The 121,896-nt window shown below is 37.2% G+C and overlaps 1 protein-coding gene across 1 annotated transcript; it reads left to right on the top strand.

Annotated features, from left to right (window-relative positions):
- Window positions 1-1,835: 1,835 nt before the first annotated feature.
- On the top strand, window positions 1,836-111,616 carry LOC150096574 (uncharacterized). The gene is made up of 5 exons (XM_090408643.1): window positions 1,836-2,009; window positions 35,834-35,995; window positions 59,594-59,801; window positions 96,037-96,232; window positions 111,424-111,616. Exons 1-5 carry the CDS (start codon window positions 1,836-1,838, stop codon window positions 111,614-111,616), a joined length of 933 nt encoding a protein of 310 aa, XP_090264769.1.
- The last annotated feature ends 10,280 nt before the right edge of the window (window positions 111,617-121,896 follow it).

The following is a 121,896-nucleotide window of genomic DNA, read 5'->3' as shown; positions in this document are numbered from 1 at the left end:
AAACAGATTCCACCATAGCCTCCTCATCTTCCCAAAACTTGCTCTTTTCTGCTTAAGATACTGCCTCTCATCTGTATACAACTGCTAACCCACAGGTTGCCCATTTTTAAAATACTGGTCTTACAGTTGGAGGTAAAGATACTAAAATCTTCCTTTAATGCTTGATGTTACCCAGAAAAGGAAAATACCATTCCTTATGCATTTCTGTATATATTCATGAATGCTGCTCTGCTGAACTGGCTACTATAATTTCCCTTCTTTTGTCTTTGTGATTTGGCCACATGCTGAAGAGGAACTTACCACATTTCTACAACAGATAAATAGCCTTCACCCACGCATTGAGTTCACCATGGAAAAAGAAAAGTCTGGTAGTTTACCATTCTTGGACATCCTCCTTACACGCACATCCTCTGGTACTTTGTCTAAATGTGTCTATCCTAATTTCACTGATGATACATTCATCAAAAGTCTGCTCATCACACCTCTCAAAAAATTGGCATTATCAAATCTTTAATTAATAGAGCACATAAAGTGTGCTTCTCTGCATCAACCTTACAACAAGAACTTTTCACTATAAAAAAGTTAATAGAATCTAATGTTTACAACCCTAATCAGATCCAACAGATAATTGACTCCTATGTTCCAACACCTCAAGATTCTTCAACAGACCGCAGAGTTCCAATCCCTTACATTTCAGGCACCTCAGAACCTATAGGCAGAATTTTGAAGCAGTATCATCTTGTTCCCACATATTTTCCTATCAACAAAATTTCTCACTTGTTGCCATCTACAAAAGACAAACTGTATCATTGGCTGGTGTTTACCAGATTCCATGTGAATGCAATTTATCCTATTTTGGACAAACAGGCCATTCTGTGGAAAAAAGAATGAAGGAACATCAATATTATATCGAATACATGAAACCTCATAGGTCTGGTCTAGCACAACAAAGCATTGACACTAATCATAATATCCAGTGGGATAAAGCTTGTCTTCTCCACAGATGTAGGTTTAAATATGAACGCCTTTTTAAAGAAAGTTGTGAAGCCCTCTTACATTGGCCGAATTTAAATCAAAATGACTGTCTCTCTCTCCCAAAAGTTTGGGAGACTCTTATTTTATGTAATCATCAATAAAATAATTATCTTTCAAGAATTATTTAATAATATTTTAGTAATTAATCTTCTAGCTCGCGACAACAATTTAATCGGTGATCCACCGACTGTTCTGCTGTACTTTGTATTGCATTCCTTCAACTGTTTGTTCTACACTGAGGATGTACTGTTATTTTCAGTACGAAATATTTGTACCTTTATTTAATTAAAGTTGTTACTGTGGTCTATACGTGTTCCATTATTAATTATTATGCCACGGGTACCTCTAAAGATTAAACCAAGTATATATTTTCTTAGTATCTTTAATGTATAATAAACCCAAGGTAAAAAAACTTTCAACATCTTCATTGATGCCAAACTATGCATTATAAAGGGAGTCAATAATGCATCTTTATCTCAGACAACTTGAATAACATATTTGTTCTGTGTAGTCTTACATAAAGTGTTCCATTTTAGAAAGAATATTGAACTATTTTAGAAAGAATATTTAACTAAAGTGATGAAAAATTAAAATTGCAACTTATTTTTGAAAATATTGGAGAGATAGAGTCCAAATAAATTAGGGAAACTACATTATACTACTTTACAAGTAGTCTGATATTGTTTTATATGATTAAGAAAATATCTGTTTTAAAAATAACTCTTCTATTTGATGTTAGAAAATCTCTGTTTAATGAAATTTAATGACTAATGGTGCCTATATTTTCAGAAAATTGCATCATGGCCATAGAAATTTTTGATGAAGATCATCTTGCTGTTAGTGCTATTATAACTGTTGCTATGCAGCTCATCTTCTTTGCCATTGCAGCTTCATTCCAGTTTGATAAGCTAACAGACTTTGCTGGAGGTGCAAATTTTATTATCATTGCTATACTTACTTTTCTTCTAGCAGAGGTATGATTTACAGTTAAAGTTATTTCATTTTTTAAAAAGTATAATTATATATATAGGTAACTTTAAGTCAGTGAGCAGTGTACATTTTTCACAGATGCATTCATAGTATTAGCTGCAATGGATTAGTGGCTTCAGGGAAGAAGCAGGAGAAATGCAAGTAACAGAGTTACATGAATGCAGTGTTACTAGAACACTCACATGCTGTACTATTAAATCCAAGTAGATTGGTTGGTACATTAGCCAACTGGATTTTGCTAATTTAACTTACTACAATACTTCAGAGTCGATAATAGGTCCATTATTATTTCTACAAGGTTGTTGCAGAACCTATAGCATACGGATGCTTTGCTTTAAGTTAAGGAGAAGGAACCTTAAAAAAAATTATAATTATGGAGGAATGATTTATACCAGTTCATCTGTCAGAGTGGTTGAAGGAAGTCAGTGAGAGATGGATTGCATTGATCAGCTAGACCACTGTCTGCTGCACAAGAGTTTTTAGAGGTGTTTAATGCAAGGGGTGCTTAAGGGTCATAACTGAGAGGAGACCTTCACATAGCCTTTAAAGGAATGTAGAGAACTAACCAGGGCTTTTGACTTAATGTCCATTCCTCACCTTCTCATGCTGCACCCTGTTAGGTAACTATTTGGATACTGAACAAACGAGGATGGGCTGGCAAGCAATTTGGGACTTAGCCAGCCAAATTGTATTCTTATTGAACTTAAACCACAATGTAAAATGATGGTACATGACAGAATTTCATGCTGGCTGAGGCATCGTCCAGTTTAACAGCCCCCCCCCCCCCCACACACACACTCATTGTTTTTGTCAGGGAAGCAGAGGAACAGCAAGGGGTCAAATCTGAAACACATCCCAACTCAACAACATCACCAGAGTTAAAGATCGGTACTATCAACATAAGGAGCCTGAATGGCAAAGAAATGGAGCTAGCAGAAGAATTGGATGAGTACCAGATTGACATAATAGGGGTGACTGAAACAAAAAAGACAAAAACTGGTGAGATTTTCTAAGCAATAAGTACAAAATGTTATATTCATGCAATGACAATCAGGGAAAAGAAGTTGTAACCATAGTATTCAACACTAAATATGAACCTAATCTTCTTGAATGGCAGGCAATATCAAGTAGAGTGATGTGTGCAAATATCAGAATGGGGAACTGGACAATGAGACATGTTTGTGCCTATTCGTCCCACAGAAGGTTCTACTAAGGTAGAAGTAGAGGAATTTTTTGAGGCTTTAAAGAAAGCAACTGACACAATGAAAAAGGAAAAAGTTTATCCTTGTTGGAGATCTAAATTGCAGAGTAGGAAATGATTGTCAGATATACAAAAATATTTTGGGAAAATTTGCAGTAAAGAGTAAAGCTAATAATAATGGCAAATACCTGTTGGATTTCTGTTCAGGACATGGACTGGTTATTACTAACACAATGTTGGATATTACCAACATAAAAATGTACACAAATTCACATGGAGAGAAGAGGCAAGAAATAAGAAAAGTCTCATTGACTGTGTTATTGTTGATAGCAATAGTTTCTCCCTGGTGCAGGACACCAGAGTGTACAGAGGATTTGAAATTGGAAGTGATCACTATTTAGTCTTGAGCAGGATAAAATTGAATTTCATATTGAAAAGAAAAACATGTAAGAAAGTTTTAAAGCAAATAAAAGTTGAGCAGCTCTCGATGTGAACTGTAGACTAAAATACACAAATATTATTCAAGGAAAAATGAAAGAGTTTGAGAACAGCAACCAAACCTTGGAGATTCATTGACAAGCCCTGAAGAAAACAATGATTGATTCAGCCAGAGAGGCATGTGGTGAGGTTATATGGTGAAAAATCAGAACTCCATGGTGAAGAAAGGAAATTAAAGATGGAGTAAAGGAAAAGAAGAAAGCATATCGAAAGTTTCTGGCAAATAAGTCAGCTTGTGCTCTTAGAGAATACAGAGTAAAATGTAAAACGCTGTGTAAAACTAGCTAAACCAAAGTCATGGGAAAACTTTAGTAAAAACAGAAAATAAATATCAGGAAGGCAGCAAAATATTCTGAAGGCTGAAGGCTGTTGAAAAAAGCTCAGAAATGGAGGAAAGAATGCTGTAGAAGTAATTACAGATGATAAAGGTGACATGAAAACTGGAGAAAAAAGATGTCCTCGATGTATGGAGTAATTACTTTGAAAAATTGCTAAATGAAACAATCAGTGACATCACAGGTAAAACACTGACCAGGAATGCAATCAGGAATACATATCCATACTTGAAATAGAAAAAAACAATTTCCCTGAAATGTGGAAAGGCAGCAGGAGTAGATGATGTTCAACCAGAAATTCTTCAAGTATGGAGGTATAAAATTCTTGCAGTGGCTGCACTGCATAGTTCAGAAGGCTGGACAGAGGGATGAATTCCAGATGATTGGAGTAGAGCTCTCATAGTACCCATATACAAAATGGGAAATAAAACTGAATCTGAGAATTGCAGAGCTTTTTCTCTACTGAGTGTTCCTGGTACGATTTATGCAACTATACTAGAGAAACAGTTCAGAAGGATTGTGGAAGGGAAGCTTGGTGAAGAAAAAGCTGGATTCAGGCCAAATAGGGGTTGTCAGGATCAACTTTCTCTTTACGACAAATAGTTGAGAGATCCAGATGATTGGAGTAGAGCTCTCATAGTACCCATATACAAAATGGGAAATAAAACTGAATCTGAGAATTGCAGAGCTTTTTCTCTACTGAGTGTTCCTGGTGCGATTTATGCAACTGTACTAGAGAAACGGTTCAGAAGGATTGTGGAAGGGAAGCTTGGTGAAGAAAAAGCTGGATTCAGGCCAAATAGGGGTTGTCAGGATCAACTTTCTTTTTATGACAAATAGTTGAGAGATCGTGGGAATATAACAAAGATCTATATTTAAGTTTTGTAGACCTGCAAAAGGCATATGACAAGGTGCCAAGAGAGGAGATATTCAAAATGCTACAATTATATGGTGTGAATGGGGAATTATTATCAAGCAATACTTTGACTTTATTTGAGTTGTAAGTCAGCAGTTAGAATTGAAGAAGTACAGAAAGATGGTTTGATGTTAAATCTGGTGTCATACAAGGGTGTACATTATTCCATCTGTTATTCATTATCTATATGGATCACATTATGAAGGAAAGTGGTATTAAACCTGATATCAAAATTGGAGATGTTAATCTCAGCTCTTTTCTTTATGCAGATGATGATATACTTTTAAATAAATCCAGTACAAGTTTTCAAGATTCCCTGACTAAATTGAATAACTGTTGTAATAGATATGGTATGAAGGTCAGCAATAAAAAGACAAAGACAATGAAAACAGGTAGAATCGTTGAAAATGTAAACTGTGTTGTGAACAGAGAACCTATAGAACAAGTAAAACATTTCAGCTACTTAGGCACAATTTTTAGTGAAGACAGTAATTTAAGTATGAAAATAGACAACAGAATCAACAAAACCGGTATGGTAGGAAGTAAACTGAATAAATTTATATGAAATAAGAGAGAAATTAGTCAAAATACTAAATTAGCTGCATACAAGACAGTGTTCAGACCAATTTTAACTTATTGACCTGAGAGCTTGGTTAGAAATAAAACTTGACCAAAGACGAGACTGCAGATATGAGGGACCTGAGAAAGATTAGGGCATGAACAGATGGCATCAATGGCAATATCATATTAAAAATGAGTATGTTAGGAAAGAACTGCCAGCCTGGCTGTCTGAGTGGTTAGCATATCCGCTCTCCAGCCAAAAGGCTGCAGGTTTGAATCCTGCCGCAGGCATGTTTGTGATTGTCTTTGGAAATACTAGTGGTAGTGGTCGGCGGTAGATGGCGTTGGTGTAGTTGCGGTCAGTTGGTGTATTGAGTGGCAGAGACAGAGTTGTAGAGCAGGTGCCCTCCTTCGATGAGTCTTTGGACTCCCTGGAGGTATCTAATAATAATAATAATAGCTTGACATTGTCAGCATCCAGGAATGCGTTTGCAGAGCTAATCTCAGGTGCAATGGTCACTTAAACAGAATGGGAGAGGAAAGACTAGCAAAACAGGTGTTCTCTTCCTGGTTGGCAGGAAAAAGACCCAGAAGTAGACCAAGATATAGGCAGATTGATACAGTGCAAAATGCATTAGAAGACAGAAATATAAGATCTGATAATGTTGAAGTCTTTACAGGTAACAGATTGATTTATAGGAAAAATTGTTGATAGGAAGTTAGTAATGATGTAAAGTTTTCATGTAGTATTATCATAATATTCTATACACCCCTGGGTACATGTCAGAAATTTGATGATGATGGTGTTCAATGCACTGTTGATACATGAGAACAGTATTTTAATGTTGAGTTGATTTGAGTTGTATGGAGAATTAGTAGCTGGATAGTTGAAAAGTAGTTATGAGTGAGAAAAACTGGAGATAAATGTTTGTATATTAAGGGTAAGGGAAGATGAATTTATATATATATATATATATATATATATATATATATATATATATATATATATATATATATATATATATATATATATATAATTTTTTTTTTCTATTTGCATGAAACATGACATGACTGTTTTGGTAACATTTAAAATTAGTAGGTTATTTTCATCCAATTGAAAAATAACATGAAGAACTGTGTTTAAGGTTATTGGTTATGTAGCTCAGTGGATGTGGCATTTGCATACCATGGCGCTTGACCGCACAAAGGAAGACTTCTTGGTTTCGAATTTAGTCTGCAACTAGAAGAAATTTTTGTAATCTTTGTTTTTTTTAGCTGGCCTGGCTGGCCGAGTGGTTAGCGTATCCGCTCTCCAACCAAAAGGCTGTGGGTTAAAATCCTGCCTTGGGCATGGATGGTTGAGATTGTCTGTGGAAAAACTAGTCGTGGTGGTGGTGGTGGTGGTGGTCAGCGGTAGATGACGTTGGTGGATTGAGTGGTGGAACAGACCTGTAGAGAAGGTGCCCTTCCTCGATGAGTCCTTGGACTCCTTGGAGGTGTCAAATAATAATAATAATAATAATAATTTATGAAGCTGGGAGTGTGAGTACTGTGAGGTTCATCAAATAAGTAGGAGGAATGGAGTATGCTATCATCAGCAGAACTGTGGATAGTGTTACTAGTCAGTAGATCATTCATGTATAAGACAAATGGGGACAGTTTATTAAACAGTCTTGGGACAGCCTTGCATTGGTGTGGAAAGTCCAAAGACAGGAAGTCATCTGTCATAATGCACATCCAGTTATAGGAGTGAAAGATAGACCAAAGGGTAGCAATTTGCTGAGCAAATCTGATTTCAAGACCTGATGAAATACTCAGGAAAAATCAAAAACAACATAAGTTATTATTATTATTATTCAGACCTCAATGGAGTTAAGAGACTCATCGCAGAAGGACATTCCTAGGAAACTCAAAGTCTGTCATACAACTCCTTAAACTCATTGACCATTCATGCTCTCACCACTCTATCAGGCAATGCAATCTATAGTTCCGCCACTCCTCACCCTCTTGCTCACAGCTTCCTTTGGTAACTTCAAGGGATAGCCCCTTGTCTTTGCTCCTTCCTGCTGTTCCACCAAGTGAAAGAACTCCCCAGTGTCCACCCTGTACTTGCCTATCAACAGTTTAAAAGTCTCAATCATATCACCTCTCCTCCTTCTATCCACCAAATTCTGCAGTCCACATTCCTTCAGCCAATCCTCATAACTAACACTCTACAGTGCTGAAACCATCTTTGTTATCTGCCTCTGTGACCTTTCCACAGTTAATTTATCTCCTTCAAATCCTGGGGACCAAATTTGAGAACAATAGTGTAAGTGTGGTCCGATCAGGGTCTTATACAACGGAATGATAACTCCTTTGTCTCTATAGGTCACTGTCCTTCTCAGTATTGCAGCAATCCTCTGGGTTACCTTCACCATCTTTGCAATATGCTCCCTGAATTTCAGTTTCTATCAATCATCACTACCAGATCTCTTGTCTCCCCTACTTCTTCCAGTACAGCTCCTCCAATCGAGTATGCAGCCTCCCATCAATGGATCCCAAACTTCAAGACTTTCCATTTTGCTGCATTAAACCGACAACCCCCATTCATTTGCCCATCTGTTTAGTTTATTCAGATCATCTTGCAGTGCCGCCACATCTACACTATTACTAATAACCCTTCCCAGCTTCACATCATCTGCAAACGACTGAATATCCCGTTGCAGTCCATTGACAATGTGATTGATATAAAGGTTAAACAATACAGGTCCCAGTACTGAGCCCTATGGGACTCCACTTGTAACTTTCTACTTCCTTGATATTGCCCCACCATGATATAAAGGTTATACAATACAGGTCCTAGTAAGGAGCCCTTTGGAACCCCACTTGTAACTTTCTGCTTCCTTGATATTGCCCCACCATACACAACTCTCTGATACCTATCAGACAGCCAATCCTGAATCCAGTTGACTAACCTGACATCTAAACCCATGTGCTATAACTTAAATATCAGCTTATCATGTGGCACCCTGTCAAATGCCTTTGCAAAATCCAAAAAAAAAAAAAATGGCAGTGTATGCTTTTCCCTCATCAACTGCTCTTGTCACTAGGCAATCATATTACTTAAGCAAGAGCACCCCTTAAAATCCATGTTGATTCTCACAGATAACATTACTGTCATCTGCCCAACACAGTATATAGTCCCCCACTAATTTTTCCAAGACCTTAATAACTGCTGTTGACACTCAAACTGGCCTATAATTAGACACTTCCAGTCTACTACCACCCTTATGCGATGGCACTATCTTACCTTCCTTCCATTCGTTGGGTACCTTTTCCATAGCCAGACTTTCATTGAAAAGCCAGGTTAAAGGAGCTGTCAGTTCTTTAGCACATTCTCTCAAAACCTGTGGCGAAATACCATCCAGCCCAACTGCTTTACTGACATCCAGAGTACTCAGTATTTGGAACACACTCTTGCACCTCTAAACCTCTAACCTGCCCTACCCCTCTAGTATTAAAACTTTCTTCTCCAGAATGAAATACTCCAATAAAGTGCTCATTGTACAACTCCACTATGTCCTCTGCATCAGTCACTCTATTCCCATTTTTATCCCACAATTTCATTCTTCCACAATTATTTCTCCTCCTACTGGCCACCCAGTTAAAAAATTCTCTAGGATTTTCTTTGTATCTTAGTGCCAATCTCTTCTCGTATTCCAGTTTTGCCTTCTTCGCCATACTAGTCACTCTCTTGGCCTGAGTCTTATATTCTTCATGCATTTGCTCTCCACCCGCCTCTCCTTATATCTCTTCCATAAACCCTTTTTCACCTGCAGTTCCTGTTTGATATATTTTGTCATCCACTTTTCACCAAATTGTGTCCACTTCTTCACTCGTGGAATACAGCTTACTATTGCTGTTTACAAATATTCCTTCACCATAAGTTTCTTTACATTTTTTCATTGCATTGTACACAAGTGAACAACATACTAAAATGCCAAACTACATTCATGTAGATTCTGTAATTGATAATCTACATTCATGTAGATTGGCAGAATCTAATATTAGCAGTTGTTGATTAACTAGCAGGTCTCTGGACAGGAAAGAAGTTGATGTTTAATGACTTCATTCTTCACTATTTTAGAATGGACCAAGGTAAAGCATTTGTTCTTGTAGTTTGATTGCAAACTTTTATCTCCTATTCTAGGTTTTGGAATGGCTTGCTATAAGCTTACTTCCATGTATTGAGATAGTTCCAGCTGAGTATTAAAGCGAATGGAGATGATATAGGACAGGTCTTATTTCTAATTGCAGCTTTGGAATACAACTTTTAAAACTGTTTGGGTAGGATAATATTAAAGAAAATTGACTTTTATTAAGAAAATTAATAAAATCGAGCTAAAAATACTTGATTTATAAGGTTTGATTTAATAGCAGTCACTTTATTTAATCAAGTGCAGTTGTCATTATATATCACAAATGATGAAATGGGGAATTTTGGCATAGTCCAGGCTAGCATTTCAACTCATCTCAAGTGGATCTTGTGGAATTCAGGACTTGGACTCGCAGTTAATTCTGGAACTTCATTTTTCCCTCACACTTCTTCTTCTTCCATCATCTGTGTGGATGATGATGATGAGACTGAATGAATGCGTTCCACTTCTGTCTGTCCCTGGAGAGTTCCAAACAATTCTGTCCAGTTTGGTGTCGCTTGTTGTGATATGGTTTTCAGGTCCTGTTTTATTTTGTTTATCTATCTAATTCTGGGCCAAACTTTGAATCTTTTACCTTCCATCGTTGTATACAGGGCTTTAATTGATAATCTTTCTGTTCCCATTCTGGTCACATGGCCAAACGATTGCAGTCTTCTTTCTTGGATTTTGTCTATTATTGTTATTTCTTGTTTTATTTGTTTCCTTGTCTTTGTTTCTTAGTCTATACATCAAAGATACACCAAGTAATCTTCTTAGCCAACCGATTTAAAAAATTAATAATTTTTTCTCTTCAGCTTTTTTTGAGATTCCAGCATTCACTTCCACAGAGAAGTATTGGGAGGACCATTGTCTCATAGATTCTTACTTTTGTTACATGTTTGATGTGTCTTGACTTCCATATTTTGTTTAGTTGTCCAAAAGTTTGGGATGCTTGGCTAATTCATCTGTTTATATCTTTTGTAATTTCACTGTTGTACTCAATTACTCCTCCGAAGTTGGTGAAGTTTTCTACCTGCTCTAGATTCTTACTATCAGTTTCAGTTTTCAGATTGATGCTTCTTTTCCTATTTGCATAATTTTTGTTTGTCTATATTTAGGTTTAATTCATATTTCATACATTTTCCTTTATTTTATCAGAAATTCATTTAGATCTTCTTCCATGCTTGCAAATAATGCAATGTCATCTGCAAATTTTAAGTTTGTTATATTTTTCCCATATATTTTGATTTCGGAGTCTTCTTTTTTGTTTAAAGCCTTATTGGTCGCTTCTTCCAGTGTAAGATTGAACTGGTCTGGTGACAGATTGCATCCCTGTCTTACGCCACTCTCTGTGTGAAACCAGTTGGTTAAGGTGTCCTTCACTTGTACTGCACTTTCAGATTTCCCATATAGATTCTTTATTATTCTTATAGTTTAATAAAATTAGTTTAATCCTTTTTCCAAGTGTGAGCAAACAAAGTTTGCACCTGAAAGTATCTTCAGGACTGAAACTAATTTTATTATACTCTAACCAAGTGAAAAATAAACTTTCAACATCTTTCTCTAAAATCCAGAGTAAGAGTAATTTATTAAAAAAGGGTGGCACACCATTTGGCAACTCCTATAGGTAGAGATGACCTGCTAATGCTTCTGCCTGGTATCTCCACTTGGGCCTGGCTCCCACTGAAGAGACCTCAATAAAGGTCGAAACTAGTCTGGGTAGTGGCCCTTCCCTTAATGCATAACATTAGACATATCCACAAGGAGATGTGTTTTGCATTATAGGAGATACTGAGATAGGAGTGTTGGTGGCTTACTCCACCTTTGCAACGAGTTGTCCTGGTGTTGTACCACCTTACCCCAGTCCTGAAGATACTTTCAGGTGCAAACTTTGTTTGCTCACACTTGGAAAAAGGATTAAACTAATTTTATTATACTCTAATCAAGTGAAAAATAAACTTTCAACATTCTTATAGTTTTGTTAGTTTCCCATAGTTCTCTTCTATGGATTGAATCAAATGCCTGATGAAAGTCTATGAAATTTATATAGCAACTTTGGTTGTACTCTAGTGTCCTTTCTATTAACTGATTAACTGCCTTAAGGTGAATAATTGATCAATTGTGCTTCATCCTGGTCTGAAACTTTCTTGTTCTTCTCCTAATGTTCTCCTAATCTTCTATATATGGCTTAATTTGTTTTCGGAGTACTTTCATAACAACCTTACTTGAAATACTGAGGAGGCTAATGCCTCTGTAATTATTGCATTCTGTTTTATCTCCTTTTTTGTATATAGGAGTTATAACTAATCTGATCCACTCAGTAGGTATTGCTTCATTTTTGTAGATCCTTTCAAATAATGTTTTTTTAATGGTTCCAGAAGTTGTTCCTTTCGTGCTTTTAAGAATTCTGCGTGTATCTGATCAATACTAGGTGCTTTTCTAGTTTTAAGTTTATCTATACTGTGTGCTATTGTTTCTTTGGTAAGGATGTTTGTTTCCTCTTCCATCACAGTGGCTGGAATAATAATATCCGGATGGGAAGTAATTGGACTCTGTGAAACCAGATGGACTAGAAAAGGAGAATTTCACAATGGATCCTTTGATGCCTATATTCTGTGTGTTGGTAGTTCTTTCAGGTTTTTATCTAGTTCTAGTTGATATTTTCTTAGAATATAATCATTATTATTATTATTATTATTATTATTTCAGGCAACTCCAGGAGTCCTTAGACTCATCGAGGGAGGCCCTAAACATCATGTCCACACAACTATGCAATTACATTCTCACAGTATCTATCATACCTTGCCTTGAACTTGTTCACCGTCATAGCACCCACAACAGACTATGGCAGCTTATTCCACTCATTTACCACTCTAAAAGTAAAGAACCCAGCTCTAACACCCCTGCTAACCACACTCTTGCCCAGCTTCCATAGGTGTCCCCTAGTTCTCCCACCACCAGTCCTGATCTCAAAAATATCCTCTGAATTAATCCTATAGAATCCCTTTAGCAATTTGAATGTCTCAATCATATCTCCCCTCTTCCGCCTATCAACCAATTTCTGCAACCCACAAATCTTCAACCTGTTCTCATATGGTTCATTCCATAGACCTGTTATCATCTTAGTCACTCGCCTCTGGATCCTCTCCACCTCCTCCCCATCAAGAAGGAACCAAGGTGACCAAATCTGGGCACAGTAGTCGAGATGAGTCTTATCAAGGCTCGGTACAGAGGTACAATAATTTGCTTGTCTCTGCTCGTCAAGGTATTTTTCAACAACCAAGTGAGTTGATGAGCTGATTTAGCTACTTTTGCAATGTGCCCCCTAAACTTCATCTCCCTATCCACCAACACTCCCTGGCCTCATCAATCTCTTGGAGTACAGTTCCACCAATGTGGTATACTGCTGCTAATCTTTTCACCCCAAAATGCATAACCTTACATTTTGTCACATTAAATTGACATCCATTCTCCTTAGCCCAGAACTCCAATCTATCTAAGTCATCCTGCAAGACTTTGACATCTTCTGCTTTCACTATTGCCCTACCCAACTTTGCATCATCAGCGAACAAATGAATTGTTCCACTTAGATCCTTCCCTATATCGTTAATGAACAGATTAAACAGCAGTGATCCAAGAACAGAACCCTGCAGCACACCACTAGTCACAGGCCGTCTTTTGGACTCTACTCTTGAATAAACTACTCTTTGATATCTCTCCATCAACCAACCACCTATCCATCTCACCAACCCTATATCCATTCCCATATGTTGTAGTTTACGGATTAGTATTCCATGTGGTATCCTGCCTAATGCCTTTGCCAGGTCGAGCAGTATCACTGTAAACCTATTTCCCTTATCCAGTTCAGCCGTCACACCTTGTTATAAAACTTGAGCAAGTTACTGAAGCATGATCTACCCTTCACAAAGCCATGCACTCCCCTGTACAGTATCTCATTTTGATCAATCCATTCCTGTATTTTTCCCTTGACTACTTTCTCCAAGTCCTTCACAACGACTCCTGATATGCTGATCGGTCGGTAATTTGCAATCGTAGTCTTGGATCCTCCTTTATGCAGTGAAACTATTCTCCCCTCTTTTCACACCTTCGGGACTAAACCAGACCTGAGACTCAGATTAAACAACATGGTCAAGGGCACTGATAATTCCTTAGCTGCTTCACGCAAGACCCGTGCCGGTATACCATCCAATCCCACAGATGTATTCACATTAAGGTTTTGTAATAGGCTAGTCACCTCCACTTCATTCATCACTATTCCCGTATAAACTAATGGTTCTGTTTCTTGTAGTTATTTACTTGTATTTTCTTGTAGTTATTTACATTCAGTCTCCTTTTGACTCTAAGTTTTTATTATATGTCTAAAGTATTCTTCCCATCTTAGCCATTCTTTTTGTCAATTAGTTCTCCTTTTTGATCATTATCATTTTTGTTGACCATGTCTTACTAATTTGATCTATTTGTTTATATAATACATGGATTATTTTCTTTTGATAGCTTCTCTGCCATTTTGCATTTTTCTTCTAACCAGTTATTCTTGTCTGTTTTAACTAGTTTTCTAATTTCTCTGATTAATCTATTATATTCATTTCTGTTGTAGTTCTGTTTTAATTTCATGATTTTCCCTTGGTCACTTAACCTTTTTACGTCATTTGAGATCTACTTCTTTTTACTTTCTCTTTCTATGTAACCCATTGTATTTTCTGCTGATTTTAATATCACTTCCTTTAATTTGCATCAATGTTCTTTGATGCTTATATTCTGTTTTGGTAGTTCTTTCATGTTTTTATCTAGTTCTAGTTGCTGTTTTCTTAGAATATTATTTTCTTGTAGTTTATTTACATTCAGTCTTCTTTTGACTCTAAAACTGCTTTCAGATTTTAACTTTATTCTTAGGTTTGCTAGCACTAGCTTATGGTCTGATCCACAGTCTGCAGCAAACGATCTGCAATATAGGATACTTGATTCTCATCTTTGATTTACAATAATATAGTCGATCATATTCTTGGTTTGTCTGTCTGGTGATATCCATGCCCATTTTCTTTGGGGTTTTGGTTGTTTAATCTTCTGGATCAATCTTATAGAAACCCTTCAGTAATTTGAATGTCTCAATCATATCATCCCTCCTTCTCCTGTCATCCAATCTCTGCAACCCACAAATCTTCAACCTATTCTCACGAGGTTCATTCCACAGACCTTCTATCATCTTGGTCACTCGTCTCTTGATCCTCTCCACTTCCTTCCCATCACGAAGAAACCCTGGTACCCATAACTGGGCACAGTAGTCCAGATGGGGTCTTATCAAGGCTCGATACAGAGGAACAACAACATGTTTGTCTCTGCATGTTAAAGTATTTTTCGGAAGCCAAGTGATTTGATGAGCTGATTTAGTCACTTTTGCAATGTGCCCCCTAAACTTCAATTCCCTATCCACCAACACTCCCAAATCCCTGACCTCATCAATCTCCTGGAGTACGGTTCCACCAATATGATATACTGCTGCTATTCTTTTCACCCCAAAGTGCATAACCTTACACTTTGCCACATTAAATTCACATCCATTTTTCCTAGCCCAGTCCTCCAAACTATCCAAATCATCCTGTAAAATTTTGACATCCTGTGCACTCACAATTGCTCTACCCAACTGCATCATCAGCAAACAAGTGAACACTTCCTCTCAAATCCTTTCCTATATCATTGATGAACAAATTGAAAAGCAGTGGTCCAAGAACAGAGCCCTGCAGCACACCACTAGTCACAAGCCGTCTTTTAGACTCCACTCCTGCATAAACCACTCTCTGGTATCTCTCCTTCAACCACCCTCCTATCCATCTCACCAACCCTATATCTATCCCCATCTGCTCCAGTTTATTGATTAGGGTTCCATGTGGTATCCTGTCAAAGGCCTTGGCAAGGTCCAGTAGTATCACTGTAAACCCATTTCCCCTATCCAGTTCAGCTGTCACTGTGCTATAAAACATGAGCAAGTTACTGAGGCATGATCTACCCTTCACAAAACCATGTTGTCCCCCATACATTATCCCATTTTCATCTATCCAATCCTGTATTCTTTTCTTGACTAATTTCTCTAAGACTTTGACAATGATTCCTGATATGCTAATCGGTCGGTAATTTACAACAGCAGTCTTGGAACCACCTTTATGCAGTGGAACTATTTTCCCCTCTTTCTCTTGCCCCCTCGGGACTAACCCAGACCCGAGACTCAAATTAAACAAAATGGTCAAGGGTACTGACAATTCTTTAGCTGCTTCTCGTACAACACGAGCTGGTATACCATCAAATCCCACGGATGTATCGACATTGAGGTTATGCAATAGACTACTCACCTCCAATGATGATGTATGTTCTGAATGATGTACGTTTCTTATAGAAACATTTTATAACATTATGTACAAAAACAACATAATAAGATTTTGTTTCATTTACCAAACAAATTTGAAACTCTAATATGACATTTTAGGTGTTTTTTGAATGAAATAAAATTTCTGGTACATCAGCAATTTCAAAATGAAGATCCTGCATGATCTATGATTTATTTTTATCTTGTTCAGTATTGGGTATTCTCAAACAAGATATAAAAGGATTAGCAAGGGTTTTATTGAATTTTTTGGAAATAAAATCCCAAGTGACATGTTTTGTTCATTTTGTGCTCCACAATTGCATATATAATTTATCACTCACAGACTGATCATCTTATACATACTATGGTTGGATACATTTGTTCCTCCCTATACTAAGCTACAAATACACTGGTGTTTAAAACCTAATGACGAACACTATTTCTGAAGATTATTACTGCAAATTCAGACAGATCAGGCTATGGCAATTTGTATAAGTGATGATTTTGAATAGAAAGCTGGTAGACATTTAAATTTTCTAATCACACGCAAAGGGATCACATGGTAGCACTCAACAGGAAAAAAGCTGTGCTAAGCAAATTGTGCATGAAGGCTTGTATAAGCTGTTTTGTAATGTCTCAAAGGGAAAGTGAAAGAATTGATTGTTTTGACTGGAACCAATGATCTGAGAGATGACAAGTATTGTATGAAGAAGGATGAAAGAGTTATTAAGAGTGAAAAAGAAGAGTGAGAGGGTGATGTTGTAAATCTACTAACACACTATGATAGATGTGAACTGAGAAGGAGGGCAATGATAGCTGATGAATCAATATGCAGGTTGTGCAGAAGGAATGATGTAGAGTTTGTGGACCTATGGCCTGAGTTCGATGGACAGAAAGATTTGTATAATGCTGATGAACTTAAATGGATTCAAAGTCAGATAGAGAGCTTCGTTCACTGAGAGTGTAGAAACATAAAGTGAGGAAAACTAAAGAAATTAGAGCAGGTGCAGATGAGTGTGTGAGAAGGCATCCATGAAGCAAATGAGTGTGTGTGTGAGTGAACAAAAAAAAAAATGCAGAATCTAGTCTCTCAGTCAACAATATCAAATCAAGTAGTCAATTCAGGATGTAAAAGTGGCTGGAGGCCTAAGGGGATGCTACAGTTTCTATACACACTAATGCTAGATGCATCAGGAATAAGTTTTTGGCATTGGTTAATGCAACCTTACCAAAAGTTATAGGCATTAGTGAGACTTGGCTAACAGCTGATGATGTAGTTCCAAGGATAGAATGCGATGGATTTAATATTTTCAGGGTTGACAGAGTAGACAGAACAGGGGCTGGGATACTGCTGATGATAGCAGATGAATTGCAGCCAACCAGAGTAGGAGTTCAAGCAGATGGCAGTTCTTTTTGAGTCAGTCTGGTGTGAGATCGAGGCCAATAGGACAAAATATAAAATTGGTTGCTGCTATAGGCCAGAGGATGCCAGGGATGATGTGGAAGACATGCATGAGTAGATTAATATGAGTGCAAGTCGAGTCATTATTATGGGGGAACTTTAACTTTGGAGACATAGATTCGAAGGAGGAAAGTTCATATGGCATGAAGGAAATGAATGCGATGCACTTATAATTACTTGAAGCAGGATGTGACAGAAGGAACTTGGGATATGATAGTGTTGGATCTGATTATAGGATCAGAAGACCTGTCCATAACTAAGGTGGCTACATTACCTCCAATCGTGGAAAGTGATCACGTAGTCTTGACTTTCAAGATAGGATAAGAAGGGGTATTGGTGGACCCACAAGGTACCATAGCATAAAGATCTGCAAGGGAAGGATGGGGGAATAGTCAAGGGATATCTGTAGGAAGCAATATCATATTGTAGACCCAAGGTCAGGAGACTGATTTGGATAGGAGTTAGATGGATGAATAGTATCATTAAGTATTAGTTGCAAATAAAAAAATACAAAGTTCAGGCAAGAAAGGTGACCAGCATGGTAGAAGGCAAAATCCAATTATGAGAAGTTAGTTGAGCAGGCAAAAGGAAATCCCAAACATGGAATACATGGAAGTTTGAGTTCAAATTCTAGGTCAGTGATAATCTTTATAAGGGCCTTTCAACTGATGGGCAAGTTAACCAACTACATGTCGCTAAGGTTAGCCCATAGGATTGCTTGGCTGTTGAGGAGCACATTGACATGTGGAAATGGGTAGATTATGTTCCTCTTTTTAAGGCCTTGATACACTCACATCTAGATTGCTGTGTTCAGGTCTGGTCCCTTGGGTTTCTTGGCGATGAGGGGATTTGGAGGTGAGTGACCGTGATGTTGGGTGGCCTTTGGAGTGTTCCCTGTGGGAGTGGATTGAGGGTGTGTGGATTGCAGAAGTTGGTTGATGAGGGAAGGTGAGGGGATGTGATGGAGGCATTTGGGTTGCTTGGGGGATTTTGTGGGATTGATGCAGAGGAGGGGTGTTTCAGCGCTTGGCTGGAGGAACCAGAGGGGGGGGGGTTGTCCCTGGAAGTTGAGTGGAGGTGTGGTTGATGGGGATGCGGGACTGGATTTTTTTCTTGGAGAGTTGTGGGTGAGTGGAATGGGTTGCTAGAGTCAGTTGCAAGTGCTTTGTCTATTGGTGGTCTCGTGGAGAGGTGTGATAGATTGTGTGGATGGATTGGGCCTCCCATGGTGAGTCTTTGGACTCCATGGAGGTGTCTATATAATAATAATATGGTAGAAGGATTTTTCCTTGTGCAAATTTTTTTCTTCCCTTGTATAAAACATACAAACTGTCTATAAGAACAAACATATGCACAGATAACAGAAATAACAGACTATGTAGATACAGTTAACTTTTACTGTTATGGTATTATTCTGCTTATGCAAAGTCAAGTTACTTGACTGGGATGAGCTGTAGAACCTAACATGGTAAGGGGAAGATTGTGTGTGCATGCATGCATGCATGCACGTGTGTGTGTTTGTGTTTTCCTCCCAATAGTAACCCTACTATCCAAGTGTGAGCAAACAAAGTTTGCACCTGAAAGTATCTTCAGGACTAGGGCAAGGTGATACAACACCAAGGCAACTCGTTGCAAAGGTGTAGCAAGCTACCAACACTCCTGTCTCAGTATCTCCTTTAATGCAAAACACATCTCCTTGCGGATATGTCTCATGTTATGCATTAAGGGAAGGGCCACTACCCAGACTAGTTTCGACCTTTATTGAGGTCTCTTCAGTGGGAGCCAGGCCCAAGCTGAGATACTAGGCAGAAGCATTCGTAGGTCATCTCTACCTATAGGAGTTGCCAAATGGTGTGCCACCCTTTTTTTTAATAAATTACTCTGGATTTAGAGAAAGATGTTGAAAGTTTATTTTTCACTTGGTTAGAGTATAATAAATTTAGTTTAATCCTTTATCCAAGTGTGAGCAAACAAAGTTTGCACCTGAAAGTATCTTCAGGACTAGGGCAAGGTGATACAACACCAAGGCAACTCGTTGCAAAGGTGTAGCAAGCTACCAACACTCCTGTCTCAGTATCTCCTTTAATGCAAAACACATCTCCTTGCGGATATGTCTCATGTTATGCATTAAGGGAAGGGCCACTACCCAGACTAGTTTCGACCTTTATTGAGGTCTCTTCAGTGGGAGCCAGGCCCAAGCTGAGATACTAGGCAGAAGCATTCGTAGGTCATCTCTACCTATAGGAGTTGCCAAATGGTGTGCCACCCTTTTTTTTAATAAATGCTACACCTTTGCAACGAGTTGCCTTGGTGTTGTATCACCTTGCCCTAGTCCTGAAGATACTTTCAGGTGCAAACTTTGTTTGCTCACACTTGGATAAAGGATTAAACTAAATTTATTATACTCTAACCAAGTGAAAAATAAACTTTCAACATCTTTCTCTAAATCCAGAGTAATTTATTAAAAAAAAGGGTGGCACACCATTTGGCAACTCCTATAGGTAGAGATGACCTACGAATGCTTCTGCCTAGTATCTCAGCTTGGGCCTGGCTCCCACTGAAGAGACCTCAATAAAGGTCGAAACTAGTCTGGGTAGTGGCCCTTCCCTTAATGCATAACATGAGACATATCCGCAAGGAGATGTGTTTTGCATTAAAGGAGATACTGAGACAGGAGTGTTGGTAGCTTGCTACACCTTTGCAACGAGTTGCCTTGGTGTTGTATCACCTTGCCCTAGTCCTGAAGATACTTTCAGGTGCAAACTTTGTTTGCTCACACTTGGATAAAGGATTAAACTAAATTTATTATACTCTAACCAAGTGAAAAATAAACTTTCAACATCTTTCTCTAAATCCAGAGTAATTTATTAAAAAAAAGGGTGGCACACCATTTGGCAACTCCTATAGGTAGAGATGACCTACGAATGCTTCTGCCTAGTATCTCAGCTTGGGCCTGGCTCCCACTGAAGAGACCTCAATAAAGGTCGAAACTAGTCTGGGTAGTGGCCCTTCCCTTAATGCATAACATGAGACATATCCGCAAGGAGATGTGTTTTGCATTAAAGGAGATACTGAGACAGGAGTGTTGGTAGCTTGCTACACCTTTGCAACGAGTTGCTTTGGTGTTGTATCACCTTGCCCTAGTCCTGAAGATACTTTCAGGTGCAAACTTTGTTTGCTCACACTTGGATAAAGGATTAAACTAAATTTATTATAAGTAACCCTACTAGGATGTAATTTATTTGCTGCATGCTCCATTGCATCCATATTTACATTTATATCTACATATACTGTATTTACACTAGGTAATCCAAACATTATCAGTAATTTATGTTACATTACAGTGATTTGAAGTTGATCTTATTGGCAAAATTAAATAATTCTCAGTAATACTTTTGGATAAATCTCTCTTTTAACACTGGCCACATCTCCTGAAGTGGTGTGTTACATTAGGGCATCTGGATGAAGTCCAGTAGGTGACAGTCATAAAGTAAGTGATCAACAGTCTGCTGAAGATGTAGACAACAAGTGCATAATGGCAATTCCAGAATATGGAATCTGCGTAGGTAGTGTCTTAATTTTCTATGTTCCATTAGTAGTATGGTTAAACCTGGAGAGATGGCTTGTATTTTCAGTCAGTCTGCTTCTAATACTTAGCAAGAATTCTTTTGTCGTTGATCCGTTTTAAATGCTTTCCATTCTTCTTTCCCCAAGTTTAGGGTTATTTCTTCTACAAATATTTTTATAGTAGATTTTGAGTACTTTGGTAACTTATTTCTAACCATTCATTTATAGCAGCTTCTTTAGCAGCTGATCTGCTCTCTTGTTTCTTGATTCCCCAGTGTGTGCTCTCACCCAGCAGAACTTGATTTCTCATCCCTTTAGAGTGAGATTCCATACATTATTATTATTATTATGTCACTATAAATTGTTGTGTTCTTTTGATGGGAGGTGTTGAGTTCTAATTCCTAGAGACATGTAAGTGAATTAACTATAGTAAGCCGTTCTGCTTAGTTGTTGGAAGAGCAGATGCAGTCTAGAGCAGCATTCTTGCATAATGGACTGTCTGTGATATACAATGAAAGAACAATCGACATTACCTTCTGCTTCACTCCCATTAGTGTATATATGGAATTCATCACTTTCAGAGCTTTATTTCTCCTCAGTATTTGTTTTCTTTGTTAGGTAAGACCACCTACTTTATTGCAGTGGAAGTTCTTAGCAATTTGGATCAGTGTTAGCATTTCCATTGTATCATCTGAAAGTTACTTTTTAATATAAGACAGAATTCTTGCATTTTTATTCAGATCAATGTTAGACCAGCAATAATGCAAGCTTCCTCAAAAGATATTGTCCCATATCCTTTAACCATGCTACCAGACAAGACGTATATATACGTCCAAGTTTCCATGGATGCAAAGTGCATATTAAAATTGTAATATCATTGATATTTTATTGAAATATATGATGCATACGAGGATGCGTATTTGATCCATAATGGTCGGTAAGGTGGTTAATTATTTGTATGGCTATAAGATATTGAACTCTGTTTAAGTTTTGTCAGTTTTTCTTAGATTTTAGTGCATCTTTTCAAGCAGGTGCAGCACAAGATATCATTGGTAGTATACCTCTAATATATATTGCATTCAGCACTTGTTGACCTAATCCCCAGTTTATCCTTTCCAATTTTGCTAGGTTTACTGTTTGAAAGCTTTCTTTTGGCAACGCAACATATTTGTATGTATTTGTTGAAGCTAAATTTGTTCTCTGTTGTTGTTATTATTATTGTTAATATTATTATTATTATTTTGGTAGCCTCCATGGAGTCAACAGCAACATGTCTATCACGCAGCAACCAGCAACATGTCTATCATAATGAGCTTCGAATTTATTTACACTACCTGCATTCACAAGGCACTCAGGCAATGCATTCCACTCACTAACAACTCTCCATGTAAAAAATATACTCCTCACACCCTTCTTCACTGCATCTTTATACAACTTCCAGGGATGGTCTCATCTTCCCATCTTAACATCCACTCTTTTAAGTGAATTAGGGCATCCAGATGAAGTCCAGATGCCCTAATTCACTGTATTAATCTGATAGAATCCCATAACTAACTTTAAGATCTCTATCATATCTTTTCTTTTCATCCTATCCACATTGTCTCAAACGCTCTTCATAACCAACACTCCTGTTATCACTTTGGTTATTCGTCTTTGGATCATCTCTAGTGTTTCCACATCACAAACTAGGTGACCAAATCTGAGCACAGTAGTCCACCACCTCTTCATTCCCCCCCCCCCCCCCCCCCCACACCACTACAATATGTAGCCTTATGTCTCTGTATCCAAAGTGTATACCTTGCATTTATTCATATTAAAACTGCATGTCCAAGCTAAAAGTTTGGCAAACATTTGAAGATCCCCATTCAGCCCACATGAATATCATTAACAAATAAATTAAACAGTAGGGGCCCAAGAACAGAATCTTGGAATAATCCTTCCAGAAGATTATTCCTAGGTATTTTAGCTCACCAGCTACCTCTAGAAGTTCCCCATTTGGGAAGATCGTTACAGGCTGTTTTGATTTTTTACGTGACATGTGAAGCACTTTAGACTTGGTGCTGTTGAAGGTAATGTTCTTATTACATGCCCTCTCTGCAATTTTAAAGAATTCTTTGTTGGCTGTTACTTCTAACTGTAAGGCTTTGCTTCATCGAATCATTATCATTGCATCATCGGCAAAAGCTATAACTTTTGTTTCATTAGTGAAAGGAAGTCTTAATAATGAGTGTACTGAATGTTCCAGAAACCTAGTCCACAGCAAGAATCTTGTGAACAGCCTCATTTGTCTTCTTTTTGTTATAGCTGTGGTTTTTAATGTCATGGTTGCTCTTCTGTCTGTAAAATAATTTTATGTAAGATAGAGTAGGTTTTTTTGGATATTTGAAATCCCGTGGCGCTAGCGTCGCCGTAGCATGTGGCGGTGAATTTCAGCTGTGCAGAAGAAAGTGATTTTTAATCGGTGAATAGTCCGCTTTTTCCCCCGTTTTTCTACGTTTTTGAGTGCTAAATTGTTTCTCTGAATACGAGTGTACTTCAGTGGTTGTTTTTTTGGAAGTTAGTTGCTGTCGCGATACAATATATGTTGGTACCGTCGGAATCGAACGCGTAACGGTGGAAGACAAAACGAAGCTAAGTTACTGTATTTAGTTATATTTCATTTATTTAATTATATTTAGTACTTTAAATGTTCTGATGTTTGTACTTTTTTCCCCTCTTATTTATTAATTGAATAATTATTAAAGATTACGCTACTCGGCAGTAAGGAATGATGGTGGATTCAGCAGCAGTCGCAAGTGGCGTAACACCAAGTCCTCCGCCATTTAAAAACTCAATTATTAGCAATATCATAAAGGACTTTGTGGCATGCAGTACTTGCGGCATGTATGCTTCTCGGGAATTACATATGTGGCTTGTTAAAGAGAGTGGAGAGCGTATGTGCGCCAAATGCAGGCAGTTGGAGGAAATAAATACATTAGATATATCGATATCCGACTTTGTTGCTCCAGGAACGGAGAATAGGAAGACAAGTAGTATGATAGGAGCGAATGAGAAAATAATAGTTGATAGTGTGGAAGGTGTGAGTGACTGTGGAAGTTTAGGAGATGGTTTTGTATGGGAGAGTGAATTTAGATTAAGAGTGACTGACCTGCAGAGGGAGATAGATGAGTTGAAAGAGGAGGTGGAATGTCTAGTGAATGAGAGCAGAAGTATGAAAGATAAGATTAGGAGAATGGAAGAGATAAATGCAAGGCAAATCAGAGTAGGAGAAAGAGAGAATTTAAGGAGTATGAGTGAGAGGTATGGGGGTGTTAGAAGAGGAGAGAATGGAAACAGTAGAAGAGAGGGAATGAGAGAGAGGTATGGGAATGCTAGCAGACGAGAGGATGGAAACAGTAGGAGAGACGGAATGAGAGAGAGATATGGAAGTGCTAGAAGAGGAGAGAATGGAAACGGTAGGAGAGATGGAATGAGAGAGAGGTATGGGAATGCTAGAAGACGAGCGGATGGAAACAGTAGTAGGAGAGACAGAATGAGAGAGGGATATGGAAGTGTTAGAAGTGGAGAAAATGGAAACAGTAGGAGAGAGGGAATGAGAGAGATGTATGGGAGTGCTAGAAGAGGAGAGAATGGAAACAGTAGAAGAGAGAGGTATGGGAATGAAAGAAGAGGAGAGAATGGAAACAATAGGAGCGAGGGAATGGTAAGAGGTATAATGTATGGCGACTCAATGATCCGTGGTGTTCAAGATAGGATGCGTGAGGAGTGTTTGCCAGGAGGAACAATAGAAAGGGTGGCTATGGCAATTAAGAGAGGTGAAAGGGTGGATGAGATGATTGTGATGGTAGGAACGAATGACTTGAGTGGTAATGTAAGTCGGGCAGCGAGAGATATGAGATTTTTGCTTGAGACTCTACGGAAGAAGACAGAGAGAGGAAAAATAGTGTGCGTGTTGCCTAGGTATGATAATGATGAGCTGAGCAGAAGAGCGGTGATATTGAATGGCATAATAGCGAGAATTTGTGACAAGAGAGGACTGGTATATGTGGATGCTTGGAGTGCGTTTGAGGAAAGAGAGGAGTTGTATGCGAGAGACCGTTTACATTTGAATGAGGAAGGGCGTAGGCATCTGGACAGATTGCTGTTCTGAACGAGTCAGTGTGTCCCAGGGAGGATGATAGCAGGGGTGGCCTCTTGTGGGAATGGATACTTGGGAGAAGGGAGACAATGTCAGGTAACACTGAGCCCAGTGGAGTCTAGAAGGGATAAGGCTGGGTATAGAAACAATGGCATTTATATGCTGTATACTAATGCCAGGAGTATCCGGAATAAGGGAGAGGAATTGGTGGCGCAGATAGCATCAGCCTGGCCAAAAATTATTGCGATCACTGAGACGTGGTTGACAGAAGAGGATATAAAAACAGGAATAGAAGTCGCTGGGTATAGCATTTTTCGTCAGGATAGGAGGGGAAAGCGTGGTGGTGGGGTGCTGCTTATGATAAGTGATGACCTATGTCCTCTAAGAGTGGAGAATTTGGAAGGAAGTGAGACAAATGATTTTGAGAGCGTATGGTGTGAGCTAGAGGTAGGCAAGACAGGATATTTAGTGGGGTGTTGCTACAGACCCAGGAGCACAGAGGATGGGGACCAGGAGATGTTTAGACAGCTAAGTTTGGCAAGTGCAAGAAGAATGATTGTTATGGGAGATTTTAACTTCAGTAGTATAAATTGGAGAGAGGAAGATGCATGTAACAATAGGGGAATGGAATTTCTAGAATTCTTGAGGGACAAATGTCTTAGGCAACATGTAACAGAGGGAACAAGAGGTTCAAAAATTTTGGATTTGGTTATAGCATCAGAAGAGTTGATAATAACTGAGTTGACGTCTCTCCCACCAGTTGGAGAGAGTGACCATATGGTGTTGACATGGAAAATGAATAGACATGCAGGAGTATCAAAGAGATGGGAACTTATGTGGAATTATAAGGCAGGTGATTATAATAGTCTTAGACGTCAACTTCGGGAAGTTTCATGGAGGGAGGAATTGGACGGCCGGGATATCACCAGTGCGTGGGAAATTGTGAAAGAATATTTGTTATCAGCAATGGTAAGTTGTATACCACGAGTGAAGAAGAGGGCGCAATTTGGAGTAAAGTGGATGACAAACAACATTAAACAGGAACTGCATGCGAAAAAGAGGCTATGGAAGAGATATAAGGAGACAGGTGAAGAGAGGATGGGTGAAGAATATAAGACACAGGCCAGAAGAGTGACTCGTGTGGTAAGGAAAGCGAAACTGGAATATGAGAGGAGATTGGCCCTAAGATCCAAAGAAAATCCTAGGGAATTTTTTAGCTATGTGGCCAGTAGGAGGAGAAATGACTGTGGAAGAATGATATTTTGGGATAAAAATGGGAATAGAGTGACTGATGCAGAGGACATAGTGGAATTGTTCAATGAACACTTTATTGGAGTATTTCATCCTAGAGGAGTCAGTTTTAATGCTAGAATGATAGGACTGGTACGAGGTCTGGAGGTACAGGAGGAAAGTGTGTTTCAGATACTGAGTACTCTGGATGTCAGTAAAGCTGTGGGACTGGATGGTATTTCGCCACGAGTTTTGAGAGAATGTGCTAGCGAATTGACAATACCTTTAACGTGGCTTTACAATGAAAGTCTGGCTTTGGCAAAGGTGCCCAGGGAATGGAAGGAAGGTAAGATAGTGCCATTGCATAAGGGTGGTAACAGACTGGAAGTGTCTAATTATAGGCCAGTCTGTGTGTCATCAGTAGTTGTTAAGATCTTGGAGAAAGTAGTGAGGGACCGTGTACAGCATTGGGCAGATGAGGGTAATGTTATCTGTGAGAATCAACATGGATTTGTGAAAGGACGCTCTTGTTTTAGCAATATGCTAGCCTTTTATAATAAAGTTACAAGAGCATTAGATGAGGGAAAGGCATATACTGCAATTTTCTTAGACTTGGCGAAGGCATTTGACAGGGTGCCACATGATAAGCTGATATTTAAGTTGCAGCACATGGGTCTGGATGTCAGATTGGTCAACTGGATTCAGGATTGGCTGTCTGATAGGTATCAGAGAGTTGTGTATGGTGGAGCAGTTTTCAGGAGGCAGAGGGTTACAAGTGGGGTCCCACAGGGCTCAGTACTAGGACCTATATTGTTTAACCTTTATATCAATGACATAGCCAGTGGATTGCAGGGGGATATTCAGTTGTTTGCGGATGATGCGAAGCTGGGAAGGATTATTAGTAATAGCGCAGATGTGGTAGCCCTGCAAGAGGATTTAAATAAGCTAGATAGATGGGCAAATGAATGGGGGTGTCAGTTTAATGCAGCAAAATGTAAGGTCTTGAGGTTTGGGAAACATCGATGGGATGCTGCATACTCTATGGGAGGAGTTATACTGGAGGAAGTAGGGGAGACAAGAGATCTGGGGTTGATGATTGATAGAAACCTGAAGTTTAGGGGACATATTGCAAAGGTGGTGAAGGTAACACAGAGGATTGCTGCTATTATGAGAAGGACACTGATCTGCAGAGATAAGAGGGTTATCATTCCGTTGTATAAGTCTCTGATCAGACCACACTTGGACTATTGTTCTCAGATTTGGTCCCCAGGATTTGAAGGGGATAAATTAACTGTGTAAAGGATACAAAGACGGATGACAAAGATGGTTTTAGGACTGTACAAGGATAGTTATGAGGATCGTCTGAGAGAATGTGGACTGCAGAGTTTGGCGGATAGAAGAAGGAGAGGTGATATGATTGAGACTTTTAAACTGTTGAGAGGTGGTTACAGGGTTGACACTGGGGAGTTCTTTCGCTTGGTTGATCAGCGGGAAGGAGTGATGACAAGAGGCCATCCCTGGAAGTTACGAAAGGAAACTGTGAGCAAGAGGGTGAGGAGTGGTTTCTTTGTGTGGAGGGTGGTAGAGCCGTGGAATGCATTGCCTGATGGAGTGGTGGGAGCGAGAACGGTCAGTGACTTTAAAGAGTGGTATGATAAACTTTGTGTTTCTCAGGGGGGGACCTCCCCTTGATGAGTCTTGACAGACTTTATGTCTTAGGAGGGACCTCCCTCGATGAGTCTTTTGACTCCTTGGAGGCCTGAATAATAATAATAATAATAATAATAATAATAATAATAATAATTGAGTAATCATGGCTGGCCACGACATAGCATCAAAGGCTCCTTGTACATCCAGTGAGATCAGTAGAACGTTTTTTTTCTTTTCTTTTTCTGTAGACTGTCTTCTGTGAACTCTTTAACCTCCATAATTGCATCTAGAGTGATTGAGGTCTAAATGCATAGGCTTCTTGAATTGAAAATGATTGCGACTTAGTAGGCCTCTAGAATAGACAAAAAGTGCATTATTTGGTTTATAATATGTTTTTATAATACCTTACCAGTGACATTTATGAGAGTAATTGGCCTTTATTTGCTAATTTCATCGGATGTTTCTTTTCCTGGTTTGATTATGGATATAATGTTAAAGTGTTTTCAAAATAAAGGAAATCACCCTTTGTTAAGGCATTTGTTGTAGACTGTTGTTATGAATTTGGGCAATTTGGCAAATGCTCTTAGGAGTATGTCGCTGACTGTTCTGTCCTCTCCGGGGATTTTTCTTGGATCCTTTGATCGTAATCATTCGATTTCATTTGATGTAATTTCACCATTGTTAGGAGTATATATGTCTGTTTCCATACCTGTGAATTTTGTGGATTTCTTCATCTGTTGATTAGTCGCCATCAGGAATAAATTTGTCATAATAGCTGAAATTTCTGCTGTGTTTTTAGTGTAAAGAGCCATCTGTTTTCTTAATAGTTGATAATATAGGTGTTGCTTTATTCTTGATTTCTACTAATTTATATATACAGCTCCAAGGATTCAATGCAGTTGAAAGAGTACAGAATTTTTTCCATGATTTTGTTTTCATATTTGTAATTTTGGACTAATAACTGTATTTGGCTTTATGGTAGTTCTGTTATCTACTCTGTCTTAAATCTTGATTGTTATAGGTTCTTTGATACAGTTGTCTGAGTGCATTTACACATTTTCCTAAGGCTGTAAGTTCATCATTCCACCAAGGTACTGATTTTCTGCCATCGATGCTTACCTTCTTGGATATTTTAAATGTTTGGTCACAGGATTTTTTCAGACATGATGAAAGCACAGATGCAGGAAAGTCTATATCTGTTTGTGTTGATGATGCTCAGATGGCCAAGTTCTTGTCTTGGCTAAGCTGTTGTTTGCTGGTGATAGCGAAATGATGCGCTCAGATTAGATGTGCAAATTCTCTTTTCAATGCTTTTGCAAATGTATCTAGACAAGTTTTCTTAGTGAAGTACTTAAAGTTACTGCATTGGTTTGTGTCATGTATTCTGTTTACATTTTTGTTACTGATGCTGAAACTTATTATGTGATGATCAGAACAACTTCTTTCTTGCATCTACATTCAGAAATACAAGGTAAAATAGTGTCATTTTCTATTTCAATGAAGCTACTTCCTCTGGTATTTTCAAACGATGGATTATTACTGTTGTCATTTAGTATGATTAGGTAATTTGATGCCAAAAACTCTTCCAGATTAATATCTCTATTGTTTGTGCTCTCGTTAAACCATAAAACGGAATGGACATTGCTATCCATTCAAGAATTAGGTCATGACCGATGGTAAAATATTGTCCATTTTTTAAGTCATATTTTATGTCGCTATGATGGTCTAGATATATATTCAGAGCAAAAGTTGATTCTGTAGTATGTAATTTCAATAAGTACCAAGTCCTCATTGCTTTACTGAGAAATTAATATTTCCTCAATTTCAGGGTTGACCACAAGTACTGCAGCTTTCTTTCTTTCTGATCCTTTGGAATATATTTTATAATTAGTTGGAAAGCCACATATTTTGTTCTTGTTGTTGTTGTTGTAAGGTTCTTGTATTAATTCTAATTCTATATTTTTTCTGTTTATAAATTCTGTTAAGTTATTTACAGCCTGGATAGAGTGAGCATTGAAGATTTATTTGAAGCTATTCGAGGGAAGTACTGCTCTTTCTGCTAACTTTATTATTGCTTTCCATAATCACTGTTTTGAATTTTGAGCTGTCTGTAGAAGTTGTATGTCGGGCAGTCTTTGCTATGCCATGCATTTGCAATCCTTTTTTGGCAGTTTATAATAAATTTAGTTTAATCCTTTATCCAAGTGCAAGCAAACAACGTTTGCACCTGAAGTGTCTTCAGGACTGAGGCAACTCGTGGTAAAGGTGGACCAAGCTCTCATCACTCCTTGTCTCAGTACCTCCCATAATGCAAAGCACATCTCCTTGCAGACATGTATAATGCTATGCATTAAGGGAAGGGCCACTACCCAGACTGGTTTTGACCTTTATTGAGGTCTTGTCAGTGGAAGCCAGACCCAGAGGTGGTGATACTAAAGCAGAAGCAATGGGGAAGTCATATTTACCTATACAAGTTGCCTAAAGGTGTATCACCTTATTATTAAATTACTCTGGATTTAGAAAAAGATGTCAGAAGTTTTTTTCTTAATGCATAGCATTATACATGTCTGCAAGGAGATGTGCTTTGCATTATGGGAGATACTGAGACAAGGAGTGTTGAGAGCTATAATATAAATTATAATATAAATTATAAATTTATTATAGTCTGACCAAGCAGAAAAAAAAATTTCCAACATCTTTCTCTAAATCTAGAGCAATTTAATAATAAGGTGGTACACCTTTAGGCAACTCGTATAGGTAAATATGACTTCCCCATTGCTTCTGCCTTAGTATCACCACTTCTTGGTCTGGCTACCACTGACAAGACCTCAATATTTACCTATACAAGTTGCCTAAAGGTGTACCACCTTATTATTAAATTACTCTGGATTTAGAGAAAGATGTCGGAAGTTTTTTTCTTAATGCATAGTATTATACATGTCCGCAAGGAGATGTGCTTTGCATTATGGGAGATACTGAGACAAGGAGTGTTGAGAGCTTAAAGGTCGAAACCCAAGGCCTGAGTAGGGGGGGGGAATGAATGGCAATGCTGTAGCCTGTGAAGTTAACTGAGGCACAGCTGTTACCCCTCAGATGAGCAAATGAGCGGCTCTGCTCGGTGGTGGAGGAGTCTGCTACAGTGTAGAGCCAACAGGTTCTCGGAGTTCTTCTCAGTGGCAGGGTGAGCCTGTTATTGAGGGGAACAATGCTGAGTTTCAGAATTTTTGATCCTGTAGGTCGCTCATTATTGGGTGTTCTGGGGGAATCTCACGAGTTTTTAGAGAGGTTACCCCGCACTTAAACAGGGAAACCGGTCTGGGTAGTGGCCCTTCCCTTAATGCATAGAATTATACATGCCCGCAAGGAGATGTTATTATTATTATTATTATTCAGGCCTCCATGGAGTCAAAAGACTCTTGTTGGAGGTCCTTCCTAAGAAACACAAAGTCTATCAAGACTCATCGAGGGGAGGTCCTCCCTAAGAAACACAAAGTCTATCATACCACTCCTTAAACTCATTGACCGTTCTCGCTCTCACCACTCCATCAGGCAATGCATTCCATGGTTCAACCACCCTCCATGCAAAGAAACCACTCTGCACCCTCTTGCTCACAGTTTCCTTTTGTAACTTCCAGAGATGGCCTCTTGTCATCACTCCTTCCCACTGTTCAACCAAGCGAAAGAACTCCCCAGTGTCAACCCTGTAACCACCTCTCAACTAGTTTAAAAGTCTCAATCATATCACCTCTCCTCCTTCTATCCACCAAACTCTGCAGTCCACATTCCATCAGCTGATCCTCATAACTAACACTCTACAGTGCTGAAACCATCTTTGTTATCTGCCTCTGTGACCTTTTCACAGTTAATTTAGCCCCCTTCAAATCCTGGGGACCAAATCTGAGAACAATAGTGTAAGTGTGGTCTGATCAGAGTCTAATACAACGGAATGATAACTGTTATATCTCTGCAGGTCAGCGTCCTTCTCATTATTGCAGCAATCCTCTGTATTACCTTCACCACCTTTGCAATATGTCCCCTAAATTTCAGGTTTCTATCAATCATCAATCCCAGATCTCTTGTCTCCCCTACTTCCTCCAATATAACTCCTCCCATAGAGTATGCAGTGTCCCATCGATGTTTCCCAACCCTCAAGACCTTACATTTTGCTGCATTAAACCGACAACCCCATTCATTTGCCCATCTATCTAGCTTATTCAAATCCTCTTGCAGGGCTGCCACATCTGCACTATTACTAATAATCCTTCCCAGTTTCACATCATCCGCAAACAACTGAATATGCCCTTGCAATCCACTGACAGTGTCATTGATATAAAGATTAAACAATATAGGTCCCAGTACTGAGCCCTATGGGACCCCACTTGTAACACTCGCTTCCTTGAAACTGCCCACCATACACAACTCTCTAATACCTATCGGACAGCCAATCCTGAATCCAGTTGAGCAATCTGAAATCCAGACCCATGTGCTGCAACTTAAATATCAGCTTATCATGTAGCACCCTGTCAAAAGCCTTCAATGGCAGTATATGGCTTTCCCTCATCTAATGCTCTTGTAACTTTATCATAAAAGGCTAGCATATTGCTAAAACAAGAGCGCCTCTTTACAAATCCATGTTGACTCTCACAGATAACATTACCCTCATCTGCCCAATGCTGTATAAGGTCCTTCACTACTTTCTCTAAGATCTTACTAACTACTGATGAAACACAAACTGGCCTATAATTAGACACTTCTAGTCTGCTACCACCCTTATGCAATGGCACTATCTTACCTTCTTTTCATTCCGTGGGCACCTTTCCTGCAGCCAGACTTTCATTGAAAAGCCAGGTTAAAGGCACTGTCAGTTTCCTAGCACATTCTCTCAAAACTCGTGATGAAATACCATCCAGTCCCACAGCTTTATTGACATCCAGAGTTCTCAGTATTTGAAACACACTCTCCTCCTGTACCTCTAAACCTCGAACCTGCCCTACCCCTCTAGTATTAAAACTTTCTTCTCCAGGATGAAATACTCCAATAAAGTGCTTTAAACAATTCCACTATGTCCTCTGCATCAGTCACTCTATTCCCATTTTTATCCCACAATATTCCACAGTCATTTCTCCTCCTACTGGCCACATATCTAAAAATTTCCACTATGTCCTCTGCATTAGTCACTCTATTCCCATTTTTATCCCACAATATTCCACAGTCATTTCTCCTCCTACTGACCACATATCTAAAAAATTCCCTAGGATTTTCTTTGGATCTTAGGGCCAATCCCCTCTCATATTCCAGTTTCGTTTTCCTGACCATACTAGTCACTCTTCTGGCCTCTGTCTTATACCCTTCATGCATCTTCTCTTCACCTGTCTCCTTATATCTCTTCCATAGCCTCTTTTTTGCATGCAATTCCTGTTTAATATTGTTTGTCATCCAACTTTACTCCAAATTGTGTCCTCTTGTTCACTCGTGGTATACAACTTACCATTGCTGATAGCAAACATTCTTTCATAATTTTCCATGGACTAATGATATCACGGCCTTCCAATTCCTCCCTCCATGAAACTTCCCCAAGTTGAAGTCTTAGAATATTATAATCACCTGCCTTATAATTCCACATATGTTCTCGTCTCTTTGATACTCCTGCATGTCTATTAATTTTCCAAGTCAAAACCATATGGTCACTCTCTGTCTCCAACTGGTGGGAGAGATGTCATCTCAGTTATTATCAACTCTTCTGATGCTATGACCAAATCCAAACCTCTTGAACCTCTTGTTCCCTCTATTACATGTTGCCTAAGACATTTGTCCCTCAAGAATTCTAGAAATTCTTGAGGGACAAATTCCCTTATTGCTACATGCATCTTTCTCTCCCCAATTTATACTACTGTAGTTAAAATCTCCCATAACAGTCACTGCTTTGCATTATCGGAGATACTGAGACAAGGAGTGATGAGAGTTTGGTCCACCTTTACCACGAGTTGCCTCAGTCTTGAAGATACTTCAGGCGCAAACTTTCTTTGCTTACACTTGGATAAAGGATTAAACTAAATTTATTATAGTCTAACCAAGTGGAAAAAAAAAACTTCCAACATTTTGGCAGTTTATACAGCTCATCCTTTTGTGGGCACTCACTAAGCTTATGTTACTTAGAGCAGAATGGATAAGTGGTTTTTCCCTCCCTACAGTCTTATGTATGATGGTGTAATTTATTGCCATTAAAGCACCTCAGAACACTTACATAGTCTGTTCAGTGGCAAATTCTCCACAGCATTTTAACACTGGTTTTCAACAATTTTATCCTCATTGGATTAGACTTCAATAATTAGATTTCTCTTGCTCACTTTTTTATTTATCATTATGAATTTTTGCATAATCCTTGTATTCCCTCTGAAAAGTCTTTGTTCTGTGAGCATATCAGGTCAGTTGCATTGTTCATATTGATTTTGCTGGGAATATGATATGCCCTGGAAGATATTTCTCACTGGGATTTGCTACTAACTTGTCTTTACAATCTTTAGAGATTTCATTTTATAATAAGTCAATGTTGGTCTTTTCTTTGGATTCAATTAACACTCCTCCATTATTAGCTTTTTATTTTTGTGATTCCAATTTTGATTTTTCTTGGGTCTATTTTTTCTTTTATGATATTTTTGGTTTCTTTGCTGTTTACTTGAGTTATCAGTTTCCCTACTAATTTATAACAAGGATTGTTTAGTGATTCGTCATTGTTTTAGCATTTTCATAATGACCTGTGAGTATTAGGCTGAACTAAATTAGCTTGCACCTGCTTGGTTGTAATAGGCTGTAGTTCTTTTGATACTTTTGTTTCATTTTTGCGTTTTATTGAATACCTTCATTAGTTTGCTCGTTGCAGTTAATATATCCTTTTTTAAATCATTTCTGAAATTCTTAATACTTTGGTAACATTATTCAACAAATCGAGGGCTTTTTTGAACTTGAATTCGTCCTGTGTTTCCATCTTAGTGTTAATCAAAGTTGTAATAATATAATTTCCCACTTGAGCTGCTAAGTTTCTCTAAGGTGAAAATTTTAAGAAAATATACTTCAGTTTTGCTGCTTGTTCCCTAGAAGTGACTCCATTGAATTAAACTTCTGAGGGCTGCTCCTTGTGTCCTTCCTTGAGGCAGCTTGGGAAGTGTGCTGGCCGTTACTATAGCAGTTAATTCTAGTTAATCAAAAATCACTAATGCATGCTTAGAATGATGATACTATGGAGTAAATTACTCAATTAGGAAAAAACACTGTACAAGCTATCTTTTGGTACTGGATCCATTCAGTTTTCCTGTTCGATACTGCACAAAATCAAGCTAAAAAGAGGAGCAATCAGAGGCGCGTCCTCTCTCTCTCTCTCTCCCTGTATGTGTTTATATTATTACATTTACTGTTTTTTCATTTGCAGGTAAATTATTGGATAAATTTATACAAAAAAAAATTAAAACTGATGCTTTTAGACTTGCATAAGTTGAGAACGATTTGTCCTTTATTAATATCTTTTGCTAACATTGTTTGTTGCCTTTGGAATTCTTAGTATTTCTCTTAAAGGATAAATTCATTATAACATTTTCAATATAGCATAAAAATCTTATTTTAATCATAATTCAAAATCATAAATATCATAAAAAGCATAAAAATAATATTAAATGAATCGTTACTTCTCTATTTTCAGACATATGATCTTCGCCAGTGTTTAGTAACAGGTTTAGTGTGTGTATGGGGTGTGAGACTTTCAGGTTTTCTTCTATATAGAATTATAAAAATTGGAAGAGAGAAAAGGTTTGATGATAGAAAAAGCAATGTTATACGATTTGCTGTATTTTGGACATTTCAAGTAAATAAGCTTTGTTTCTTTATACATTTTAAATTATTATTCATCCATGTGTTTGTGTCTTTGTGCACAAGGGTAATTTCAAAAGTTCTACAAATTATATTCCTGTATTAAACCAAACATTTATTTAACAAAATACATTTACAAGCCTTCATGTAATTTTTATTTTGTCCTTATCACTGCCTAACATTTGGTTAAGTCTTATCAAAGTTTTTTTTTGTTGATATGTGTTTGATAAGTGAGATCACTTCAGTAGAAACCTCTTCAGTGGTAGGGAAGTGTTTCTTAGGGAGAGTCAGGGATAAAGAAGCACTTGTTGATTCTGTACTTTTCTATAATATCAGATATCCGTGTGTGACCTTGCATTTTGATTGTCATTGTAAAATATCCAATATGAGTTACATTCTTCTTCCATTTCAAAGTCTTATTTCATGGAATAGAAGAATGCCAGAAAGTGAAAATGAACACACAATGTTTTTATACTCAGTCTGGCTTACATCTGACTTAAGTGCAAGAAGAATGATTGTTATGGGAGATTTTAACTTCAGTAGTATAAATTGGAGAGAGGAAGATGCATGTAACAATAGGGGAATGAAATTTCTAGAATTCTTGAGGGACAAATGTCTTAGGCAACATGTAACAGAGGGAACAAGAGGTTCAAAAATTTTGGATTTGGTTATAGCATCAGAAGAGTTGATAATAACTGAGTTGACGTCTCTCCCACCAGTTGGAGAGAGTGACCATATGGTTTTGACTTGGAAAATGAATAGACATGCAGGAGTATCGAAGAGACGGGAACTTATGTGGAATTATAAGGCAGGTGATTATAATAGTCTTAGACGTCAACTTCGGGAAGTTTCATGGAGGGAGGAATTGGAAGGCCGGGATATCACCAGTGCGTGGGAAATTGTGAAAGAATATTTGTTATCAGCAATGGTAAGTTGTATACCACGAGTGAAGAAGAGGGCGCAATTTGGAGTAAAGTGGATGACAAACAATATTAAACAGGAATTGCATGTGAAAAAGAGGCTATGGAAGAGATATAAGGAGACAGGTGAAGAGATGCATGAGGAATATAAGACACAGGCCAGAAGAGTGACTCGTGTGGTAAGGAAAGCGAAACTGGAATATGAGAGGAGATTGGCCCTAAGATCCAAAGAAAATCCTAGGGAATTTTTTAGCTATGTGGCCAGTAGGAGGAGAAATGACTGTGGAAGAATGATATTGTGGGATAAAAATGGGAATAGAGTGACTGATGCAGAGGACATAGTGGAATTGTTCAATGAACACTTTATTGGAGTATTTCATCCTAGAGGAGTCAGTTTTAATGCTAGAGGGATAGGACTGGTACGAGGTCTGGAGGTACAGGAGGAGAGTGTGTTTCAGATACTGAGTACTCTGGATGTCAGTAAAGCTGTGGGACTGGATGGTATTTCGCCACGAGTTTTGAGAGAATGTGCTAGGGAATTGACAATACCTTTAACGTGGCTTTTCAATGAAAGTCTGGCTTTGGCAAAGGTGCCCAGGGAATGGAAGGAAGGTAAGATAGTGCCATTGCATAAGGGTGGTAACAGACTGGAAGTGTCTAATTATAGGCCAGTCTGTGTGTCATCAGTAGTTGTTAAGATCTTGGAGAAAGTAGTGAGGGACCGTGTACAGCATTGGGCAGATGAGGGTAATGTTATCTGTGAGAATCAACATGGATTTGTGAAAGGACGCTCTTGTTTTAGCAATATGCTAGCCTTTTATAATAAAGTTACAAGAGCATTAGATGAGGGAAAGGCATATACTGCAATTTTCTTAGACTTGGCGAAGGCATTTGACAGGGTGCCACATGATAAGCTGATATTTAAGTTGCAGCACATGGGTCTGGATGTCAGATTGGTCAACTGGATTCAGGATTGGCTGTCTGATAGGTATCAGAGAGTTGTGTATGGTGGAGCTGTTTCCAGGAGGCAGAGGGTTACAAGTGGGGTCCCACAGGGCTCAGTACTAGGACCTATATTGTTTAACCTTTATATCAATGACATAGCCAGTGGATTGCAGGGGGATATTCAGTTGTTTGCGGATGATGCGAAGCTTGGAAGGATTATTAGTAATAGTGCAGATGTGGTAGCCCTGCAAGAGGATTTAAATAAGCTAGATAGATGGGCAAATGAATGGGGGTGTCAGTTTAATGCAGCAAAATGTAAGGTCTTGAGGTTTGGGAAACATCGATGGGATGCTGCATACTCTATGGGAGGAGTTATACTGGAGGAAGTAGGGGAGACAAGAGATCTGGGGTTGATGATTGATAGAAACCTGAAGTTTAGGGGACATATTGCAAAGGTGGTGAAGGTAACACAGAGGATTGCTGCTATTATGAGAAGGACACTGACCTGCAGAGATAAGAGGGTTATCATTCCGTTGTATAAGTCTCTGATCAGACCACACTTGGACTATTGTTCTCAGATTTGGTCCCCAGGATTTGAAGGGGATAAATTAACCGTGGAAAGGATACAAAGACGGATGACAAATATGGTTTCAGGACTGTACAAGGATAGTTATGAGGATCGGCTGAGAGAATGTGGACTGCAGAGTTTGGTGGATAGAAGAAGGAGAGGTGATATGATTGAGACTTTTAAACTGTTGAGAGGTGGTTACAAGGTTGACACTGGGGAGTTCTTTCGCTTGGTTGATCAGCGGGAAGGAATGATGAGAAGAGGCCATCCCTGGAAGTTACGAAAGGAAACTGTGAGCAAGAGGGTAAGGAGTGGTTTCTTTGTGTGGAGGGTGGTTGAGCCGTGGAATGCATTGCCTGATGGAGTGGTGGGAGCGAGAACGGTCAGTGGGTTTAAGGAGTGGTATGATAAACTTTGTGTTTCTCAGGGGGGGACTTCCCCTCGATGAGTCTTGACAGACTTTATGTCTTAGAAAGGACCTCCCTCGATGAGTCTTTTGACTCCTTGGAGGCCTGAATAATAATAATAATAATAATAATAATAATAATTACATCATCCCACTTACCACCCCATGCATGGCATACAGAACTTTTGAAATGATCCACACATGCACGATTATATTTGTATAATATGTTTTTTTTTTTTTTTTCTGAATTTTTCTTTTAAATATTTATGGGAGAAGTGACTTTTAAGCACTATGCTTTGCATATGATCCACCCATGATGATGGCTAGCAATATGGGATTTTGTTGTGGTTTATTGATAAAAGAAGAAACGCTTTTTTGTGATCCACCCATGAAAAAAGTGTTTCTTCTTTTGTTGTCCATTAATATCTTGGGTTTGATAAGACTTATTTTTTAAATAATATTAATTATCTTCATTATCTTTTAATATACACACACACAAACACACACTCATTTGATACAATGGATTTACTTGGCTATATGACTTAATTAAAGACACTTAATTACTAAAAGCCAAGAGATAACAAAATAGAAAAAACTATTTACTATTATTTGTATGCACAACTAGTTTCGTCTTCTTAGAAGACTTCTTCAGGTGCATACCATGAAAAGGGAAATACAGAAAATAATCTTTACAAGAGAACGACAGCTATAAATTAACTTACAAAGGTATTGCTGACATTTGAAGGCATTCTGGATTCCACAGTATTGTTATGCACGATCTCCTGTTTGCCAAAGTTGGATAAGCTAAAGAGTAACAATCAAATAGGTTATAACTAAGGTTAGTATTAAGATGGACCAGATTGGACAATTTCCGTTGATTCCACAATTCTTCTCTCCAGCTTATCAGCGCTTCCAAAAATGTTTTCTGATTTGTTCCAGATCACTGGATGAATGACAGAATCTTCATAGTTTGGGTGATCAGAATTAAGACCATGATTAGATAGTGTGTTAGCTCTAGTTCTGCCATAGGTGATTTCTCTGACATGTTCTTTCATATGCAACTCAATGGATTTCTCCATCTGATCAAAATAGGGCACATTGCAGTTACACCAAAGACAATAAACTCCGGAATACTTTCAGTTGTCATATTTCAGTGATCTGGAACAAATCAGAAAACATTTTTAGATGCTACTATGAGCTTGAGAAAAGAATTATGGAATCAACAGAAATTGTCCTCAATCCAGTCCATCTTAATACTAATCTTAGCTATAACTTATCTGATTGTCACTCTTCAGCTACTATCCAACTTTGGCATGCATGAGATCATGCCCACATGAATGCGACAAACAATACTATGACATCCAGTATGCCTTCAAATGTCAGCAATATGTTTGTAAGTTAATTTATAGCTGTTGTTCTGTGATGAACATTTTTTGTATTTCTCTTTTCATGTTATTGTTAATAAAATAGATTTATTTAAAGAGGAGATTTTTAATCAATCTCTTTTTCTAACAATTATTTTTTTATTATTTTTGAGTGTACCTATATATTATTTATATGCACAAGGGTTCACACTGATTGGTGCAGTGACCTCTTTTTTACTATTTCTTTCAGAATCCAAATAAATCACTGATTCAAGACCAGAATACAAAATAAATACATTTAATAAAACAGAAACAATATATATATATATGACAGAATGATCGTTGACTCGGTTAACATACATTGTTTTATGAAGAATTAAATGACTAGAACCGAGATTTAAGTAAAAAGGTTTTAATATAAACACACTACTAGTTTCGGCCTGTAACAGCCTTCTTCAGGTGACATTATAAAAGAAAAAACACTAAACATTGAGGGTTAAAAGACTATGAACAACACAGACAGTCTTTATACATAATTAGCATGAAAAAACAGCTTCAAACGTGTATTTGAAGGTTCTTTCGTTTGTTGCATTGTTGGGAGAGTGCGTGTTTGCTGCATCATGTGAACGCCAGTACATGATTACAGCTGAATGACTATCTTGGAGGTTGTAGTTTAAGTTGTTATTTAGATGAACAGGATTGAAAATGATTTCTCTAGATTCCACAATTTTTCTCTCTATTTTCTCTCTATTTCGTCACTATTTTATAATTTCTCTCTATTTTATAATGTCACCTGAAGAAGGCTGTTACAGGCCGAAACTAGTAGTGTGTTTATATTAAAACCTTTTTACTTAAATCTCGGTTCTAGTCATTTAATTCTTCATAAAAAAATATATATATATATATATACACTTCAAACAAATATTACATAACTACAAATTAATTGGATCCAAGGCCTTTTAAAAATAAACTTACACTTAAGACTAGACTAAGCACATTGTTTTCACAATGACAAAATGTTCATAGCCAGTTTCTCTCTCTGTCAAGGCCCTTTTCCGAAGATATATGACTTTATTCTTCATTTTCACAGGATCCCTTTCATCACTCATGTAGCACACATTAATTCTTCCTGACTCAATTCTGTCTCTTTTTAGTAGAAATAATAGTTAGATCCGGCGTCCTTAATACAGATGAAACTTCTTAATCAGAGTTTTCTCAAACATTCCTTTAGAACTTAAATAGCAACTTCTTCTTTTATTCACTTATACTTATTGACAGTCTCTTCCACTTTAAAAAAAACTCACAGTTCTATGATTCCCTTTTCGGAACCTATTATGAATCTTTCAATTAGCTTTTCCTCCAATATTCCTTTTAAAACGTCTATAGCAATATTTTCTTTTATTTATAAATAGTTATTCCACTTTAAACTTAATAGTTCCACGATTCCTTTTTCGGAATATGCTATTAATTTTCCTCCGACTGTCGCATAAAAAAAACTCAAATTCCTCCGAATCTGAATATCTGCCAGCCTGTGTTCTAATTTTCTTCCGAACGCTATCTTGTTTATTTCTGTTACTCAGATGCCGAACGCTTTCCTTGTCAGCTGTCAATCACACATCAAACTTCTCGGCGAGCATGCGCACTCCTTGAAAATGGCAAGCGAGAAACTAAATACTGTATATGGGTGACACGGTTGTTTCCGTTAGTGACAAGAGAATATCTTCATAAAACACAAAACTTAATATTTTAAACTACTATAAAAAATTTTAAAGTAACACAACTATTCAAATCCGGTAAGTGCATAAATTTTTAACTGCTTTACATATCATTTTGACAAAACAATTTCAATAACCAGCAAAGGTTGGTCGATTGGTGAAGCCTCTGCTACTAATGGCTCAGTTAAGTAAGTTTGAGCGCAGTTGGAAGGGAACAATCGTTTGATGCTGTTGGCACACTTTCCATCGATGAGTCTTTGGACTCCCTGGAGGTGTCAAATAATAATAATAACAACGGACACATCGCAAGTGCCGACAATGTGTGTTATGAAACTAAAACTAATAAACATATTAACATAAACAACACGTAAAAATATTCAGAATTTTAAATTATGATTATTCCAGTATGCCTTCGAGTGTCAGCAATATGCTTGTAAGTTAATTTATAGCTGTTGTTTGTGATGAATATTTTTTGTATTTTTCTTTTCATGTTATGCACCCGGTAAAGTCTTCTAAGTAGATGAAACTAGTTTGCTTTCAAATAATAAATAGTTTTTTCTATTTTGGTATCTCTTGGCTTCTAGTCATTAAATTTCTTTAATATAGTTACATATATACTGTGTGTATGTGTGGGTACAGTCATACCTCAATTAACTAAGAGGATGCGTTCCATGAAATTACTTTGTTAAGTGAAAGTTTGTTCTCAGAGGTAAAATATTATGGCCATAATAGGGATACGTTCATGCATAAAGAAAATGAAAGACTTTTTTTTTGAAAAAAGAAAAGTTTTATTAAATAAAAAGTCAATATTACATACCTAACAAAGGTAAAATCACGACATTTTAAAAGCCGAATCTAAAGTTGATTGTTTATGCTTTTTTTCTCTTTCATTTAACTATTGCATTTAACACTGATCGCTTAACAATAACACTTCTTCCTAAATCAGGATCATTTTCACTGAAAAAATGTAAAATGTTTTCAATGCCGTTCAAGCACCTTTTTAAATCTTTGTGTGCTAATACTTTTTTAGTAGGAACTTCTTTAATTTCGTCTTCATTTTCTTTGGCTTTGTTAGTAACAAAGCCAAAGAAAATGAATGTTTTTCTAAATCTTGCACTGAAAAACCATCATCTTCTGCATTTAATAAATTTCTTAGATCCTCTTTGCTGACATTTTTGAAACCTATTGATTGAGCCATCTGGATAACTTCATTTCTAATCTGTTGAATGTTATTTTCTTCTTCTTCTTTTTCCTTGATTCTGACATTTTAACTAAATATTAATATTTACAAAATCTACAATAATGCTGTCAGAGAACATACATCATTTATTGCAATGTACCACACTGAAACACACCCTAAGAAGTGTAAGCAACGACTAAATTATGCGGAAATTATGACATGCAAAACTATTAAAACAAACACACCCAGCTTGGGAATACGTGACGAGGTGTCATTCATCAGTCGGATGATTGCCGGGTGTTGACCTTAAAATTTTAATATTTTTACGTAAAATGGAGCTTGCAATTGTGGACATTGTTATATCGAGGCTTCGTTACCAGAGGTAACGTTAACCGAGGTATGACTGTGTGTGTGTGTGTGTGTATATATATATATATATATATATTACATAATCTTGATGGATTATGTAATATATATATATATATATATAATGGAGTGCTGCTCCCAACAGTATGTGATGAAATTCATGTCACATATAGACATTCACAAACATCGGTACCCACAGCAGAATTTGAATCCAAGCCTGTTGGTTAAAGTGCTATCCAATCAACTAAACAGGCCATTCCATCTACTCGTTGGACATCATCAGATGCCGTATAGTCACTCCTATCCTTTGTGATCTTCCACACCAGTGCTCGCCAAGTGGTCCTGTCATATACTTTTCTGGAGGCTTCAGCTCTGTGAAGATCTGTCACTCCAGACACACCATCCATCCATCTCATTGAAGGTCTATGCCTTCCCTCTTTTTCCAGGAACTTTACCTTCTGTTGCTGTTTTGAGAAGTCCTATTGGCATTTGTCATATTTTCAATGTGTCCAAAATATTTCAACTTTCTTCTGTCAGTATATTTGAGGTGCCTTAAAGTTCTGCCACTCTTTTTTTAGCACCCATCCATTTGACCACCTTCTGGAACACCACATCTCAAAAGCATCTATCCTTTTCCTATCAGACTTCTGTAGATTCCAAGTCTCACATCTATAAGTCACTGTTGTAAAAACAGCTGTACCCAGAATTCTCAACTTTGTTCTTTTGGAGATAGATCCAGCCTTCCTGATTTTAGACTAGTCTCTTACTTTTGTTTTAGCCATTCCTAGTCCTTCTGTCTTCTGAACAGCAATTCCTCACATTAATAATGGATCCCTGGTAAAATGGGAAGAAGAAGCTAGCCAAAATTTTATCCATAAAATTTCTCAGAAATTGAATAAATCCTATAGATCTTGCTATGGGTTCTTTTCTCCCCTTGCTATCTCTGTATGGAACATTTTGAAAAACATACTCTTGACACATATACTCTTAAACCCTTCTGTTTGATTAAGATGTATTAATAGTGTATTCTCTGTTTATCAACATGTCAAAGCCATGTTGATAAACATGTTGATAAGCCATGTTTATCAACATGGCTTTGACACATTAGGTACATTCTTCCACCACCTCAATAGCCACACCCCAAAATCCAGTTCACTATAAAGTCACTTTTAATGATATCTTCCTTAGTAAAAAATATATATATAAACTTCTGGTTTTATAACTGGATTTTCTAATAGATCCAGTATTGGCTCTATTACTTTATGTTTATGTATCTACAGTCTGTCGCATTTGTTCAGTTAAAGCATTTATTATCAGAATAGTTAAAAAATAGGCTAATCGAACATGAAAAATATATGAAATAATGTTTATCAGGTTTGCATAAAGATCAAAGCTACACAACTGGGAGAAGGCCTCCACACAGTCTTATAATGAATGCAGAAAACTCACTAGGGCTTCTGACCTAATGTGCACTCCATTAGTAGGTATCTGCCTGAATATGGAATAAATGATGATGTTGGGTTAGCAGTATAGGATTTAGCTGACCAAATTGCGTTCTGTATTAGCTTAAACCAAAACAAATGATGATATAATGTGATGATACCGTCACATTATATCATCAGCTGGGACATCATCCAGATAAACAGGACCCCCCCCCCCCCAATGCACACACATACATACACTATTTTCATCGGGAAACCAGGGCAAGCAATGAAAAGCCAACTACTGGAACAGACTCCAACTCAACATCATCAGAATTCAAAGTAGGCACCATCATTGTAAGAAGTAGTGGACCTGGCAGAAGAATTAGAGAAGTACCATGACAAGATAATTGGTGTTAATTACTGAAACAGAGAATACAAAAACAAGTGAGGGTCTCCTAAATAACCATTATAAAATGTTATATTTAGGCAATAATATTCAGGGAAAGGAAAGAGTAGCTACAATATTCAGTACTATACAGAAGGAAAATCTTTTTCAAAATGATTTATATATATATAAATTTATATCTATATAAATTATATATATATATTTATATATATTTATATATATATACAAGCTGATTTATATATATATATATATATATAAAAGATGTTCCTTGTTGGTGATTTGAATAGCAGAGTAGGAAATGAATACCAGATATACAGAAACATATCAGGAAAATTTGGAGACAAAAGCAATGCTCATAATAATAGTAAGTACCTGCTAAAATTCTGTTCAAGACATGGACTAGTCATTACTGACTCCATCTTCCAACATAAAGATACACGTGCACAAATTCACATGGAGTGAATATACAAGAAATAAGAAAAGTCTCACTGACTACATTATTTTTCTAGTGATATCTTCATGCTAGTTAAGAACACAAGAGTATACAGGAGATTTAAAATAGGAAGTGATCACCATTTAGTTTTGATCAGGATGAAACTGAATATCATACTTGAAAGAAAAGTATGTAAGAAATGTTTAAAAAAAAAATCCTTAGTCTATACACACACACAATACTAACGTGCTATAGGTTTACCATTTTCATGGAAACTTTGATTCTTTAAAAAAGAATCAAAGTTATCTTTCAGAGGTGAATTGTGGACTGAAATATATGAATATTATTCAAGAAAAAATGAAAGAGTTTAACTACAAGAATCAAATCTTGGAGACTCATTGGCAGAATCTGAAGAAAATTGATTGGTTCAGTCAGAGAAGCATATGGTGAAGTCTGCAAGGGTAGGAGAATCAGAACTCCATGGCAGACTGAGAATGTCAAGAGGCAGCATATCAGAAGTGCTTATCAAGCAAGTCCATATGTTATTTGAGAAAATACAGAGAAAAATGTAAGAAAGTAAAAGTAAGAGTAGTGAATCCAAAGTGATGGGAAGAGTTTAAGAACATAGAAAAGTGGCAAAATGTTCAGAGATGATAAAGGTGACATGAAAAATGAAGGTACAACAAATATTTTAGATGTCTGGAGTAATTACTTTGAAACTCTGCTAAATGAAACAAGACAGAATGGTAATTGAAAAAAATTCAAGAGGATTATTATTATTAATAATATCTTACCTCCATGGAGTCAAAGGTCTCATCGCAGGAGTTCTATACTGTCTCATGCCAAATGATCATTGAACCATGCCTTGAACTTATTCACAGTTTCTCCACTTGCCACGCTTTTAGGCAATGCATTCCACTCACCAATCATCTCAATGCAAAGAACTTGCTTCTTACTCCCCTGCTCACATGATCCTCCTCTACCTCCTTCAAAATTTTTCCATTAATTGTATACTCTGCATACCAATCTTGCCTACCAAATTTCAAGATGTTGAACTTTGCAACATTAATAGTCCATTCAAATCCTCCTGCAAGGCCACAATATCTGTAACTAATCAATGACAGTAATATTGATAAAATTGTAAAATTATTCAGCAGGATTTGATACTGGTGAACTACGCTCTGACTGGATGAACTCAATCCTCACTGCATTGCCTAAAAATCTTAATACAAAAACTTGTGATGATTTTAGATTGATTAGCCTAATTGAGCTAGACACTCAAAATATTCCTAAAAATTATTCATAACAGAATATACTAAAATTGTGATGATTTCATTGGTGAAACTCAGTTTGGTTTCAGAAATGACCTTAGAACAAGAGAAGCACTTTTCTGCTTATTAATACAGAGATGCAGAGAACAACAAACTGACCTTTATATTCGTTTCATTGATTCTGAAAAGGCTTTTGATAAGGTCTAGGAAAGTAAACTCATAAACATCTTAGAACAACTAGGCTAGATGATAAGGTTGTTAGAATCATTAAAAACCTCTACTGGGGCAAGACTGCATCTATCCTAACAGACAACATCAGGACGAGCAATATCAAAATTGAAAGAGGAGTGAGACTCGGATGTGTACTATCTCAACTTCTGTTTAACATTTACTCAGAATATTTCTCAAGGCCTTAAAAGAAAGAAAGGAAGGAGCACTTATAAATGACCAATTAATAAATAACATGCTATGCAGATGATACTGCTTTAATTGCAACAAATATTCAAGATCTTCATCTACTCCAAGAATGTGTCAACAAAGAAAGCACAGAAATGGGTCTCAAAACTAACATAAAAAAACAATGAAAGTTTGGACTGTGCTTTGAAGATCAAGAATTGAAATTGCAAGACAATCTTTTATGAACATGAAACTCATTTTTTGTAACAACGACTTAAACACTGAAATTCCACTATAAATGAAGTGCTACATATGGTCAAGTTTACTTATGGAATTGAAACATGGATGTTAAATGCAAATACAATAAAAAAACTGGAAGCCTTTAAAATTTGAAATATTTAGAAAGCTGTTCAAGATCTCATGGACATCAGAGGTGAGCAATTAAATGGTACTGAGAAGAATAATATCGAGAATCAATATTGTGAAAAGAAAAACTGCCTACTTAGCACATCTAACGAGAAACCATAAATATAACATTCTCCAAGTAATGCTAGAAGGTGAAAAAGAGAAAACCTGGAAGAAGTAAATATCATAGCTAGACAATATAAAAAAATTGGACTAAACTGAACACAGAGCTCTTAATCAAAGCCACTAAAGACAGAAATAAATTTGCAAAGGTGGTTTGCTGAACTCCATTAGGAAATAGCACTTAAAGAAGAAGATGAAAGTTTTAAGAGCACATCATCTTAATTTCAAAAGCAGAAGCACTCATCTTAATTTCCCCAACGCAATTAATTGTAGGATAACTTTGAATACTTTAATTTATCGATTAATTGTAACCAAAAATCTGTAGAATGGGGGACAATGTGTTTGTTTTAAGATATATTAGAAAACAATAATGAAGGGGAATGCTATATTTGGTTGGTATGTTTGAATTACTCAAAGGTGTTATTTGGAAGATGAGGATAAGGCTTACTTCCTTTAACTACAATCATACAATCCATAAAAGATCTGCAGAAAATGGGACATTCAGCACATTGTCAACACTGTTTCCCATTGTAAATATGGGCAAAAAAGTTAAAAATTATAGAAAATTATATATTAAAACTTATCTATATTGGTGTCCTAAATGTGTCAGTTCACACTACTGCAAGCAAAACAGATGAAACTCAAAAAACAAAAACAGCAACTCATGACAAATGACAATGTTTAATTGGATTGGTTGACACAATAACCATTCACAGCCACTGATTTCTGGGTGCTATTGTCTCAGTGCACACCCTTCCTCACCACTCATAACTGCCACTGGAACGCTAAGAATTTGACCCTCTGTGCTATCTATATGTCTGTTTAAAGGGCTCAAAGGTGTCCGTATTTGTGACTGCACACCCATGCTGTTAACGCGAATGTGATGCAATGTTTATGTGGCGAAAAATGTCCTCTTCATGAAGGGGAGTGTTTAACAGAAATAAATGAAAAATGTAATATTGGTGATATTGCTATTTCATGGGTGTGCACCACACATCTAGCACATCTTGAATATACGCTCCTGATCATCACGCACACCGCTGATATATTTATATTCTTAATTGGTTTAAAATATTTGTTTTGATATTTTTCTCATATTTAATGTGGTTATTATGTCTTTTAACCATATTCTGCATATTCTGTCAAATGCTTTTGCGAAATCAATAAAACATATGTAAGGAGATTTATTGTATTCTAATGATATCTTGATTATTTGCAATAATATAAACACTGCATCTGTTGTTGATCTATTTTTTCTATATCCTTTTTTACCATCAGGTGAATTCAATCAAATTATTTGTTATATTCACAATTATTTTTGTGCATAATTTTAATGTAACGCAAAGCAGATTTATTCCTCTGTAAAAGAGCTTAACAATCCCAACCTTTATGAATTTGTTCATCCCCTTTCTTAAATGTTGGTGTTGTTATGCTCTTTTGCCAATCATTTAGCATGTTTGTTTCTTTAAATTCTGTATTTAGAATATCACATAGTTCTTTTGCTAATTGTTTTCCTCCATATTTTAATAGTTCATTCTGTATCTTATCTTTCCAGATGATTTTCTGTTTTCAAGTTCTTTAAGAGTTTCTTCAACATCTGTTTCTGTTATTTCAAAAGTTACATTATCCTCTTCATAAACATCATTATCTTTGATTATATTATCTTTATTCTTTTCTGTGTACAGATTTTGGAAATAATCTTTCCATTTATCCAGTGCATGCATGGTCAGAAAGTTGAATTTTGGATGATTAGAGTGGAGTTCTTATAGTACATATCTCTAAAAAGAGAAATAAAATTGTATGTCAGAGTTATGGAGGAATTTCCCTGCTGAATTCAAGGTAAGATATATGCAAGCATACGTGAGAGAAAGCTAAGAAAAATCATTGAAGAGAAACTTGGAGAACAAGCTGTTATCAGGGAATGATTAGATTTTCACTTCAACACAACATGGAATGAGAGAGAGAGAAATTAGTCAAAATGCTAAACTAACTGTATACCAGATAGTGCTTAATCCAATTTTAAGTGATGAATCTGAGAGATAGATAGAAATTGAAGTTGTTTGAAGACTACAGACCATAGATATGAGAAGAGTTCTGGGAAAAATTAATGGAGTAAACATATGGCATCATTGATAAAATCATGTTAAAAATAAAGATACTAGGAAAAAAACTTGACATTTCTAGCACTCAGGAATGTGTGAGTAGTGCTAATCTCAGGTGGATTTGGTCACTTAAACAGAATGGGAGAGGAAAGTTAGCAAAGCAGGTGTTTGATGGCAGGAAAAAGACCCAAATGAAGATCAAGATCTGGATGGTTTGATGCAGTCAGAAGTGCTTTAGAAAACCAAAATTTAAGATTTGATAGTATTGGAGTCCTGACAAAGAAGTCTAATTTGGGGAAAAAATTGTTAATAAGAAGTTAGTAATAATGTAAACTTTTCTTGTAGTACCATCATAGTATTCTCTACATCCCATGAGGATGCATATCAGGAATTTAATAATGATGATAATTGTTTTTATTATTATTTATATAAGATGCTCTTTTGCATTTATCTAAACAAAATATTCATATATATATCATATTTGGGGAATTATGCAAATATAGTAATAGGAACGACAAGTTTGGCAAGTTCGCGTATTGGTGAAGCAACACGAGCATGACTTATGAGACTTAAATGGCTGCTATGTTTGTATGCCAGTGTAAAGGGTATTAGAAATAATGATGATGAGTCTGTGGCAATGATCAAGTGTGCATTGCCACAGATTATTGGCATTTCCAAAATTTGGCTAAATGAGATGATATGTGGACAGGAATAGGAATGGAAGGATATAGAAACTCCTCCAGGAGGATTTAAAAAAGAGGTATGGGAAAGTGTTACTAATGATAGCAGATATGCCTGCTTAGGATGGAGTTTAAAAAAATTGATAGTACATGTGATGGCTTTGAAACTGTTTCATATATAGTTCAGTGAATATAAACGGCAATATTTTATAATGTTTAGACAAATTGAATAGGTAGGTAAGAAGAGAATGATTGTAATGGGAATTATTATTATTATTATTATTATTATTATTATTATTATTCAGGCCTCCATGGAGTCAAAAGACTCATCGTGGGAGGTCCTTCCTAAGAACATAGTCTGTCAAGACTCATCGAGGGGAGGTTCCCCCCAAGAAACACAAAGTCTATCATACCACTCCTTAAACTCATTGACCATTCCTGCCCTCACCACTCTATCAGGCAATGCATTCAATTGTTCAACCACCTTCCATGCAAAGAAACCACTCCTCACCCTCTTGCTCACAGTTTCCTTTCATAACTTCCAGGGATGGCCTCTTGTCATCACTCCTTCCCGCTGTTCAACCAAGTGAAAGAACTCCCCAGTGTCAACCCTGTAACCACCTCTCAACAGTTTAAAAGTCTCAATCATATCACCTCTCCTTCTTCTATCCGCCAAACTCTGCAGTCCACATTCCCTCAGCCGATTCTCATAACTATCCTTGTACAGTCCTGAGACCATCTTTGTCATCTGTCTTTGTATCTTTTCCACAGTTAATTTATCCCCTTCAAATCCTGGGGACCAAATCTGAGAACAATAATCCAAGTGTGGTCTGATCAGAGACTTATACAACGGAATGATAACTCTCTTATCTCTGCAGGTCAGTGTCCTTCTCATAATTGCAGCAATCCTCTGTGTTACCTTCACCACCTTTGCAATATGTCCCCTAAACTTCAGGTTTCTATCAATCATCAACCCCAGATCTCTTGTCTCCCCAACTTCCTCCAGTATAACTCCTCCCATAGAGCATGCAGCATCCTATCGATGTTTCCCAAACCTCAACACCTTACATTTTGTTGCATTAAACCGACAACCCCCATTCATTTGCCCATCTATCTAGCTTATTCAAATCCTCTTGCAGGGCTACCACATCTTCACTATTACTAATAATCCTTCCCAGCTTTGCATCATCTGCAAACAACTGAATATCCCCTTGCAATCCACTGGCAATGTCATTGATATGAAGGTTAAACAATATAGGTCCTAGTACTGAGCCCTGTGGGACCCCACTTGTAACCTTCTGTCTCTTTGAAACTGCTCCACCATACACAACTCTCTGATACCTATCAGACAGCCAATCCTGAATCCAGTTGACCAATCTGACATCTAGACCCATGTGTTGCAACTTAAATATCAGCTTATCATGTGGCACCCTGTCAAATGCCTTTGCTAAGTCTAAGAAAATGGCAGTATATGCCTTTCCCTCATCTAATGCTCTTGTAACTTTATTATAAAAGGCTAGCATATTGCTAAAACAAGAGCACCCTTTCACAAATCCATGTTGACTCTCACAGATAACATTACTCTCATCTGCCCAGTGCTGTATACGGTCCCTCACTACTTTCTCCAAGATCTTAACGACTACTGATGACACACAGACTGGTCTATAATTAGACACTTCCAGTCTGTTACCACCCTTATGCAATGGCACTATCTTACCTTCCTTCCATTCCCTGGGCACCTTTGCCGAAGCCAGACTTTCATTGAAAAGCCAGGTTAAAGGCACTGTCAGTTCCCTAGCACATTCTCTCAAAACTCGTGGTGAAATACCATCCAGTCCCAAAGCTTTATTGACATCCAGAGTTCTCAGTATCTGAAACACACTCTCCTCCTGTACCTCTAAACCTTGAACCTGTCCTATCCCTCTAGCATTAAAACTGACTCCACCAGGATGAAATACTCCAATAAAGTGGTCATTGAACAATTCCACTATGTCCTCTGCATCAGTCACTCTATTCCCATTTTTATCCCACAATATTATTCTTTCACAGTCATTTCTCCTCCTACTGGCCACATATCTAAAAAATTCCCTAGGATTTTCTTTGGATCTTAGGGCCAATCTCCTCTCATATTCCAGTTTCGCTTTCCTTACCACACTAGTCACTCTTCTGGCCCGTGTCTTATATTCTTCATGCATCCTCTCTTCACCTGTCTCCTTATATATCTTCCATAGCCTCTTTTTCACATGCAATTCTTGTTTAATATTGTTTGTCATCCACTTTACTCCGAATTGTGTCCTCTTCTTCACTCGTGGTATACAACTTACCATTGCTGCTAACAAATATTCTTTCACAATGTCCCATGCATTGACGATATCCCGGCCTTCCAATTCCTTCCTCCATGAAACTTCCCGAAGTGGACGTCTAAGACTATTATAATCAACTGCATTATAATTCCACATAAGTTCCCGTCTCTTTGATACTCCTGCATGTCTATTCATTTTCCAAGTCAAAACCATATGGTCACTCTCTCCAGCAAGGTGGGAGAGATGTCATCTCAGTTATTATCAACTCTTCTGATGCTATAACCAAATCTAAAACTCTTGAACCTCTTGTTCCCTCTGTTACATGTTGCCTAAGACATTTGTCCCTCAAGAATTCTAGAAATTCCATTCCACTATTGGTACATGCATCTTCCTCTCTCCAATTTATAATTATAGATATATCAAGTGAAAGAAGGTATAGCATTTGGAAACAAAAAGAGAATGAATTTCTAGAGTTTCTGAAGAATAACTACCTTAAGCAGCATGTGACTGAGACTTCATAAGATGTGACGTTAGATTTGGTGATACCTCACAGAATGTAGTTTTGAATGTTGTATCAGCACTACCATTCATAACTGTTGTGACAACAAGTTTTAAAAGAGGTATACCATGAGTAGACATATCAATACAAAATTAATAATGGAAAAAACTCACGTACAAAGATTATTTAATAGTGTAATTTTCGCCTGTGTGTCACAGGCATCTTCAGTACATTAAGCTCAAATTAAACAATAACTGACAATTCCAAAAAGTGCCACCTAAGTAGCTGGTGTAAGATAAGTAAAAAGGTCAATAACTTTCCTAAAAATAAAAAAAAATAAAAATAAAAAAAATAATAATAATAATAAATAAAAAAAAATCAATACAATAATCTTTCCTAACTTTTTGAAAGTTTATTTTTCACTTGGTTAGAGTATAATAAATTTAGTTTAATCCTTTATTAGGTAGAGATGACCTGCTAATGCTTCTGCCTGGTATCTCCACTTGGGCCTGGCCACCACTGAAGAGACCTCAATAAAGGTCGAAACTAGTCTGGGTTGTGGCCCTTCCCTTAATGCATAACATTAGACATATCCACAAGGAGATGTGTTTTGCATTATGGAAGATACTGAGATAGGAGTGTTGGTAGCTTGCTCCACCTTTGCAAGGAGTGTACTGGTGTTGTACCACCTTACCCCAGTCCTGAAGATACTTTCAGGTGCAAACTTTGTTTGCTCACACTTGGATAAAGGATTAAACTAAATTTATTAATTCCTAACTTTTTATTGTATTGATTTTTTTTTTATTATTATTTTTTCATTTTTATTTATTTTTATTTTTAGGAAAGTTATTGACCTTTTTAGTTATCTTACACCAGGTGGTGCATTTTGGAATTGTCAGTTATTGTTTAATTTGAGCTTAATGTACTGAAGATGCCTGTGACACACAGGCGAAAATTACACTATTAAATAATCTTTGTATGTGAGTTTTTTTCCGTTATTAATTTTGTATCGTTGTGACAACAGTTATGAGGTACTTGACAAAGGTAAGTCAGTAGGAAGTAAGTTGTGAAGATTTCAGTCTAAAAGATTTTGTGGAACTACCAGATGTGGGAACTTCATAGAATTATGGGTGAGCTGCTAGTAGAAAAAAAAAAAAAAAAAAGTTGATAGAGCATGGGAATTGATTTTTTCACCTGACTCTTGATGTACATATCTGAAGTGTATTAACTAACTCACATACTCTGTGAACCTCTTTTTTTTTATCATTTCACATTCCACAATAGAGGCAGATGGAATATCAGCCCGTTTGCTAAAGGAACGTTCATCTAAATTGGCTAGACCTTTCACATGTTTGTATAACTTGAGTCTCAGCTCAGGAATGATACCACAGGAATGGAAGGAATTATGATAGTTCCATTGTACAAGGGTGGTACAAAAACTGATTTGTTTAACTGCCGACCTATCAGTATCTTTGTTATGGTGGTGAAGATTATAGAGAAATTGGTAAGAACTCGCTTACAGAAATGGGTAGAGCTATACTCTGCAAGGAACAGCATGGGTTTACTAAAGGAAGTCATGCTTTAGCAATTTGTTCATATTTTATAACAATGTTACAGCCAAGTTGAATAAAGGGAATGGATACACTATGATAATGTTGGATTTTTCTAAGGCATTTGATAGGATACCACACGAAAGGCTGTTGCATAAACAGCCTTTCGTGTGGAGAATATGGGATTGGAATATAAACTCTTGACTTGAATCAGTGGATGGTTGACAGACAGATATCAAAAAGTGGTATACAGTAGTTGAAGATCTGTCATATTTAAGTTGACCAGTGGTGTATCTCGAGGTTCTGCCTTTGGGGAATTATTGTTCAATTTTTACATTAATGACATCAAGCAGGGTCTAACATCAGATGTGCAATTGTTTGCTGATGATGCAAAGATAGACAGGGAAATCAAGGATGCTACTGATATTCAGCATTTACAAAATGATTTGAATAGGCTGGAAATTTGGACAAACGAAAATGGCTTCAGTTTAATGTTAGTAAGCATAAAGCTATACACTTTACACTTGAAAGGCTATTGAGATTTCCAGGGGCATATTATATTAGCGGGGTTATGCTACAAGAAGCTGAGGAGACAAGGGATCTTGACGTATTGGTGGATAGAAATTTTTGTTTGCTATGTGATCTTTGATTGAAGTTCAGAGGTCACATATCATCGCAATTATTTCAACATCACAATTATCAGAGGATAATTGCGATGTTGAAGTGAACCTTGACATCTAAGAATAAAGAAGTCATTTTGCCTCTTTATAAGAATTTGATAAGACCACACCTGGATTATTGTGTTCTGATTTGGTCTCCTGGATACCAAGAGGATAAAAAAGCTGTGGAAAGAGTGCAAAGAAGAATTACAAAGATTATATCCAGATTATGGGATTTAGGTTATAAGGACAGATTGAGAGTATGTGGATTACAGACTCTGGTTAACAGGAGAAAGTAGGAGATATGATAGAGGTCTATAAACTTTTGAATTAGTGTTATAGGATATTATTATTTTATTATTATTATTATTATTTTGTGATACCTCCAAGGAGTCCCAAGCCTCATTGAGGAAGGACACCTACTCTGCAACTCTCCTTCTCCACCACTATATCAAACCTCTACTGCCGTCATCATCATCTACATCAATGCCATCTACTGCTCACCACCACCACCACCACTAGTATTTTTTGTCTGTAAATTGCATGTGTTCTGAAGGGCCAATTTTTCTGTATGCAAGATGATAAAGCTGAGTTTCCGGGAGAAAAACTCTGCTATCTCCATATGAGATCAGCTTCACCTTCAATCGAAAAAAATCCATATAAAGATTTCTCCTGTCATGATGAGAATCGAACTTAGGCCTTTTCCATTCAAAGGGTGCAACCGTCGTTCTTCCAATTGCGCTACAGAGGCGCTTATATCATCTGATGAAATTTTTCATTATATGGAAGGTGGGGAGAGAACACAGGGGCATCCATGGAAGTCTTGTTCACAGTCAAGAAAGGGGTAAGGGCTAGCCGTTTCTCTTGCAGAGCAGTGAGTGGAATAGTTTGCCTTTAGAGGTAGTAAGTGCATCTGGTGTGTGAATTTAAGGGAAGGTAATGAGAGCTGGTTTGGGTGATTTATAGCCTTCAGCAATGAGTCCTTGACTTCCTGGAGGTCTCAGATGATGATAATAATAATAATAATAATACTTATAAAAGTTGAATGTGGAATTTTCCCATAATCACTTGTCTGGTAGTCCCACACATAATATTTTAAGGAAGGTATAAATGAAATGTCTGAATAGTAAAATTAGACAACATCATGGAAAAAAAAGTTGTTTTGGAAGAGTGATAGATAAGATACTAGATAAGAATCAGATATGTGACATATATGTGGTTGTGGAGAGGGTTCAGAGGAGAGCGACTAAGTTGGTGAGTGATATAACAAATGCTCCCTACATTGATAGATTGAGAGCTTGTGGATTGCAGAGGTTAGTTGATAGGCAGAGAAGAGGGGGTATGATAGAAACATTTAAATTACTAAAAGGTTTTTATAAGATTGGTGCAGGGAAAATGTTTCAGCTGTGTGATAGTGATGGAAGAAAAGAGGTCATCCCTGGAAATTAAGGAAAAGTGTGGTTAACAAGGGTGTGAGAACGAGGTTTTTCGCCTAGAGGGTGGTGAATGAGTGGAATGCATTGCCCGACTCAGTTGTGAGTTCTTCGTCTGTAAATGAATTCAAGAAGAGATATGATAGATATTGTTTTGATAGTTTGGGTCTCCCGCGATGAGTCTACTGACCCCATGGAGATACCCATAGTAGTAGTAGTAATAATAATAATAATAATATAAAATGCAGGCTAAGGCATGGTAAGGAAAAAAATATGACAGTAAATTGAGCAGTCAGGTAATCCAAGGGAGTTCTTAAACTGTATGGTGAGCATGAAAAGAATAATTTGAGGAAGGTAATGCCCATGAATTGTTGCTTATTCTAGGTGATGTGCAGAAGAGTTGATTGTAGTCTTCTCCTAAAAGGTGATATTGGCAAAGAAGCACCTCTGTGGAGAATATAACTGGATTATGTAATGAGCAAATTATTCTTAATAAGAAATTATATTTTTGTTTTCATCCTCTATTAAAGTGTGAGAAAAAAAAATTGCATGTGAAGTATTCAATGAACATTTTATCAGCGTATTTCATACTGGTGCGAATGATGCTGTGCAATACTTGGAAGGAAGGCAAATACTGCAGAGACTAGAAGTGAATGAACCAGAGATGTATGAGATGTTGAGTAGGCTAGATGTTACTAAGACTGCAGGGTTAGATTATATATTGTCATATATAGGTAATGCGCAAATGAGTTCACTGTGCTCTTGTCCTGGTTGTTAAATGAATTTGGCAATATGGAGGAGAAAAGACAAAGTACTGCCACTGCACATGAAGTGCTAGTGCAAAGGCACAAAAGTTTAGGATCATGGATGACAAATGCCCTAAGTTCAAATGGCACATTACAAGAGTTAAAATGATCCACATAACCCATTACTACTGTAATAAGGAGGTGGGTGTACTACTGGATATTAAGCAGTAATCAGGCTACCCCTGGACTGTTGTGTGGATTTGGTTTCCATTATGATGAAGAACTCTTCAGAGAATTCAGTACCAAAAGTAATATTAGGATTTTTGGTATGTTGGTTATAGGAAGTGTTTGAGAAAATGTGAATTTGCTGGACAGGCAGGTAGAAAAGAGGTATAGTGATGAGGGAGTTTTACTAGAATAATACAAAAGAGGATTACTTAAATAAAAGAGCCAATAGGCTTCACTTCGGCGATGTAACATTATTTAAATGAAGGGGGATATTAAATCCCACATTATTTCAAAGCCGAATAAGAAACTCAATGATTGGAATCAAAGAGTTTCATGTCGAATATAGTAAATAAACTATAAAAATTTCGGCAGATTGTAGCATAAGCTAAAGCACATAGTCCAACACTAGGGCAACTCATTGAAAAGGTGAGTAAAGTTCTGATCACTATTCTTAGTATTACCCCTAATGTAAAACACATCTCCTAGGAGATGTATGATGTTATACATTATTGTGGAAGGTCACTACTCGGAAATAATGTGGGATTTAATATCCCCTTCATTTAAATAATGTTACATCGCTGAAGTGAAGCCTATTGGCTCTTTTATTTAAGTAATTTATGGGTGCACCTTTTTTGACAACTCGATAGCAAAGTATATGAGTTCTTTTCGCTATAACTTCAGTATTACCTGGTCTACCTACTCATTGATGAGACCTCAATAAGGGTCGAAACCAGTCTGGGTAGTGACCTTCCACCATAATGCATAACATCATACATCTCCTAGGAGATGTGTTTTACATTATGGGTAATACTAAGAATAGTGATTAGAACTTTACCCACCTTTGCAATGAGTTGCCCTAGTATTGGACTATGCGCTTTAGCTTATGCTACAGTCTGCCAAAATTTTTATAGTTTACTATATTCGACATGAAGCTCTTTGATTCCGATCTTTGAGTTTCTTATTCAGCTTTGAAATAATGTGGGATTTAATATCACCTTCATTTAAATAACAAAAGAGGATTATCATTACAGTGGACAGAGGGAAGAGGAGAACAAGGAACCATCCTTAAAAGTTACCTAGAGACATGGTGAATATGGAAGTGAATAGTAGATTTTTTTTTTATTATTCAGAATGGTATGCGAGTGGAATGTATTGCTGAAGTGTGTTGTGAATGCGTGTGATGTTTAAAATTATCGCTAAAGCAACTAAGGCTATTGTATTATTTTTGTTAATTGTGTGTGTTCTCAGGAATTCAGCTGAGTGGTATCATCGATGCCAGTTAAGGTATCAATGATGATATTTGTTAATGCCATGAGTATGAATGAGTTTAATGTTTATTATGATAATTAAGTTTTTTGTAGACTGAGACTTTTCACAATGAGTTTGACTCTATTTAGGTTTGTTAATAATAATAAGAATTAAAAATAAAATTTTCAAGTGAATTAAAGTTTTGTTCATTTTATTTTTAAAGGCTGTTTGGGTATATACAGTGAGTTTACCAGTAATATTTATAAATTCTCCAAGGAAAACTATACCATTTGCACCGCCTCCTATGACTTACCTGGATATAGCTGGAACTGTAATGTTTGGCGTTGGTTTTTTTTGTGAAGCAATAGCTGATATTCAGAAATTCAGATTTAAAGAGAATCCAACAACTAAAGGTAGATGGTGTGATGCTGGTAAGGAAAATCCATTTTTCTCCTAGAATTTCATTTACAAAGTAGTTATGTTATAGCACTAAGCCAGTTTTTTTTTCTTTTTTTGTCTTCATAATTATAAGAAGGCTTTCAATACAGTTGATTGTTGGTTGTTAATGTACCTTTAATTATGAAGTTTTTTTTAATTCATTTTCTTTGTAGTGCTTATTTAAAAAGTAAATCATTGAAATCCACTGCTCTAATATGAATGTTTCAAAAACATATTTCTTCATATAACATCTGTTTGTAGTGCACATTAATTTTTTTTTTTTTTACTGCTTTAAAAACTTTACTAAGGCTGCACATATCAGGTTTTCAAAGAAAATCATGACTTGACAATACACATAAAATACTTGTCAATAGTCACAACTGCAATTTGTAATTGAAATATTAAAAATAAAAAAAGCAAATTTATTTCTATCACATTGAGGTATTTAGTTTCCAAAATGCTTCTCATTGCATGCTAGCATACTCAATGGTGTTTTTTTCTGAGAAAAAGATTGTATTGCTTACTTACATCTATAAGTATAAGAAAAAGCCAGGTGGTAACTTGTTATGTCTGTACACAAATGCCAGGGGTTACAAGAACAAAGGGGTTGAATTTGTTGCTTTAGCATTAGTGAAACATGGCTATCAGAGTCAGATGTAACTGGGGTGAGTGTAAAGATATGGTATTTTTAAGGAGGACAGAATCGACAGGAGAAGGGGGAGGGTCCATATGATGGGGCTAAAGTGGACATCATGTTGGAGGTTTAATGGAATATTTACAGCACTGGGAAAGGATTAAAACTAATTTTAATGCTTCCAGTATTTCATGTCAGTCACTGAGACATCTTCAGGGATTACAAATAACTTTTGAAATGACACACAAATACAATAAGTAAAAAAAAATGAGTGAAACTAAAGTCATATCTAGGTGGTGTACCCTCAATGGGCGTTTTCAGGTGGCCTAGGATGTAAAGAGGGATCTCTGATAATTGTTTTCTAAATTTTGGGAAGTTTTATGCACCCTATTTATTTAAATTCAGTTGATTTCTGAGTGCCGACACAGATTCTAAAAACAGTCTTTCGTTTTTGAATCTACTATGGTGGAGCATGTTGGTTTTTCTCCAGGAGTTCCTGTAGGTTGTATTCAAAACATGGTCTGCAAGGCCAAATTGACCATAGTCGTGATTGCAGATGTACAGTATGGTTTGTGTTCTTCTATCCCGATGATTGCTGATCTGCCTGTCTGTCCAAAGGTTATCCTGTTCCTGTAAGCTAGCTTTCAGGAACAGGATACTCTATATACTCCAGGCACTGAGAGAGGAGGGAGCTGATATTTGGTGGAACAGATAAGGGTAGTAAGTTTATGGTGGGACTTAGCTGTGTGAAGGTTGTACTTTTTTAAGGACCTGGCTATTTTTTCTGATGTGCCACGGATGTAGGGTATGGTGATGGCATTTCTGAAGAGATGACTGGGGAATGAGGGGAGGAACTGATTCTTTTTTTAATCCTATAATCGCTGTAGCCATTGGAAAGGAAGCTGTTGTGTATGTGGTTGAGTTCAGTTGAAAGGGAGGTTCCACTGGAACAAAGCTTGTGGGGCTCAATTTGTTTTAATAATGTCATATTGTTGAGAGGGGTGGTGGTGGTGGTGGTGGTGGGAGGTTATCTACTGTTATTCATCAACTGTATGGACATTAAGAAGGAAAGTGGTATTAAATCTGATATCAAGAGATGTTAATCTTAGCTCTTTAAAAAAACAAAGACAATGAAAATGAGCAGAAACATTGAAAACATCAACTGCTTCCTAAATAGGGAACATACAAGTAAAACATTTCAGCTATTTAGGCACAATTTTTAGTGAAGATGGCAAATTAAATTTGGAAATAGACAGCAGAATTGGCAAAGCTGGTATGGTAGGAAGTCATTTGAATAAATTTATGTGGAATAAGAGAGAGATTAGTCAAAACACTAAACAGCTGTATACAAAGCAGTATATTAACTTATGTTATATTTTAATTTATGGATCTGAGAGCTGTGTTAGAAATAAAACTCTTGATCAAAGACTGTAGACTGCAGATATGAGAGTCATGAAAAAGATTAGGGGAGCAAACAGGTGGCATCAATTGCAATATCATATTAAAAATGAGGATATTAGGAAAGACTTTGACATTCAGGAGTGTGTTACCAGAGCTTATCTGAGGTGGTATGCCCACTTAAACAAAATGGAAGAGGAAATATTAACTAAACAAGTGTTCTTTGCCATGATTTTTTTTTTCTTCTTTTTTTTTTTTAATGTTGGGCCCATATATAGGAGGTTGGCTGGTCAATCTATAACTTATAGTACATTAGTACTGTATATGGGTGGTAGGTTGCGAAAGGACAAACTTGTTTACATTTGATTTGAATGCCTGTATGGTATATTCCTTGGGAAATACGTCTGGGGTAAGTCTGTTCCACAGTACTGCAGTAGCAGGGATGAATGAGGAGGAAAAGAAACTTGTTCTGTGGGTTTCGAGGTGTACTGTGAAAGGATGTTGGGCGGCAGCTGTACGTGTTCCAATGGACTTAGTGCAGGGTGGGGGAATTATTGATGCTGTTTCAGATGAACATTTCCCATGGAAATTATTATTATTATTATTATTACGGGTATCTCCATGGAGTCAGCAGACTCATCGCGGGAGACCCAAACTAGCAAAACAATATCTGTCATATGTCTTCTTGAATTCATTTACAGATGAAGAGCTCACAACAAAGTCAGGCAATGAATTCCACTCATTCACCACCCTCCAGGCAAAAAACCTTGTTCTGACACCTTTGTTAACCACACTCTTCTTTAATTTCCAGAGATGACCTCTTGTTCTTCCATCACTATCACACAGCTGAAACATTTCCCCTGCATCAATCCTATAAAAACCTTTTAGTAATTTGAATGTTTCTATCATATCCCCTCTTCTTCGCCTATCAACCAACCTCTGCAATCCACAAGCTCTCAATCTATCAATGTAGGGAGCATTTTTTATATCACTCACCAACTTGGTCACTCTTCTCTGAACCCTCTCCACAGCCTCCTCATCTCCAAGGAATCCAGGTGACCAGACCTGAGCACAGTAATCCAAATGTGGAAGTATCAATGCTTTATAAAGGGGAATAATAACATCCTTATCTCTGGATGTCAGTGTGTTCCTCAACAACCAAGTAATCCTATGTGCAATCTTGGACACCTTAGCAATGTGTCCTCTGAACTTCAGCTCCCTATCTACCAATACCCCTAAGTCCCTAGCCTCATCAATCTCTTGGAGTACCTTTCCATCGATGTAGTACACAGCTGGTAATCTTTTAATCCCAAAATGCATGACTTTACACTTTTCCACATTGAACTGACATCCATTTTCTTTTGCCCATTTTACCAGCTTATTTAAATCCTCCTGCAAACTTTCAACATCAGCTTGATTTTTTATTGCACTACACAACTTTGCATCATCAGCAAACAACTGAATATCTCCCTTTAAGCCGTTTCCTATATCATTTATATACAAATTAAACAACATTGGCCCAAGCACAGAGCCCTGAGGCACACCACTGGTCACCTGCCTCATTCTGGACTCGGCTCCTCCATACACCACCTTATGGTATCTCTCCCTGAGCCATTCTCCGATCCATATCACCAATTTAATATCCATTCCCATCTGCTCCAATTTGCGTAACAGTGTTCTATGGGGTATCCTGTCAAAAGCCTTAGCAAAATCCAGAAGTACCACTGTGTAGCCAGTTCCTTTGTCCAACTCTGATGTTATTCTATTATGAATAGTTAATAGATTGCTAAGGCAGGATCTACCTTTAATAAAACCATGTTGGCCTCTATAGAGTATCATATCCTGATCCACCCATTCTTGAATTTTGTCTTTAACCAACTTTTCCAATACTTTTACCACTACTCCTGAGATGGTGATCGGTCTGTAATTCAATACCGCAGTTTTAGAGCCACCCTTATGCAAAGGAACCACTTTGCCTAACTTCCACTCCCTAGGGACCATACCAGAGTTCAAACTTAAATTAAATATCCAGGTAAGAGGGGTTGACAATTCATTTGCACATTCACGCAACACCCGAGCTGATATTCCATCTAAGCCTACCGCAGTGTTTGCCTTTAAGTTTTGCAATATATTTAATACTTCTGATTCTTTAGCTTCAATTCTCACATTAGGTATTGCTATAGGTATAGAGATATCCTCACTTCGGTGATAGACTTTTGAGAAGTGATCACTCAGTAACTCGACTATTACATCTGATTTTGTCACCTCAATACCATCAGCACCCACTAAGGTTATCCTTCCGAAGTCATTCTTCCTCTTACTTGCCACATAGCGGAAGAACTCTTTGGGATTACCCTTGATCTCTTTGGCTAAGGTCTTCTCATAATCTGATTTAGCTTTTCTTACTATGCTGGTAACCTTCCTAGCTTGAGCCTTGTACTGCTCATGGGTGTTCTGATCGCCCTTCTCCTTGTAAATTCTCCATAACATTTTCTTTTTTTGCAGTTCAAGCTTGATACTACTGCTCATCCATCTAATGCCTGCCTTGTTTGACCTCCTGACCATGGGGACACAATCTGATATTGCTTTCCTCAGATACTCGCTGATTTTATCCCAAGCACTGCTAACATCTTTCCCTTGCAATATGTTCTGCCATGGGATGGCTGCAAGCTCACTCCGAAGCTTGTTATAATTGCCTAACCTGTAGTTCCGTACATACCCCTTCTTAATAGAAAAATCCACAGATTTTGCAACCTCCCAAGTCAATACCACATGATCGCTTTCACCAACTGGAGGTAACGAGGACACCTTACTTATGCATATAACCTCTGAACCAATAACCAGGTCCAACACTCTCACACCACGTGTCCCTTCAGTTACGTGCTGTTTCAAGTAATTATCTCGTAGAAGATGTATGAACTCCATTTCCTTTTTGCTACGTGATATTTCCTCCTTCCAATTGATATCACCCTAATTAAAATCCCCCATAATAATCACTAAGCCTTCACTCATTGCACTAAGTTGCTGATGCATGAATTCAATATCTCCCCCCATACTCCCTGGCCTATAGCAGCATCCAACTGTATATTTGGTTGAGTTGGTCACTATTTCGCACCAGACTGCCTCAAATGAACTCTCATTTACATGTCTATCATCATGATATACTACTTTCTTTGGCTGCAACACATCAGCTATCATCAACAGTACTCCTCCTCCTGTTCTATCTTCTCTATCCTCCCTGAAAATACTGTACCCATCACATTCAATTCCAGTGACCACATCTTCTGCTGACAGCCAAGTTTCACTAATGCCTACAACTTTTGGTGAAATTTCACTGACTAATGCCAAAAATTCTTCTCTCTTATTTCGAATGCTTCTAGCATTGGTATACAAAAATTGCAGATTCCCTCTAGATCTTGTACCGGCTTTAGAACTGATATATAAGTCACTAACTACCGTAGTCCTATGCCGATTTTTATCCCCTCTCTTCTGCAATTTATTCTGCCTATAAGGATCAATAAATACACAATCAGTGCTAAAGTTTCTCTCTCTTACACTCAGCCTTTTCAATATTAGTTTCCCTGCCCAATAACTTCAACCTGTTCAGAAAACAATAACTTCTTCAATCGCTTATGTCCTTCCATGTTAAGATGCAGACCATCTCTAGCATACAACTGCCTTTTCCCTTCAAACACACTCCAAACATCAACAAACTCCAGACCTCTTTTTCTGCACATTCTTGCAACTATATCATTCATTATCATTGCTCGTCTACTTAACTCGTAATTGTCAAAACGAGGCAGCACACACACTATTCTCCCATTGACACTTTTCCTCTTCACAATATCTAATAATGTTCTTAAATCTTTTCCTACCCGATTTATACTACCTCTCAAGTCATTCGTACCCACCATAACTATCATCTTGTCTGTTTCGTGCCCTCTCTTTATTGCTAAAGCCACTCTTTCTATTGTCCCATCAGCCAAGCACTCCTCATGCATACCACTCTCCATACCCTTAATCATAGAATCACCATATATTTTACCACTCTTAACTTCATTCAAGTCCACACTCATGGCCTCATTCTCTACACTATTCAGCATGACTCTCCCAGCTTCATTACTCAACTCTCTATTACTTACCCCCCCACTCTCACTACATCTCATTTCTTCTAGGCCACTTGTGGTTTTATTATGTTGACTCCCAATCACTCCCATACTATTTATTACTGAATCATTCACCAAAGACTCACCCATATGTAATCCTGTTCTAGTTACTTCAGCTAAAGTAATCTCTATAGTCCTAATTTCTCTGTTTAACACATTAAACTCAGCTTTAACTTCCAGTATCTCCTTACCGATCACTTCCACTTCCTCATGAAGAAGATGAAGGTCATTTTTCATTTTCATAAACTCCCGCCGAAGTTCTTCCGCTACGGTCCCGATGTCAGCTTCCATTCCTAAACGCTCCAGCCTATCCCGACACTTCTCACATACGTCGACATTTTCTTTCTTCTCATTTTGCCAGACCGACCACAGATCCTTCACATTTTTCGGTGCATACATATAGCAGTTTCCGCAACGCATCCATTGCGAAAAATCTAACGCTGAGCCAGCCTTTCGTGTAGTAGTAGAAGTTCTGCGCGCCACTGACGTACGTTTCTTGTTGGACGCCATCTTTACACGTTGATATAGTGAAACAAACGGCAGTGAAAACACAATATATACAACACAGTTCTAAACAATAATACCACTGATGGTCACTTGTTTCTAACCGATGCACAATTGCAGCACAATTTGTGACAAAAAGCCACACTATATTTAACTTTAAAAACACGTTTTCTAGACTAGCTAAACTCGACCGCCACATTTACCAAGGACACTAGCGCCCTCGAATATTTATGGAATATACAGAATGCAGTGACCAAGCGTCTATGTGAAAGTGGGAGGAGTGAGTTGGTGAGAGATGGGTCATTTGTTAGTCTAATTGCTCTCCTCTGTATTGAGTCAAGCATTTTGAGGGAGCGTTTTGGAGCCCCACTCCCAGATGTGAGAGCAGTATTCGAGAGCTGGGCAGATTTGTGACTTGTATAGTGTTAACAGCTGTTTAGAGGGGAAGTAATGTCTTGAGTGAAAGAGAAAACCTAGTTTTTTGGAAGCTGAGGATGCAATGGTTGTGATGTGTTTATGCTAGGAGAGGCTTGATGGCAAGGTAATTCCGAGCAAAGAAATTTCATCTTGTCTGAGAATTTGAGTGTTATCGAAAACAATGGTGGGGAAAATGGTTCTTTTTTGTGAAAAATAAGACAGAACTGGGTTTTACTGGCGTTGAAGTTGAAGAGGTTATCTGAGTCCCATTGGCAGATGGCTTGGAGGTCAGAATTAAGGGCAGTGGTGGTTGATGATCTGTGGGTTGAGGGTTGTGTAGAGTAGGGTTTGTCAAATGAAAGGGAGGAATGTAATGTGCTGTCATCTGCAAAACTGTGTATTGGGTTAGAGGTCAACTGAAGTAGGTCGTTGATATATAGAAGGAAGAGGGTCGGTGAGAAAACTAAACCTTGTGGAACTCCAGCATTAGTTGGATGGTGAGAGGATAGGGAGCCGTCTACCATCACACATAGTATACGTCCAGACAGGAAGCTGGCAATCCATCTGCAGAAGTCCTGAAGCAGTCCAAATGATGGGAGTTTGCTTATTAAGCTTTTGTGCCAGACTCAGTCAAAGGCTTTGGAGATATCAAGTGCGACTACTTGAGATTCACTGAATTTCTCCATGGCGTTTGTCCAGAGATGGGTGATGTATGAGAGTAGATCTCTTGTTGAACGGCTTTGATGGAATCCGTACTAGTGGTCGCTTAATAGCCAGGTACCTTCAAGGTAGAGTTGAGAGTTGATGATGATGATTTTCTCCATTACTTTAGATAGGACTGAAGTGAGTGAGATAGGGCGGTAGTTAGATGGCAGTGATTTGTCACTCTTTTTAGGAATGGGTTGAATATAGGCCAGTTTCCAGGTTTTGGGATCACCAGTCACCAGTGGAGTAGAAGAGTGTGTACAGGTGACATAAGATAGGAGTCAGTTCCGATGCACAGACCTTCAGGATAAATGGAGGAATGCCATCAGGGCCAGAAGACTTTTTTGTGTCTAATTTAGACAACAGGTTTGTGATGTCTTTTTGGCAAAAGGTTACAGGGAGGGGTGGGGGGACATTGTATATTGAGCAGTTAGAATGACTGGAGGGCATTTGCCATTGTCAGTTATGTGTGCATTGAAGGCAAAGTGTGATGCCAGGAGATTAGCTTTTTCTATGGGTGATGTTGCAAATGAGCCATCTGGGTATGATAGAGGTGGGAATAGTGTAGGGCAAAAGTTATGGCCAATTGCCTTGGCAAGGGACCAAAAGGCACAGCTTCCATTTGGACAGGCTGCAAGCTTCCTGCTTTTTGCCCATTCAAAATCTGTTTTGGAAGTATTGATAGTTTTCTTGCATTTGTTTCGGGCTTCAGTGTAGGCATTGAATGAGGATGGGGTTCTTGATTTGAGCCAGTTGTGGTATGCCTGATTTTTCATTTGTACAGCATTGGCACATTTTTTCAAGAACCAGAGTTTAGTTAGGGGACGGCAGGTCTGAGTAGCGTGGAGAATATATGTTTTCATGCCAGTGAGGATCACTTTGGTGATGCGTTCAGTTCATATGTTTGGACTGGAAGACCAGAAGCAATAGTCTAGTCATGGGAATGAAGCATAGTAGTCTCGGAGACTGTCCCATTTGGCACTGTTATAATGCCAAACTACTCTTGTGTGGGAGTGACTGTGTAAGCTTTGTTACATGGGGGAGGAGATGAGCACTAAGTTGTGGTCGGAATTGCCCACGGGGCTCGCTACATTCACTGCATATTTGAAGGGGTCATTAGTAAAGAAGAGATCTAGGGTGCTTGGGAGTGGTTTGGGTTATCTGGTATTCCGGTCGGTTTTTGAACAATTTGTGTGAAGTCGTTAGTGACTGCAAAGGTTTCAGTATCTCTGCCTGCAGGATCTGTATAACTGGAAAAGGAAAGCCAATCGGTATTATGGACGTTGAAATCACTCAGGTGGATGATTTCGCTGTTAGGAGAGTGGGACTGGAGAAAATCAACTTTTAAGGAGAGGAAATGAAAGAGCTCACAGTGATGGGTGGTATTAGGAGAGCGATAGAGATATCTTCAGCCAAAGAAGGTCGAAGTCACGCGATTCTAAGTTAGTTGCTCTCTGGCAGGGTATATCAGAGCTGATATATGCACAGACATCACCCTTGCATCGAAAGGAGTTAAATAGTGTATAGTTAGGAAGATTGAGATGAATAGTGCTGGGGGAAGGTGAGATTTGAGGATGGCAGGAAAATGACCCAGAGGAAATGCAGTAAAAAGTACCTTAGGCTAAGACAGAAATTTAAGATCTGATAAATTGGAATGCTGATAGATAATGGGCTAATCTGGAAAAAAATTGCTGATAGGAAGTTAGTAATGATGTAACTGTTCATGTAGTAATATCATAAAATCCTGTAACCCCCCCCCCCCCTCCGAGGGTATATGTCAGGAATTTGATGAAGATGATGTATCTATCAGATTTAAAGTGACCACTGGTGTTCTCAGGGATCAGTCCTTGAGCTATTGTTTACTCTGCACATTACTGATATTGGGAAGGATATGACAAGAGGTATTCCGCTTTTAGCTGATGATGCAAAGACAGGAATGGCAATCAAGGATACGACTGAGCATGTATAGCATGATTTGAATAGGCTGAAAGTATGGATAATAATGGCTCTCGACTTAATGTTAATAAGTATAAAGTTATGCACTTTGGAGTAATGAATGAAATATCCAACGGCATATTATATTGAAGTATTATGCTACAAGAAACTGGTGAGGCTAGGGATCTTTGTCATTATGGTGGATAGGAATCTGAAAGTCAGAGATTACATAGCAAAAAAAAGAAAATGTAAATATAACTATTGTAAAATAAAAAGAGTAGGAAAAAAACAATAGGAGAGAGGGAATGGTAAGAGGTATAATGTATGGGGACTCAATGACTGAACACTGAACACTGGACTCAACACTGAGCTCAGTGGAGTCTAGAGAGGATAATGCTGCATATAGAAACAATGGCATTTATATGCTATATATACTAATGCCAGGAGTATCTGGAATAAGGGAGAGGAATTGGTGGCGCAGATAGCATCAGCCTGGCCAAAAATTATTGGGATCACTGAGACATGGTTGGCAGAAGAGAATATAATAACAGGAATAGAAGTCGCTGAGTACAGCATTTTTCGGCAGGATAGGAAGGGAAAGTGTGGTGGTGGAGTACTGCTTATGATAAGTGATGACCCATGTCCTCTAAGAGTGGAGACTTTGGAAGGCAGTGACACTAATGATTTTGAAAGCATATGGTGTGAGGTAGAGGTTTGCATGACAGGATATTTAGTGGGGTGTTGCTACAGACCCAGGAGTACAGAGGGTGTTGACGAGGAATTGTTTAGACAGTTGAGTTTGGCAAGTGCAAGAAGAATGATTGTTATGGGAGATTTTAACTACAGTAGTATAAACTGGGGAGAGGAAGATGCATGTAGCAATAAGGGAATGGAATTTCTAGAATTCTTGAGGGACAAATGTCTTAGGCAACATGTAATAGAGGGAACAAGAGGTTGAAGAGTTTTGGATTTGGTTATAGCATCTGAAAAGTTGATAATAACTGAGATGACATCTCTCCCACCAGTTGGAGAGAGAGAGAGTGACCATATGGTTTTGACTTGGAAAATGAATAGACATGCAGGAGTCTTAAAGAGACGGGAACATATGTGGAATTATAAGGCAGGTGATTATAATAGTCTAAGACGTCAACTTGGGGAAGTTTCATGGAGGGAGGCATTGGAAGACCTGGATATCATTAATGCATGGGAAATTATGAAAGAATGTTTGTTAGCAGCAATGGTAAGTTATATATCATGAGTGAACAAGAGGACACAATTTGGAGTAAAGTGGATGACAAACAATATTAAACAGGAATTGCATGTGAAAAAGAGTCTGTGGAAGAGATATAAGGAGATAGGAGAAGAGAAGATGCATGAAGAGTATAAGACACAGGCCAGAAAAGTGACTAGTATGGTAAGGAAGACAAAACTGGAATATGAGAGGAGATTAGCCCTAAGATCCAAAGAAAATCCTAGGGAATTTTTTAGATGTGTGGCCAGTAGGAGGAGAAATGACTGTGGAAGAATGATATTGTGAGATAAAAATGGGAATAGAGTGACTGATGCAGAGGACATAGTAGAATTGTTCAATGACCACCTTATTAGAGTATTTCATCCTGGAGGAGTCACTTTTAATGCTAGAGGGATAGTGCAGGTTCAAGGTTTAGAGGTACAGGAGGAGAGTGTGTTTCAGATACTGAGAACTCTGGATGTCAATAAAGCTTTGGGACTGGATGGTATTTCACCACGAGTTTTGAGAGAATGTGCTAGGGAACTGACAGTGCCTTTGACCTGGCTTTTCAATGAAAGTTTGGCTACTGGAAGGAAGGTAAGATAGTACCATTGCATAAGGGTGGTAGCAGACTGGAAGTGTCTAATTATAGACCAGTTTGTGTGTCATCAGTAGTTAGTAAGATCTTCGAAAAAGTAGTGAAGGACCGTATACAGCATTTGGCAGATGAGGGTAATGTTATCTGTGAGAGTCAACATGGATTTTTGAAGGGGGCGCTCTTGTTTTAGCAATATGCTAGCCTTTGGAGTTTTCAATGAAACTGCCATTTTCTTAGACTTAGCAAAGGCATTTGACAGGGTGCCACATGATAAGCTGATATTTAAGTTGCAGCACATGGGTCTGGATGTCAGATTGGTCAACTGGATTCAGGATTGGCTGTCCGATGGGTATCAGAGAGTTGTGTATGGTGGGGCAGTTTCAAGGAAGCAGAGGGTTACAAGTGGGGTCACACAGGGCTCAGTGCTGGGAGCTATATTGTTTAACCTTTATATCAATGACATTGCTAGTGGACTGCATGGGGATGTTCAGTTGTTTGCAGATGATGCAAAGCTGGAAAGGATTATTAGTAATTGTGCAGATGCGGCAGCCCTGCAAGAGGATTTGAATAAGCTAGATAGATGGGCAAATGAATGGGGGTTGTCGGTTTAATGCAGCAAAATGTAAGGTCTTGAGGTTTGGGAAACATCGATGGGACACTGAATGCTCTATGGAAGGAGTTATACTGGAAGAAGTAGGGGAGACAAGAGATCTGGGATTGATGATTGATAGAAACCTGAAATTTAGGGGACATATTGCAAAGGTGGTGAAGGTAACACAGAGGATTGCTGCAATAATGAGAAGGACACTGAACTGCAGAGATGAAACAGTTATCATTCCGTTGTATAAGACTCTGATCAGACCACACTTGGACTATTGTTCTCAGATTTGGTCCCCAGGGTTTGAAGGGGATAAATTAACTGTGGAATGGGTAGAAGGGCAGATAACAAATCTGGTTTCAGGACTGTACGATGTTAGTTATGAGGATCGGCTGAGGGAATGTGGACTGCAGAGTTTGGCAGAAAGAAGAAGGAGAGGTGATATGATTGAGACTTTTAAACTGTTGAGAGGTGGTTACACGATTGACACTGGGGAGTTCTTTCGCTTGGTTGAACCACGGGAAGGAGTGATGACAAGAGGCCATCCTGGAAGTTACAAAAGGAAACTGTGAGCAAGAGGGTGAGGAGTGGTTTCTTTGCATGGAAGGTGGTTGAACAATTGAATGCATTGCCTGATGGAGTGGTGAGAGCGAGAACGGTCAATGAGTTCAAGGAGTTGTATGATAGACTGTGATTTTGAGGGGGGGGGGACCTCCCCTCGATGAGTCTTGATAGACTTTGTGTTTCTTAGGAAGGACCTCCCACGATGAGTCTTTTGACTCCATGGAGGCCTGAATAATAATAATAATAATAATAATAATAATAACCCAGAAGATAATTGCAGTGTTGAAATGAACTGGTGACATGTAAGGATAAGGAAGTCGTTTGCCTCTTTACAAGGCCTTAATACAGCTACATGGACTGCTGTGCACAGATTTGGTCTCCTGAATTGTGAGAGGATAAAGAAGCTATGGAAAGGATGCACAAAAGAGTTGCAAGATTATATTTGGAATTATGAGATATAGATTATGAGATTGAGAGTATGTGGACTAAAACACTGGTAAACAGTAGAAAGAGGTGTAATATGATAGAGGTCTATTAACTTCTGAATGGATGTATAGAATATTGTCTGATGACAGTTTTCATTATATGGAAGAGAACACAGGGGCATCCATTTAAGTTAAGTTTGTGTGCAGTTAAGAAAAGGTAAGAGCCAGATTTTTTTCTCTCTCAGTAGTCAGTGGAACAGTTTACCTGTGGAAGCAGTGAGTGCATGTAGTGTGAATGAGTTTAAGAGAAGGTATAACAGCATGGGTGAGGTATCACCTTCTATGACTCCCTGGAGGTCTGAGATGATAATAAAAATCATTGTGTTGAAATTGCATAGTTTTTGATTTTGATAAAAGCAAGTTATTTTGCTATCCTGTCCTTTAGATGGAAGAAATTTTTTTTTTTTTTTTAGATTTTTCTGGTATCCTGTTAATTATGCTGGCCATTTTTGTTCAGTGCTACAGAATTTTCACTGTTTTTGCAGGTTTTAAAATTAATCACAGCTTATTTCCTCATTGCCCAATTTCTGATTTTTTTACTGGCATGTCGATGCTCAAGCTGTGCACTTTTTGTGATTTATTACTTCCATTATTAGATAAAGCAATCTTTATGAAGATAGTAGCCATTTTCATTGATGAGAATATCTTTTATATGCGAAACAAAATCTGTGGTGTTGAAAAGACCACTCGAAACAACAAAAACTTTAGTTGTTTCGAGTGGTCTTTTCTTTTTTATGCTACCCCAGGTTCAGTTCACAAGTCTGATTTTTTGTGTGCTTTATGTATGTATGTAGTGGAATATATATATTTATGGCATATATATATATATATATATATATGCCATATATATATCTAGCAAAGTACCTCAAGTGTTTCTCCAATAAATCTTCATCTTTCATCAAAAACACCACAGATTTTGTTTCGCATATAAAAGATATTCTCATCAATGAAAATGACATTCTAGCAAGTTTTGACATTATATCTTTATTTACTAACGTTCCTACAGATGAGGTACTTACATTACTAAAGGACAAATTATCAAAAAAATGTTTACTTTATTAAAACATTGCATTCATTCTGGTTACTTCAGATATCAGGACTCCGTTTACCAACAAAAACAAGGCCTGGCAATGGGCAATCCTTTGTCCCCAGTTCTAGCTAACATCTTCCTTGAAGATTTTGAAACAAAAGCCATATCTTCCTTCTCATTTAAACCAAAAGTTTGGAAACGATATTTTGATGATATTTTTATTATTTGGAATCACGGGCACACATCTCTCACAGATTTTCTTCATCATCTAAACATCCAACATCCTAATATAAAATTTACTGCTGATCTAGAAAATAATAACTCCTTAGCTTTCCTGGATGTCATGCTTACACGATGCTCTGAAAGATTAAAAATCTCTATGTACAGAAAAACCTACTCATACTAATAGATTTCTGCATAATCTTTCTCATCATTTTCCACCACAAAAACTTGAAACTATATCTACCTTAGGACACAGAGCACACTCTCTCTTGAATGAACCAGATGAACTACAAAAAGAAATAAATCACCTCACTCTTATCTTTAAACAAAATGGATACTCTGAAAAAACTATTAAGAAATTTCTTCTGGATCCTCCTAGGCAGTGCACAACAGAAACTATTAATTTTAAAGGTAGCATCTCCATTCAATATATTAGCACAGTCTCTAAAAAATTAGCTAAAGTCCTTAAAAAATATAATATCAGGACGTTCTTCACCACACTTCCTAAAATCCGTTCTCTAATCAGCCATCCAAAGCCTACTCATCACAACCTAAAATATCCAGGTGTATATAAATTATGGTGCGATTGCAATATCCCTTATTTTGGACAAACTAACAAATCTATTGAACAGCGTATAGAAGAGCATAAGAGAGACATCTCTTACAAAAGATCTCATGCAACTGCGTTATCCAGTCATGTTCTTTTTTCAAATAATCCTAATGCTGATCAACAAAGCCACTCCGTTTGCTGGGATAGATCAGAAAATATCTTTCGCTGTGATGATGAGTTTGAGAGGAAAATTGTAGAATCAAGGAAAATCCTGCTGAACCCTGTCCACTTAAACAACAATTTGAGTTATAACATCCCAGATAGCCATGCTGCAGTTATTCAGTATTGGCGTTCAGGTGAGCCTGCACGCACACTTGCAATAAACAATGGCACGCCTGTTAGAACAACTTGAAAAAATACAACGTTTTTTATGTATCCATTATGTGTGGCAATTTTTACCTGTAATTTCCAGTTTGTTTAGATACTTCAATGTTTATTACTATTCTTTTCCTTTAAGAATACCTGAGGAAGGCGAAACTAGTCATATTATTCTTATTAAAATCTTTATAAGTTTATCTCGGTTTTTAGTCATTAAATCTATGTTTTTAAAAAATATATATATATATGTCATAAATCACCTTGTCTGGTGCATTTCTTTTCTTAAATGAATTGCTTCATAGTTTGTAAAAAAATTAAAAATGGTTTACTTTGAAGTAACCCCCCCTTCAACCCCAAAAAAGTTATATGCAGATCAAATAAAAAGTTGAAATTTTTATGAGAGATATTCTTCATAGATAGCTATAAAGTAAAATTGGTCCCATTCCGCCGTTTTCATCACAATAATACTTTTGTGATGAAAATGTACAATATTTTTGTTGCATCTTTTGGCATCCTCTTATCAAGAAAATTTTTCAGAATCTCCTGAATGGTATGAAGTAATCAAATTACAAAGTGAGAGGTTTTATATGTCACTAGCATTAACGCAGAATAAATGTTAAAAAACATTTTTTTTTTTTTTTTACTTTTACTTTCTATGCAGGCAGTGTAATTTCAATATGAAATTACACTGCCTTCATAGCTTTGCAGAGTTCTTTGCATAGTTTACAAAGAACAGGTGAGCAGTTTGAAGTGCTTATAAAATTTTGCTCAATTTTAACCAATTTTACTTTGCTAGTAGATAATAAAAATTTATATGGTAATACAATTTTATTTTTTCAGAAGCATGATATTATTATTATTATTATTATTATTATTATTATTATTTATTTTTATATATATCTCACACATGAGAGGTACAAGAACCTATAGCACATCAGTGCCATGTGTGAGGTGTAGATGAGGGTTAAGAAAGAAGAAATCTATTGTTGTTATTCTTTTTAAAGAGCTAAAGTCAGGCCTAGAGCCCTAAATGATGTCCCTTAGTGGGCTAGATTGGGTGGTCTAGACTGAAATTTGCTTCCCAAATTTGGGGCACTCATGCACCCAAATTTCTTGAGGTTGGGAAAGTTTTTCAGGGCTAAGGCAAATTCAAGGCATAACGCTCATGTTTGTATTTGCTGCAGTGTAATAGTGTGCCTTCTTCCAGCATATCATAGGATATGCTGGAAGGGTGTCCACAGCATGGTCAGCAAGTCCTAAGTGGCTGTAATGGTGGAACCAGATTTATTCCTTGTGTTCAGGAATTCTGATATTGGCTGTTCTGCCGGTTTGGCCATAGTAGGGCAGTTTGCAACTGCAATGGACATTCTTTTGATCTAGTAGATCAATGGAATGTAGCTGGTCTCTGGTGGAATGGATAAGGGATGCCAATTTTTATGTACTCTGTAAGTGGTTATATTTCCTTAGGATTTTTTTCGGCTGTTCCCTGGATATATGGAATGGTGATAGATCTTGAGCAATTTCTGCTCCGAAGGGGGGGGGGGTTATTGTGGTTACAGGGTTTGATATTTTTTGGAACTTGACCATATTCTCAACACTTTGTTAGCTAATGGCTACAGTCCCCCAAAAATATTAAAGTTCTGTAACTACAACCCCCACCTTCAGAGCAGAAATTACTCAAGATCTTTCACCATTCCATATATCCAGGCACACAGCCAAAAAATTGTCAATAATCCTAAGGAAATACAACCTTACAACCACTTCTTACAGACCACATAAAAAAATTGGCATTCCTTATCTGCTCCACCAAAGAACAGCCACATTCCCTTGACCTACCAGGTCCCTGCTAAGCAGGCAGGATAGCCAATATCAGAATTCCTGAACACAAGGAATATATCTCGTTCCACCATTAAAGCCACTTGCTGACCATGCTGTGGACACCCACCACAGGATACACTAGAAGAAGGCCACACTATTACACTGCAGCAAATTCAAATATGAGAGGTTATGCCTTAAACTGTCTGCCTTAGCCCTGAAAATCTTTCCAAACCTCAAGAAATTTGGGTGCATGAGTGTCCCAAATTTTGAAGCACTCATCCTTAGATCTTTAGCCCAATGGCCAAGATTACCCAATCTAGCCCAATAAGGGTCACCATTTAGGACTCTAGGCCTGACTTTAGTTGCCTTTCTTCAGCTGCAACTGCCCAGTGTTAGTGGGCAGTTGCGGCTGATTATATTATTTATATGTGTACCTGCATACACATATAATTGTTTTTGTGATCCCTGATGATGACAATGTAACATTGCCAAAATATAGGAAAGTATTAATTAAAGTTATTATAATTAATATTTTAGTACACATTGTTATTTCCTGAAAAATATTAGTTATAAGTAACCAACATATCAGCCTATCTCTACAAGAAGTACCATGTGACAACAGCAAATGGAAATATGAAAATGCATAAAGAAAATTAACATTTATATAGAGTTACATAAAGTTTCAAATATCTAATCAGAGAAACTTGCTTTTAGTCTGTAGTTTAATTTCTTTTTGTTAACGATTCATTCATTTGTTTCATTTTCAGAAGTTAATAGGATTATGATAACTAAAGTGATAAAATAATATGGTAAATGAGGGTTATAGGTCCCTCTCTGGTTTTAAAACCAGAAAGGCTATCAACACCTTCTTTCAAAGGAAGTGTTGATAGCCTTAATCCCTTGAATCAAGGCTATCAAGAGGCCTTCAAGTTAGTTAAGGGATTTTATCAGATTAATACAGAAGGAATTATAAAAAGAGTGGATGTTAAGATGGGAAGAATGAGAGGCCATCCCTGGAAGTTGTATAAAGATCTGATGAAGAGAGGTGTTTATTTTTTGCATAGTGAGTGGAATGCATTGCAGAAGTGCATTGTGAATGCAGGTAGTGTAAATAACTTCAAAGCTCATTACCATAGGCATGTTGCTAGCTGAGTGGGCCTCCCATGATGAGTCTTGTTGATTCCACAGAGGTGACCAAAAATATTAATAATTTAATCAAGGAAAGAGTAACATGTGAACAGAAATTATATAAAACATTAAAATTTTCATTTTTTCATTTCATTTCAATTACTGAAATTTTCATTTCATTTCAATTTCAGTAATTGAAAAAATTAAAAAATATAAACATAAATGGATGGAACACGTTCAAAGAATGAAAACAGAAAGATTACCAAAACAAGCCTTAAAGTACAAACCATTAGGAAAAAGAAAACCAGGACGTCCTCTTAAACGAGGACGTTTAAGATGACGGCCTTAGAAGTCAACGATGACTTCTAAGGCCGGAACAGGCCATACATATAATGATGATGATGATGAAATTTTCATGTCCATTATTATCTGTAAGAATTGTGGAAGCTGAAGACTTGTGACAATGTAGGCAAATCTGAACATGAATGTCTGGGGGGTAGATACTCATGTTTAAGCAGCATGATAATGCTAATGCAAGTTGAGACAGGATTCAGCATATTTCTGCCATCCCTTCCCTACTGCTCCTCACCCCAGTTTTGTCAGTCTCATGTTAGCTGTTTTGGTATAAAGTCGTGTCTGAACCCCAGTTGACTAATTGTGATGTTAGTCTTTTAAAGAAATGTGTCATACACTTGTTTATTCTAGATCATCTAAATACAATCTAAATTCTAGATACAATGTTAAGACATAGCAAAAATCACGTGTAGGTAGTGTTTGTACATATCACCATAAGAAACACACACACACACACACACAACATTTTTACAGATATATGTAGTGAATACTTAGAAATTCTAGAGCAAGAAAGAAATATAGAGAGCATGAAAAAGTGGAAATAGGTTAAGTGATGATATAATTAAGAAGATAGTTCAGTTATACCTAGTGCCAAAGATTGTGCCACTGAAAAATCTAAGTAGAATAAAATTAAAGGAGCGAGATTTTCTGGTACTCTTCAATTTGAAGAAGTATACTAGAAGTTCAAAGAAACCTACCCAGATATAAGGATAGAGATTTTCTAAATTTGCTGCATTAAGGCTAAAAAATTGTGTGTTAGCTGGTGCTAGTGGTACTCACTTTGCATGTGTGTGTTCAATACATCAGAATGTGAAACTAGCATTGGCAGCTATCAATATTAAGGCATCTTACAAATCTTTTAAGGATAATTGTTTGTGATGACTCCAAGGAAATTTTTTTTTTTTTTTTGAAAGTTTATTTTTCACTTGGTCAGACTATAATAAATTTAGTTTAATCCTTTATCCAAGTGTGTGCAAACAAAGTTTGTGCCTGAAAGTATCTTCAGGACTGGCGTAAAGTGGTACAACACCAGGCAACTCCTTGCAAAGGTGGGGCAAGCTACCAACACTCCTATCTCAGTATCTTCCATAATGCAAAACACAAATGCAAAACATAATGCCAAGTGTGTGCAAACTTTGTTTGCACGCACTTGGATAAAGGATTAAACTAAATTTATTATAGTCTGACCAAGTGAAAAATAAACTTTCAACATCTTTCTCTAAATCCAGAGTAATTTAATAAAAAGGTGGCACATTTGGCAGCTCCTATATGAGGAGATTACCTTGCTAATGCTTCTGCCTTGGTATCTCCACTTGGGCCTGGCTCCCACTGAAGGGACCTCAATAAAGGTCGAAACTAGTCTGGGTAGTGGCCCCTCCCTTAATGCATAACATTATACATATCCGCAAGGAGATGTGTTTTGTATTATGGGAGATACTGAGATAAGAGTATTGGTAGCTTGCTCCACCTTTGCAATGAGTTGCCTGGTGTTGTACCACTTTACCCCAGTCCTGAAGATACTTTCAGGCACAAACTTTGTTTGCACACACTTGGATAAAGGATTAAACTAAATTTATTATTAGACTCCAAGGAAAGTTGTATGCTTTCACTGCCAGGGGCACCATTTAGGACTCGAGACCTCACTTTGGTTGCCTTTCTTCAGCCTCGTTTGCCCATTGTTAGAGCCTTCCTATTAATTTAAATTCTTATAATTAATATTTTAGTCTATGTTGTTATTTCCTGTCATATGGTAAATCACTCATGATCCTCAAAAAAAATTTACTAAATATGCTGAAAGGTATAACCAAAATCATAGTCTTCATTTTCAAAAGGTTGTCTGATTCAAATGAAAATAACAAAATTGGGCCAATGATGTATAGCCACATATCAAGAGTATCGTTCGTAAAATTTTCAAATTTTTATTTGGTCTCCACATAATTTTTTTTTTTTTTAGAGGGATGGGAGAGACTTCAAAGTCAGTTGTTTTTAATTTTTTGTAAACTTTGAGACAGCTTTTTTCATATCAGAAATGCATTAGTCAAAGTGATGTTAGCCTACATATTTCACCACATGTATATATAAAACATGCCAAAAAATGAGACTTGTAGAGCAGACATCAGAATTAGTGGTAGTTGTGGACACAAATGACTTAGTGAAAAAAGAAATGTTGATATAGACTTGTGGAAGCTATTGTGGGAGATAAAGGATAATAGTGTTGTTAGAAAAGTCATTAGCATGTTCCCCACATATGACAATAATGAGTTGAGAAGGAGGGCAAAGATCATGAATAGCAAGATTGCTGAGTTGTGTGAGGCAAAGGGGATTTAGTTTGTAAATCTGTGGAGTGAATTTGAAGGAAAGTTGGAATGATTTAAATTTGATGGTTTACATGGAATGGGTTTGGTATAGTACATTTAGAAAGGCTATTGTTTGCTGAGAATGTACCGAATCAAGAAGTTAATGTAGCAAATGATCAGAGTCTACCTGTGAAACATGATAGCACAAATCAACAGATTTTACAGCAGGAGGAAGATGGATATGAAATTGAAGATGTGGTTGCAGCAGTACAAGTAATGAAATGCATAAACGTGAGGATGGGACAGGTATGAATGGCATTTAGAGTCAGGATCAGGGAAACAGGAGTGATCAGACAGAAGAGAGAGATATGATATAGCAGCTAAGTAGAGAATGTTGATGCTGGTAGAATGGCCTCAAAGACATAGGGAGCTGAGTTTGTTGCAGTGATTGAGTCAGTATGCTCAAAGATAATCAGGATAAGTGAAACTTGGTTGTCTGAGGATGATATGATGTCAGGAATAGAAATGGAAGCATATACAATTTTCTGGAAGGGCAGGAAGATAAAAAGAGGAGGGGGATTGCTGTTAATAATTGCAGAAGAATTGTGTCCAAAAGTGTGGAAGTTGATAGTACAAGTGCAGATTTTGAATCTGTGTGGTGTGAAGTTGAAATTAACAGACTAGATGCTGTTATAGGCCAGTGAATGTAAAGAATACTGATTGTGAAATGTTTAGGCAAATCGGTTCAGCATGTAAAAAGAAGGTGAGTCTAATGGAAGACTTTAATTACAAGAATTATACACATACCAGCCATTGAATTAAAAACTTTTATTCAGTCACATGCATCACCACATGTTCTAGACAACTATTTAATAATGCTGCTGGTCAGTAATCATCAGATAGTATTGATCACAATGGAAAAAACAAAGGATCTTTTGGATTTTGATAAAGGATTTATTGTGGGTGCCATCTAACTGAAGCCATGATATTGAAAACAGCAGAGCTGACTGGTTTCTCAAAAGTGAGATATTTTTATGGTGTTTATTCTGTAAAGATAAATCACATTGCTTGTCTAAGAGGTGTAAATGTGGTCCTAAAACAGTATCAGGAACAAGATCACCGTTATCAGGTTTGTCCAGACAAACAGAACTTTCTGTGTGCAGCATTTAATGAAAGCTGTTCCTGACGTATATACAGTCTCCTATATACAGTCTCTCACAGATACGATATCAAGGACACTACTTCACCAAAATATAAGGGTTGCCTTCTACCCCTCAACAAGATTTTCTAATCTTCTGAAACCTCTAAAGCTTCCCCAATTATTATTATTATTATTATTATTATTACACCCTCCATGGAGTCGACAGACTCATCGTGGGAGATTCATTCAACTGACAACTTATTTATCATATGGAATCTTAAAGACCTTAACACTCCTTGCATTACATTCGCTGACAATTCTCCATGTAAAAAATCTACTCCTCACACCCTTCTTCACCAAACTTTTACATAACTTCCAGGAATGACCTCTGGTTCTTCTCCTTTCACCTTCTACTCTTTTTATAATAGTAGATAAAAAAGTTGAAGTTCAGGGGCCATGTGGCAAAGATTGCAAATACAACTCAAAAGATAATTGCAATACTTAAACGAATGTTCACATGTAAAGATAAGGATGTTATTTTGCCTCTTTACTAGGCCTTGATAAGACCTCACTTAGACTATTGTGTGCAGGTCTGGTCTCCTAGTTTCCATTGTGATTCTGACATATTGGAGAGTGTTAGAAATGATATCAGGATTGTGGAATACTGATTATGAAGACAGATTGAGAATTTGTAGATTGCAGACACTAGCAAACAGGAGAAAGAGGGGTGGTATGATTGAGATTTACAAATTGCTGAAAGGGTCATACAGGATTTCAATTGATAGAATTTTTCAATTTATGGAGGATGCGGGAAAGGATGAGAGGGCATCATTGGAAGCTGAGAATGAAGACCGCTAAGAAGGGAGTGAGGGCTAGATTTTTCTCTCAGAGGGTGGTGCTTGATTGGAATGGATTGCCATTGGATGTTGTGAGCACAAGCAGTGTGAATGAATTCAAGAATAAGTATGACAGCTGGTGTGTGTAGTATGTGATCTAATCGATGAGTCTCTGACTCCCTAGAGGTCTCTTTAATAATAATCTCCTCTGGATTAATCTGATAAAATCCTCTCACTAACTTAAATGTCTTTATCACATCACCTCTCTTCCTCCTATCCACCAAACTCTGTAATCCACATCTCTTGAATGTCTCTCCATAGCTAACATTCCAAACTCCTGATATGTCTTAGTCACTCTTATCTGGAACCTCTTCAATGTCTTCACATCACATTGAAAACCAGGTGACCAGTGCTTTATACCGTGACACAACTACTTCCTTATCCTTTCATGTCAGAGTACTTCTTATTATAGCAGCACGATGATGTGCAATCTTTGCAACACTAGCAATATGCCCTCTAAACTTCAGTCTACTGTCAACCATCAATCCGAAATCTCTAATCTCATTCACTTCCTACAGTACAGCACCATTGATGTAGTACACAGCCTTATATTTCTGCATTCCGAAATGCAACACCTTGCACTTATTGATATTAAAACTGCAACCCCACTCTTTTGTCCAAGTAAAAAGTCTATTCAAATCTTCCTGGAGGGATTCAGCATCAGCAGTGCTACTTATAATTCTTCCCAACTTTTCATCATAAGCAAATAACTGAAGATCCCCAGTCAGTCCACATGATATATCATTTACAAACAAGTTAACAGCAGGGACCCAAGAACAGAACCCTGGGCACGCCACTGGTTACCCTTCTTTTTTGAGCCACTGCTCCATCATACACAACCTGCTGGTATTGTTCAGAGCCGATCTCCGATCCATCTATCTATTCCCATCCTCTGCAGCTTGTACACCAACTTATCATGTGGTAATCTATCAAACGCTTTTGCAAAGTCTAAAAATATCACTGTATATGATTCTCATTTATCTAACACACTCATCACCTTATCATAAAATGCAAGTAAATTACTGAAACAGGACATACCCTTTACAAATCCATGCTGACCATCATAAAGAATGCCATGTCCATCAACCCAATTCTGTATTCTATTCATTACCAATCTCTTCAGCACCTTGACCACAACTGCAGTTATACAGACTGGCCTATAGTTAGAGACTTCTTTCTTAGAACCATGCTTGTGAACTGGTACTATTTTGCCTTCTTTCCACTATTTAGAAACCGTACCCACTGCAAGACTTTCATTAAATAACCAGGTCAAGGGCATAACCAACTGAAGTGCACATTCCTTAAGCATATGTGGTGATATGTCATCCATTCCCACAGCCTTATTCAGATCTAACCCAACCAACATCTGATACATCTCTGTTTCTTTCACTTCCAATTCTCCTAATACTTGCCTCTCTTCTATATATTATACTGGATAATTTATACCAGTTTGGGAAACATCGATGGGATGCTGCATACTCTATGAGAGGAGTTATACTGGAGGAAGTAGGGGAGACAAGAGATCTGGGGTTGATGATTGAAGGGGATAAATTAACTGTGGAAAGGATATTGAAAGTTTATTTTTTCACTTGGTTAGAGTATAATAAAATTAGTTTAATCCTTTATCCAAGTGTGAGCAAACAAAGTTTGCGCCTGAAGTATCTTCAGGACTAGGGTAAAGTGATACAACACCAGGGCAACTCGTTGCAAAGGTGGAGAAAGCTACCAACACTCCTAACTCAGTATCTCCTATAATGCAAAACACATCTCCTTGCGGATATGTCTAATGTTATGCATTAAAGGAAGGGCCACTACCCAGACTAGTTTCGACCTTTATTGAGGTCTCTTCAGTGGGAGCCAGGCCCTAGTGGAAATACCAAGCAGAAGCATTAGCAGGTCATCTCTACCTATAGGAGTTGCCAAATGGTGTGCCACCCTTTTTTTTAATAAATTACTCTGGATTTAGAGAAAGATGTTGAAAGTTTATTTTTTCACTTGGTTAGAGTATAATAAAATTAGTTTAATCCTTTATCCAAGTGTGAGCAAACAAAGTTTGCGCCTGAAGTATCTTCAGGACTAGGGTAAAGTGATACAACACCAGGGCAACTCGTTGCAAAGGTGGAGAAAGCTACCAACACTCCTAACTCAGTATCTCCTATAATGCAAAACACATCTCCTTGCGGATATGTCTAATGTTATGCATTAAAGGAAGGGCCACTACCCAGACTAGTTTCGACCTTTATTGAGGTCTCTTCAGTGGGAGCTAGGCCCTAGTGGAAATACCAAGCAGAAGCATTAGCAGGTCATCTCTACCTATAGGAGTTGCCAAATGGTGTGCCACCCTTTTTTAATAAATTACTCTGGATTTAGAGAAAGATGTTGAAAGTTTATTTTTTCACTTGGTTAGAGTATAATAAAATTAGTTTAATCCTTTATCCAAGTGTGAGCAAACAAAGTTTGCGCCTGAAGTATCTTCAGGACTAGGGTAAAGTGATACAACACCAGGGCAACTCGTTGCAAAGGTGGAGAAAGCTACCAACACTCCTAACTCAGTATCTCCTATAATGCAAAACACATCTCCTTGCGGATATGTCTAATGTTATGCATTAAAGGAAGGGCCACTACCCAGACTAGTTTCGACCTTTATTGAGGTCTCTTCAGTGGGAGCCAGGCCCTAGTGGAAATACCAAGCAGAAGCATTAGCAGGTCATCTCTACCTATAGGAGTTGCCAAATGGTGTGCCACCCTTTTTTAATAAATTACTCTGGATTTAGAGAAAGATGTTGAAAGTTTATTTTTTCACTTGGTTAGAGTATAATAAAATTAGTTTAATCCTTTATCCAAGTGTGAGCAAACAAAGTTTGCGCCTGAAGTATCTTCAGGACTAGGGTAAAGTGATACAACACCAGTGGCCCTTCCTTTAATGCATAACATTAGACATATCCGCAAGGAGATGTGTTTTGCATTATAGGAGATACTGAGTTAGGAGTGTTGGTAGCTTTCTCCACCTTTGCAACGAGTTGCCCTGGTGTTGTATCACTTTACCCTAGTCCTGAAGATACTTCAGGCGCAAACTTTGTTTGCTCACACTTGGATAAAGGATTAAACTAATTTTATTATACTCTAACCAAGTGAAAAAATAAACTTTCAACATCTTTCTCTAAATCCAGAGTAATTTATTAAAAAAGGGTGGCACACCATTTGGCAACTCCTATAGGTAGAGATGACCTGCTAATGCTTCTGCTTGGTATTTCCACTAGGGCCTGGCTCCCACTGAAGAGACCTCAATAAAGGTCGAAACTAGTCTGGGTAGTGGCCCTTCCTTTAATGCATAACATTAGACATATCCGCAAGGAGATGTGTTTTGCATTATAGGAGATACTGAGTTAGGAGTGTTGGTAGCTTTCTCCACCTTTGCAACGAGTTGCCCTGGTGTTGTATCACTTTACCCTAGTCCTGAAGATACTTCAGGCGCAAACTTTGTTTGCTCACACTTGGATAAAGGATTAAACTAATTTTATTGTGGAAAGGATACAAAGACGGATGACAAAGATGGTTTCAGGACTGTACAAGGATAGTTATGAGGATCGGCTGAGAGAATGTGGACTGCAGAGTTTGGTGGATAGAAGAAGGAGAGGTGATATGATTGAGACTTTTAAACTGTTGAGAGGTGGTTACAGGATTGACACTGGGGAGTTCTTTCGCTTGGTTGATCAGCGGGAAGGAGTCAGTTTTAATGCTAGAGGGATAGGACTGGTACGAGGTCTGGAGGTACAGGAGGAGAGTGTGTTTCAGATACTGAGTACTCTGGATGTCAGTAAAGCTGTGGGACTGGATGGTATTTCGCCACGAGTTTTGAGAGAATGTGCTAGGGAATTGACAGTACCTTTAACGTGGCTTTTCAATGAAAGTCTGGCTTTGGCAAAGGTGCCCAGGGAATGGAAGGAAGGTAAGAAAGTGCCATTGCATAAGGGTGGTAACAGACTGGAAGTGTCTAATTATAGGCCAGTCTGTGTGTCATCAGTAGTTGTTAAGATCTTGGAGAAAGTAGTGAGGGATCGTGTACAGCATTGGGCAGATGAGGGTAATGTTATCTGTGAGAATCAACATGGATTTGTGAAAGGACGCTCTTGTTTTAGCAATATGCTAGCCTTTTATAATAAAGTTACAAGAACATTAGATGAGGGAAAGGCATATACTGCAATTTTCTTAGACTTGGCGAAGGCATTTGACAGGGTGCCACATGATATGCTGATATTTAAGTTGCAGCACATGGGTCTGGATGTCAGATTGGTCAACTGGATTCAGGATTGGCTGTCTGATAGGTATCAGAGAGTTGTGTATGGTGGAGCAGTTTCCAGGAGGCAGAGGGTTACAAGTGGGGTCACACAGGGCTCAGTACTAGGACCTATATTGTTTAACCTTTATATCAATGACATAGCCAGTGAATTGCAGGGGGATATTCAGTTGTTTGCAGATGATGCGAAGCTGGGAAGGATTATTAGTAATAGTGCAGATGTGGTAGCCCTGCAAGAGGATTTAAATAAGCTAGATAGATGGGCAAATGAATGGGGGTGTCAGTTTAATACAGCAAAATGTAAGGTCTTGAGGTTTGGGAAACATCGATGGGATGCTGCATACTCTATGGGAGGAGTTATACTGGAGGAAGTAGGGGAGACAAGAGATCTGGGGTTGATGATTGATAGAAACCTGAAGTTTAGGGGACATATTGCAAAGGTGGTGAAGGTAACACAGAGGATTGCTGCTATTATGAGAAGGACACTGACCTGCAGAGATAAGAAGGTTATCATTCCGTTGTATAAGTCTCTGATCAGACCACACTTGGACTATTGTTCTCAGATTTGGTCCCCAGGATTTGAAGGGGATAAATTAACTGTGGAAAGGATACAAAGACGGATGACAAAGATGGTTTCAGGACTGTACAAGGATAGTTATGAGGATCGGCTGAGAGAATGTGGACTGCAGAGTTTGGTGGATAGAAGAAGGAGAGGTGATATGATTGAGACTTTTAAACTGTTGAGAGGTGGTTACAGGGTTGACACTGGGGAGTTCTTTCGCTTGGTTGATCAGCGGGAAGGAGTGATGACAAGAGGCCATCCCTGGAAGTTACGAAAGGAAACTGTGAGCAAGAGGGTAAGGAGTGGTTTCTTTGTGTGGAGGGTGGTTGAGCCGTGGAATGCATTGCCTGATGGAGTGGTGGGAGCGAGAACGGTCAGTGAGTTTAAAGAGTGGTATGATGGACTTTGTGTTTCTCAGGGGGGGGACCTCCCCTCAGTGAGTCTTGACAGACTTTATGTCTTAGGAAGGACCTCCCTCGATGAGTCTTTTGACTCCTTGGAGGGCTGAATAATAATAATAATAGCGATATATGATATACGGTGATAAAGTGCTCATTCAATAATTCCACTATATCCTTTACAGCTGTTAGTCTGGAAAAATTTCCTTCAGTTAACCTTGGCCTGACCAGCCAATCTCCTCTAATACTGCACCTTTGCTTTCTTTACCATGCTCGTCACCTTTCTGGCCTGCACCTTATACACTTCATGGATCTCATCACCACCAAGTGTCTTGTACCTCCTCCATAACATTTTCTTTTCCAGCACAGCTTGCTTGCTTGATTTCGCTGTTCATCCATTTCACTCCTACTCAATTTACTCACTTAATCCTCAGTATGCAGTCAGATACTGCCTTATGAGTTTCCATGCCTTGTCAACATCTTTTCTGCTCAGCTCATCTACCCAATGTATTGATGCTAACTGACTACAGAGCTTCCTATAATCTACTGCTTTATACTTGCACATGTATCCATTTTTGGCAGTGACCTTTTCTTGTTTCATCACTTACCAAACAAGTTCCTTGTGATCACTCTCACCAACTAGTGGCAGTGTCAACACTTCATTAACAACTACATCTTGTGAAGTTATCACCAAATCCAAAACATTAAAGCCTCTAGTTGCTTTAATCATGTGCTTCTTAAGATACTTATCTCTCAGAAATTTCACAAACTCGCTCTCCTTGTTTCCATACACTGTCTCCTCCGTCCAGTCTATATTCCTGTAATTAAAGTCTCCCATCAGGATCACCTTCTTTTTACATGCCCAACTAATTTGCCTAAACATTTCATAATCAGTATTCTCTGCATTCCCTGATTATAACAGCATCCTATCAGATATACTAACCTGTTTATTTCAACTTCGCACCACAGATTCAAAAATCTGTGCATGCCCCATCAACTTCTGCACTTTGCAGACACAATTCTTCTGTAATCATTAATAGCACCCCCCCCTCCTCTTTTCCTTTCAGAAAATTATATATCCTTCTAATTCTATTCCCAACATCACATTCTCCTCAGACAACCAAGTTTCACTTATTCCAATTACTTTTGGGCATATCGTCTCAATCAATGCCAGAAACTCAGCTCTCTTGTTTTGAATACTCCTTACATTTGTGTATTAACATAGTAATCGCTGTGTGTTTGAGGCCATCCTACAGCACCAACATTTTCTATTCTAGCCGCTACACTACACTACACTACACTCCTCTCCTCTCTTGACCACTCCCGCTTCCCAATCCTGACTGTGATTTCCATTCTTACCTATCTCATCCTTGCCTTTATGCATTCCATCACCTTGTGCTGCTGCAACCACATCTTCAATTTCATATCCATCTTCCTCCTGCTGTACAATCGTGTGATATCCTATTTCACAGGTAGACTCTGATCATTTGCTACATTAACTTCTTGACTCTGTGCTTTCTCAGAAAACAATAATCTTTCTAAATGCCTAACACCAAACCCATCAAAATGTAATCCATCAGCTTTATACCATTTGAACTTACCTTCAAATTCACTCCACAGATTTACAAATTGAACCCTCTTTGCCGCATAGAACTCAGCCATCTTACTATTCATTATCTCTGCTCTCCTTCTCAGTTCACTGTTGTTATATCTGGGCAGCATGCCTACGACTTTCCCAACAACACTATTCTTCTTTATCTTCTGCAACATCTTCCTCAAGTCTCTATCAACATTCTTTTTCTCCACAACTAAGTCATTTGTGCCCACAACTGCCATTTTTTCACTCCTGCTATTTCCTTTTCTGCAATGCATCAGTTATTTGCTTTATTGTTCCACCAGGATAGCATGTTTTGTGCACTTTATTAGTAATCACACCTCTAATGATCGAGTCCCCCATACACTGATATACAACTATCTTTTGATTCTTTCTTTATAGCATTGAATTCCTCATTCTCCTTATCACCAGCCAATCTTTCCTTTAGCTGTTTAATATCCTCTTCCAGATGTTTTATTTCACTTTTCATTTTCATTAACTCCTGTTGAAGCTCTTCTACTATGGTCCCAATGTTTGCTCCCATTTCTAATTGCTCTAATCTATTTCACCTTTCACAGCTCAAAATCTGGTGTCTACAAGATCAACTGTAGTTTGTGCTACATAGAACAGGCAGGCAGGTTAGAAGAGGTATGCCAGTCTGAACACATCAAGGACATAGAGAACAAAAGGAAACACAAATCAGGACTGGCAGCACGTACAGCTGAAACTGAACATTAAGTATTTTGGCAACAAACCAAAAAATGCTCCACATAGATTACAGATTTTTCTCAAGAGCATTCAAGAAGTCAGCTAAGATAGGTAAGCAACTTCAATAATGCAACAAAAAACAAGGGATGATTTTACATCGTCTTGTCTTCTCTAGTTAAACATGATGCACACATGGTTATTAGTAGTTTGCACAACACCATGAACCAGCAAACAATATCATAACAAATGTATCTTTTTACTGTTTTCAAATATTTCATTATGTACTTTACCTGCTATTTTTTAGTTTATTCACTTATTTTTCCTGATGATCTGAAACACAATAATTATGAAACTAGTTGAGTAGTCAGTAAATTATTTCTATCTCAACTGGTTCTTTCATGTGGAAGAAATATCCACCAGCAGAGCCGGCGCTAGGGTCTTTGTCGCCCGCATGCAATGTCTATCTAAATGCCCCTGTAACGATCTGGGCATGTGTGGTTCTTTTACGATAATAAAAATTTTAATTATTTGAAATTTCTTAAATAAATTTTGACAAAACAGCCACATGTTGGTTCGCTAAATGTAACGAACCGGGGGTGTTGACTAGGCAGGATAATCGTTAAAAACCCGAATATTCAAAAAATTCTCAAAAGTTAAAGCAAATTTTGATAAAGCCACTTCACTTTAATCGTTGAATATAATGATACAGGGATTATAGCCTTCTAACTGATCCGAATCGCTAACAAAATTAAAATGAATTTTAATTTAAGTTAAAATTTATTTGAACTAAAGTTTAAAATATTCTTGCATTTTACAAGTTACTAAATTCTTAGTAACTTGTAAAAAATTTTTAATAATTTTTAAAAGTGGAACTATCTTTTAGGAAAATAAAAAAAATTCAAGATAGATGAGAAAATAAGAAAAGAATTCAGGAATAATTAGAACATTTAATATAAGTATTCAAAAAATAACATCCTTACAGAATAACAGAAAATAAATTAAATTACATAAATATACTTGAAATTTTTTTTAATTAAAATTTTAGGGTTTTTGATTTCATATTCACAAAATTAGAAATAATGGTCTTAACGTCTAATTCCGCACATATATCATTTTTAATAGCTATTAATGCCAAACTAACAAGCCTTTTTTTGTGACATACTTGTTCTTAAGTAGGTTTTAATCAATTTCAACTTGGAAAAGGAACAGTCACCGCTCGCTACACTAACAGGTAAGGTTAATAGTATTCTTAAAGCAATTGAAAAGTTAGGGAAAGATAAATTATTGGACACCATAAAATTAAGAATATCGAAAGGGTTTTGAATATTTAAATTATCCTTCCGAAAAATATCCCAGAAAGCACATAACTCGTCATATAGTTGTATTGCATTTACATCTTTATTGCCACCGTCCTTCAAGAGAATCTCTAAATCATCACAATTTTTTCGTAAATCTTTGTTATTAATTTGTAGTGATCTATACAAGAAATTGAAATTATCATATGTTTTTAGTTGTTCAAACCGTTCTATTAACGTTGCAACGTCTAGAAGTGTATAAAACACATTCACTCAAAATTTATTTTCTGGCGATTGTGGCGTTTTGTCATGATGCTCGTAGTCAAATTGTCGGACTTCCGTACCAGTTTTAAATTCTTGTTCTCCGTCCACCTCTTCACTCAGTTCTTTTGCCATTTTAAAACTTCTTTAAAATTTGTACCTAATCGATACTCTTGTAAGAATATTTTTAAGTTTTCGATAGATTTTAAAGCAAGTGTAATGTTCATATTTTTGTCTTGAAGCATTTTACTCACAGGGTTTATTCTGTTAAGTAAATCATGCACAGTTATAAAAGAGCAAATAAATTTGTAGTCCTTTATTTCAGCACATAATGTGTGTGCTTCATGCTAAGTTTCTTTATTAAAATTTTCATTATTTAAAATTTCAAAAAGTGCATCATAAATTTCTCCTAACTGATATCGTAGAGGGCAGATTGCATTAATTTTACTTTCCTATCGCGTTTCTGATTTCTGTTTCAATGTTAATTTTTTTATGAACTTTAAAAGGTTGCCCAATGGTTGTAAGAGAAGGAAAAGAAATTTTATATTTCTTGAATAATTGCAAAGAAACTAATTGTATCTGCATTCACTTTGGCTGCATTGTTAATGATTAAATTTAGAGTATGAGCAGCACATGGCACGTAAAAAGCTTGAGGATTTTTGTTTAAAAGCAAATTTTGGAGCCCATATTTTTTCCCTTTCATATTTGCCCCATTGTCATACCCTTGACCTCACATGTCTTCAATGGGAATGTTCCATTTTCCAGTTGTTCCATTATTGTTGCACATAAACCACATCCTTTGGAATCTGATATATCAGGGAAAACCTAAAAAGTTTTCCCTGATCTTGACAATTCCATTGTCACAGGAAACAAAGTGAATAATAATAATGATAATGGTCATTTGTTCTGTATTACTTTACATCAAGTGTGCAGTCTAAAATTATGAAATAATATTTAGATTTTCGAATTGATAATAAAATTGTATCCCTGATTGCGTTACTCAAAGTTTCCAATATTTCATTTTGACTGTCTTTACTCAAATAGTGTACTCTATTGTTTCGTTGTAGGGTCCTTTCAACATGATTTTCCATAACGGGATCAAACTTCGCAAACAATTCGACTAATTTTACAAAATTGCCGTTATTCCTTTCATATAATTTATCAGATGATCCGTGAAAAGTTAAATTTTGGCTACCGAGGAATTTTATAATTTCAATCAAGTGTTCGAAAACACTCGTCCAATGTTTCTTTTCCATTGAGTCTGGCAATCAATAGTAGTTTTGTTTTTTAAATTTTTATCAACTTCCTTCCATTTTAAGAAATTTTTCATGTGAGTTAAACTAGTCTCATGTCTATACAAAGTTGTACTTACATTTCTCCAATCATTATAACCTTCTACAAGACTACTTGATTCGGAGGTGTGATAGGTTTGCAACAAAAGCAAAAAAACAGAATTTAAAGTTTTGGAATAAATGAGCCATGTTCTTGGCATGAGTTCACTGTTTTTCATTTTTCTATTATAATACGTGTCGCCAAATTTATGACCATATGTATTTCTGGGATATATTATATTTTTCTTTTGAAAAATCAGGGAAAAAATCAGGTCCCATTTCAATTAAAACAACTTGTAATTGTTCATCAATATTTCCCCATTCACCCGGATCTTCTAAATTTACAGAGACTAACAATGTGTTAGGTTCTTGGTCAACTACAACTAAATATTCTAACTGTTTTTCACTTAAATCATGCATCTTGTTATCTTGCTGAGTAGTTGCAGTAGTACTTTCATGCAAACTGGATGATGGGCACGGTTCTTCAACTCTGTTTTCTGATGTATCGAGTTGGTTACAATCTGCATTAGAATATTTTAATATTTTAACAAATTTATTAAGAGTCCCAGTTTGTTTCTTAACATCTGCTTCTTTCGCAGCATGACGCTTACGATTTTGTGCACTGGATAACTTTTTTTTAAATTTTTGATTCCATTTCTATTTTATACCCACAAGAAATTATTACACAACACGACACAGAGACGAAATAATAGTCTGCACTGCGCTACTAGTAGCCTACTGAGATGCGTACCATGTGACTGGTTAACTAGCAACAAATGTTTTGTACGAAAATTCGTTTCTGCGCATAAAAACTGTTCACCATTTTTCTTTAGATAGACTGCAGCAGACACAACATTCTGTAGACAAGCATTTAGCCTGCTATCGCTGTAAAATTGTAAACAGCTGGCTGATCAAAGAGCAGGCAATATACAATTTTTTTTCAATTTTTATTTGGTGTACCCGGCCTTATTTATTTTAATATGGATCATTCTAAGAATTTTTTGTTTTCATGATAAAAATTTTGTTTCTTAAAAATGAACTTATGAATGGTACCCCAGTGGCGGCGCCTCCTTCGTAGCAGCGCCCACATGCTCTGCATGCCCGCTTCTGCCAGCCCTGCCCACCAGTAACACATTTCTAGTATGTCCTCGCTCCACAAGCCTATGCCGTGATCATGTTATTATTCTCTTGCACATTGTTGCTGTAAATTGCGCATTTAATGGAACATATATTTTTTCATAAACCTTCATAGTGTACATGGTCATGTTGTTTTGCTGGATCACTTTTTTATGAAAAAAAAATTTCAAGAATAAAAATTTACAAATTTCATTTGTTGCTACTCATCAGTCAGAGATCATTGAAAGAATGATTTATCCTTTTATAGTAAATATATGAAATTAAAAACATGCCAATTTTAAGTTTTTTTTTTCCTCACGTGCAATGAAAAAGAAGTATCTCTTAAAATTCTAAATAATAATTCCTCTAATATAATAAGTCAATCATGAAACCACCTTTGCAAACTTAACAAATATTTGCTAAATTTTGGTTTTGTGAGTGACCTATAATGCTAGATTTTTATTATTATTATTGTTATTATTATCATCATTATTATTATTATTGCATGGGCACTTCCATGGAGTTCTATGATTCATCATGGGTGACCCAAACTATCACATAATATCTATCATACCTCTTCTTGAAAATATTAATGGACAGACACTCACAACTGACTTAGACAACCCATTCCATTCATTCACCACCCTCCAAGCAAAAAATCTACTCCTCATGCTCTTGCTAACCGCACTCTTATCCAACTTCCAGGGATGACCTCTTGTTCTGCCTCCACTAGCCAAGTACTGAAACATTTCCCCTACATTAATCTTACAAAATCCTTAAAGTAACTTAAATGTTTCTGTCATATTCCCCCTGTTTTTGTCTATTAACCAACTTTTGCAATCCTCATAGGGAGTATTCTACAGACTACTCACCATCTTGGTCACTTGCCTCTGGATCCTCTCCACCACTCCCTCATCCCCAAGAAACCCAAGTGACCAGACCTGAGCATAATAATCCAGATGTAGTCATATCCAGGCTTTATAAAGAGAAATGATAACTACCTTATCTCTGCTTGTTAGCATATTCTTCAATAACCAAGTAACCCTGTGAGCTTCCCTGTCTGCTTTAGCAGTACACCATCTAAACTTCAGCTCTCTATCTACTACTATCCCCAGATCCCTGGCTTCATCAATTTCCCGGGATACAGTTCCCTCAGTGTAGCTTGTAATCTTTGTATCCCAGAATGCATAACTTTACACTTCTTGACATTCAATTCATATCCATTATGTTTTGCCCAACTGTCAGCCTATTTAAATCATCCTGAAAGCGCTCTACATCATGATTAAATATTACCCTATCCAACTTTGTGTCATCAGCAAACGACTAAATATTTCCCTTTAGATTATTTCCTGTATCATTTATGCAAAAATTAAACAGTAATTATACAAGCACAGAGCCCTAATTTTAATAACAAACTGGAGATGAAACTATACATATACATCTTTCAGGTATAATTTTTAAAACTGAATTCAGTATTTTGTTAAAATGAATTGTTTCCTTTCTCTTATCAAAATATGAAATAAAGAAATCTGAATTAAATTATACTCATATGAGAATTTTTTTTTCAATTTCATAGCTTATTTTGATGTGTAGCATCACCTTGTTTTATTTTTCTAGGTTTATGGCAATATTCGCGACATCCAAATTATTTTGGAGAAATTTTGTTATGGTGGGGAATCTTCATAATTTCTATAGCTATATTGAGAGGAGCAGAATGGGTTGCAATTCTGAGTCCTTTATTCACAACAGCCATAATTTTATTTTTGAGTGGAATTCCTCTTTTAGAAAAGGGCTCAGATGAGCGTTATCGGGAGTAAGTATAAAACATTTTATTACCATTCATGAGCTAAAATAAAGACCAAGAAAGATTTTGTATTTTCCATTTTGTTATATTTTAATAGAAGATGACCTTCTTGAATATCAAGAGAACTAAAGTTAAAACTGGTTTGAACACAATCTTGTATACTGCTAGTTTAGTGTTTTCACTAATTTCTTTCTTATTCCATTATAACTTATTCAGTTGGCTTCCCACAACACTAACTTTGCTTATTCTGTTGTCTATCTCCATATTTAATTTGTCACATTCACTAAAGTCCGTGCACAAATATTTATAGGTTCTCAATTAAGATTGCAGTAGATATTTGCCTTGCATTAATAATTTGTGTTTTTGTAATGCTGATTTTTATGACATATTTGGTACTGCAGTTATTTATACTACAATAATTCATTTTAATTTTCTGAAAATATGTACTGAATTTATTTAGAAATATAACATTATATAGTTTCTTCCACATTAACCTTTTTGCGTAAACCAAAAAAAAAGCTGAAATGAATATCTCTGATTATGATAGCAGGTATAATGATGCTTTCCTTCATAATGTGATCCATGTAGATGAAGAACGAGAGAGAGTGAGAAGATAATACGCATCTTTGTCTTATGCCTGATTTTATTCAGTCCTCTTCCTTTATTTCTCTTTTTTCTCACTGCTAACTCACAACTTATATATACACTATTTATTGCTCTCTTAATGTCCAGTTTTTTATTATCTTCAATTTGCATATTCAATTAACAAAGTTCACATTCAAAGAGTAATGTGAAACAGCATGATGAAATTTTTGACTGGCAAATGAGTCCAATTTGAACTTTATCCAAGGGATTAGGAATCGACTAGAAATTGTTATAAAATGTAAGATGTCCCAAAAAGTGCTGTTTTCTGGAGTTGAGATAGTGTTACATCTGGGAGGCTCAACATTTCCAAATGTTTCATAAATGATCTTGGCATTGCTCCTAGTGCTCCTATAATAAACTCTTTGACTGGCAAATGAGTTAAATTCGGAGCTTGGGCATTGACCAAATATCGTTGTAAAATGTGAGATGTCTCTAAAAGCGCTGTTTTCTTGAGTTGAGATGGTGATGGGAGGCTCAGACTTCATAAGTGTTCTTGGTATTGCTCCTAGCACTCCTATGACAGTTGGAACTGTTGTTGCTTCCTTAGTCCTAAGTCAGTGAATTTCAGTCTCCAGATCTCTATACTTGGTCAGTTTTTCATGCACTTTTTCTTCTGCTCGACTATCTCTTGTCACAGTTTATTGCCACACAACAAATTACAAACGTTGTTCAACTACAGTGACTGGCATAGTATCTTTAAGATGTGTATCTATCTGAATTTTAAAGTCCCATAATATCTTGGTTTTCATTGTCAAAAGTTTTTTTCAACTGTATAGTCTCAAGGGATTTTGTAAGTTGAGAAACTTTATTTCCTACACAAGCAGGAAAGAATTATTATTAGTGTTCATTACTATTAACACCAGGTTTCCATGGAGTCAAAAGACTGATTGTAGGAGGCACATACTGTTACACACAAAGCCTATCATACTGTGCTTTAAACTCATTCAATGTATCATCAGATTCACCACATTGTCAGGCAATTCAATCCACTCACCTATCACTCTCCATGCAAAGAACCTGCTCCTTATGTTCTTGCTCACACCCTCCTTATACAGTTTCCAAGGATGTCCCCTTGTTCTCCTTTCTCTCATTCAATGAAAAATGTCTTCTGCATTAACCTGGAAATATTCCTTTACCGACTTAAACTTCTCCCCTTTCTTCCTCCTATTCACAAGGCTATGCCAATTGCACTCCCTCAATCTGCCTTCATATCCCACATTCCAGAGACCAGTTATCACCTTAGTCAATCTTCTCTAGACCATTTCCAATATCCTCATCACCATGAAAACCAGGTGACCAAATCTATGCATAAATAATCCATATGAGTGATCAAAGCTTTATTCAATGGAACTATAGTTTCTTTATTTCTGCACATTAAAGTCCTCTGTATCATTGCCATAATCTTAAGTGATAACTTCACAACTTGTGCAATGTGACCTCTGAACTTCAGATCCTCATTCACTACTACCACTCTAAGGTCTTTTGTCTTCTCAACCTCCTACAATTTTTTTACACCCAGTGTATACTTTGCATTCCATTGTTGTCTATCAAATTTCAGAACTTTGCACTTTGCAACATTGAACTGACAGTTTCATACAGTTGATCGTGCATGTAATCTATTGAAGCCCTCCTGTAATTCTACATATCTGCTTGATTCTTTATCACTCTCCCCAGTTTTGCAAATTGTATATCACCAGTTAAATTCATGTTGAGAGTCCTTGTAGCATATTTCTCATCAAGATCCCAGACTGCAGTTCTCAACGTGTCAGCTTCCCCGGACACGGTAGTATGATTCTGATCATACTACCACGTCCGGGGTAGTATGATCAGCATTGTAGGTAGTATGATCTGAAAATTGCTGGCTAATGGGTGTGCCAGAGCCCCATTAGCCAGCAATTTTCAGGGTTCTCTGCAGGCCTTCACAGCAACCATATTGGCTCAGGACCCTCGAAGTCCCCACTGTGCATCACTCTACAGGTCAATCCCCTACTTCTTGTCACTTCTGCTTGCACTTGAGCAAATGTCTTGAACGTGGGGTTGGACTTCTGCAAGGCAGTTAAACTCATCTCAGTATCATTAGTGTACAATTAAATAACAGTGGTCCCAAAACAGACCCTTGCACACTAGTGACTTTCCTCTTCTGGGATGCTGCACCCCTATACACAACTTGCTAATACCTATCTGAGAGTCAGTTGCCTATCCAACTCACTAATCTATCACCCAATTCCATTTGCTCCAGTTTAGTTACCAACTTGTGGTGTAGCAAATTGGTAAAACACAACTTCCATTTAACAAACCCATGCTGACAAGCACAGAGAATACTACTGTTATCAACCCACTTTTGTATCTTAGCTCTCATCAACCTCTCCAATATATTAACTACCACTCCAAATATACAGATTGACCTATAATTTGCAGTCTTAGCCTTTAATCACCACCTTTATGAATTGGAACAATTTTGCCTTCCTTTCACTCTTTTGGAAACTATGTTACAAGAATCTTATTATTGTAACAAACTCAGGCGACTGTTTGGAGAAGTGCCAATGAAGGACAAACTGCAGGAGAAGTATGCTAGTAGTGCATGGGAAATGGTGAAGGGGGTGTTTGAAGGAAGGGATAGTAGAGTACATACCTAGAGTCAGGAGGATAAATAAAGTAAGAATTAAGTGGATGAGTAACATCATTAACCACGAGTTGCTAAAAAAGAAGCTTGTGGAAGACATTTAAAGAGAAAGGTGATCAGCATTCTCATGAGCAGTGTAAAGCACAGGCCAGAAGGGTGATCGGTAATGAAGGGGGAGAAAAAAAGAGTACAAAATGCTGTGTTTGACTGAGTGAGCCAAAGATAATGTAAAGCATTTCTTTTAGTATGTGGAAGAATGACTATGATAGAATAAATTTGATGAATGCTGATGGTAGGAAGGTGACTGATGCAGATGAAGTAGTTGAATTACTGAAAGATCACTTTGCAAAAGTGTGTTATCCAGGTGGAGATATTGCAGTAACAGATATGACTAAGGGCTGATATTGAAACAGAGGTAGATGAAGCAGAAGTGTACATGTTATTATAGAACCTTGATATGAATATAGATAGGGGATTAAATGGGTTATCAGCTCACATGCAAAAATGTGCTGGAGTATTGGCAGCACCTTTGACCAAATTGTTTGAGTCTCAGCTCTGGGAGAGTCCCAAGGGAATGGAAAGAGGGTATATAATTCCATTACATAAAAGAGGCTCCAAGACAGAAGTAGCAATTATCAACTGGTCAGCATCTCAGGAGTGGTGGTCAAGATAGTGAAGAAATTGGTTAAAGGCAAGATTCAGAAATGGATGGATAGAAATCAGATACTTTATGCTGGGCAGCATAGTTTTGTAAAGGTTAGGTCATGCCTCAGTAATTTATTCACTTTTTATAATAACGTAACAGCTGAGTTGAATAAGGGAAATGGTTACACGATGATATCGCTAGATTTTGCAAAAGAATTTGACAGGGTGCTGCACAGAACTTTGTTATATAAACTGGAGCAAATGGGCTTGGATTTGAAACTAGTGAGGTGAGATGGTCAATGGATAGACATCAGAAAGTAGTTTATGGGGAGTTTAGGCATGTGACTAGCAATGTGCCACCAGGCTCTGTACTTGGGGCCACTGTCATTTAACTTGTACATTAATGATATAAGAAATGACCTGAGGAAATATTCAGTTATTTGCTGAAGATGTAAAACTAGTTAGAGCAATGAGGTAAATATGAATGATCAATGAAGATCTTTGCAGGATGACTTGTATAGAATAAACAGTATGGGCAAAGAAAACGGCTCTCAGTTTAATGTAGCAAAGTGTAAGGTTATGCATTTTGGGATGAAAAGATTATCAACTCTACTGCATTGATGGAACTGAAGTGTAAAAAATTACAGAAGGTATAGATTTGGGGATGGTAGTGGACTCTGGATTAAAGTTCAGAGGCCATATTGCAAAAGTCATTAAAATAATTCATAGGATTTCCTGGTTATTGAAGAACACACTAACAATAGAGAATAAGGAACTCATCATTGCCTTGATATGGACCCCATCTTGACTATTGCACACCAATCTGGTCACTGGGTTCCTTGGAGCCTATAGAAGAGGTGGATGACCAAGATGATGGCAGGTCCATGGGATGCTTCTTATGATGATAAATTGAAGATTTGTGGGTTACAAAAGTTGATAGATAGGAGGGAAAGGAAGGAGAATGTGATGGAGATATTTGTCGAATGTTTTTTCACTTTGTTATACAATAAATTAAGGATACCAAGAAATTATATTCTTGGTTTCATCCTTTATCCAAGTGTAAGCAAGCAAAGTTACTTCATTGCCAAACTTTGTTTCCTTATACTTGGATAAAGAATGAAACCAAGAATATAATGTCTTTGCATCTTTATGATGGTGGCATATAAGTTAATTAAGGGTCATTATAGGATTGACACAGATGAAAATTTTCAGTACATGACTAGTATGGTGAGAACTAGGGGTTCATCCCCGGAAGTTAAGAAAGAGTTTAGTTAGCAAGGACATGAGGACTACATTTTTTTCTTGGAAGGTGGTGAATGAGTAGAATGGGTTGCCAGAGTCAGTCATGAGTGCTGTGTTGGCAAATGAGTTCAAAGCAAAGTATGACAAGTATTGTGCAAATTATATTCTTGGTTTCATCCTTTATCCAAGTGTAAGCAAGCAAAGTTTGTATGTGAAATAGCTTCATGATTTCGTGACACCGTTTGACTACTTGTATATGGAAATATGACGTCTGCATTACTTCAACCTTGGTATCACTTCTGGGTCTGGCTCCCACCGATGAGACCTCAATAAAGGTCGAAACCGATCTGGGTAGTGACCCTTCCCATAATGCATAACATTGTACATGTCCGTAAGGATATGTGCTTACATTATGGGATATTAAGAGAGTACTCGTATAGGTGATGCCAGCGAATAATCAACGTTAAATTTGTGCTCCCGCATTTTATCGTAACTGCAAGTGTTTTTGTACAAAATGAGCAGCAAACGGAAAAGTAACAGAAGGTACTAAGCAGCTGACTACTACAGTACAACTCGTAAGTACCCATAGTCCATTAAATCTGCTATATTTAACAACTAAAAAACAGCCACGTGAAAGCACTATGCCTACCATCCAAAATAAAGATGGCGGCAACAAAAGCCAATAACAGAAGACTACCTTGAGTCCCATCAGCGTAGCGTCGCCGATCAGCAACAAACCGAATGACATTAAGAAGTGCCGCAGCTGTGAAACAGAAGTCAAAGAAGGGGGAAAGGTATATTGTGCGATTTCTGCTGCAACTGGATACATATTTCTTGCCTGAAAATAAATGAATCGGTGCACAAGCTTTTCACCTATCTAAACCAGCCCTACTTCTGTACGATGTGCCTCCCTTCCGTAAAACAGATACTAAACCTAGGCAAAAGAGTCACAAACCTCGACCAGCAGCTTAATATCATGATCGATACCTTCTCCTCCAAAATCAGAAAGTTGGAAACTGAGCTCTAAACGCTCAACAATCAGTGCCTGACCGCAAGTGCACCCATGCTTGCTAACGAACTTCGTGAACTAATCACATCATCGATACATGATTCGCTCGAGGCCGAAAATAGGAAACTCAACGCTGTTATCCTGAACTTTCCGAAGAAAACGATAAATCCCTAAAAGAAGACATCGGTAAACTTGCAGGAGAATGCAATTTCGATCCCAGAAACATCATCACATGGCATCGTATCGGACCCATAAACAAAAGAAAGGACAGAACGAACTATCCACATCTCGTGAAAGTGACCTGCGACTCACCAATAAACACAACCAAATTTATAACAGCGATAAACAATAAGCTAAAGGACACTTGCCCCCAGTCACTGATACGTGCTCAACCTGATTTAACCTTTTCCCAGAGAGAACTAAGATGCCAACTCCGAAAACAACTAGAAGAAAAACGCCAAAATGGAGACAACAGTTGGTTAATAGACCACAAATAATCCAAACTAGAACAAAAACCAAGTGATGCCAGTAGCCACTAAGAACACCAGCATGCAGGCACTGCATAGGAAACGTGCAGGACCCTTGGGGTCAAATCCATGCTTTACAGAACCTTGCATATCCACTTCACCAACATCCATGGCCTCAACTCTAACCTCAACACCATCCACTACCACCTGCAGTCCACCAAACCCCACCTACTCTTTTTAACCAAAACTCAAATCTCACCTCCCCTATTCATCTTAACCTTCCTAACTATACACTATTTAACTCCTTTCGACTCAAGGGTGGCATCTGTGCATATATCCGCTCTGACATACCCTGCCAGAGAACAACTAGCTTGGAATCGCCCGACTTCGACCTTCTGTGGCTGAAGTTATCCCTCCCCCACTCAGATCAAATTCATCTGCTGTCTCTATTGCTCTCCTAACACCACCAATCACTCAGAGCTCTTTCATTTCCTCTCCTTAAAAGTTGATTTTCTCCAGTCCCACTCCCCAAACAGCAAAATCATCCTCCTGGGTGATTTCAATGTCCATAACACCAATTGGCTTTCTTCTTCCAGTCATACAGTTCCTGCAGGCAGAGATGCTGAAACATTTGAAGTCACTAAGGACCTCACGCAAATTGTTCAAAAACCGACCAGAATAACAGATAACCCAAACCACTCCCCAAATACCCTAGATCTCTTCCTTATTAATGACCCCTCCAAATATGCAGTAAATGTAGTAAGCTCCCTGGGTAATTCTGACCTCAACTTAGTGCTTATCTCCTCCCCCATGCAACAACGCCTACACAGTTACTCCCACACAAGAGTAATTGGCGTTATAATAATGCCAAATGGGACAACCTCTGAGACTACTATGCTTCATTCCCATGGTTAGACTATTGTTTCCAGTTTTCCAGTTCAGACATATGCACCTAACGCATCACCAAAGTGATCCTCGCTGGCATGAAAGCATATATTCCCCACACTACTCAGACCAGCCTTCCCCTAACTAAACCTTGGTTCTCCAAAAAATGTGCCAAGGCAGTACAAATGAAAAATCAGGCATACCACAACTGGCTCAAATCAAGAATCCCATCCTCATTCAATGCCTACACTCAAGCCCGAAACAAATGCAAGAAAACTATCAATACTTTCAAAACAGATTTTGAACGGGCAGGAAGCTTGCAGCCTGTCCAAACAGAAGCCGTGCCTTTTGGTCCCTTGCCAAGGTAGTTGGCCATAACTTTAGCCCTACACTATTCCCACCTCTATCATACCCAGATGGCTCATTTGCAACATCACCCATAGAAAATGATAACCTCCTGGCATTTTGCCTCCAATGAACACATAACTGACAATGGCAAATGCCCTCCAGTCATTCCAACTTCCCAACATACAATGCCCCTATATCCTTTTGCCAAAAAGACATCACAAACCTGCTGTCTAAATTAGACACAAAAAAGTCTCCTGACCCAGACGAAATTCCTCCAATTATTCTGAAGGTCTGTGCATATGAACTAACTCCTATCCTATGTCTCCTGTACACACTCTCTTACTCCACTGGTATATCCCAAAACCTGGAAACTGGCCTAAATTCAAACCATTCCTAAAAAGGGTGACAAATCACCGTCATCTAACTACCGCCCTATCTCACTCACTTCAGTCCTATCTAAAGTAATGCAGAAAATTATCAACTCTCAAATCCTAACCTACCTTGAAGGTACCCGGCTATTAAGCGACCACCAGTATGGATTCCTCCAAAACGTTCAACAGGAGATCTACTCTCATACATCACCCATCACTGGACAAGCGCTATGGAGAAATTCTGCGAATCCCAAGTAGTTGCACTCAATATCTTTAAAGCCTTTGACCGAGTCTGGCACAAAGGCTTACTAAGCAAACTCTCATTATTTGGACTGCTTCAGGACTTCTGCAGATGGATTGCCAGCTTCCTGTCTGGACACACACTATGTGTGATGGTAGACGGCTCCCTATCCTCTCACCATCCAACTAATGCCACGGTCCCTCAAGGCTCAGCTCTCTCACCAACCCTCTTCCTTCTATATATCAATGACCTACTTCAGTTGACCTCTAACCCAATACACAGTTGTGCAGATGACAGCACACTACAATCCTCCCTTTCATTTGACAAACCCTACCCTACACAACTCACTTCAACCCACAGAACATCAATCACCACTGCCCTTAATTCCGATCTCCAAGCCATCCTCCGACGAAGGCTCAGACAACCTTGTCAACTTCAATGCTAGTAAAACCCAGTTCTGTCTTATTTCTCACAAAAAAGAACCATTATCCCCCAGCATTGTTTTCAATAACACTCAAATTCACAGAGAAAACGAAATTCTCTTATATTACCTTCATGTCAAGGTAATTCTCTTCTCGGAATTACCTTGACATCAAGCCTCTCCTGACATAAACAAATCACAACCATTGCATCCTCAGCTTCCAAAAAACTAGGTTTTATCTTTCGCTCAAGACACTACTTCACCTTTAAACAGCTGTTAACACTATACAAGTCACAAATCTGCCCAGCTCTCGAATGCTGCTCTGACATCTGGAGTGGGGCTCCAAAAAGCTCCCTCAAAATGCTTGACTCAATACAGAGGAGAGCAATTAGACTAATAAATGGCCCATCCCTCACTAACTCGCTCCCTCCACTTTCACATAGACACGTGGTCTCTGCAATCTGTATATTCTATAAATACTTTCATGGGAAAGGTTCATCTGAAACAGCATCAATAATTCCCCCACCCTGTACCAAGCCCATTGGAACACATACAGCTGCCACCCAACACCCTTTTACAGTACACCTCGAAACCCACAGAACAAGTTTCTTCTCCTCCTCATTCATTCCTGCTACTGCAGTACTGTGGAACAGTCTTCCCCCTGACGTATTTCCCAAGGAATACAATATACAGGCTTTCAAATCAAATGTAAACAAGTTTCTCCTTTCACATCCCATCACTCATATATACGGTACTAACGTACTATAGGTTGACCAGCCAACCTCCTGTACATGGGCCCAACATAAAAAAAAAAAAAAAAAAAAAAAAAAAAAAAAAAAAAAAAAAATGAAGATTAATGTTTGTTTTCAGAATGTTAGTGGACCTCCCATGATGAATTTGTGGATGATTGAAGTGTCCATAATAATAATAATACTCATTATCATACTTGTTATTATAATTATTATTATAATTATCAGAAACCATGTACTACTCTCCACTCAAAAAAAAAAAACATACTCTCATCCCCTTGCTGATATTCTCCTTATACAGCTTCCAGAGAGGGCCTCTTGTTTCTCCCACCCCCCATTTCCAGTCATTCTGTGAAAAATCTGATCCAAATTCATTTGGTAATAACTATGTCTCGATAATGTCCCTCCTTTCTTTCTATCTACTAGACTTTGCAGTTTGCATTCCCTCAATCTGTCTTCATCTTCAACATTGCAGACAAAAACTTCCTTAATTAGTTGTCTCTGAACCCCTTCCAACATATCTCTTCATCTTTATTGAAAACCAGGTGACCAAATCTATGCAAATTATCCATATTCAGTCTGATCAAGCCTTATAGAGCAAAATTATACTCTTCATCCCACTGCGGCATTTCCCAAATTTTAAAACCTTGCACTTCTACATTGAACCGGAAGTCCCACTCATTTGTCCATTTACCTAGTCAATTCAAGTTCACTTGCAAGGGTGAACTTTCAAGTTCACTTGACAACACAATGCTGTTAATTCCCTAGAACAGTCCTTAATACATCTATGATATACCTTCAAGGCATCATTTGTATGCCTTTCAGTATATGATATCTCCAACAGCCTTCTGTAACTATGTCTCAAAAGCAGCTATCCTTTTGTTATCTGACTTCTTTAGGTTCCAAGTCTCACATCCATAAGTTGCTGTTGGAAAAATAATTGCATCCAAAATCCTCAACTTTGTTTCCAAGGAGATAGATCCATTCTTCCAGATTTTAGACAAGTCTCTTGCTTTTTTTATTTTATTTTTATTTAATTTTATTGTTTTTTTTATTAGCCAGACCAATCTCTCATCTCATCTTTGTTTTCCCTCTTTTACTTTGCAGTGTCGAGGGTTAGTTAATCGTCAGACTCATAACCGTTCACAGGATAAGGTGGTCAGCCCTACGCCCTGGTGTATCCTATGTCTGTAATTTTGAGTTCTCAAGGCCTTTTGGCCTGCTTTGTGGGATGAAAAACTCCAGGATAAGCTGGGAAAAAAAACCCTACTGTCCATGCCCAAGACCAGCTAACTTAGCTATGGCTGAGAAAGATCCTTCAGCTCCTCATGTCACCGACAGGAATCGAACCTAGAACACTCCTTCCCCAGGCATATGGTTGCGAAGCGCACAGCCACTAGGCTAACCATGTGGACAGCCAGACCAATTTGCTTCTCATTTTCCCTACACATTACCAGGTCTGTAGTAGCAACACCTAACTAGATATTTCATTCTGTTCATCTTTTACCTCACACCATACTGCTTCAATATCACTGCCATGATTTACTCCTGTCATTTCCATCTTAGATGAAGATAACTCCTCTGCTACCATCAGCAGACCTTCTCTCTTTCTTCCCTGTCTGTCTCCATGAAAAATATCATATAACAGTTTATCCCATATAACTGTTGAATTTTGAACACCCTTTTTCTTTGGCTCTTTGTTGTACACTTATTCAAGAAAACTTTAATGCAGATGTTACTATATTTCCATGATTTCTCAAGAATTTTTTTTTAAATGAAGGTCTGATGCTAGTAACCCTCATTTGCCAAATTTTTCTTCCCAAAGTTACTCTTCCACAATTTTTCTTGGCCTCTTCTCAAGCATACCAGTATAAATCTTATCTGAACACTCAGTAGGAAATACTTCTATAATTCTCACATTCAGTTTTATTTTATTTTATTTTTTGTATTGGCAGGTAGGTACTATTAATTATTCATTGCAGCCACTGTAAAACTTTTGTACCTCCATATTTTAGCATTTCATGTTAAATATTGTCTATTTCAATATTCTTCATTTTCACATTTCAGGTAGAAACCTGAATGTTTTTTTCTGCCTAAGTAGTAATATGTATTCCTGATTGCATTCTTCTTCTTCTTCTGCAGCTTCTCCCACTTAAGTGGGGTCACTGTTGATAATGAGTCTCCTCCACACCTTCCTGTCTTGGGCTGTCACCACATCCAAGTTCTTCATCCTCAAGTCCTCTTCTACCAGCTCCCTCCATCTCTTCTTTGGCCACCCACGCTTCCACCTTCCTTGCACATCCATCTGCATGACCCTTCTTCCCACATATTCGTCCTCCCTCCTCATCGCATGACCAAACCATCTCAACCTTGCCTCCTGTATTTTCACTCCTATGTTCATAACTTTCACTGTTCCCCTGACATAGTCATTTCTCATTCATGTTGAATATTTTCTACCACTGTACTGTCACTACTTATCTCATGTAATAAAATAATAATAATAATATTATTATTATTTTACACCTCCAGGGAGTTCAAGACTCATCAAAATAATATTTTATGTGACTCCTACCCACAAAAGGCTATAAACGTGTTGTACATTAATACCATTGGTGGACTAGGGATTTTTTCATCTATTTTTATTTTTATTTATTTTTTTTTTTTTGTATTTTTATTTATTTTTAAATTATACCAGTATCCAAAATATTCTCACCTTCAGTTTTTATGTTGCCCTTATTAGGTCTGATTCTTTTTTATAATTGTCAGCAATATCAGAAATATCATAAAATAAGTAAATAAATATTATTTATTTCTTATATATTCTTTTGTTGTGAATTAAATCTGTTATAAAAAACTTAACATCTTAACATTCCTCCATTTCTGAACTCTTGTTCTTGGTTATTTCTATAACTAAGAATGACAATAAATCATGTTTAATTGTACCTCAGATAATTTATATTCTATTTAAATCAAAAGTTGATTCCCTCCTTCTCGTCCACTAACAAAATATAGTTCTGCATACTTTATAGTTTTCTTATTTTGAAGTAGCTTACTTTTTAAGTAGAATACTAACTGCAACCTCCCCACTAAGGCATTAAAAGTATGCAATATGATAGTTCCTCAGAAAAAATTACTTTTCTTCTCTGGGCTTTAATTCTTTGTCTTCTGAAAACATTTTAGAAGTACCTATCAATACTTGAGATAGAAGAAGCTGTTGGAAACCTGAAATGTTAAAGGCAACTGGTAGATGATATTTGGTCAGATTTGCTCAAATATGGAGGTATAAATATTTTACATTGTCTATACTACATAATTCAGAAGCATGGTCAAAAGGTCAAATTGTGATTGAGTAGAGTTGTCATAATATCCATCTTCAAAGGGAAATAAGACTGTTTATGAGAATTACAAGGGAATTTCACTAGTGAATGTTCTAGGTAAGATTTATCTAAGCATACTTGAGAAGAAGCCAAGAAAAATCATGGAAGAGGAAAAAGTTTATACTTGGGATTTTAACAGAAATTCCAAGTTTATATATTTTCTTGGCTTCTTCTCAAGTATGCTCTTTATTACTCAAATCAGAACAGTGTTATAACTTTTGTAATCTATGCATATCTAAGAATTGCACATTTCAAACTTACATTTGTGTATAAACATAACAAATACTGTGTGTTTGAGGCCATTCTACCAGCACCAACATTCTTTATTCTAGCTGTTATACCATACCTCTCTCTTCAGTCTTAACACTCACGTTTCCCTGATCCTGAGTATGATTTCCATTCCCACTTGTCTCATCCTCACCTTTATGCATTCCATCATCTTCCTGTCATATCTGTATTCCTCCTGCCATACAATCTATTTATTTGTGCTATCCTGCTTCACAGGTAGACTCTGATCATTTGCTAAATTAACTTATTTACTCTGTGCCTTCTCAGAAAACAATAGACTTTCTAAATGCCCAACATCAAAACCCATTCAAATGTAATCCATCAGCTTTTGCCTCATACAACTGAGCCATGCTCTCCTCAATTCACTGTTGTTATATGTGGGCAACATGCCTAAGACTTTCCCAACAACACTATTCTGCATTACCTGTTGCAACAATTTCCTCAAGTCTCTATCAACATTCTTTTTCTTCACAACTAAGTCATTTGTGCCCACAACTGTCACTAATTTTGATGCCCGGTATTTCCTTTTCTGCAATGCATCAGTTATTTGCTTCATTGTTCCACCAGGAAAGCATGTTTTGTGTACTTTATTAGTACATTGCTTGATGGGTTTTTCATATGGTTAGTTTGGTGGTTAAGCTGTTTTCAATGGTGTAACTTATCTTTTTGTTGAAAATTATGATTTTCATGCAGTTTTGTGGAAATATATATTGGTATTCTTATATTATGAAAAAAAATTTATGGCTAGGTTTGAGTCAACACAAGACCATTGTTATCATGCAAGAAGAAGGAATCTATGAATGTATTCTTTGAACAGCTGAGGTTATAGTCTTTGGGAGTGAGGAAAGCAGCTCCAAAGAACAGAGGTAGATGCAATAAAAGAGAAGGCAGAGAATTTATTTTGGTGAGTGTGGAACTGAACTGTAAATGAGTGTTGATAAGCAGCTGCTATTGTTTTTACTGTTTTGGAGGAAGTGAAAGTATGGTGGTGGCCGGTTCAGCAGAGTATCGTCCATGAAACTTTCTTTAAAACAGGTCAAGTAGAAACTGAAAGTCTCTGAGAGAGAGAGAGAGAGAGATCGGAGTGATTCTGTGAGAAAGATCATCAGTTAACTAGAATTTCCCTCCCCTTCTTGATAGTATCAAGTAATCTTAGATAGGATTTAGGTGCATCACCCCCAATACATCAAAATGGTTGAATCCATATTGCTGGTCAGTAATTAGTTGGTGTACCTTTAAGTGTTGCAGAAGTTAGCCAGTGATGACTTTCTTCATAGTTCAGAGAACAGAAGTGAGAATGGAATAGCAGTATGAACAGATCGGTGATTTATGTAGTTAGCAACACTGTACCAGTGAGAAGCAGCACTTTGAGTGGGAAAGTATACACTGAATTTTTTGGCAGCCTCAGACGCTATGGCTGAGATGTATTTATTCCAGGGAAGGCTGAAGATGTAGGTCAACTTTTTTTGAGGATATTACCTGCATGTGAGAAGAGAGAGAGGAGGGAATGGAAACTGGAGCCCTTGCTCTGGAAAAAAAACCTGGCTGAATGCCACTTTAGACCTTCAATAAGCAAGGTGGTGGTGGTGGTATTTTTCTGGGTGATGGAGACATCTAACACCTAGAGATCTAGTTGGCATTTCCTCCAACCAGGGAAGGTATACCTCAGTGGTGGCAATACTTGCTGGAGAAAATAAGCTGTGCCTAAGGAAGATGGGAATGATTTGGCTACGAGAGGCTATGTATCGCATATCAACAGCCCTTGAATGGTCTGCTATAAATTTAATATATATTCAATTGAGTTATTTTCCTAAGCAAATTTAATATATATATATATATATTTTTTTTTTTTTAAATAACTTGGAACTCTTATTCATTTTTTTCTTTAGCCATGAAGACTACAGAAAATATAAAAGCTCAACTAGTCCACTCATACCCCTTCCGCTCAATGTTTATAATAACTTTCCAAGTTTCTTTAAATGTCTTCTGTGCTTTGAATTTCCTTTTTATAATTATATCAATCATGAGACAATTGTACCTACAACTGAACAGGCTGAAGCTTCTTCCACTGCACGTGCATAACTTAATTTCAAGACTCCTAGAGCATCTCTTCTGGTGTTCAGAACTATATATAGTTTACTAGTAGGATGAAGACAAACCAATATTTTTAGGAATGAATTCAGTTTAATTTTTTTTTCTTGATATTTCTGCCAGCAATTCTTTTTAAATTTGAATTCTACTCTCCTCCTCTTTAAAAAATTATAGAGGCATTACAGAATAGTGCATTTTCTGTACATTTCCACACTAAATATGGAGTGTATCAACTCGTTCCCTTGAAAGAGATGATACACTCTTGATACTGAGAGAAAAGAATTCAGTTATTAATATTATTTTACAATTGCCATCATATAACAATAAGCACCATCATAGTTCAGATCCCTTTGCTCAAGTAGATAACATTTTTTCCTCTCTCTATCAGTGTATTCTAAATGTTATGAAAAGTCAAGTTGTCACAACAAGCATTATATTTGTTCTTGCATATAAGAATATTTGCATATAAGAACTTGCATTTAAATATCCAAGACATTTTAAAGTGACTGTTTATGTTGTTTATTGTTTAGAATGTACTTTTATCCCTGCTTATCACATATGCATTAACAAGAAATGTATAGCCAATCACAGAAGACAATCTCTTGTAGTTAAATAATTATTTTAGCAAGCTGTCTGTTATAGCTATCTCCCACAACATATATCTGAGTCCATTATTAGTGGCATATGTATAATTCTAGTTTGTAAATGTTTAATTTCTTTGGTGCATAATGATATAAGCATGTGATCAAATTAATTAAATGAAAAATACATTACATTTTTTCTAGTATTTTTTTACATGGGATCTTTTTTTTTTTCTTTATACAAATAAGGATGCAATATGTCTGTATATTCGGCATCCATTTTTTTTGCTAATATGAAAAAAGAGAAATGTCTTTGGCATTAGGGGGAAAAAAGTCCCAATTGCACATTATTTGCATTTGATCTGAGAAAACTAGAAAGCTTAGCCATTAAGATTTTTTTTTTTTTTACTTTGTAATAATTCTGGTTCCAATTTATATTTTTACCTTTCAATTTAACAATGTGGAAGGATAAAATGAAAATTTTCTGTAATTAAATAAGGGACCCTTTAATATTTTCTGAAATTGCAGTATTTTCAAATCCAATGAAACAGCGAGTTATTATAATTTAGCTCAATGCCAAGCTTATGTTTAATGGAACAAACTTGGCATATTTTAGATCATGTATGATATGTGAATATATGATTATATCACAATATATGAATCTAGTAACTGTGTTTTACATAGGTTGTTTGAAATGGACAAACAACATTATTAAAAGTTTGTTTGTAAAGAGAGATATCAGCTGTGTGTCTGGGTTTTAAGTTTACTAATGTATATTTCAAACTTATTTTTGTAAACATTTATAATCATTATTAGAATTTCTGATCATCAGACATGGTGATATCTATTATTACAATATTCATAACATTTTTAGTAGTAGAATATGTTAATTAGGTACTCAAACCATCTATTTTAGTTTTTGGTTATTTGACCATTTGGACAGATTAAGATTAAATGCTTATCATATTTCTAATCTTGTTGGTATTGACGGTTTTATTAATGTATCTCATTTGACCATGTGATCTAATTTCAGAAGTTTTTTAAAAGGTAAGTGTTTAAAGATTAATGTATTTATAATTTTATTGTTATTTTTTTTAGGAGCACTTCATGTAAATATCCTAATCTAGTGAGTTCCTCAGCATCTTTTTATATATGTAGGTACTTGTTTAGCAAACCCCCTAAGGATCAGAGAAATAGTTTGTTATAGTGTGGTTCACTGTAGTTAATTTAGTAGGAAGAAGACAAAGTCAAACTCTATTCTTAGGAAATAAAGGAAATGGCAAGATATAAAAAAAAAGGAAATTGCTGTTAACAGAACAAAGAAAATTGTGGAAAACAGAACATGAAGGAAATGGCAGGGAACAGAACAAGGAAAATGAGTGAAATTGTGTACATTGACAGAACATAAAGGATTGGTAGGAACTATACATAAAGTACACAAAGCAGCATGAAAATTACAGTTGCAAACAATAAGGGAGATATAAGGAAGAAGAAGAATAGAAGAATATGAAATCTGGAATTAACATTTCAATTTAAAAATTTTATATTAGCTTAAATTAATGTCACTTGCCTTATTATGGTCACTCCTAAGTAATTCCACTTAATATATTAATGTGCACATGTTTAGTTCATACTGAACTGATGTGCAGGCAGTCTGTATCATTAAAATCAAAAATAATCTGAAAGTTTAGTGGTCAGTCAACCTTTTATAATCAGTCACATCTAATTAGAAAGTGAGTGGGACACAAGTGATAAACACCTAGCTTCTGTTAGTCAGCCTAAGTGCAGGGATTGGCACAGCTGATATGAACAAGGTATTATCCTAACTGAATAGAGATCTAATGATTGACATGATCTCTGTCCAATTTGGAAGCTAACTTGTCCACACCACCTGTGTCAATCGCTTTTTCCTCTCCCTAGGCTAACTAATGCAGGCTAGCTGTTCATCAATTTTAACCCTTCCTTCTTTGTAATTGGGGGGTTGCCAATTATTAATGACTGACTGAAAAAGTTTTCAAGTTATTTCTGATTTTAATGGTACACACAACATATTTAGTTCATTATGAAGAAGATTCAGATACGTGGCATCATGTTAAAATGGAGAATATTAGGAAGGAACTTGATATTGTTAGCATTTAGAAGTATGTATGCAAAGCTAACCTGAAGTGATATAGTCACTTAAATATAGAATAAAGGTTAGCAAAACAAGTGTTTTTTTTTTCCAAGGATGGCAGAAAAAAAGATCCAGCAGAAGACCAAGCTCTATTTGGGTCGATATAGTAAGAAGTACCTTAGAAAATTGAAATATATGATCTGACAGTATTGGAGTCCTAGAGCCTCTGTAGCTCATTTGGTATAGATGAAGCCCTTTGGTCAGAACCTGGGTTCGATTCCCATCCATGACACGAGGAACCTTTATCTGGTCTCTTTCGACTAAAAGTGAGTTAGCCTGTCTCATATGGAGGTAGAGGATTTTTTCACCTGGAACTCAGGTTTTTCGTCCTTCAGAACAGGCAAACCAGCCTGTGAAACACACAGAACTAGCAGGGGCTCAACAAGTCCTAAGGGATGGTCAAGGAATGGGGGGAACCCCACATGAATAAATAAAAATAAATTGGAGTTCTGACAGATAACAGGTTAATTTGGAAGAAAATCATCAATGAGAAGTTAGTAATGATGTAACCATGTTGTGTAGTGCTATCATAATATCCTTTACAGCAGGTACACACCAGGAATTTGTACTTTCGGGATATTATATAAATTTTGGAATTTGAACATTAATTCTGGATTTTCATTTTTATAATATCCTCTTATAGTTCTCTTCTTTCTCACATGTGTTCAGTTGTTTGCAATTGTACTTTTCATGTTGTTTTGTATGCTTTATATATAGTTCCTGATAGTCCTTTGTTCTCTTTCCCACTATTTTCATTGTTTACTGATCTCAGGTAGTTTTCTCCTTTCTTTTAATGTCTAGTTTTAATATTAAAAAAAACTGAATAAAAGTTATGCAGTACTTCTCACAGGATTCCTCCCAAGAGCTGTATTTTTTGATGTGGATTGTTATATCATCATTTGTGAGAAAATTCAGTTCACTATCACAAAGGTTTTCTGCTTTTACTGTTTGCAGTAGTGAGCTTGAAACAGCATTAGGTCTTTTTTATATAGTTTGTTATAACACATCATTTTGTTATGGTGATGTGATGCTCATTATAGCACACATGTACTGTATATTAATGCAATCAAACTATGTGTAATGCAAATTTACAAAAAAAAAAAAAAAACACTTCTGAATAGTCTGAATCTGAAAAAAATTAAAAACTTAAATTTCTTTTTTAATTCAAGGAAAGTAGTTTTTATTTATAAATAAACAATATTTCTTATGGAAAATTACCAAGATTGTATTTCAAAACAAGTTTTAAAATTATGGTCTGAACCAGTGGTCATTTTGAAACATAGTGTCATTAAACTCATTTTCTCATCTCTTGATGAAAAATCAAGCTACTCATCTCCCTGAATTCTGTTAGTTAAAAATAAGTTTATAAGCTTGTTCATTATTAAACTGGAATGGTAAACAGTAAACTTTTAAGGATGTAAAATTTATTATCTGCCAAGTTTTTTAAAGTCACATAGGACCATTTACTGAAATTCATTATATGCAGTCATTGTAGATGGCCAGTTGAAAATGTACAGAGTTTCATATTCTGTTCAGTTGAACATACACCATTTATATACCTATTCATTTAAATGCATAGCCACCAATTTTTATTGCGATAAACCCAAACAGTTTAGATTTGTTAAAGAAATACTATTAAAAAAAAACAGTACTTTTTTTTTTCAAGGAAAAACACACTCACACATGCGGACTTTGCCGAATCTCTTTTAAGGTTTAAAAAAAAATATATATATATATATATTATTATTATTATTATTATTATTATTATTATTATTATTCAGGCCCCCATGGAGTCAAGAGACTCATCGTGGGAGGTCCTCCCTAGGAAACAAAGTCTATCATACCATTCCTTGAACTCATTGAACATTCTTGCTCTCATCACTCTATCAGGCAATGCATTCCACGGTTCAACCACCCTCCACGCAAAGAAACCATTCCACACCCTCTTGCTCACAGCTTCCTTTCGTAACTTCAAGGGATGGCCCCTTGTCATCGCTCCTTCCTGCTGTTCCACCAAGTGAAAGAACTCCCCAGTGTCCACCCTGTAACTGCCTCTCAACAGTTTAAAAGTCTCAATCATATCACTTCTCCTTCTTCTATTCTCACAAACTCTGCAGTCCACATTCCCTCAGCCGATCCTCATAACTACCATTCTACACTGCTGAAACCATCTTTGTTATCTGCCTCTGTGACCTTTCCACAGTTAATTTATCCCCTTCAAATCCTGGGGACCAAATTTGAGAACAATAGTGTAAGTGTGGTCTGATCAGGGTCTTATACAATGGAATGATTACTCCTTTGTCTCTGCAGGTCAGTGTCCTCAGTATTGCAGCAATCCTCTGGATTATCTTCACCACCTTTGCAATATGCTCCCTGAATTTTAGTTTCTATCAATCATCACTACCAGATCTCTTGTCTCCCCTACTTCCTCCAGTATAGCTCCTCCAATCGAGTATGCAGCCTCCCATCGATGGATCCCAAACTTCAAGACTTTCCATTTTGCTGCATTAAATCGACACCCCCATTCATTTGCCCATCTGTCTAGTTTATTCAAATTGTCTTGCAGGGCTGCCACATCTGCACTATTACTGATAATCCTTCCCAACTTCACATCGTCTGCAAACAACTGAATATCCCCTTGCAATCCATTGACAATGTGATTGATATAAAGGTTAAACAATACAGGTCCCAGTACTAAGCCCCTGTGGAACCCCACTTGTAACCTTCTGCTTCCTTGATATTGTCCCACCATACATAATTCTCTGATGCCTATCAGACAGCCAATCCTGAATCCAGTTGACTAACCCAACATCTTAACCTATGTGCTGCAACTTAAATATCAGCTTATTATCTGGCACCCTGTCAAATGCCTTTGCAAAATCGAAAAAAAATGGCACTATATGACTTCCCACTCATCAACTGCTCTTGTCACCTTATTATAAAAGTCAATCATGTATATAGTTTATTTTTTTTTTATTATTATTAGTCCCTCACTAATTTCTCCAAGATCTTAACAACTACTGATGACACACAAACTGGCTTATAATTAGTCACTTCCAGTCTGCCACCACCCTTATGCAGTGACACTATCTTACCTTCCTTCCATTCCTTGGGTACCTTTCCCGTAGCCAGACTTTCATTGAAAAGCCAGGTCAAAGGAGCTGTCAGTTCTTTAGCACATTCTCTCAAAACCCACGGTGAAATACCATCCAGTCCCACAGCTTTACTGACATCCAGAGTACTCAGTATTTGGAACACATTCTCCTCTTGCACCCCTAAACCTCGAACCTGCCCTACCCCTCTAGTATTAAAACCTTTTTCTCCAGGATGAAATACTCCAATAAAATACTCATTGAACCAGTCCACTATGTCCTCTGCATCAATCACTCTATTCCCATTTTATTCCACAATGTCATTCTTCAACAATCATTTCTCTTCCTACTGGCCACATAGCTAAAAAGTTCCCTAGGATTTTCTTTGGATCTTAGTGCCAATCTCTTCTCATATTCCAGTTTTGCCTTCCTCACCATACTAGTCACTCTCCTGCCCTGAATCTTATATTCTTCATGCATCTGCTCTCCACCCCCGTCTCCTTATATCTCTTTCATAATCTCTTTTTCGCCTGCAGTTCCCATTTGATATTGTTTGTCATCCACTTTACACCAAATTGTTACTTCTTCTTTTTCAGTCATGGAATACAGCTTACTATTGCTGCTAACAAATATTCCTTCACAATTTCCCAAGCACTAATGATGTCCTGGCCTTCCAATTCTGCCCTCCATGGAACTGTCCCAAGTTGGTATCTAAGACTGTTATGATCATCTGCCTTATAATTCCACATATGTTCCCTTTTCTTTGACCATGTGGTTTTGACTTCATCTCCGAAGTCAAAACTACATGGTCACTCTCTCCAACTGCGGGGAGAGATGACATCTCAGTTATTATTAGCTCTTCTGATGCTATGACCAAATCCAAAACTCTTGAACCTCTTGTTCCCTCTATTACATGTTGCCAAAGGCAATTGATCCTCAAGAATTCTAGAAATTCCATTCCTTTATTACTACATGCATTTTCCTCTTCCCAGCTTTTACTGCTGTAGTTAAAATCTCCCATAACAATCATTCTTCTTGCACTTGCCAAGGTCAATTGCCTAAACATCTCCTTCTCCCCACCCTCTGTACTCCTTGGCTTGTAGCAACATCCCACTAAATATCCTGTCTTGCCCATCTCTACTTCACACGATATACTTTCAAAACCATTAGTGTCACTGCCTTCCAAATCCTCCACTCTTAGAGGACATAAGTCATCACTTATTATAAGCAGTACTCCACCACCACGTTTTCCCTTCGTATCCTGCCAAAAAATGCTGTACCCTACTACTTCTATTTCTGTTATTATATCATCTTCCGTCAACCACATCTCAGAGATCCCAATAATCTTTGGCCAGGCTGATGCTATCAGCACCACCAATTCATCTCCTTTATTCCAGATACTCCTGGCATAGTATAAAGCATAAAAATGTCACTGCTTCTGTTATACCTATCATTATCCTCTCCAGATCCCCACTGGACTCAGTGTTACCTGATGTTGTCCCCCTTCCCCCAAGCACCTATTCCCACAAGAGGCCACCCCCCTGCTACCATCCAACCTGGGAATTCTAGTTTCCCTGCATTGACACACTTACTCATTCAGAAAACAGCAATCTCTCCAGATGTCTATGTCCTTCCCCATTCAAATGCAAGTGGTCTCTCCCATACAGTTCTTTTCTGTCCTCAAATGCCCTCCAAGCATCCACATATTCTAATTCTCTCTTCTGACACATTCTGGCTATTATGCTATTCATTATTACTGCTCTTCTGCTCAGTTCATCATTATCATAACTGGGTAACACACACACACACACACACACACACACACTATCTTTCCTCCTCTCTGCGTTTTATTTTGTACAACCTCAAGCATGAATCTCAGATCTCTTGCCACCCGATTTACACTGCCATTTATATTATGTTAGAACACTTAGAGCATCTCGTGGTGATACAACCCATCTTCCTGCACTGATAACATTTAACCACTGCCAGTACATACTATTAAAATTTTGTGATCTTGGAAATTTTACTACATTGGGAACTGATTTTCTCCCTTGATCTTTTATATTTTTTGTCTCTTCATACAAATTATATTCAGCTGGCTTGGTTGGCTGAGTGGGAAACAGCTTTTATCTCTCCATCCTGCAGGCTGATTCAAATTCCACTATGGCATGGATATTTCTAAATTTCTTTTTTAAAATGGCAGGTGATTTTTGTTACCTAGTATGAAACCACTACCCTGCTTATTGGAGACCAAAGTGGTATCATAAAGTACCACTATGCTTGGACTCTGTAATAGGGTTTCTGGATTACCTGACCATTAACTCCCTCATTGCACTAATATATGCTGTAGGTTTCCTTTTATTATTATTATTTTTATTATTATTCACACCTCCATGGAGTCAGAAGACTCATTGTGGGAGGCCCTTCCTAGGAAACACAAAGTCTATCATACCACTCCTTGAACTCATTGACTGTTCATGCCCTCACCTCTCTATCAAGGCAATCCATTCCACGGTTCAACCACCCTCCATGCAAAGAAGCCACTCCTCACCCTCTTGCTCACAGCTTCTTTTTGTAACTTCCAGGGATGGTCCCTTGTTCTCGCTCCTTTTCCCTGTGTGTGTGGCAGGGGAGAGACTTGTAGGTGTGATTATTCTAAAAAATAAAAATATTGCACTATATTTCTTTGATGAGGACATCATCATCTTGATAATCCATATCTAGATGATGATGATGTAAGGTATCTTTTCCTTCTAAATGGCAAGAAGGGTCAAACTTCATACTCTTTGTACTGTGAAGCCCTGTAGAACTTTGTCCTTGAAGTGATATCCATATGGTGTTTAAATTCTTCACAGTAGTTAAATTGTGTAATGCATCATATTTACATGTCTGTTGCACATATTGTAAAAATACTTTTTTTTCTTTTTAGATCATGAGTAAGAACTCAAACTGGACTAAATATTCCAGCTTTATTTTCTCCTTTCTTTCTTCTCATTTCACAGCTATTTCTTGCCCCTCCCCCAAACACACTCGGTGGCTGCCAACTTGCTTCTTCTTACCATTAGTTGGGAAAACGGAGGTAGCAGGGTTTTTTCTCCCGGAAACTCGGGTTTTTCATCCTGCATACATACAAATCGGCCCTTCAGAACACACGCAATTTACAGACAAAAATTACTAGTTGTGGTGGTGTTGGAGGTGGGCGGTAGATGGCGTTGATGGAGATGATTCGTAGTAGAGGTTAGGTGTAGAGACAGTTGTAGGTGTCCTCCCGCGATGAGTCTTTGACTCCTTGGAGGTATCAGGAATAATAAAAAACTGCTTTGTCAAAAACAATAGGGCTTATTCATGTTAGTGATATCAATTTTAAACTCTGTTTCAAGAGTGAACACTTATTTTATATCATTTTTCTTACTAGAATGATATTGGTCATATTAGAAAACTCTGTTGCACAGTTTGTAATGCGATTCTTATATTATTCATGACATCCTTAATCATGAATACTGTATGCAAACTATACAAACTCAGTGTTTCAATACTCAACTTCAATTACTCAACAATCAAGTTAAGGTATGCTGTTACTTTGTATGCCTGAACTATTATTGTTGAGTAATAAAGTAGAAGCAGTGAAGACAATGTGGGATTTGTTATATATGTCGCAGGGAAATGATGAAAATAGGGATTTGATCAAATCCCTAAGGGATATGATCAATTCACGGAAGATGTTAAAATAACAACTCTGTGGGGTGATTTCCCTGAAGAAAGTAAGTGATTTGATCAAATCCGTTAACTGTTTTAGTGATTTGATCAAATCCCTTAACTGTTTTAGTGAAAAGATGAAATAATATTGTTTAGATATTAAAAGTATTTATTAAAGATGAAATAATATTGTTTAGATATTAAAAGTATTTATTTAGTAAACCATGCATTATTAAATGTAGAATAGTTAATACAACAATAGTCATTTAAGCTAATATTTTTAAAAACAAAAAGGATATTTTTAGTGAAATTTTAAACATTTTTCGTAGATACAAGCTCCTCTCTGGTGTCCGTGCCGGCCAAACATTACGCGAGGAAGGTTGCGCGCATTTTTATTATTGTTTTCTATATTTCGAGTTTTATCAAGTACCTACCGTAGAAAAATGAGTTCAGATATAGAAAAATATCAAACTCTGACCGAATTTGTATCTGAAGAACAGTTCAATGAAACTGTCAGGACGTTTTTGAATAAGCAGCATGAAAAAGAAAAACCTTTGTGGACTCGCGAAAGGATAGAAGAAGCTGTCACAATCATTGAACAATTTAAATTAGCACCACTACTTAAACTGCAACGGACACATAAACAGTACTATTATGGAAAAAATACGATGTTATGGAAGTAGGTACTAAAAAATCTTTGATTTTGAAGAGAAAGTCTGAATTCGATCC

The sequence above is a fragment of the Typopeltis vanoorti genome, chromosome 18, assembly GCF_054136105.1.
Source record: "Typopeltis vanoorti isolate ZY-2024b chromosome 18, IOZ_Tvanoo_1.0, whole genome shotgun sequence".
NCBI classification, from domain to species: Eukaryota; Metazoa; Arthropoda; class Arachnida; order Uropygi; family Thelyphonidae; genus Typopeltis; species Typopeltis vanoorti.
The sequence above is the reverse complement of the archived record's forward strand: the minus strand, read 5'-3'. Positions and strand labels throughout refer to the sequence as shown.

Bases quoted from the DNA above. Each gene is read 5' to 3' on its own strand.
- LOC150096574 (XM_090408643.1), top strand. From the start codon at position 1,836: ATGGCCATAGAAATTTTTGATGAAGATCATCTTGCTGTTAGTGCTATT. The intron at 2,010-35,833 runs GTATGATTTACA...CTCTATTTTCAG, and splicing joins TTACTTTTCTTCTAGCAGAG to ACATATGATCTTCGCCAGTG. The intron at 96,233-111,423 runs GTAAGTATAAAA...TTTTTTCTTTAG, and splicing joins TCAGATGAGCGTTATCGGGA to CCATGAAGACTACAGAAAAT.